General features: G+C 40.5%; 2 protein-coding genes across 5 annotated transcripts; one reads left to right on the forward strand and one right to left on the reverse strand.

The window, feature by feature from the left end:
- The first annotated feature begins 9,665 nt into the window (after positions 1 to 9,665).
- On the forward strand, positions 9,666 to 57,087 carry SNX14 (sorting nexin 14). Of its 4 annotated transcripts, none has more exons than XM_039567972.1 (29): positions 9,670 to 9,843; positions 9,927 to 10,047; positions 10,880 to 10,956; positions 11,069 to 11,147; positions 18,318 to 18,361; positions 22,968 to 23,055; positions 26,657 to 26,741; positions 28,990 to 29,146; positions 29,426 to 29,501; positions 30,347 to 30,391; positions 30,476 to 30,556; positions 30,700 to 30,814; positions 31,234 to 31,389; positions 31,684 to 31,808; positions 32,876 to 32,934; positions 36,501 to 36,527; positions 40,189 to 40,321; positions 40,962 to 41,163; positions 42,129 to 42,212; positions 42,349 to 42,449; positions 42,736 to 42,847; positions 45,288 to 45,328; positions 45,495 to 45,614; positions 49,871 to 49,994; positions 50,513 to 50,677; positions 51,732 to 51,827; positions 52,529 to 52,620; positions 52,773 to 52,829; positions 56,249 to 57,087. In XM_039567972.1, the coding sequence occupies exons 1-29, from the start codon at positions 9,704 to 9,706 to the stop codon at positions 56,285 to 56,287; spliced, it is 2,841 nt and encodes a 946-aa protein (XP_039423906.1). In that variant the 5' UTR covers positions 9,670 to 9,703; the 3' UTR covers positions 56,288 to 57,087. The 4 variants fall into 4 exon arrangements, with proteins under 4 accessions (XP_039423908.1, XP_039423906.1, XP_039423907.1 ...); XM_039567973.1 differs by having other exon boundaries at positions 9,695 to 9,843; positions 10,883 to 10,956; positions 56,249 to 56,365; XM_039567974.1 differs by lacking the exon at positions 36,501 to 36,527 and having other exon boundaries at positions 9,666 to 9,843; positions 56,249 to 56,443.
- Positions 57,088 to 57,726: 639 nt separating this feature from the next.
- Positions 57,727 to 82,079, reverse strand: NT5E (5'-nucleotidase ecto). Its single transcript, XM_019288567.2, has 9 exons — positions 81,659 to 82,079; positions 76,879 to 77,101; positions 71,229 to 71,417; positions 66,581 to 66,778; positions 65,025 to 65,176; positions 61,758 to 61,866; positions 60,799 to 60,948; positions 59,106 to 59,306; positions 57,727 to 59,013 (listed from the first exon to the last, which is right to left on the reverse strand). Exons 1-9 carry the CDS (start codon positions 81,989 to 81,991, stop codon positions 58,856 to 58,858), a joined length of 1,713 nt encoding a protein of 570 aa, XP_019144112.2. The 5' UTR covers positions 81,992 to 82,079; the 3' UTR covers positions 57,727 to 58,855.
- Positions 82,080 to 144,179: the final 62,100 nt, after the last annotated feature.

Here is a 144,179-nt window from a genome sequence, read left to right on the forward strand (position 1 = left end):
GAAATAACCTGGCAAACCATGGCATAGAACAACTTCATTTAGCTGTGTTACAGCTTTGTAGAATCTCCCCTGTCTCTAACCTGTCTGTCCTTTTCCTGTGAAAGGTAGGTACACTCTTTAGCCAGGCACCATCTAGCAGCCACAGCATGATGAGAGGGGAATGTCAGGTGATGGATTCTTGGCCAGATGGAAACATCAGGTCAAAAGCAGGCAGGGCCCTTTGGATTGTATGACAGAAGGTAAGAATATCCTGTCCTGGCTGTCATAGTCATCAGGGCCACTTTATCTTGATACACATTTCAGAAGAAAATTGTATCTCTGTAAGGGAGGAGGTTTTAAACACAGCAAAATACAAATTTGTGGAAGAAAACCCCCCTGTTACTATGTGTAATGCTGCTATTTCAAATGTCCTGTTCAGAGAAGCGACTGATGTCCTAGAGCTGGTATTTATAAAATCGCTGTTTGGAAGTGATGAACTGATGATCTTGTCTCCAGGGAAGTAAGAGCCAACCTTGACTATCTGATACACGTTCCAAAAGTAGACCTTTTCTTTGCCCATGCAGGTGAGGAGTTCTTCCATGTCCTTTTAATGGTATAATATATTTGCCACTCACTGCTCTTAATAATCCCTTAGAGGGTGGGTAAAAGTAGGGTAGTTGAGACAAACTTTTTTAATAAGACCTGATGATGCCTCATAATTGAGTGATGCTTGAAGGAATGCCAAGTTCCTAGCAAAGTTTGCATGTAAAGTCTTCATCTGAATGTCTCAGTGCAGGGCACAAAGTGAGAATACGTGTTACACTTGTAAAGCTGGGGTGAATCAATGCCAATCCAGCAGCCTCTTTGCAGAGTTCAAGTTCAGGATGGGCCCAAAGAACTCCCAAGTACGCCAGCGCCTTGTACAGAGTCACATTTGTTGAAAAGTGTGATACAAGCCCAGCATCCTGTGAGGGAGAAGTGGCTGATCGTTTCATGGGACTAGGCCAGGACTTCATTAAAGACATGGTAGTGCAGGGAACCCAAATAGGCGTATTCTACACTGAAGGTCGTTGTTGCTCAGAAATAAAAGTGCTTAAAATTAACAGTTGCGCCTGGAAGCAGACATCTGGGACCCCAAGAGATGAAGACTTAGGAACCAGTATGAAGGTTGCTGAACTTCATTTGAAGATGTTCTGTTTCTTCGAGTCTACGCTACATGTCTTAGTTCAAGAAATTACACTTCCTTAGTGAACAAAAGGAATTTTTTTCTAAACCTATCAAATATAAAGGCCTGTATCAGATCAGAAGGTAGGAGGAGGCTGAAGAAGGAATGTGGTATGGTAGAATACGCTTGGAAGTTTTAGTTTGCCAGCATGGTCTCTACTTCCTGAGTTAAAAGAGGATAAATCTTTGTATGTTGTCCATTAGTGCTCAGAATACACAGAAGGATTTGTTTTCATAAACAGCTTTTGTCAGGAAAAGTCATTTTTTCTGCAGGCATGAGCATGGTGAGCAGCATCTCTAAACAGACTGAGGGAGAAAGGAACGTACCTGAAGGTAGAAGTAATGTGGAATGAGGAGCTTATGGAGATAGGTGCATGTTCTGAGTTCTTGGTGAAACTCAGGTGGGTGGCTTTGAACTAAGACACCTTGGACTAAGTGTACTAAATTCATGTCTCCTTACTGCCAAGGGTGCTCCTCCAGATAATACATGATGTCAGTTTGGTCGTTTCTCCTTTGTTTTTGCCCTTGGGCTACGGGGAAGGAGAGTGAGTCATTACTGCATAGGTAGCTTGACTTCTCCAGACCTAACAAACAGCTGAAGGAGAAAATGGAGAGGGGAGCACACAGCTGGACAGTGGTCCAGGAACACACCAGATACATGGGCTTTTCAGAATTTGAGACTGGCTGATACTTCCAAGTTTCTTGACCATAATCTATCCCAGAAACACACTGGATGTAGACAAAACACCACTCTATGGTTACAGCTTAGTACGTAATGTACCATTTACCGCATCTAAGCTGAATAGTGATCAGTGGAGAATTTTCTACTCATCTTCAGTATGCGGTCTGCTAGGAATCTGGATGATATTACGCAATCCTTTCTCTGTTTTGATTACCTTCTGAAGCAAAATCTACTTTCTCCAGGGAAAAAAACCTTCCCTCTTGCATCTGAACTGCAGTGACCCCAACTTGAGGTCTATCTACAGCATCCAAGTTCTTGTGTTGCGTTAGGAGCTATGTTAATGCATCTGTTGAAATTCCAAAGACCTTGGTCTTCACTTGCAATTTCTGTGGTGGTGAATATATTACAAACTGGACGTATAGAGACCATCCAAACCTGAGACTGGACTGGAAGGTTCACAGCTTCTTAAGGGGGGGGGAATAAAGTGTTATTCCTTAAAGCTTGATAAGAAAGGATAGTAAACTGATTTTCATGTTAGAATGCCCCAATTAATACATACTTTAAAATAGGTATCTGTGAAAGAGCAGAAACTTACTGCCTGGTGTTTTAAGCAGTTTCTTTTGTCATTCTTTTGTACAAAGATAAGCCAGGTAGCTTATATAGTAGCAAGTAATTCGGTCACAAATCAGAAATAAATTTGAGTTTCAGAAAAACGCTGAGTGGTAATAATTCCCTGCATGGTATCAGACCTTACTAGCTCCAATCCTTTCCTAGCTAGAATGCTAGTTACTTAAACAGAAAATAAAAAGCAAATCAAAACTTTAATGGAATTTTGCAGTATTCGCCAAAGTCTTCCAAATAGTCCTTGCTTCTTGATTTCACATTTTGTGCCTTTTGCAAACATCTCAAAGTTCTCTTCCCTTGCCTCAGCATGCACTCTCCCTCAGCATGTCCCTTTTCCCTTTGGGAAAGGACACTTTAGAGAAACTCACTGTGCAGGTGCCAAGTGTTCACCAGGAACAACATTGGCAGAACATCTGGAGGAATCACAAGTAGCTGTTCCTTGCCACTCTGGGAGAGGGACTGTGGCATTCTGTCCTGCCAAGGTGTGTCCACTGATAGAGGGGCTGTCTGCTTCTGCAGAAACACCATTAATGCCAGTGCTAGAGGTGAAGTGCTATATAAAAATAGATTGCTTTTTTTCTATCAGATATACCACCATTTTGGATGGCAAAACCAGTTTGGCATACCTCCAGGAACTTGGGCAACTGTTTGATAGATAGCATTGATCAGCTGTGAGCTGTAAGGATTGATCAGTCATGAGCTGTAAGGAAGCCAAGCCTTGCAGAGAGCATGGTACTGAGATCCACTTCTTAAACTCTCATTAAAACAATAACATTCCTCTCAGAGTGGAGCTCCACATGGAGCTATGTGCTCCAGTTATACTACAAAATATGTAAGACATGGGCAAGATGCCCATGTGCTCCAAAAAGCTGTTTTCAAAAAGCCTTAAGACTCATCCTTACATACAAGGAACAGCCCTCTGTCCAGGTGTTCTTGTAGTATCACCTTGTGCATTCTGCCTTTTGCACAGAATCAGATTTTTTTTTGCTATTGTCATATATTCAGTATTCTTGCTAGGGAAATACAACATTTATGTTATGTTCTCTTTAACCATTCTGCAAATACTTCCGTTTTTCCTAGACATCATTTAAAAGGAAGAGAATGTCAGATTGATTCCATACATCCTCAGTCAACAAATGGTAAACAAATCAATATCCTGGTTATGCAACTGGTTCTGTACAGTTCCCATGAGGTATCTGATGAAAGACTTAAGTACAACTAACTTTTTCAAGGTGACAATCAATGTTGTTTAACTTTTACCCTGTGCTGCTTTTACATACTTCATGTTCTCAGAGAAACTGGTTGCTTGAACTAAAAATATCTCTGTGGAATTCTGACCTGACAAAAACACTCAAGGCATTTACTGCTGTGTCCACAGAAGCTAAAAGCAATGGGCTCCAGGATACCAACTCACCAGTCATCAAAAGAAGCCCGATCTCGCAGACCTCATCACCAAGTCTGGGTTTACGTGGTCACGTTAAGTATCCACAGAAAGCTTTCTTGGATACAAACTACCTTGCAACAGCAACATGTAGTTAGTCTTTTTTCCACTTTTAACGACTTCTGCCTGTTGCTTAGAATTTCCTGAGTATGTGAAGGCTTTAGGTTGGGATTTTTTTTCAGTGTTTTTCTTTTAAGGTGGAAAAAATGAATCCATCAAAAATGAGAGTTATATCTAAATGAGGAAAAAGGATCATAAATATTTATAGGCAAAAATGTTAAAATACTCTGAGGCAGGGCAAAAAAATGAAACCATTTAAGAAGGCACTAGTTCTAATAAAAATAATTTTGAATGCTGTTTTGTTAACAGCTTTGTTCCCCCATGTTGCAGCCTGTCCCTACTCACTGCTACACAACAGAGGAGATAATAAAATTGGAAAAGGAGAGGGAGAACAACAAAGATGATAAAAGGTACGAAAGTGCTCTTTGTACCTGTTACTTGTTCGTGAAGGACAAGTCACCGGAGCAGGAATCTTAATTTTGGAAAAGACAGTTTTCTCAGGTGACCAAAGTATTTTGGTAAAAATGATAAGCAGCGAGCATGCTGAGTAGGGAATGATTTTTCACCATATCTAGTAAACATGTGAATGTGTGGAGAGCTGTATCTTCACTCACACAAGTGCAAGTGGTGGAACTCCTTGCATGATTTTTATGGATGTTAAAGTTTCTGGTTCTTTAAAAGCAACTCGAAACTTAGGAAATAAATTCTTTCTCAGGATATCCCCAAGATTATGAATCAGAGTAAAAGAATGTTCAGGAACTTGCTATTATATTCTTGCCATGCTTTCACAACTTCTTCCTAGGTGTGTAACTCCTGATGGCCATCATCACAAACAGGATGATTACCCAGCTGAACTTTTGCTGATCCAACACAGTTGTTCCATGAGCCCAGTGTGTATCTATGATGAAAAACTTAACTAGCTTTAAATTCTTCAGGTCTCAGCATAGTTCTGAGGCATAGGTGCTGCAACAGTTTGCAATGAATTAACAGAAGCACATGTCATCTCACAAGGATTATCTTGACACTTCTTAATTCAGCTGAAACAAGGGATCCTGGCTCAAGTTCATCCTCAAACTCCCTACTTGAAAATTTTCCCCACCAACCAAGGCTGGTCAGCCAGAATTCCCTTCAGGACCTGACATAGTTATTTTCACAGTGTGTATCCAGGGCAAGGCTTTCGTTATCTCCATAGTAAGTCAACAGCTTAGTTTTCATTTCAACGGAGCTCTTAAGTATGTGCTATGGCATTGTTTTAACTGTTTGCATGAGTACAGCTCCTTAGTTCTTTCACAAACTTTTTCTTACAAATTCCAACATCCATCTTGACATTCCCTCATTCCTCCCTGATCAGACTAGGTTGTTCAAAGGAATTAGGTTTTCCAGATCTTTCCTTTGCACATATGACCCATTGACCTACCTCACTTAATACTACAGGTGTATATCCAGAAACCTTGTTGTTTTTTGCTCAGGTGAATCTAGATAAAATTTCTATGGACTACAGCTTTGTTAAATGTTGCCACAAATCATAATATAATTTAAGTGTTTTTCCAGTGTCTTCTGTATACATTTAGTTCCTCTCTTTACATATATTCCTGCAGGCCTCTGTTTCTTACTGTCTTATAGTCACCTTCTATACCCACCTTGCAACTTTCTGCCCTATTTTCTTTTCCTTTAGTGTCCCATAAATAGTAGTTTATTACCGAACAAGTTATTTTCATCTCTAATATCTAAATTCCCTCCAGTGTCTTGTCTGTGAAAGAATTTTCTCAGAAAACTCCATGTTAACAATTTGAAAAAGCTCTCTATACACCAGTCTGTCTCCGAATCTTTTTACTTTCTCCTTGAGAGTTTCAAGTTCTTCAAGGCAAAACTGACTCTGGTACATTGCCTGCTTTTTGTTTTGTTTTTTTTTCTTCTTCCCAAATGGACCTTGTCCCAGTGAAATTCTAACACACTCTGTGCTCCTCAGCACCCTTGTGGTTTGCTGAGCATTGTTCCTGTTGGGGATACTAAACTGACCCTTTGGAAACTCCACTTGAAGTGGGGCCTTTTACTTGAATTTCTGTATTGGAACAGTCTCCTTGTTTTTCTTTTTTTGTCCTGCAAGTCTTTATTCTGCCTGGTATTTTTAGTCTTAAACACAGCCTAGTAGGTATTTTCAGGTTTTCTAACAGAACTGTATTTTACAGTCTCTTTTTAAAAAAAGATTAATTTTGAGTGGTGTGTTACAATTGAAACCTCTTAGCCTTTCCCCTTAAACTTCAGTTGACTTCTAAATCTGCTTCTAAACAAACAACACAACTTCTAAGTCTGTGTCATTCCCTGCAAGTGCGGAGACCAGTGATCTTTTACAAAGTGTTTGGCACATCTTTTCTTAACCCATTTCTCCCTTCCACCTGCCATTTTGCTCCTTACTGCAGCAGCTGAACTCCCCCATTCTTCTAGAAAAAACTTGAGAGGGATTTTATCCAGGAACCCAAAGCCCCTGTTGCTGTATTGAGCAGGTATTTCTGGGCCCAGACTATCACTATCTCATCCAGTTTGCTTTAATCTGGTCACAGTGAGGGTCAGCATGTGATCCAGGAAGCAAATACAAGACCCTACAACTACAGGCAGCACATGTTTTCATACAGCTGGCAAGCATGGGTCTCTGTGGGTGGTACAGGGAGATGACTCCCAAATGCCATAAATCTTGACTATGAACAGTCTATTAACTCATTAACAGGCAAATGAATATAACAGTAAAGCTAATTTTGCTCATCAAAGTGCTAATAATTATTCTACCCAAACCAGAAATGTGCAGCAAATGGTCAGCTTTCACTCTCCCCTGAGAGTGAAACTGAAGTTTCAGTGTTCCTTTAAAGGCCAAAAAGTACTACTAAAGGGCAGTTTTCACCTTACATTTGTTGCATACACCTGGATCATCTCAGGTGGAAATGAGTAACTGTTGGTGGATGCCCTTTCAGTTTTGAATTTGAAAAAGTCAAGTGCAAACGGCCTACTAATGCTTACCTTTCCTGGGATCTGACTGGCCAACTTCAGTTTCACTTCTTTACTTAAGCTTAGCTATTTACTGAATATTAAAAATTACTGTTCTCTAGAGTTTTCTGCTAAATGCTTTAGTTAAAGGTTAATATGAAGCCTTCTATTTAAACTTCTTGGAAAGGACCCACAAAGTGAACAGGGACTTGTGATGAATAATTACGAAGGCAAATTAATTCCTTGTTGGGTAAATATGAAGGATTAGATATTGTAAATTAGCCTTGACAACTGTATCCTTGAAAGAGAGAACTATGAAAGGCCTTGAAAAGAGCAAAAGCAGACTTGCAGAGTAAATTAAATGCAATTAACTGGTAAGAATCTGTATATTACATTTCACTGTCTGGCTTATTTTAAAAAGGCATTTTTTAAGGTGAAAAAAACACCACTTTGGTAAATACAATCTCAGCCTTATAACTGATGCTACTTAGCCAAGAATTGTAGTTTTATGTTTCAAGTTTTTGAAAATCTGCTCTACTTCTTAAATGCTAGAATAGGCAAGCTTCTCCTGCCATCAAGGAAAACATACCCCAAACCAGGGAGAATTGGCTCCACAAGATGATTTGTATGATCAGTGAAAGATCATTTTACATTTTAAATACTAAAATAAAATCTATCTTTCCAGAATAATCCAGTCCTGGCCACATTACTTCAGAGCCCATCTCCAGATGCATGCTTTTCCCTGGCACTTCTCCAGTTGACCACAGAATCTTCCTAAGAATTTATGTGAAGAGAGAAAGACTTGCTGTTTCCAGGGAATGGATAAAGTTCTTATTTCTCAAAGAATTTTTAAAAGCTCGATGTTGTCAGTAGTTCCCTTTTGTTTTTCTGTAGTTTTATTTTGTTGAAAAACAAACGTCAGCTGAGTCTTTCAGTGTACCAGAACAATCTAGGGGCCATAGTGACAGAGGGTGATGGGCAGTGCCAACACTGCTGTCTCCAGCAGAGCAGGATGGGCTAAAGCAGTTTGTTGTGTCTGCCCAGCAGATGTAAGGTCTGTGAACTGAAGGAAATTGCACAGCTTCTCAGATAATGAAGTACAATTAGTGCCAGACGTGAATGTGGCAATTTTACTGTAAATAAACACAATTCTGAACAATGAAACTATAAATTTAAGAAACTTCACCTGAAGTAGAGAATGCAAATGGAAGCAGAAGTTTGATTTAAGGTTCTGCTGGTTTGCTGTGCAAGTCACTTCCTGTGTTACAGGTATGCGATGCTGTGGCATCTTCATTAAATATTGTAAGAATTACAGATTTTTAGAAGTTATTCCTTATTAAAAGAATTGCAAGGTAAGTAACTAAAAATCACAAGCAGTAAATCTGTGGATAAAGTAAGCTGATTAAAAAAAAAAGCATCTTAGGAAAATTGATTTCCTCTGAATAGGCTGTATGGAGATTTGCTGTGTGAATGCACCTTGGTTTTTTCTACTAGAAAACGTAGACTGACATGAAATAATACTGTGCAGAGACTCTTAAAGAAATTCAATCTGACCCTGGGCCTTTGCCAAGCACTCTGAGAAAGGTCAACATACTGAAGTGGAACTGCAGCGTTTCACCTACTGGAGAGGTCAAGGGAAATGTTGCATAAACTGACAAAGCATCCGAGCAAAGATTCTGAAAGCTGTCTTCTGATTTCAATTTCTAGATGCTGACTCACCCTCCAAATACCAATATTTTCTTAACAGCGTAGTTGCAGGGATCTCAGTGAACATTTGTAAAGACGGCTCATCTGAACGGATGTGTTTCAGTATTTCATGTGTCCTCACTTACTCAGCGTGCCCAATGTGCCTGCGTGGGGCTCGTGCAAATGGACATACAAGGCAACAGCAACTTCTCAAAACAGCTAAAAGCGGGCACCTCTCCCTGAGCGGGTCTCTTTCATACTTGCCACTTAGAAGCCCCATCATCGGTACGAACTCCCAGAAGTTGTTTCATTTTGCGCATTGAACTGATACCCCCATAACCAGTAGTGCCTTACTAACAGAGCCTTGAGTTTCGTTAAGACTGAGTAACTACAGAGCTGCTAAAAGCACTTAGTGGTTTAAAAGCTCGTGGCTTAGTGTAACTGAAGGTGTTATTCGTGTCAAGTTGGCTTTAAATTCTCGTTACCAATAAACTACATTCCAGAATTCCTCTTTTCAATGTCTTACTCTTCTATACTTACTGATGTTAAGATGGGGTTTTATTACATTTCCTACCCTGTTCCTTTTCTTTACAGCCAATTACGAAGCTTTGAGCGGTGTTTATAGGGTTTTAGTGTCCCAGTCACTGAATGATTTAGTTCAGTCATCATCTAAATATAGAGCATTTAATCAGACGTAGCACTTCGTGGCCGCTTGGCGCTGGGAACCCCTTGTTGTCCAGAACTCAAGTATTTATAACTAGGTAAGCTTGCTGTCATCAGCGACCTTCTATTTACAGTGCTCAGCACGCTACGTGACACAGCACAGCTGCAAATGCCACCGCGGGGCTGCAGGGACGCTCTTCCCGGGGCGCTCCCGTGGATCGGCCCGCAGGCAGCCGCTCCGCCCCCGCCGCCTCTCCCCGCCCCGGCGGCCTCTGACGCGGGCCCGTCACGGTGCCGCCATCAGCGGGCGCCGGCAGCGGAAGCGGCCCCGCCTCCCGGCCCGGCCGGCGCGGGCAGCGGCCGCCATGGGCGGGGTGCGGGCGGCAGCGCGAAGGCTGCTGCGGCGGCTGCGGGGCGCCGAGGGGCTGCGGGAGACCTGCCGGCAGTACCCGCTCTCCTGCTGCCTCCTCCTGGGGCTGGGCACCGCCACCCTCCTCCTCAACCGGTAACCGGGCGGGCGGGGGAGCCGGGTGCGGGCGGCGCTGCGCCTTCTCACGCAGCGGCTCTTCCTTCCTGTGTGTCTGTAAGGTATCTTCACGTTCTGATGATCTTCTGGTCGTTCGTGGCTGGGGTCGTCACCTTCTACTGTTCCTTGGGACCGGACTCCCTCCTGCCCAATATTCTGTTCACAATAAAATATAAACCTAAGGTAAATATGTCTGTGAAGAGTCGTGTGCTTTCTTTAAATATGATACGAATTTATATGAAGTAGCAATTCTTGTCTAATCCTAGCTGCTTTCAGAAGTACTGTATGTCAGTACAGCTCGTACACTCCTACTGGTAGGTGTTTTGTGACAAATAGAGGATGATTAGGACTTTGGATTGTTCATGTGTTTCTGCATAGTCCCATCAAATCCACGTATAGCTGCAAGGCCGGTTGTTGGAGAGTCCATGGATGCTGCTTCCCGCTTCCCTCATTGTACATTTTGAGCATTTGAGTAGCAGGCAGTGGAGAAAGGATGTTGTTTGCTCCTTTAATGGGGCTTTTTCTTTCCTAAAGGTGCCCTTCTTTTGACAGGCCAGTGCTGAGTCTTTGTTCACTGTAATGAAAATTCTCTAAGCAGTACTGCATTTCAAAGAGAAAAAAAAATATTCCCAAAGCAAATTGCTCTTTTCTAACTTAAAACAGTTCAATATAGAATTTCACAGGACTAAGAAAGTATAGTTGCAACAGTTCAGGGGTGTGAGTATGGCAGAGAAACCAGCTGGTCTGTTTATTAGACTGATTAATGCATGGGGAGATGAGTGGAGATGTGAAAGGGTATCTGTGTCCTTGCACTTTGTTTTAGCAGAAACGATTTTTCGTTTCGGTTCAGTTGTTTCTTATATTATGTGTTGTTATCTTGTTTTCCTGCTGGAAGAACAAGTTTGTCTTTATTCATTTCAGTGTAATAGCGTGCTCTAAAATGAAATTCACAAATGTGTCAGTATATTAACAGAGTCATCATTTTGGAGAATGTAAACTTGTCCAAATCTCTTAGCAGTTGGAATTGCCGGAGCTGTTTCCCCATGGTCACAGTTGTGCTGTATGTGGCAAGGTCAAATGCAAGAGGCACAGGTAAATTCCATCTGTGGCACTGGAAAGCTTAGTACTGCTGCCATTTTACACATCACAGTAGGACACTTTCAATTGCATATTGTTACATAAACTTCTCCATACTCTCCTACAGACCTACTTTGCTTCTGGAAAACTATCAGCCATGGCTGGATCTCAAAGTGCCTTCCAAGGTTGATGCATCACTTTCAGAGGTAATTGGTGCATCATTTCTTTAGTACATTAAAATTCGGTGGGGTTTTATTATGTGTCTTTTTTACTTTTTTGCTTCTGGTTCAGTAGATGGTTCAGATGTACCTTGCAGGTGTTTTAACTTGTTCAAGTAAAAGTCAAACCAAAGGAGTGTTTGCTGGGAGCAGGGAGGCAAGGTGGCCTCCTTTTAAACATGGACTGCTTGTGTAGCAGCGCACCTAGGACATAGAAGAAATGTCTGTGTAAATTGTGGAGAATATTGGAAAGAAGAGTTACAGTTGAGCATGCCTGAGTCTTGAAAAGCTAAGGATTTCAGCCTGCTTAGTTTGTTGGAATGGAGGGTAAAAGATGATTTGCTCCAGCTACAAAAGTTCTGTAATGAAGTTGATAATTTGGTGGTAGGGAGCCTATGAGAAGATGGAAAGAGGCTATTTACAAAATCATGGGGGAAGGCAAGGGGGAATGGATTCAAACTGATAGAGTAGGTTTAGATTAGATATTAAGAAGAAATTCTTCAGTGTGAGCATGGTGAGGTGCTAGAAAGGTTGCCCAGAGAACTTTTGGTTGCCCCATCCCTGGAAGTGTTTAAGGCCAGGCAGGATGGAGTAACCTGGCCAAGTGGAAGGTGGCCTTGCCCATGGCAGGGGGTTGGAATGTGATGATCTTTAAGGTCCCTTCCAACCCAAACCATTCCATGATTCTGTGAATCTATTTCAAATCGTCAGACAAAGCTGTAACAAAATCTGTCTTAAAAAAGAAATTGGTGAATTTACTCAAAGAAGAATAGCATATATATCTTTTTTAGTAAGACTGTAAATCAGGAATTGTGTTTTGTTCTAATCTCTTCAAAAAAGAGCTATTTGAAGAGCAGTTTTTCTTTGGGCTTGTTTTTTTTTTATTTCTTTGGTAATTGAAGAAATATATTGGCAGCTAAGCAGATAAGCTTTGTTGTTTTTTGAAGCTAGGAAAATACAGAAGCATGTATGTAGATTACTATCCATTTATTTAGAATTCCAGCTTTGGAGTTCTGTGGTAGGAGGATGAACAACTGGCATGGCAGAAGTGAGAGGATTTTTGTGTGTCATTTCTTGCATTTAACAGCACGGTGTATGAAGTCAAAGATGCATGTGTCTGTGGTATAAGGTAACACTTAAGTTCAGCTCTGAGAGGTGTTGTCCCAGGCATGGCTCGCTGCAGGAGAGGGAGGAGAATGAAAACCTTAAGGGAAGGAAGGGATGGACAGTTGATGAATGTTTTTAAAAAAGAACAGGTAACAACTTGGTGACTTACTCTAGTTGAATGAAGTGACTTCCTCTGTGATTTCAGAAGCAAACATTTATTCTTTTAAAGCTACTTAATCTGTTTTTTAAAAATAAGTTTATGTGTATTAAAATGACAGTATTGCTGAATAGAATTTCAATAGACTCTTGCTTTAATAATAGAATGTAAAATAAATGTTTCTATGCATTTAGTATTTTTAGGATTTAGGGTACCAAATAGCTGTGGCAGTCTACCCAAGGATGTTGTAAATGCTGAAGAACTGGAAATGTTCCTGTTTAGCTTAAATGGGAATTTGATGCTGAAAAGGTTCTTTGTAGTATCTCTTCATAAGCGATTTCAGTAGATACCATAGTTATTTTCTTGGCATTTTGTATCTGATTGCTGAAGTTCTGCTTTTACCAAAACAGTGGCATTTTCTTTGCTGGCACTTTTTACTTCAGTGGCATGTCCCAGCCCCTGCTTTATTTAGCATTGCAGGCATGGGTTTTGTGTATCCATGCCCATGCTTCTCATTCCTTTCCCTCCTTTGTGTGCTTAACTGTAGGGAAGCACCAGGCCTGAGTTCTGTACCTTCCTGGGGCAGTGAGCCAGGGTCACCCTCCTCAATGGACCCAAACAAGTAGTCTGAGCCACCTTTTTCACCTGTGTTGGACAGATACTATTTGGAATGAGAAATCTCGCTTCATGGTTCCGTGTTGCTGCTCTTCTCTACTCGTTAAAAGGTAGCAAGGGGTTCTGCCCACGCCATATTCCTCCTGACCATCTGCTCTGAGGATGCAGCATGTAATGCTGGCCTGGAATTGGATAGCCTGCTTCAGGTTGGAAGGAGAGACTGCTCTTACTTTCTTTTGTGGGTTAGTCATACATTAGAGAGAAGCTGATACAGTGTGAACTGAATTAAGATTAATTAGATTCTAACGGAGTGCGGAGTGCAGCCTGTTTCTAAAAAGCAGTTTCTTCAAATACATGGAATAATTTTGGATTTTTTTTTTATGTTTTAGTTTTTCTAGTTCTTTTTTTGCAGGTTAAAGACTTTTGGCAATATTCTCATTTCCAAATGTTTCTAATTTGAACCAGGTGTATAGCCTTTAAGCTTGTTTTCAAGTGCTTTCAGAATAATTTAATACACACTCAAATCAGAAGAAATTCAAGATTTCCTCACAAGTACGGATTTTTCTTTCTTGGATTGTGATGACAGTTTGTCTCACTTTGCAAATTCTTAATCTTTTGCAGCCTTGTTTTAGTCTATCCAGCTGCTCTGTGTGGTTTAGAAGAATAACAAAACCTGTGCCTGAGCATTCCTCCCCGCATTTATGTTTATTGTTATGGTTGAAAGCTAAACTGTCTCAACCATGCATCTATCCATATTTTATAATTTGGGCTGTATCCTGCACAAAAATTATGCACTAACCTAAGTATAATTTTGATTCCAGTTTCTAATCCATTTTGCATTATGTTAGTTTCTTCAATGTTTTCTTTCTTTTTGAATTAGGACATGATATCAGTTGGTCAGTTTTACATTGTATATAATCCAGGTGCTGCAGATTGCATAAAGGAGAATTGAATCCTGTTGTTCTGTTATTGAGCTCATCTTCTCTACAATTTCATTTTTGCAATGGGAGAGATGATTGCAGGTCAAATCTGTGGAAAGCTGCTCAGCTACTCTTGTTCAGCATTGTGAAAAAATGTCTCACTGGATCAAGGTGCTGCTGTCTTTTGATCTCACTTTTTTTTTTAATTCTTAAGTTCTCAGTTCTTGACTTGATTATAGGACTAGAATTTTTTTGTTTGTTTGTTTTCTAAAACCAAGAAATAGACAATTGTGTGACAAGAAATCAGTTATTGCCTGAATGTGCTCTTTGCAAGTCCTGAACTCTTGTAGTAACGCAGTGGGCTGTATTCTTTCTTATTGGAAATGGCTTGTTCTATGCCCAGGAAGTGGCCTCAGCTGTATAGCTGTGCTGTCTTTAAAGGTGTTATAATTGTTATTGTGGTTTATGTATCAAATCCTTGCTCCTTTCCATTCTAATTCAGCCTGATAGTTCTGACCTGCTACTGACTCAGTCATCAGTCGTCTCTACAGTTCCTCCTCCTGACAACTGGGTCAGTTGTGTGGCAGTCTCCAAAAAGCTTGTCTCAGCAGCAAAGACTGGCTAGCTTGCAGTGTTGCAGTGCATGCTAGAAAATAATTTCTCTCTCTCTCCTTTTTTTTTTTTTTTTTTGGATTCAGCTGCTGCTTATATTGCTACCTTCTGCATTTGGGTTTACACTTGTAATCTCTTTCCAATTCAAAGCTGCCCACGCCTAGTAGAACTAGTCATTTTGCAAAATGCTTGAAAAATAGGTAGGCTTTAAATGAAATTACTCATCATTTGTATTTAAAACTGGAGAATAATACTTTACAGACAAGGAAATGGCTTATCATTAGCTGTCATTGTTTGAGGTGTCCTATCCACTTTAGTGGCATGTGTGAAGCGTAAGCAATTGAGCCTGAATAATATTTTTGTGAATGGAAGTGGGTACACATGTCCTGCTTTCCCAGTACTTTATCATAGTGTGGTGGATGATGTGACAGGTTTTTTTCTGTCCAGCAGAATCACACTTACACAGTCTGGAGTGCTGATGGGGTTCAAGGGAAAACAGTATGGACTGCAATGCCTTGAAATCCAGTTAGTGGCAGTCAATGGCTTATTACTTCTTGAGTGCTTCTATTTTTGCCGTAGGGATGATTTCACTCAGTAGCTCTGCTTTAACTTCTGTGCAGCACCTTGGTGTGGGATGGAGCATCATACTTAACTGCCTCTGCCATGCCATGTGTTTAGTAAATCTGCAAGTAGGGGCTGCTTTCTGTGTGTCCACACATTATTTATTAGGGCCCTGTGGATAACCTGAGTCCTAGTAGAACGTGTCTTGCCTTCTGATATGTTGACCAGTGATAAGTGGACTCCAGTGAAAAATGCATTCTGAGTTAGTTCTGTTTCTGTGCATGCTGTCTCTGTGTCTTTGTCTAGTGGGATTATCTGCACTGTTCTGTGGAAGCAGTGTGGCTGTGGAAGAGAAACACTGGCAAGTCTATAAATGGTTTAGCTGGAACTCAGTTACTACAACATGGGATGAATCTCAGGGAGACTTTGTCTTCCATTTTGGGTGGAAGTGGGAGTGGGAAGGGTCATCAGGTCTTGCACTTTTTTTTACTTTTCTTGCTTATTTAATAACCATGGAAAGATGAATCTCAAAACCATGTGTGTTTTGCTTAGGCAGCAATAAGGGTGAGATCTCTCACCGTTGGAAACAATTCTTCTAGTGCCTTCAGAGACCTCTGGACTACAGAGGAAGAGAGGGCCAATAAATTGTTAGCATCTGATGAACTGAAATTGTAGTGGCACGCTCATGGAAAGCTTGATGGACAGGCTTTCAGTTCAAAAGCAGTAGTTGTGAATGGAGAAAGCTGTTTCAAGAGGAATGCATTGTATTCCCTTTGAATACACTGTCTTGTGCTTCAAGACTGTGCAAGTGCACTTTTCACTCCAAACAGAAGATTCTCTTCTGCTGTTGCTCCTGACAGGGAGGCACAGAGCAAAAGTGGAGGAAGAAAGAATAGACTGATGGATTTTTTGCAAGCCTTTCTCTAAGGCACTTCTTAAGAGTGCACTTTGAGCCTTGAAAGAGGTTTATTTTGTTAGAAACTCTGCATGAACAAAACTGATGTCACAATACCTGTGAGTCTGAGATTTCTTTGGAGTAAATTGGTGGCTCACCAATTGTAATGTGAGTCCTATGGAAGGCATAGGGAAATTGGTTTAAGTAGGCTAATACACTGCTCTTAAGGCCAATGGCCTGTGATTGCTGACTGGAGCTGGATGTGATCTCCCTTTTCTTGTCTGAAGATTAACTTCCATAGAAGGTCCTCTGGGATTACTTAATCTCTTCTGGACTGGGAATTAAAGCATCTGTTGTTGTTTCCCTCACCCTTCCACCCTGCTTATAAAAGAACATACAATATTGGGGGGTGGGGATGACACAGGACCACATGATACAACATTTAGCTTACCCATCCATCATTAACACATGATGGTATTACAGTTTCAAGACCTATTACTGCTGTAACACATTAAGGGTAGGAGAAAAGACATTGGTGACTTTGTGTGGTCCATAACACAGACATGTAAAGTTATCCCAAGCTGCAAAATGTCTCTTCGGAGAGAGGGGAAGAAAAACACTGAAGTGGAACAATTGGAAATGAGAAAGTATCTTACCAAAACTGAGTAGGTGATATTCTTACTAGTGAAGACAGAAAAAGAGTATTCATAAGCTGCTCAAGTCTGGAGAGTTGAGAGGAGCTAAAAAGGCCATGGTGTGTTTTTTATTGAGTATGCTTTTATAATCATGAGAGAAGCAAAGGCATGTAGTGCCCTAAAGATAGTATAAATTCAGTAAGTCTTGAATTCTTGCAGTGCATGCAGTGTCAATGAGTGCAGCAGCAGATCTTGTAAGAGTAACACTTACTCTCATGAATGACACTTATATATCAGCTGTTACATTCAGCTTTCCTTTCAAACAGACTTCACATTTTTCTTTGTACACAGTGGCTTTGAAAAACCTTTCCTTCTACAGAATGTGGTGGAGCAGCCTCACATAGCAGCAACACATGCATTCTGTCTTACTGCCTTCATCAGCATTCATGCTGTTGGGGACAAACTGATCTCTAAAACACTGGTTCAAATTAAGAGATAGGTTGCAGTGGGAGAAGGTAGTATGGGTGATACCTTGGGCTATTGTGAAGGAGGAGAAATCAAGAAAACTTCATTCTTCTGTGTCCTTCCTCATGTTTTATTTTCTTGGCACTGTCTGACAGTTTTCCTTCCCTTCAGAAGTTTTCATTTGACTAATCGTGGTGCAAGGATTGTAACAGGTAGGTGTAGGTGTAAGGAGAGGTGTCAAAGCTGCAGTCCTGTGAGCAGTACACCTGGTGTATACAGTGGTGGCAGCCCTTTGGTTGAACAGGGACTGCCACATCCTCTGCTCTGTCTTCCTTCTGTCACACTGAAAGCCAAGTTGAACCAGGATGTGCCTGTGATGAGGCTGCAATAGCATTGGTTCATCCTGATTAACCCTGGCATGGAAAAGGCAACCACAGGCTTGACCTATATGGAACAGGTTTGATGGAAAGGGTAGAAAAGATTCTCCTACAGAGATCCATGTAGAGGGGGATATACAGGGGCTAGGAACAGGATGGAATAGGCCATTAGGGTACATGGAGGACAAGAACTTTGAGAAGTGCTTTGGTTAGGACTTCAGAAGATGGCTGAACCATAAAGCAGGCTTTGTTGAAAGCTGTGATACAGGATATGGAGAAAGACAGATGGCTTTCGTAGGAATTGCTTTTTATGAGTCTTCTTTTGCTTTCCTCTGAGAGTGGTGAGAATACAGGATTGACTGTCCCACCTTGAAGGTGGAGGTTTGGGTGAAAAAGGATGGAGGTGTGTGTAAGTGTAGTATGGGTAGCTGTGCCTGTGGGACACTCCATGCTATGTCAGAAAAGAACAGGGGCTGCTCAGAAAAATTAAGGAAGGGCTGTTTGAGGTATGATTACATTTTCCATAGTGTTTTCCTGAGAGTGGCCACGGCACTGTGCTTCATGTTACTGATAGGACTTGTGGCAGATGTTTCTTGTTGATAGGTGATGACACCATCACTTCGGTGTTACTTGCTCAGAGTACTGATTATGATGCAGAGTGGTTGATCTAGCAACAGGATCACAACTTACAAATTTTTATGTTTTATGAATTATGTCCTATGAGTTTCAGAAGGTGTTTGTGGTGTTAACTCTTCTAACAGGGATTTATAGTAAACTGTTTGTTTTGTAACGTGGTTGTCTTTGTTCTGCACAGGTGCTTGAGTTGGTGCTGGAAAACTTTATTTATCCGTGGTACAGGTATGAGCTTTACTTAAAAGTTACTGGTTTTAATATCATACATATTTGTCAACCTGTTAAAGAAGTTGTCACTTGAAAAGAAACATTTCTGTTTCCTTAGTGAAAGATAAAGCATACGTTTGAGTGCTACGAATCATTGTTTTATTGTCTCTTAGCAGAATAGGACAGATCTTTTAACAGTTTAGGTATAATAGAGGTGATTCTGAAATTTGGATTTAATCCTAAAAACACTTTTAGATTGTCTGTTTTTTATATATTATGTCTCTTTTTATATGTTCATTTTGTGATAACTCTTACTTGGAAGTAAATACAGATTGATGAAGATCTGTGTAAAAATTCAACCTGTCACCACTTCTGAAATTTACTTCCAGATTAGAACCATAACTGATCTACCACATTACTTTAAAAAAACAAATAACTTTGCAGGGTTTTAAAGAAAAGGTATTTTGAATGCATATGGCCAACTTTTTGGACATCATCTTGTAATTTTCTGAATTTTAAGACTGTCAGTGATTATGTTGCACTCAATAGAATAGTAAATAACTTTAAAATAGTTGAATAAAGAAAAGACTGTCTAATCATTTTTTCTGTGGGTTGTTTTGCTTCTTTTGTGTTTTCTTCCTTGTACTTTTATATATTAATTGGTGCTTTGCAGTACTTTGTAAGAAGATAATAAAATATTTCTAATTGATAATGCTGGCACTAATGTGTTAAAATAGTATCTTGCCTTAATTCTGAATTTGACTTTTTCATTGGATGGAAATGTTCAATTTGTCCTAAAAAATTTGTATGCTTTCTTTTATTTTACTCAGTGCTGTTTGGGTTTTTTTCTGTCTCTGGGATATAAAATTTTCTGTTCAGACTTCTTTGCCTCTTGGGTTTTTGATTGTGGCCAATACCTGCATGTCTCACCTCAAACTTGTGTGTTGACTATGCTGAAGTGTAAAACTTCAGTGCTGATGCAAACAGCAGAGGGAGCTTTAGCACCATGTGTTGTGAAAGCAAGTTGGCGACCTTAAGGTTTTAAACTTTCAAATACGGAAAACTAGAGCATGTTCTATTGAGTTGTTGATAAAGTAAGAGATTTAAGGCAACTCTCTCCTGTATTGCATGATTGGAAAAGAGTTTTTTCTTGGCTAGTGGAAGGTGCCTCCAGTGTCTTTGTTATGGACTGACAAGGAAACTTGGCTTCCACCAATTACTTACCTTTCTGACACCCAAGACACTGAAAGTCTGGAATACATCATCTGGTGGGGATAATAATTCACTATTTATATATATATAGTATACAGTTGGAAATGCAGTGTAGAATACATTTGATATGCAGCCAAGGAGCCTACATTCTGCTACATCTTGCCCTCCGGTGAGCAGTGTAGGTGTTCCTGCACTGTGTTAGGTTTTGCATGGCTGCACCTCTGGATTTTGAACTAGCTCCTTAAATTCACACCACGCTGATCAAATCTAACAAGCTTTCTGTGAACCTGACATACTGGGAGTTCAGTGACCTGTAGTGAGTGCAGTGATGTCCAGGTAATTCTACAGGAGACAGCTTGGTCCTGAAAGACTTACTGGTTTCAGTTTAACACTAGTAATGTCAGATCTGATCCTATTTAGTCTAGACATTCAGGTGTTTCCAGAAAGGGTTGTGCAGGGAGACCTGAACTGCGTCTGTGTGCCGTAGTGTGAGGTCTTGTAGAGCACGTCAGTTCTGACTCTTCCTACTCTAGCTGTGCCTGCACTGTTGGCAAAGCTCAGATCACCCAGGAGAGAGGACTCTTGCATTCAGATTTTTTTTTTCTGAGCAAATAAACCTCACTCAGGTTAACTCTTCACAGAGTCTTTGCATCCAGCCTGTCCTTATTTAGCAGTGTGGCTGGGTAAGCACTAGCAGGCAATTCACACTTGACAGGCTGGTAAAACAGTTGGCTACGTTCCTTTGCAAAGAAAAGTTTGGGCATAATTCCTTCTGCTAGCTGCTCTGCCTTTCACGTGAATGGATTTTGTGCAGAAGCTACCTATTTTGTAATTATTAATTTATTTTAAAAAAGTTTTTGCTTTTTGTTTTATGTGCTGTGCCAGCTGATGCTGTCTTGGACATTAGGGTTACCAGGATGTATCTCAGTCAGAAGCCAGGGAAGTGTAATGTTTACCAGAAGGGTGTGTTGCAAGATAAAATCATGGATTTTTTTCTTAGGAATAAAAGTGCTGTAAGTAGATAAAAGCTGGTTTATGTTTGTTTCATTAATAAACTGTGTAAGAATTTCTAATGTTTTGTTAGCAGGTTAAAATTTAGAGGCAAACATCCCTAAATTTGGACCACTTTAGGGGAATGAGGACTGGTGCTTAAAATCCAGTGAACTGTACTGAAATAGGTCATTATACCTATGTGCATTTATGGTTTTTATTCTTTGAAGTATTTATGCTGGTTATATTAAGATATTTTTTTCAACTGTATGAGAAGAATAGAGCATAGCCGTAAGTAATCCAAGTTTGTAAAGCTACAAAGCACAGGTCTGAGTCTATTGCTTATGCTGTGCAGCAAAACTATATAATATCTTGCTTATACCAACCTCATTTTAAATAGGAGAGTTTAAAGTTTGAATGAGTCACTCTGTGCTTACTAAATATTTTTGTCATTGGTGGTACCGCAACTCCAGTTTCCTCAGGTTATGACAGAATTCAGAAATTACCACATTTTTGTAATACGTTGGTATGAAAACTTTTTTTTTTTGGATGGTGACTAAACCTAATGTTTTTACATATGGAGCTGCTTCTATTTTAAATGCAAGTAATGCAAGAAAAATTCAGAATTTTTGTTGAGTTACAGACCATAGCTTTATATTTTTATTAGCCTGTGACTTATTTTTTACATCTTTTTGAAAGGAGTTAGCCAAGTTTTGTAAGAATAATTGACACACAGAGGAAAAATATCACTTTGTTATTTGTCTATGATTTTTATTTATCAGTGGATCCCGTAAGACTTTGTGTGCGATAGCAGTTGGGTGTATCTCTCTTGAGACATTAGACTCTGTAACTGTTTACAATTAATATTCCTAAAGTTTTGGGGAAACGCAGCCAGCTTTTAAAATGTTTCCAAGAGGGTTACTTGGACTTTCCTCCATGTCACTGGAGATTTGACATTTTACAGGTTCATGATGTTTTTTTCACCAGTCTTCAGTCCGCTGGTGATTAAAAGAATGTCTCTGCAAATCTGTTTTGATAATATGTGGCATAAAGTCATGTCCAAGTAGAGCTAGCCAAGATACTGGTTATCCAAGTGTCCATAAAATAACAACTTCTTGGTCCAAATTACTTCATATATCTTGTTGTCTGTCAAATACTAGTACTATCATAATACAGTTTGTTTGCTAATCCCTTGGCAATGCTAGTCCCTTTGACAGTGTGGGTATTTTCTAACCATATTGCTTATAAAAGGTCAGCTGCTGATCTTAAACCAAACTTTCCCCTACAGTGTTCTTATCTGCATATGATTAGCTGTTGGAGGATGGCTGTGTTTCTTATGCCAGGCTGCTCTCTTTGAGGTGGTTTTTTTCATGCAGTTAGTTATATACTTTGACTCTCAGGTCACTGGTATCTGTACCTGATAGTTCATCATCAACATGCCTTTGAATCCTCTACAACCCAGGCTAAAATTGCTTTAAAAGTTGGATGCTGAATAATGTAAAATGTTTATGCATAATTTTTTTTTTTAGATGTCCTGTTCTTGCTTGTAGTGCGTTTTTTTTAACGCAAGTAATATTTACGCTTATTTCTTACCAAAAAGTGTGATGGTTCTTGCATGCTGTCATTAGGTGAAACTGGATGCAACTTCTGTTGTTCTGTCATTATTCAGCTGCTGTACTTCAGTTTTACCAATATATTAGTCTTGCTCTAAAGTTCATGTCAATAACTGGTAAATTTTTGGGTTTTTCACTTGCATTTTGTGGAATACTGGCATCATGATCTCTTTTTCCACTCAGTTTAGTTGTAGTTTCTTCATCTAAGACTTAGTTTATTTCCTGTTTTCATTCAGTTTTCCAGAAGAGTCGTGGAGTTAGGTATTTTTCTTCCTGAATCACATTTAATTATTTTTACCATGATTTTTCACTGAGCATGTTTTATTGCAGCAGATGAGAACTGGCAAGCCAGATAAAAAGTTTAGATGATATTTTGACATAGTGATTTGGAAATCTATTTAAATTCTTCTTTGTTTCCAAGCAGAAGCCACTTTAAATAATTTCAATTTCCTTTATGCCATTGAGTTAGGATGTGTTCACATATGTAGAAACTAGGTTAGATTTTACTATGTCAAAAGATTTTACAGTCAAAATCATGCAGAGAGTACATGAGAGCAGGAATTGGTATATCATTCCAATTTCCTGACGTTTTTGTTAAGCCATTGTGTACACAGGCATAGTGGGAATTCCGTGTATTTTCCTCAGACAGAAGACTGCTCACTCTCTGGTAGCTTTCATTTCAGTTCATTCCAGCTGAACTATCACTGTTGAATCTTCTTAGCTTTTAATAGTTCCAAATGTATTGTGGTTGGTTTAATAGAAATGTATTTTATTCTGTTTTCTTACATGGCATGCTTTGCAACACTCAGAAATATTACTGATGATGAGTCCTCAGTGGATGAGTTAAGAGGGACGCTACGATTTTTTGCATCTGTCTTAGTTCGGAGAATTCACAAGGTAGGTGACCTTAGAGGCATTAGTGTTGGTTTTCCGTCAGAAATTATTGATGTCCATCTCTAGTGAGTTCTTAGGGTTTTGTTAAAATGGGGATTCCAAAGTCAGTCTTACAGAAAGTGTAGGCTGTTGCTAACCATCTAAGTTACTTCTTTGTGGTATCTACTCCCTCCTTCTGGAGCTTATCCCATTCCTAGTTGTAAACCACCTCTGAAGAGGCATCATTGGAAGTGTCCAACATCCTGTTGGACATGGCTTTGAGCAACCTGTTCTAGGGAAACGTCCCTGCCGTGGCAGAGGATTGGAATAAGTGATCTGTGAAGGTCCCTTGTGACCAAACCTTTCCCCAATTCTTGCAAATGGATATATATTTTTTACACCAGTGCAGGGCATTATTAAAACCTTGTGATCTTTTAGCTGTCTTTTGGTGACTTAATCCAAGTGGAAACCATTTTGAGGATTACTGAAAAAGACCTGTTAGAAAATGGTGAGCTGCCATACCTGTCTTAGCTTCTTTTTTGCTTGTCTTCTTAAAATGCAGACAAGGCCCTTACATTGTCTGTGAAGAATAGACTGTCATTAGGTCTTACCAGCTTATTGTAAGAATTAAAACAAGTGTGGTTCTTATATTAATGAAATTCTTCAGGAACATTCTGAGTGCTAAAGATTAAAAGTTTTTGTTTGCTGTGTTTGATCAATTAGCACATGCTTTTTTAGCACATACTTTTTTTGTATGCACTCTCTTTTTAACAGCTCAACTCTTTCCCAGTAAAGTGCTTCAAGCCTGTTTCATAGGAACTGCTTTTAACTTTATGGCTGTTCTAAGCAAAAAGGGTTGCTAACTCAATTTCCCGAATCAGTCTGTGCTGACCTTTCTGTTGGAGCCACTACCATAAATGTGTATTTTTTTCCCCCTTCCTTAGTAACAGCAATATTTTCTGAGCTACAAGTTGTACATGTACCCTAAAATGACCTATTAGCAGCTTGATTCTCTCCTTGTTACATATCAAATCCAGATGACTTTCTTGTTTACTCTAAATCAGGCATATTGCTTTTTAAAGTGAACATGGGGGAAGATTAGGAAATGTCCATGTAGTGTATGGAGGTGTGAAACTGGAGTAAATCTTCCAAAGTGAGAATCTAGACCAAGGTCTTAAAATTTAATTTGGAGTTGTAATACATGCCATGTTATTTGCATTGTTCATGGATCCATTGTTGGCTCAGAAAATGACCATGTCACCTTTTATGATCATGTAGTAAGGTATTAATTGGGATTTCTCAAGCGAGCTATAGCATCTTGAAAATTTACCACCTCTGCCTTTGATAGTGAGGATTTAAATGTACTATCTTCAGTTCTCTGAATAGGCAATATGTGCAACAAATGCTCAAGACATGTGCCAGTATTAAGCACTGTCAGGGGACCTAAAAAATAAAGTTAATCACAGAAATGCATACGCTGAGGAGAAATTCATCATCATCAGTTGCAAAATAAAATAATCATGTACCTTTGCCAAGCAGCTGTACTTTGTTTCGAACTTATTGTTAAATGCTTGAAAGCAATAGTTCTAGCTAATAGAGATAAAATGTTTACATTGAGGAAGAATTGTGTAAGAAAACACAGGCAATTTTTTCACTTTTTTGGATTTTTTTTTTTTTTTTGCCAAAGAATATTGTACTTTTGAATTGAGAATTACTTCAGTGAAAAGAATGCTTTTGTTTTCTATTTAAAGCTGCCTAGGTTGAAACATAGTTGTTGAGTAAAGTAACAAGCACTTCAGGCTAGTCAGCTCTTAAATATATGATGAAATACTGCAAATCTGGATTTTCCTTGCTGTGGCCATTTTTGGATTGGTTATGGATTTTGAAGGGAAAGGGAAGGGTTTCCTTTTGCACAGTGTGGTATAGATAGCCCAGCATCTGACTGAAGTTTTTGACAAAAGTTAACAGTGTCTCCTGCAGTGTTGATAACAATTTCCTTGGCTGTGCTCTTTGAGTTACCTCTGCAGGAAGAAACACTGCCCTATCCCTATATTCCATAAGAATCTTTTAATTTCTAGAAATTACTGTTGGAATGTGAGGCGCAAAAGACAGGGTTTTCCATTGCTAAGCAGAAGCTTGTCCTTCCCTGCTTGTAAGCAGGAGCTGACCTTACTTTTAGGCAGCTCCAGTCAGTTATACTGCCTTGTTGGGGCTTGCCAGGTCAGGTCATAGCTGAACCCCTCAAATATAAGGGAGCGTGTAGGAATATGTAACTCCTTGATACAATTGAATAAAAATGACCAACTTTTCTCTCAGCTCTGGTGGCCTTTGCAATTGCATTGTCTCTCCTCATCTGGCAAGATGTTGTACCGAGGAGGGATTCCTTCATTAGGAAAGAAACTTGTTCAAAATTCTTAGATTTTGAACATTTACCGCTGTATGTTTTTGTATCTCTGAGACGTCTCTTGTTTAAAATAAAGAGCATGCAAAGTGTAAATCACTTTCTAGATGAGTTTCTGTGAAAAATGCTGCAGTTGGTAAAGAATCCCTTGAAACTCTATAGGCTGGGGACTGACTGGCTGCAGGGAGAAGCTCTGTTTGCTGCAAAGGACCTGGCCCCATAGTAGGCTGTGAGCTGAATATGAGCCCTAAGTGGCAGCTTAAAACACCAACAGCATCCTGGGTTGTAGTGACAGGAGCAGAGACAATCAAGGAGAGTGATTATCTGCCTTCACTGGATGCTCTTTGCATGGCATCTAGGATACTAATCCAGTTTTGTACTCCACAAGAAAGTGGAGCGGGTTCAGCCAAGGGGCCACCAAGATGATTGGGGCTGGAGGAGGTGACTGTGTTCAACTCTGGAGGTTTTCAGCCCCAGGTTGGATACAGCCCTGAGTACTGTGATCAGAGCCTGCTTGGAGCAGGGCTAGGGCATCCCAAGGTCCATTTGTGCCTGAACTGTTCTATAATTCTCCTTCAATTTTTGTAGCCATCAAAGAAAATACAAGTGCAGGACCCTAATACAATCCTTGATTAAATCATACGTTGTCTTTCGTTTGGCTTACGATCACATGGCTTTGTTGTTGGCACTAATGGTCTTTTGAATCTGTAACTCAAATTTTCTTTTGGTTCTGCCATCACCGAAGGGTGACATTTTTTCTGCCTGGTTGTAGGAGGGTTTCTCTTTGGTTTCAGTCCTTGTGGACATGACTGCAGAGTGTTAAGGCATGCAGGTGTTAGAAGCACAGCATAGTTAACTTGATGCTTTTGTTGGTGGTCAAATCTTCCCATAGAACTGGGCTTCATATACTGTGACTCGGAAGTCACACTGCCTTGCCATATTTATTGCAATGAAAAAGTCACAGTGGGAATGAGCTGACAATAAATGTGTTAATAGTGTCATTTATGACATTTAGTTCTATGTATTGTTATACACTTTGCCCAGAAGAATGAGCACACTGTCAGCTCGTCTATAGCTTTGTGGGTTGTTTCTTAATGGTTCATTCTATGGTTCAAACCGGGACATATAAGCAAATTACTGTGTTTGATGGTTGTCTGTAATAAATTTTGGGGGGGGGGGGATGGAATAGAACAGTTTTGTTTTTATTTTGAAATTATTCTTTAGGTGGACATTCCAACTGTTGTAACGAAGAAGATGCTCAAGGCAGCAATGAAACACATTGAAGTAATAGCCAAGGCCAGGCAAAAAGGTAATGGCAAGACTTAATATGTTGTCAGTTTCAAAGGCCAAGTATGAGTATTTTTTATGCATGTTTGAGATTATATTGCTATGTCTTTTCATCCTTATGTCCTCTTTTTTTTAAAAAAAGAGGTCCTCTTGCATTTTTCTTCTGGTGGTTGCAAAGGCAAATAGAGAAAAAGTTACAGTACATATTTTTATTCTCTGTTTTGATTTTTATTGCCCCACGATGAAAACACTAAATTTCTGTCTCTACAGGAGTAAACAGGAATGTGGGTTTTGTCTGTTCAGAGCAATCAAGATCGTTTAGCAATGCTTCTTGAAGTTTTTCCTTTATATTCCAGATGAGCAGTTACAGATGAAAGGATTTGTACATCTGTGCACTTTACCTCATAACTCTTAGAGATAGAATGATTTCAAATCTGCATTAGTGAAGCTGTAATATGTTGAAAAGCTAGGTTTATGTTTGTAATCCATGGTGGTGAGACTTTGAGCAGAAGCATATTTATTATCCAGGGTAAGAGTATCTTCACAAGCCTAATGTAAAAATTATATTTAAACTACACATTGAAGAAATATTTGGAAACACTTGCTGTTGTTATTTTTATTTTTTTCACTGGCTGTGTTCCACAGTGCTGTATCTACTAAATGTGGTTTCATTCAACTTTTAAGTGTAGATGTTTACTTTAACTGGAGTCGTGAACTTTTCTTCTATCCCTCCAAATGTCTGCTTGATATCCATAAATATATGCCGTAGGTCCTGTGAGTAGTGTTAATGATTAAGATGAATAATGAGACATAGTGTAATCACATTGGATGTCTTTCATGGCACAACAGCAATTTCAAGATAATACTAGATAATCTTACAGCGCTGTTTACACCAAATTTCATGTTTCCTTTGATTTCTACCAAGGAGTTGGAGACACTTTCCTTTAACAGTAAAGAACTGTATTTAAAATGTACAGCATTGAAAATAAAGCCTTTTTTTTCAGTGTTTTAAAGGAAAAGATTTGTTTCCTAAGGGCAGATATGTGAAGTAGCAGCTGAAAATTACTTTTAGTAGCACTTTTGAATAAATACTGCTAAAGCAGCCGCCACTATACATGGTTCAGAGGCAGCTTTCAGACCTTGGTTTGGTTGCTAGTTGAGCCTAGCCCTTTGTCCATATTTTCTAAATCCTTTTTCAAATTACTGCTTTTAGGGGGCATTTCCTTTTCTCCTAGTCTTGTTACTCTCTTAGTCCTATTTGCACAGACACCTCTATGATTTCATCACCTGAGGGTACATTCCTTCTCTCTGCTTTTAGTGGCACCAGCTAGGCATATTTATCAGGTGATATATATTCCTGCATCCTTCCTATCAGCTGATATCACTCTTGGTTTTTGGATGTGAAGGCTAAGCCAGAAGGTTTCTTTCTCTAATATGCTGGGAACAAGTTTTAACCTTCAAGGTAACTGAGGAGTATATTATGTACCTCACCTGTGCCTGGTGGTGGTGTTGGCATGAGGCTGTGCCACATTGCTAGTCCAGCTAGGTATGCTTTGTAACAGCTCAGTACTTGCCTTTGAAGTAATCAGAAGAAATACAACATTGTTGCTTCTAATTAATATCTGTAGTTTTTCTAATCTGTTAAAGAGGTATTCTTTCTACTCCACTGTGACTTGAGGCAGTACTCTTGCAGATCCTCCTGCAGGTTTTGGCTTGATTTACCCCGTGTTTGAAATGTATGTTCCTTCACGTTTGTTTTTAAGTGTTCTAAGGAGGAAGCAGATATTACAGGATTGAGTAAAAGTTTACGTTGATTTCAAATTGTGCTGTAGGCCAAAAAAATGGGAGATCATGAAGAAGGTCAGGAAAAAGGCAATTAGAGGCAGACTTTGCGCAGTGCAGTTTTTCTGAGAATCCAGATGGTGAGAGTTCTTATATTTCTTATCTATATATATAAAAATTGGATATATAAATTTATATTATTTTTTATCTATTTATATATAATTATAAATGAGAAAGCATTCTGGATACCATGCAAACTGCAATTGTTTGGTGAAGGAATTCTTATTTCAGTGCGAGGTTTTATTTTTACATAGCCAGGCTTCAAAGTCTAAGCCAAGGTTCTTCTGTAAAGTTTCAACATTTTATCCCTTTGGCAGTTGTATGTGTACTAAAAATATTAACTTTTTAGCTCAAATAGAAAGCAGTTGCCTTTTGTTTCCCAGCAAGAAAAAGCTGAAGCAACTCTGTAATTCTTTTTTTACTTTCAGTAAAAAATGCGGAATCTTTGCAGCAAGCTGCTTTAGATGAATATGGACCCGAACTGCATGTTGCTTTGAGAAGCCGAAGAGATGAACTTCACTACTTAAGAAAACTTACTGAACTTCTTTTTCCTTATATTTTGCCCCCAAAGTCAACAGAGTGCAGGTATATAAATTATTTAGAATTGTATTTTTTTTAAGTGTCTGCATACTGTGTAGTACTATAGTATTGGAAAGTGAAAGAATGGACTTCAAAGTAATCTTCCTTCTTACCCCTTTTTTTATGATTTTTTTTTGATTTGTCTTTAAAATAGCATGCTTGTGGTATTATTAAATCCTAAAATATTTCCCAGTAGTATATGACAGCATTGCAAACTTCACTTAGAAATTTATGAAATCTAATATTGCTTTGGATTTTTACTTTCTTTCTTTTATTTTCTTTCAGATCCCTGGCCCTTCTGATTAGAGAGATTCTCCCTGGTTCTGTGTTCCTTCCCTCAATGGATTTCTTAGCTGACCCTGTAAGACTTTGGAGCACGAGAATAATCTTAATTTATTCAAAATTACTGTTTTCCTACTAAGTATGTTGTGGTAAAGCAAATGATGCAGAATGACTTACTTGCTGTGCATTTTGACTCGATAAAAGAAAAAGGAATCCTGTGGCCAGTTGTCTTATTTGTTCATACAAATTAACTCACTCAACTGACTAAAATAACAGTGTTGGTGTGATATCTTAAGAATGTGTTTTTCAGTGAAGGACTACAACCCCTGTTAAATGGGAGAATGCTGTGCTAGCGTAAACATCTTCACGTTACTATTGCTACATTTAAAAAGGGCTCGATTACTTGAGCTCTAGCTCTGTGGATCTTTACAGCAGTCTAAGTAAACCAGCAGTTTTTGCAGGTGTATTGAAATCACTTTTTTCCCCTTAATTCTGCAAATCAGGGGGCTTTTATTTCTGAATCTGCAACGCTGGCATCCTTGTTTTTATATATGCTTGTATTTTAATAGGCAAAATTGCAGTGCTCACGCAGGGATCACCTGGCTGCAAACAGAAAGTACCATAGTGTGGAAGTATTGGTAGTTCATTAGATCTGCACTTACAGTGAAAATACTTTGGAGGGCTTTCTTCCACTGGGTAAAGAATATTTCTGTGCAGGTCTCTTCAGAAATTCCCTGACTTGTAAAAACTTGAGGAGGCCATTGAAGGTCAATTCTCAAACATGTATTCCTAGGCTTTGCTTTTTAAAAAGTATTAATATACACAGGTTTAAACTTGGGTATAACGTACTATTGAAATAATTTTAATCTATTTTGTTGAGTTTTTTAAATATTAATTTCATTTGTTGTATTGTGTTCCTTGCAGGACACTGTGAACCATTTGCTGCTGATCTTCATTGATGACAGTCCAGTGAGTACTGACAAAGTTAAAACAGTGGCATTTTGTTCACCCATGAAAGTCGCTTTCTTACCCAGTTGTCATTTTTTTCTGCAGCCTGAGATAGCAACCGAGCCTACTTCTTCATTGGTTCCATTCCTTCAGAAATTTGCTGAGCCAAGAAATAAAAAACCATCTGTAAGTAAAGGCAACATTTGCTTCCTTTCCTGTTCTGAATAAGTGTTTTATTTACCCGCTCATTCTGTTCTACAACTCTTTGCAATATTTATGTACTCACTGAAAGTTTGAAAGGTGGATGACTGCATTTTTAACCTACTCAGGTACTGAAACTGGAGCTAAAGGAGATCAGAGATCAGCAAGACCTTTTATTTCGGTTTATGAACTTCCTGAAACAGGAAGGGGCAGTCCATGTGCTGCAGTTCTGCCTTACAGTTGGTAAGATTACAAATGTTGTGCTGAAGTTATTTGATGATCTGGAAATCATTCTAATGGAAAACTACAATCTGTATTTGGGTCATTTAGGAAGAAAAAAACCATTCATATGCCAGGAACAACCTCGTGGATTTATCCTTACTGTGATAAGGAATAATTTATTTTAATTGCAATATCTTTTTAGTAATAACTTTATGAACAAACCTGAATTATAGTTAATAAGAAGGCAGGTACCTTATTACCTAGGATTTTGAGATGTCGTATGTTTCTTTTAATTTTAATTAAGTTTTCTTTTAACTTTTAATTAAGTTTTGCAAATTACTTACCTACTGGAAAATTTTTTGATGTTATAGGGTGCTTCAAGATGTTCTTTCTTTGCCAAGTTGATCAAGAAATTCTTTTTTCTTTCCTTTACTTCTCAGAGGAATTCAATGACCGAATTTTGAGACCAGAACTGTCAGATACTGAAAAGATGTCTCTTCATGAGGAAGTACAGAAAATTTACAAAACTTACTGTTTGGATGAAAGCATTGACAAGATTAGATTTGACCCTTTCATTGTGGAAGAGATTCAAAGAAGTAAGTTGGAATTTGAAAGGAATAATGTACTCTGGAATTTAAACAGCATTCTGTAATAAAGTGGAAACAAATTTTGCTGAATATTATCAGTCTTTTTTTTGTCAGTTTAAAAATTCGTTATCCCTTTGCTATATTGTGCTTAATCATTGTTTTGTTAATTTATTTCTATTTTTTATTTGTAAGACGTAGAATAGCTTGCAAAATAAGCACAATCTCTGACTAGAAAAAACCCATGAACTTTATATGCCTGTGTGTATATCTCTCTCTATTCATACTTAATTTTGGTTTTTCTAGTTGCTGAAGGTCCATATATGGATGTTGTGAAACTTCAAACTATGCGGTGTCTTTTTGAAGCTTACGAGCACGTGCTTTCTCTGCTCGAGAATGTTTTTACTCCTATGTTCTGTCACAGTGATGAGGTAAGAGTGAAAGACTAGAAGAGTAATCTTAAAAGCAAGATTGTATTTTTTTAGGATACGCTATTTACAACAGTCGTGTGTGTGGAACTGAAAAATATGGCTCCATTTTCCACTTCAGTTGGCATTCTAGAGCTGGACCATTCTCAGTAGGAAGACAGGATTTATTGTAGTCCAACACAACACCACAGAACAAAAGAAAACTTCATTTTTTGATGTAACAATTTGTGTATATCACAGCTATTAAAAAATCCTCTCCACCCCTTCTTTTATGATTGCAAATTTGGTGCAGAAGTAATCTGCCTGATAGATGTAGAACACGATCTCTTTATTTACTTTTTAAAATATAATGGTATTTAAAGATACAAAAGTCGTACTTAGGTTTTTTCAGCATTATGCATTCCAGCAGCTAAAAGTCTGGTGTTTGTTTTCAAGAAGGTTGCTCAAAGCAATTGATAAGATATTTAAGATTGTTGTGTTATTGGGTTCTAAATGCCACCTTAAGAATTCCCCACCCTGGATTGACTTTGTCTGCCTAAGGCCTTCTAGTAGTACACACTTTAATCACAGGGGTGAGTCTTGAGTTCATGTTCCTTTCAGAAGTTTGTGTAAGTCAGGTTGTATGTTAAGCTTTTCTTGCATTTATTTGAGGCAGAATGTATTGATTTGTCCTGGGAGTGGGTACTTGTCTTACTTAGCATTACTCTTAATAAAAAGAACATTTCTCAAAAATAGTTTTGATGGTGATCTCTCCCATGATAGCTATAATGCCTCAAATGCTTGATTTTTTTAACAAGGAGATGACATGGATTTTGGTGCTTATTTTAATTTTTATTTCAGCTTTGTGGTTTTAATTTTGAGATTATGTAAGGTTAAATAAGTAGTCCTAGGCTCGTGTATTGATTGTTGTATGGTCTGTCCTTTTCCAGATTAAAATTCTAACTGCTAGATTGTGGTCAGTTTGGCTTTTCCTTCAGTTCTGGTTTCCTGACCTTTGCAGTGTTGTTGCACAGTAGCTGTTACCTCAGTTAATGCAGTGTTTTCCTTGATACCTTATTTGTCTGCTACAGTACTTCAGACACCTTCTAAGAGGAGCAGAGTCACCAACCCGCAATTCGAAATTTAACAGGTAGGTATGGTAGAACTTCTAAGTGGTTTTCTTTGGTTTTTAATTAAAAGCATCAAAATAATAAACTGTACGAATTTTCTTATTGCCTGATATTAATTTCACTTAATTTTTAGCTCTACTTCTTCAGTTTTTAAATGAACAATATACATGCTAAAGATGTAAGCAATATTATACAAGACGTCTCTTCTCTTTATGTGTTTTGCATTAAAGAATTTAAAATGTGATTTAGACCTCAACATTTGAGAAGAGGGAAGGGAAAAAAATCGTGCAGTGAGAATTAAAGAATATGAAAATAAAGTGGTGATTTAATTGACTGTGTATATATAATACCATTTTAGTGCTGCCAAGCTATGTCTTCTTGGATTTCAGATGCTACATGGATAGGTACAGTGTACCCTAGGTCTAACCAACCTGGTTATTCAATGGGAATCTCCTCTTACTGTAACAACTGCCACTTCTCCTACATCAAATGTGTTTTCTGTCCCCCAACTCCGTTGCAGAAATGCAGCATTAGAAGCCTTGTTTCTGGGCTTGGACCATACACTTAGAGACCACCTTCAGGCTCCTGACAGCCTGTGGAGTAGAAGAACCTCTCCTGTGGTGGGGATGGGTGATCTTCCATTGTGGGCTTGGGTTGGGTTGATAAACCTTGGGGTCTCATAATTTCTTGTGTTTCACTTTATGTTGGATGGCTCCAACAGTCGTGGGCTGGCCCAACTGAATTTCTCTTATGGCCTAGCCAAAAGAAGGAAAACTTCAGTGAGGCAGTCTTTAATTTGGATAGGCTTTCTTTCTTGGTATGAAATAAGATCCACGGTACTGTGGCAAATGCTAATGCCTGTCCTCTTGTAGAGGAGTAACAGTGGTTCATTTAAACTTCTCTGCTTTCATTAGAGTTACACCTGACAGCAAATTCTTGTTTCTCAGCCTATTGTGAGATTTGTATTACTGACACACACCTTTCTTCCCTTGTCCTGTTCTTCAAAAATGGCATGATTGTTCTCTTTATTCTCCGTTGGTGACGTCTTTTATGTGGTCTTTATAGTTTCTGTAGGTCCAGGACTGGAGCTTTGGTGTAGTGCTGTCTCATAGTGGTGCTGGCAAGCTTCTGCTTCTTAACAAAGAGGCATGGAATGAAGGCAGCTAGCCCAAACTGCATTCCTTTCCTACATGGTACTCCACTGGGATGGGTGACCTTAAACACACATCAGCTTCTGTTGAAGATGGCTAAAGGGTTTCACCTAGACCTTTAAATCTGCCTTCTGGTTTCTTCCCCAAAATTATTCGTGTCAAGGTTTGGAAGTATTCTGTCATACACTTCTCAAATCTAGTTAAAGTATGAAAACATGTAGGTCACCTCCTTGGTTCTTTGCTTTCAAAAACAGAAAGGGGGAAATTACCGGCCATTTCTTACTGGAGTTTTTGAAATGCATCTCTGGCTACAGAATAAACAAATTTTGTTTGGGGGCTGTTGCAGCATATTCTCAAACAGTATCCATAGCATTACTGAAAATGTATCTGGTTTACATTTTAGAACAATTTGAATGCCCTCAGTATATATACTGATGTACAATACGAGATACTGTGTGTTCCAGAAGAAGTACCTCAGTGGTTATTTCCATGACACAGAGGTCCTATCTGCAAGTAGTTTGCCTGTTGCTTTGGAATTTCCCTCTGCAGAATTGTCTACAGTCAGTGCCAAGGGGGCAGGAAAAAATCAAGGTTACCTATGGAATTATTCCAGATGTTATTCCATATACTTTGTCCTGCCTTCTCTTTCTTATTCTAGCATTAGTAATTATGTACAAAGTAATTATGTGCAAAGAGATGAGTTTTGTTTCCCATATTTTGGTTGTGCTTTGCTATGGGTACTGTGTGTGTATTGCATAGGTACTGCTGGTTAAGAAATCAGATCAAGAAGTAGGTATGAAATCCCAGTGGAATGTGCATGGGGGTAATGTGTTAAAACATTTCCCTTACTGCAAGACAAGAAAATTACAGTTTCTAGAAAATATAGGTGGGAAGGTAGGAAAAAATGACTGTCTGTAATCTGTAATTTTTGGTTTGAATCACTTCTTTGAACTGTACAGAACAATCATAGCTTTTTGCAGACAGACAGGACAAATAATGTCCTATGAAAACTGCTAGGGCAGTAGGTGGGCGGTGTCAAGGGTTTCTGGAGTGTAAAGAAGTCATATTGAGGGTATTCTGACAACTTGATAACTAACTGTGGTTGTCATCAGTTTTAACTCTGTAACTGATGTTTTCTACCTAATGTTTAATGTGTGTGGCCAATGATAACTGATGTTCTGAGTTCCAGTTCTGTCAACTTAATTTGGATAGTGTGGAAGACACAACAAGAATTTCCTCTCCCTCTCTCACATTTATGTATTTATAATACAACTACATTACTTAAATGTCATCTATGTTGGAAGTCTAACAAAAAAAGAAAAGCTGTTATGTAGGACAAATTCCCAGATTTCTGGATTGCTGTCTGTCTTGACTTTCGACATACCATAACCACAAATCAAAATAGACACATCCTGGTTTCTCATATTGGAATAGCAGTGAAATTAAAGCACTTTTCAGGCTAAAGGACTCCAGAAGAGATACTAACAATTTCAGGGAGTGGTTAGGAGTAAAACCCATGGAATTAAGTCTGTGAAAAGTTCTGTGCAATGTAATAGTCACCATCATTTCTAACCTGGTAGGTTGTATTTCCAGTTTCACAGTTAACACAGTCAAAGACAGTGTAAGATGTCTTACAATCAGACCCTTCTGTAAAACAAAACCTAAAATTTTAATATTTTTATCCCTTATCAGTTTGTCCAGAATTCAGTAGCTGCCATGAATTAAAATCCTGTATGTGATGACAGTGTTTATAGTTAATTCATTTAAACATCACATTTGGAGTTACTGGGTCTGAGGCATTGGTTCTATGTACCAGGTTATGTAGAATGGCAAAAATATAATGACAGGTCCTAAAATCTGTGAAATAAAAATTTTTAAAAGTTACTTTAATTTTAAATAATGGCTCTTACTATACCTAATACAGATGCTATACTGTATTATATATGTATATACTATACTAATACAGAGGGGGAGAGGGTGTGTATTATTACATAAAGTGAGTCCACAGCCTTTTCATTGTATTGGCCAAATAAACTAGATTCCTATGTGACTTCTGAACAAAGGTAGTAGGAACAGTTGGCTGCCTATTTGGCACTACAGGTAATTCTAAGAATGAAAGTTGTTCTCCATTAATTGGTGGTTGCTTGTGCTGAATCTCCTGAAAGTTTCAATAACCGATGTTTTAAATTCAAAGGCCAAGCGTGTGATGATGAGATGTGCAGATACTGTTCACATTTCACCTTCTTAGGGTTCTAGGTCAGGAACTCCTAATTGGACCACCTCTTCTTAATCCATGGTGAGGGTCAAAGCCTATTCAGTTTTGTTGGGATAGGTCTGTCACATTTGGTTTGGTTTGGGTTCTTTTGTTGTTTTGGTTTTGTTTTATTTTAATTTTCTGCTGGACTCTGAGGTAATTTATTTGCCTGTTGTTGCAGAAGTAGCCTGAGTTTGGATGACTTACGGTAAGTCTATCTAACACTCAATAAGTGTTGTGTGTTAGTTATGCTGCATCTCTCATGACTTCATCACACAGCCTTTATAACAGTAATTAACTGTTCATTTTATTTGTAAAAGACATGAATGTCTTCTCTGGATGCATTTCTCCTCACAAAAAGCTTTACTTCCCATGTCCTCTTCACAAGTGTTTAGAAATTGCTTAATTACTAATTTCACATGTTTGCATTACATTAACATTGTTTGCTGTTAACAGTGTGTCTGTTGTCGTTTTTTTGAAATATATTTTCAGAACTTGAAATTTTTTTTTGGCTTGTGACTGCTAGGTGCTCCAGAATTTCCTTTACTTCGTGTCATATTTCCAGATCCTCATTAAGGTGTTATCCCCTTATATGCTTGTTTTAGCTTGCAAGCTGTATCCGTGGTGATCATTGTCTAACATCGCATGCAAATATTCTGATTTTTAAGCACTCAAACCCAGCAGTTGCCCAAATTACTTCTCTCTGCAGCTTCTTTTGTGACTGTTACAGGTTTGATGGCAACATATGCTATTTCTTATAATTTGCTGTAGCTAGTATACGTGACCACTCATTAATGCCTTAGTAGCCGTTCAATGGTTTGTTTTCTCATTATTCATGCCTCTTTAAATACATGGTATCCAAACTCAGAAAACAATCTTTTCTTTATGGACTTTTCCTTAGAATTTATCAGAGCATCATTATGACATAGATTGCTCATACTAGCCTTTAGGGTAAATTTTTCAACTTAATTTTTCAGGTTAAGAATCAAGGTTATTAGATGCTTTTATACTTTATGTGCCAGTTCAGCATGTTGAGCTGTAACTTGCTTGATTGTTGAGCAGTAAGGAGTTCTTGAGATATAAATGCAGCTCATTGATGTTCAAGTGCAGCAAGATGTACTCAGCATTTCTCCTAACTGCGTGTAGGGATTTTAGTCAGCCAACGGAAGTGGCACTCCGACTTCACATGCATGTTAATATCTAGCTTGTCTGATACATACAACTGGTCTAGTCCTTCTTGACCCAAAAAGCCTCACAGCATCATTCTTCAGCTGCATACCCCTGGCTCAAGATCACCTGCCAAGATCTGTTCAGTGCCCTGAATGAGGCAAGCATCCTGTGGGAAAATGATTTTGCAACCATCCGTGATTAAAGAATGCCACAGTGCACAGTGGACTACTGCAGTCTTCAGTCTGCAATTCCCTGTTATAGACTGAACAATAATTGTAATTTTTTTAATGTTAGGTATGTATTACTTTTGGAATGTTTGAGGAAAAAAGGAAGTGTTCCAACCTCTTGTTGTCACATGATTCTTCAGGAATGTTGGAGTCTGTAGACTCTCCACAGAGGGTCCTGCTGAGAAAGCAACTGTAGAATGATGGTCTAATAATGCTATTATATGGATTAGCACTAGAGGGAGTGGGATATTTTTCCAATGAGTTTTGGACATATATATTTATATTTATTGACAGTAGCAGAGTTGACAGGTCCTAAAAAAAGTCTGGTCTCTGTTCTAAACGGACTACCTCTTGTTGTCTTTGGTCCTTCATGTCTTGAACCTGCCCCTATCCTAGTCCCATCTCTTTCCTTCTGCCTAGCCTCAAGGCCTTTCTTCTATTTCTGCTTAGCCAGTGAAGTTAATAGATTTTCATCCTGATACCTTTTTTTTGTATATATTTTTTTATTGTTCCATCTCTTTGAAATGTCAGGTCATCCTGTTATCTGTCCATCCATCTCTGCTAACATCCACAGGTTTATTTTCCATGCTCATCCAGTGTGATTTGTGCTCAAGGATTTTTACCAAACCAGTCTTGTGTTCTCTCCATATATTGTGGAGAGAGTCTGTGTATCCTCTCATTCACCAGTGTTTGTTCTGAATTGGTCTCTTCCTGTGCAGAGACTCCCATCCTAGTTTGTCACTTTATACTTGTCCGGTTCAGTGATTGCTTTTTATTCACGTGGCGTAATCTCTGCGTTGGGGCTGGAAGGGTTGGTTCCCAGCTGTCAGGTTGAGTACAGCTCAGTACAGGCACAAGTGAATGCTGCCTTCACCTGGAGCATGATCAGTGTGGGAAAGAACTGCTTTGAGACTGGAGTCCTCCTATCAAATCATTCACCTTGTGCAAATCAAAGTTTTTGCTCAAACTCTTAAGAACTGCACAAGTTTTCACAGGAATGATGAGAACTTCCTTCAAGGTCAAGCCAGAGGTCTGAAATATTCCAGAAAAGCTAGTTTTGTCTGATTGAGGTTTGTTTTCTAGCCCAGTGCTGAAGCACTTGTACAAGATTCTGGTAGGTCCCCAATGTGAAACAGCTCAGTTCAGCACAATAACGTGTAGTAGAAGTTGTTCAAGAATGGAGTAAAATGTTCAAATAAGGATTTAGACTGCAAGCAGCCAAGCAACCTTGTCTTTGCATAGACGAGATAATTAGGGTAGATGGTGCCAGTCTGCTTTGGAGCTGATGATTATATGAGATAGAAAAAGCAAAAGATTTGGAAAAGCAGTGGGTTATTTACGCAGCTTTAGTCATGTACACAGTCTGTGTAAAATTATAAACAGGAAGCTTATTAGTAACATGCAGATGCATGTTTGGAGTCAGCAGTTGATGTTGTCTGCATGGTTTTATGGGTGATGAAAATGCTTTACCTGCTGATTGCTGCTGTTCTCTTTGTACTCCCTTCCAGTAGTCAATAGTTTCTTGTTTTAAAGGAAAAGAAACAGGATTTTTTTGTCCTCTAATATCAGTCTATAAATTTGTTTTGAATGTTTGATTCTGCAGTTCACTGTATTGATTTTTAACTTGTCTCTCAACTGTGTATATTGAATTACCATAAGTAACCTCAGGCTGATTTCAGCAGAAACATTTTTCTTTCCAAAGTTACTAGCACTTCTATGCAAGAAATAATCATCAGTGTCAGGACTTGTGTAAGGGCATAAGAATAATAAAAAAATCTGTTCCTTCAGTAAGGGGTGTGCTTACTGCCCAAGTATCTTTTTTTTCCCCATACCTGGTTTGTTGGTTTTTGGATGCTTTGTCATAAGTGGCAAGACTTTAAAAACTCTTCATCTTTCAGTCGGACTGGCTCTTCAAGCCAAGGTTCTTTAGTTGCATCTGTTTTCTCTCATCCTCAGTCTTGCTCCTTGCACATTCCTTTTGTCTGTCTCTACTGCTTAAAAACTGAGCTCTATCTTGAATGATATGTGCTTGTAAAGTTCCTTTAAAAAATGCATCTACGCTTGGCAGAAAGATAAATATTTAAATGCGAGTGCATGGAAAAGGACAAAGTTAATGACCTACTTGATGTGCCTGCCTGTAGCAATTCCACAGTTTCTGCTGTCAAAACAAAGTTGTTTTACCTAGCTAATTGTTTATTCTGTGTCATGAATTACTAGGATACTATTGTAAGAGTTTACTTGTGGTTAAGCATTTGGGAATCCCGTGTCTCTTAAAAGTGTATTGAAGAAGTTTTGCTGATTGATCAGAGAACAGATTTACCATAAATGAATTTTAATTAAGTGGAACTGTAAATATATTGTCTACCTGTTTATAGAGTTGTTTCTCTTATCTGCAAGTGGTGTGCAACAGCCTAATGAGCAGCTGTGTAATAATATGCCTTGTGTTGTGGACTGTGGCTTCTGTAATCCTAGGACCACACAGAAGAGAGGAGAATCATTTGGAATCAGCAAAATAGGGAACAAAATAAAAGGTGTATTCAAGAGTTCTGCAATGGAAGGAGCTATGTTGCCTAACTATAACTTAAATGAAGGAGAAGATGACTTTGTGAGTAAAACCATTAAATTTTACTAGATGTCTTTGTTGCGCTTGGATTTTTCTTTTCTCCTTTGCCCCGTTGAAAATGTTACATTTCTTCTGTCTTGACTGCACAGTCTTCATGTGTTGGCTTCTGATTAAGTTGCCTTATCTTCCCTGTATTCATTCATGTGCCAAGGGAACATCCCCAGTTCATGTGCTTCTGAGCTTATTGCTTTAGTATGGAGAAGTACCAAAAGTAGCAGCGTCAGGTATTTTTGTAAGCAATGACTTGTTCTGTAATTCTGGGTAGTAAAGCATGCGTGGCTCTTCATCTGCAGCCTGCCACAAGACCTTAAAACCATAAATAATGTAGTGGAGAAATTGCTGTCTAGTTGGTCTGTGGTGCAGCATTTTCTCTGTAGATCAGGAGCCAACAGTCCTTTCTCATTTGTCTTGGGTGTCTCCCTCAGTTAATGTTTTTCTTCCATGCTAAACAGCCAGGAATAGAGCCAATGGTAGAATTTACTGTGTGGGATACTGTTACCTGAAGTACAGTTGGGAGACAAATGGAAAATTTTAAAAAGGGAAGAGGAGGGAGTTGGTTAGAAGCGGAGGTAGACTGTACCAATTAAAACAGAACTGGAGATCTGTGTTTGAATCCTTACAGATTGAAGAAGGTGTTATGGTAATGGAAGATGATTCTCCTGAGGAGGCTGTTACCACCCCAAATACACCCCGCAACCTTGCGGCATGGAAAATCAGCATCCCATATGTAGATTTTTTTGATGATCCCTCCTTGGAAAGAAAAGACAGAAAGGAGAGAATTCCTGTATTCTGCATTGATGTAGAGAGAAATGATAGAAGGGCAGGTATGCTATGTTGGGGATAAATAAAGCATCATTTGAAAGTGAACCCAGAGTATTTTAGTGTGCTGTATTCTGATGGCTCTTGCAGTGTGTTTTGTATATGCATTCTTCTGATTTCAAAATAATGGCTTGAAAGTTCTGAGGAAATGAGTTTGAGAGATAAATGATCACATTTAGCATTTGCAGGTTGAGAACTGACTCCTCAGCATGAATCAGTTCTATTTAGACTTCATGGCAAAGTTTGAAATGTTCTCTTTCCAAAAATACTTACCTTAAAATTCATATTAATAAACACCTGGCATATTATTTTTTTTAACAACTCTGAACTTTGGAATAATGAACCACAAATAAGTTTTTGTATAACCTTAAAATGAGTTCTTAGGAAATGAAAATGTTTTGTTTACTGGAAACCATCATGGCTTGCCGTTAGTTTATCAGTATCTAGGTAGCAATACATCCAAATGGAGTGGGGAAAAACAGCATCATCCTAAGTCTGCGTGGATTTGCGTTAGTAGTGAGAGTAATACTTCCACAATGAGCAGAAAGTGTTTAAGAGGCATTTAGTGATATGTGCAGTGATAGGATTAAGAATGATCAGCATTCAAGCTGATGATGCAGAGGACTATATTCAACAAGTACTATTTCTGTAAGTCATTTGGTTAAAAGTTGGAAAATAGATCTCATAATAGCCAGCCATCATAAATGTTGAAGTTAAGGAGCAGTCCATTGTTGGGATTGTAGGGATCCCATAAATGAGGTGATAATTTCCTTGCTAGTACCATATCTATCTACCAGTTATGCATTTTACTGTAACGCTAAAAGTACCATAAAGTTTATGTTACTACAATGGGGGGGGGCTAATGTCATTGAGGTTTTTCTTATATAATCCAGCATATTTTTGCTGTTGCTAATTTGTCTCTCAGGTGGCATAAAACCTGGTTTATTTTTAACTTTTTTTTCTTCTCCAGTTGGACATGAACCTGAACACTGGTCCGTCTACAGGAGGTATCTTGAATTTTACGTGCTTGAATCAAAGCTTACGGAATTTCATGGTATGTTCTCCACCATTTGGAAAGCCATTTTCCCCCTGCTCTGATTATCATTCGTTACTTAGCTGAAATTTAAAATAGTACAATCAGTGTTTACTGCATTACAAGAATAATTTAATCTCCTTGATATCTTTATTAGGTACATTTCCTGATGCTCAGCTTCCCTCAAAGAGAATCATTGGCCCCAAGAACTATGAGTTCTTAAAATCCAAGAGAGAGGAGTTTCAGGAATATCTCCAGGTATCAAACAAACATTTGGAGCAAAGAATATTCTAATACTAATGATATAAAGCTAATAAAAGAATATCTGGCGTTTTTTTGTTTGTTTCCAAGTAACTTTATAGTTAGAGAAAGGATTCAAGTGGGCAATGTTAAAGTTTCACATGACTGAGAACAGAAATCTCTTGGAAATGACAATATCTGTGGCAGTATAATGCTCTTTGAATATTTTTCTGCTGTACAGAAACTGATTTTTAAAGATGAGTTTTAAAGTACTTATACTTCTTCTGTTCCTTCTGTCTCAAAGAAACTTCTGCAACATCCAGAACTAAGTAACAGCCAGCTTTTAGCTGACTTCCTATCCCCTAATGGAGGAGAAACTCAGTTTCTTGATAAAATGTTGCCTGATGTGAATCTTGGTATGTAATATGCTACTTGTTTATGCTGACAAATAGTAATGCTGTGGATGCTGTGATTGAATTATGTGATTCTCTGAATGACAGTAGTAATTCATAGATAACTCTTGTGGATGTATGAAATAAGAAGTCTGCTCCTTCACAGCCCTTAAAATCATAGCAAGCAAGACATGCTGATACTTCTTCCTTGAAAAAAAAAGACATTTTGAAATTTTGGAAAAAAATGTTTAAGTGGTTGCTTTTGAATTTTTGTGTCAGCAAGCAAGATGGTAAGGTTTCTCTTAATAAATCTCATAGTTCAAGAAAATTTATGGTATTGTCACAAGTCAAGTCTGGGTGCATCTGTCATTGTTTGCAGATGAGGTGGCATAAACAGTTATAAAACTACCTTTGGATTTTAATTGATTAAAATCCGCTTATTTTATTCTGAAAACTACAATATTTGATATTTCTAGTATTAGATGGTGTTAAGATCTTCTCTAACATGAGCTGCTTAATGGAATTTGAGGCATCAGTGTGTGTGATACAGGCAGGTCAAATGGAAATTGAGAAGTTGAGAAGTTCTAATGTCTAATGGCAGTAGTTCATAATGTGACACTTTACTGTGTCGTAAATCTAGTCCCTCCTGATGGGAGAGAATTTGCTGAAAGTCCTTGCAAGGAGTTTCAAAGATAAACTGAGATGTCTCTTTTAGTTTCAATGCTTCCAGATAGTTGTTTATTAAGTCTTACCAGAGGAACAGAGCCACTAGCGTGACCCAGGTACAGCATAGAAGGAGGAAAAGTAGGAGTGAGAGCTAATTATCAAGATTTACACAGCCTTTTAAAGATATTTTAACCAATAGTTACTAAAAACGTGCATTATTTTCACTTTCCTACCAATTATTCAGTAACATGGGCAGGAACTGTGGAATTCTCTATCCAGTCATTCCAAACTACTTTTACTGCAGAACATGGAGTAGGAGAAGAAGGAGAAGAAGGTTTAGAGAACAACAATCCTCCATTTTGATATTTTTTACTCTTATCTATTTACTACAAAGAGAAGCCCAAAACCTCTAAATTTTTCACCCTGTGACAATCTTACACAGTAGTCTATCACCTAATTCACACCACTGTATTTTCTAGTTCTTGTCTGACCACTGGTAATTTTTTCCAAGGTTTGAAGCTGAAACAGTGTTGTTCAGGGGGGTAAGAACCCTTAAAAACAGGCAGAGAAATATTCTTGGCGCTCTGGGTTCCTACAATAATGAATCAAAAAAGCTGCAGTGTGTAGCCTGTAGTGTGACTTGGCTGCAGTGCAGCTGTCTCAGAGTAGTGGGCCTGAGCTGGTCAGGTGAACCTCATGGCCATTCTGTCTTCATGTCTTGTGCCACTTGTGGCTGTGCTCCCAGAAAGCCTCAGCTGTCCGAACTGCGCCGCTGCATTTCTGCGGCCCCCGGTCACGGCGTGGTCCTGCTGGGACAGCCCTTCTCTTAGCCTGCCTTATAGTTGTTGAATGAGGTTTCTGTTCTCAGCCTCCAGTCAAAAGGTTTTGTTTTGATTTCAGATCTTCCTTCTAGATCCAACCGTACCCTTAAAAAAAGCTTATAATTACAGTGTTTACTGTAATGCATTTCCTGTCTGAGACTGTGCTTCACTTCCATAATGAGCATTATAACAAGTCTTGGCATTTCAGTAGGGCTGTTTGTGAGGATGAGTGTTTTTATTACTGTCATTTGATCATTGTACATACTTTCCCATGTAAATTCCAAATTTAATGACATGTAGATAAGAATACTATTACTATAACTGTAGTGCTAAAAATAAAACTAGTCCTAGACCCTTTCATTTTTCATCGTTCAAAGTTACTGTGCCATATCCTGATAGCCTTATCAGGACACAAGAGCTGATCTTTAAGGCCACAGTTGTAACCTGTCCAATTTAGAAAATTCTACTCACCAGGGTTTTTGAGGCTGCTTCCCCCCAGAAACTCTCCAGATTTGCTGATTTTTCCACAGAAAGAGGAAAATTTGAGTTACCTTGATACCTTCTTTGATAAGTGTTTATGATTTTATGACTAACTTACATACAGGGAATTTTGCCTGTACCGGTGTTGTAGCAGCACTGCTATTACAGTGCTAGAGCTATTTATGGTTAAGGTCTAGAAGAGCTAAAAGGTAGATCTACAGTACTTTATTGTGGGTTTTTTAAAAAGTGTTCAGATAATAATATGTATATTTTTAAGTATCTTTTCTTGAAGACTAGTAATCACTAGGTTACAAGCTGGTTATGTGCAAGACTAATTTCATAGGGTTTTGTGCCAAATAAAAAAGACCCAGATTTTTAAAAATGATTCTATTTTTAAATAACTACCAGACAATGAGTACATAAAATCTAGCAGAGCAAAATGTCTTTCAAATCAGACACTGATAACAAAGTTCTTGTTTGTTTGTTTCTAATTGTAGGTAAAATCATAAAATCTGTTCCAGGAAAGCTGATGAAAGAGGTAAGTCTTTCAGATTGCCAATATCTTAACTTCATTAGCTAATTTTATGAGATTACTAAATTATAGGCTAATCAAAACTTTGTTGGAAAATTCTTTTTTGTTGTTGTTTTTGTTTTCATTTTCCTATAATTATGCAAGTGACAGGTCACTCATATCTTTTTTTCAGAAAGGTCAGCATTTGGAGCCATTCATCATGAATTTTATCAACTCCTGTGAATCTCCCAAGCCTAAACCAAGCAGGCCTGAACTTACCATTTTGAGTCCCACTTCTGAAAATAACAAGAAGGTACAGTAAGTCATCTTCCTTTCCTATTTTGCAGAAGTGGAGAAAACTGACTATACACTTTGTCTCGTACTAGAGAACTGTCTTAGAACTCATTAACTAAAATTATTTGAGATAAAGCCAAGCTGGAAAATGCTGTCTAGGAATGCAGGCACTGAGGGTGTTCAGTCCAAAGGCCAGACCAAAGGTAGACTGCAATAACACACTTTCCTATTCCCCAGATATGTGTGGCATAGACTTGAGCTGTTCAGTTCTGCACTTTCACTTCTGCTGTGAGACGTGACATCTTTGTGCAGATGTGCAGCCTTCCAGTTCCTGAGGGAAGCCTACAAGAAAGATGGAGCAGGACTTTTACAAGAGCATTTAGTGACCAGACAAAGGGAAATGGAACTGAGAGTAGGTTTAGATTAAATGTTAGGAAAAACTATGTAACTGTGAGGGTGGTGAGCTGCTGGTACAGGTTACCCAGAGAGGCTGTGGATTCCTCATCTCTGGAAGTATTTAATGCCAGATTGGATGAAGCTCTGAGCAACCTGGTCTAGTGAAAGGTGTCCCTGCCTGTGGCAGGGGGTTTGGGACTAGATGGTCTTTGAGGTCCCTTCCAACCCAGGCCATTCTGGTATTCTGTGCTGTATAAGTGCTGTGCAGTAGCCAGGCACATCATTCCTGGTGATGGAGGTGAATGCCAAATGTCTGTACCAGGACTGTGTGAGCTGCCTGTATGGACTCTATGCAGAGATCTGGCAGGCAACCAAAGAGACTTAACCAAAGAAGGTTAGCTCTTCCTGAGGGCCCATCTGTGAGAAGAATATGTTATCTCATAGCAAGAGAATTCTTCAATTTTTTGGTAAATGGTAGTCAATTTCCAGCTTATGCTTGTATTGCCACAGTGTTCTCATGTATCTTTTCTGACATGGGTATGTTTATTTCAGTTTCAACATATTGGACTCTGCTGAGATGACAATGCACATTCCCCGGTGCTTGTGCTGCCATGAGTAGGGTGCACACAGGCTCCTCTTCCTCAGCAGGCTGAATAAGAAATGCCTGGAGATCTGTCTGAGCAGGCCCAGTCAGAAATGTGCCTAATGCTCTGACAGATCTGCATGCTCCTTCCTTTTGAATGTGCCTGGTGCACGTGTATGTTTGTGTGTTTTAAATATTGGTGGAAGGACTTCTAGTTAAAAATGCACAATGAATGTGGGTAGTCAACCCTAGTATAACTGGGAGCAATTGGATTTCATCCTGTGTCAGATCCTCTAGATTAAGAGTTACTAACCTGCCTGGTTAAAAAAAAGCAAGTGAACAAAAACCTCTGCTTCCCCCTCCTAGGGGCACTAGCAGGATTTCTGGCCATGTTTCTGTTCTGAAGGTCTGTAAGCAGCTTGATCATCTTCTGAACATACTTCTGTCAGACTTGCTATAATAGGTCAGGACTTCTCAGCTGATGCAGACTTTGCAAAATATGCCAATAAAGGCATTGTTCTGCTGGCTTGTGATGGCCTGCCAACAGCAATAAAAGCTGCTTTTGGAACACCAGCAGCATAATATATGTTTTTGAGTAGCTACTTGGAGGAAGATGTGGTTGCCAACACTGACGGATGTGATTCAGACACTGCATACAATCTTTCTTCTTACCACTTTGGTATAGTCCTCTCTACTTTTTAAGTGAGCAGGAAGAACAGGGGAGAGGTTTATGCCTCTGGCTGTAGATATTGTTCATAGTCATGGTATTGTACAGTTCACACCTGTGCTGGAATGTATTGGGTGTATGTTTGCATATGCACTCACCATTGAGTGACTTTTTTTTTTTCCTGTGAGGCACTTAACGTGAGCATTCACGCTTCCTTTGCTTGCTTTTCCCAAGCAAAGCCTGTTGTACAAGGGATTACTTTGGTCTTTTTCTTAATACAGGCCATTTATCTTTCACTGACTTCATGATCTTGACTCCCATTGTTAATCAACACCAATTAATGGAATTTCCTCATTGTGAACATTTTAAGAATATTTACATGGTTACAATCATAGTTACTGTTTAATCTTAGATACAAATAATGATAATAGCATTGAGGTTTGTGTTGTTAATCTCAAATACTAACATGCAGAGAAACATCTAAAACAAAATCCTGTGCTTACCTGAATTGTGAGTATAATCTCAACTTCTGTGCTAGATAACCAGTTGAGTGTTTTTCACTTGAATTTCTTCTAAGCCAAGGTTCTGGACAGTGTAAAACATGGAAGTAGAAGTGTAATGCCACTTCGTATTACAGCTGCTGCAGTGCATTGTAGATTGCATTCTGAAATGCTTTCAAAGTGTGACTCTGATCGAGGAACCGTTACTGTTTAAGGTGCAACACAGATTGTCCCTGTATGGTGGTACATACAGCATTCAGAAGATGCTGCTTCTGGTTTGGGGTGAAAGTAAAAAGTCAAAAAGCTTTGCCCTAAGCTGGCCTTCATGTTTGATTTTTTTATAGGTTACCTACCAGATTGCTGTTAATGATTTAGTTTGGCCTCCAGGCACTCCTCTGAACCTATGTCTGCATGGCACAATGGGCTGCTTTAAGTTGGCTTAGTGTGTATCACCTTTGTCAGGTCGTGGGGTGTATCTAAAAAATAAAGAAGGCTCTTGTTTAAGATACAATACTGCAGCTAAGGTTTTTCCTGCTGTTCTGGTTTCAGTATTAAGGAGGATGTAGACTTCAGCTTATACAGGGTTTCTAGAACAACATACCAGGGACGCTTCCATACAGTAGGTGTGAATAATTATGTGTTGTTTTTAGGTTTGTTACATTCCCGGATGCCAGTCACCCACCAGTGCATTAACTATATTTGCCCTTTTATGTAATTTATGTAATAACTTGCTGTTGTTTAGTTTGAGTGAACCTTGTGAAGGTAATACCAGCAGCTCAACACTTAAAAAAAGAGAAGGCCTGAAGGAGTACAGGTCAAAAACATGACTCTTGCCAGATGTCCTGATGTAACTTTTCCTAAGGATGCAGAGCATTCTGTTTAGAGACTTGCATGATTCAGAGATAGTTGTGATTTGCGTGTCTTAGGGCTTTATTTATTTTGGGGAGAATTGCTGTACAGAAAGTGAACCACATATAAGCAAATTACTTCCTGTTCCTTGGAACTAATTTTAATTAGTGGTAAAAAAAACCTTCTGTGAGTGCCAATCACCTCAGCCTAGGCAATTCTATGATTATGTTGCATTTGCTTCTAGTTCTAGGATTTTTTTAGAACCTTGTCATAAACTTTTGAACTTTCATTTCATAATACAGTGTATTTTGTATAAATCCTATTTTATATCTAGATTAACTATTTTGGGGGTAAGTTAATTTAAAATAAACTGTTAGCGGGGATTGCTAGGTACTAAACATGGAGAGCATCAGAATTTAGAGATCTTCCTTTCCCTCTGCTGGGATTCACAGACTCAGGGGCAGGGGAGGCGCAGACTACTGCCTAGGTGGCTTGGGACCCCTTTTTTGGTGTGCAGGGAAGAGTCTCTTGGGGTTTTGAAAGAATTGGAGTATCTTTTCAGAAAGAACCAAAGGCAAGGAAATAGAGGGATCAGGGAGGAAGGTGATGACACAGGAAAATAGAAGGCTAAAGGAATATAATTGATAAATGGAAAGAAACCCAAATGTTAGTAACTTACAAAGAGTCATGAAGTTTTACTATAAATAATTAAGCTGGCAAGGGAAAAAGATACTTCTTTATGTAAAAAACCTGTATATTTTGTCCAGAAACGGTTGTATTTATTTCAAAATACATTTCAAAATTTATTTCAAAAGTTCCAACAGGAACTTTTAGGAATACTTTAATCTTATAGGCTTCCCTTGTGATTTAAGGCAGACAAACTCCATATCCTTTTAATCCCTCATTTTCAGAACAGGGTGCATCAAGGAAATCAGAGCCTGTGGTAAAAGTCTAGATGCATACAATCATGTAATTGTTTAGGTTGGAAGAAGGTAGTAGGAGCAAAAAGGCTCATGAATTAATGTCTCAGTGCTGATTTGTTCTGAACCCAGGTGTTTTGGTTGTTGTGTATCTTGGCAACATGTGATGTGCTCTTTACTGGAAAGTGAAGAATTTGAAAAAACGAAACCAGAAACAATGAAACAAATCAACGCCCCTGATCAGTTCTTTAGAAGCTCTGGAAAAAAGCTACTTCTGTAAAAAGAAACCAACCCAAAGAACTGGTGGCTATCCTTCTGCTTTTGAATGCAATGATTTCAGTCTTATGTTTCTGCTTTTAGCTTTTTAATGATTTATTCAAGAATAATGCAAACCGGTCTGAGAATACAGAAAGACGACAAAATCAGAACTACTTCATGGAAATGATGACTGTAGAAGGAGTCTATGACTACTTAATGTATGTTGGTAAGAAGTGATTTCTCTTAATTATTCATATACTTCATGCCAAACATGAAGTTCACAGTCTCTGGTAAGAAATGAAATTCTATTGTAGCACTGATCTATAACTCAGCACTTTCAAGCTAATATACATCTTAGTAACACGGTCATTCTGTAGAAGACTTTATTGTGGTGCTAAAATGTCATTTATCATTCATCATTGCTTAGTTGCTTTGTTATGTCTCCTTTCTGCACCTCTTACTAGCTTATGAGAGTAGGTCCTGTCCCTTTTCTCAGGTCTGCCTAGGCTGCTTGTAGACTCTGGGAACTGGAATTGTTACCTTAATAGAAATAGCTAAAGGAAGTATTTGATAAGCACTGTGGAGAATACCAGTATTTTCAGTGCTGCACTAACAAAACTGAAATACTCTTCTTGCTTGCAATCTTTTTTTTTTATTTTCTTTTGGATAAATGATTCTTATATGAGGTTCTCCTAATATTCATGATAAATGTTACTACTCACAGATGTTGCTGTGACTTTGCAGGTAGGGTAGTTTTCCGCATTCCTGACTGGCTGCATCATCTCTTGATGGGAGGAAGAATTCTCTTCAAAAATACATTGGAACTGTACACAGACTATTACTTGCATAACAAGTTAGAACAGCTATTTGAGGAGCACCGGTTGGTTTCTCTGATAACACTGCTGAGAGGTTAGTAATAGTTACATCTTTGATGAAAAAATACTGCTTTAGTCTGGTGTTTGAAATCCCTTCTGTGAAGTTTCTGAGTGCTAAACCTTGGAATGCTTGACTAACGCTGGTGGAGTATTAAAAATCAAGTGGGCTTGGACTAACTTCAAAGCTTGTTGTGGAAAGCTGTTGAGTCACCTGTTTGTCAGTGATGGTTACAGAAAAACAAAGTATTATGAACAGTAATTTGATGAGGTGTGCAAGGAGAACAAGAAAAACAGAATAGAGGTGGTTTAGTGTATCAACGCAAATGTTTTATGAAGTCTTTAAGTTACTTCACTTGTGTGCTACATCAGCCTTTTATTGTTAATTTTTTGGCTCCCTTTGTTGTGGTGGGCTCTTGAGAGGACTTGAGTGTTCCTGACCTTCAAATAAGGGAAGGGGTGAGAGACTGAAAAAAATTTTTAATTACTTCACAATTGTAGAGTATTATCTGACTGCAGTCTGATCCAAACAATGCATCTGGCCAAAAACTCTGGAGTCAAGACAGCTCTGTCCTTACCAAACCAAAAATGAAGCTTGTGAAAGGCAAAAAAAGAGTGCAGTAAGACTTGCAGAGCCTAAAACCAAAACTGAGCACCTGTTATTTCTGATGAATAGCAATTTTTGCTTTCTCATTCATAGGTAAATTTGAAGTTTTTGACAGTTCCAGACAGTGTTTTAGCACAAGGTGTAAGTACTGCTTGTAGTTTTGAAAGCATAAGGGAAATTGTGAGTAAGGAGATCGTAACTAACCTAAAGTAGAATTGATCCAAACTTAGAAGAGAATGCTTTAAACTTTGAAAAGGTTGGAAAGAAAAATGTGAAAAGATTGTCCTTCAAACAGGTGGGGTATTCTGGATTTGGTCAGGCTAATGTAAGCAAAAAGTATGATCTGACAAGGCTAGAATTCCCTTCTGATCAACATAATACAGAGAAGAAGTTCAATTTTGAGCCACAATCCAAACCACATTTCTGTGTCAGTGATATGTAGCTGCCTAAAGATGTTTTTTTTTCCAATGTGTCTTCGCTGCAGATGCAGTGTTCTGTGAGAACACCGAGCCTCGCTCTCTCCAGGATAAACAGAAACGAGCAAAGCAGACTTTTGAAGAAATGATGAGATACATTCCAGGTTCTGTTTTCCATGGCTGCCTGTATGAGTGTGGTTAATTGTTCAAGCAGATATTTAACCCAAGTATAGTCAAATTATCTTACCAAATCAAATAATGCTTGGGCTGCTGAGATTTGAGTTGACTGGAATACCAGGTGTAAAAACCCAGCAGTTCAGTTTTGTCACTTCAGTGTTGCTGACTAAGGTTGTAGCATAGTGATTAATAAAGACATGGTGATGGAAGTCAAGAGCTTTGCTAATATACTTAATGGCATAATTTTTTCTCTTTTGAATGTTCCTATGGCTTGTATTTTATCCAGCTGAAAATTGGATTAAAAAAGACATGTCATGAAGCTGGAAGGTACATCTGAGCTCTCCTTGCACTGTATAAACTAGGAAAGAGGGGCTCATGTAATTGAAAGTAATTAAAAAAAATTAGCTTGTGTTTTATTAAACAGTGCATTAGAACAATATATTGATACTATAAAAAGTGTAGTAATTACTTAGGTGTGGAGCCCTGAAGGAAAGGGAAGAGAAAAGGATGAACCAAAAGTGTGTTTGTTTTTCCATTTACCATTTGAGACAGAAAAAAATTAGAACTCTTTCTTTAATTTAAACAGTTTTTTTTTCTTGTTAATTACTGGAGTTCTATAACTGCATCATAAAGCTGCTTTGCAGTGCCTCCTCATGACTTGTGTATTTGTATTTGGAATTTGGTCTAGATTTAATAGGCAAGTGCATTGGGGAAGAGGCTAAATACGAAGGCATCAGGCTTCTGTTTGATGGACTGCAGCAACCAGTGCTCAACAAACAGGTAACTCATAACGTGACAAACCTTCCTTTTGGCACAGGATTTCCTGAAGTGAATGTTTGGTATAGCAGAGGAGTGAGCTGTTGCTCAGAATTAAGAATAAAAAGCAGTAGTTTTGCCTTGGAGTGTCCTTAATTTTCTGTATTTTCTTTTAGTTAACTTATGTTCTGCTGGACATTGGGATTCAAGAACTCTTTCCAGAGCTGAGTAAGGTATGTGCTAACTCTGTTCAAGAACTGCAGAACTCTTCAAGCTGCTGCTGAGTCTAGTCACTGGTGTATTTTTGCTGTTGTTCTCTATTACTAGTATTAATTCTAAATTTTGGGGAAAATATATATTTTTCCAATATGCTGAAATAATTGGAATCTGGAGTACTGACATTTTGGTTAATTAGCTCTTTCCAAATCAGCTCAGGCCCATTTGTTTACCATGCTGCAAGTCCGAGCTGCCTTTCGGCAGCCTTGGACAGACCAACCAGCAGTCGGGATCTCTGTTCCTTTCTCTTTGATTGATTTGTCACCACTCTATTTTATGCAATTCCCAATTTAGGAAGGGAATTCTGCATGCAAAGCTCAGGTCAAGCTGCAGCATTTTTCTTGAGAATATCTGGCAGGAGGATTTCTTACCTCTAATTTGGTCACTGCAATGTTAACTTCAGCTATCCAGATAAAGGAGAAGGCATTTGCACAACAGAAATTGCTATATAAATGTGTATCATTAGATTTGGGATCCATCTGATATTTGTACTTATGTATATCAAGCCTTCACATATTTTTACATAGTAATTTTAGTTTGGTCTTCATGGTAAGCAGGAGATACTTGCTAGTTAGCTAGTAGAAAAACAAAACCCCAAACGTTAAAAAACCCCTCACTTAACAATAAATGTTCATTGCATGACCCCTATGCCTGAGAACTGCAGAGTGCCAGCAGTGATTTGTTTTGCATGGCAAACAGAAACAAATACAAGATATTGGAACAAGCCAGGACACTTCCATTGTTTTCAGTGAAATGAGGCTGGCTCAGCAAGTCTGACCTACTTTGTGCTTCAGCTCTGTAGCTGCCCTCCTCAAGCCAGTGCTCAGACATCTAAAAACAGGCAAAAGAAGACCCAGCTGACCACGGGAACAAGGAAGTAGCCTGGGAACTTGAGTGCAGAAGAAAAGACCTGACTTAGCCTTGCTGTTTTACTCTGCTGAACTGGTTTTGTATGTCAGCAGCTAATTGTATATATGTATTGGAACACTGGTCTTTTCTTCAGTTCATTATGGAAAAAAATGAATGGCATTTAAATAGTCTTTAAAGCACCAGTCAGGCCCAGAGGCTGGTGATCAATGGAATGAAGTCTAGTTGGAGGCAGGCCACTAAGGAGTTATCCAAGGGGGGTCAGTTGTGGCTCCAGTCCTGTTTAACATTTTCATTAATGATCTGGATGATGGGACAGAGTGAATAGCCTGATAATGACACAGAACTGGGAGGAGTGGCTGATACACCAAGAGAGCCATGCTGGTTTCCAAAGGGACCTAAACAGGCTGGAGAAATGGGCTGGCAGGAACCTCGTGACCACCAACAAAGGGAAGTGCAAACTCCTCCTCCTGGGGAAGAGCAGCCCCAGGTGCCAGGATGGGCTGGGCACCAGCCAGATGGAAAGAGACAAAGTTGAATAAAAGGCTGATGGTATCCTGGGCTGCAATAGGAGCAGTGTTGCCAGCAGGTCAAGGGACGTGATGCTGCCTCTTTGCTCAGCATTGGTGAGGCTACACCTGAAGTGCTGAGTCCAGATCTGGCCTCCCCAGTACAAGAGAGATGTGGACATAAGGGAATGAATCCAGTGGAGAGCCATAGGGATGATGAAGGAACTGGAGCATATCTCCTATGAGAAGAGGCTAGAGAGCAGGACTGTTCAGCCTGGGGAAGAGAAGGCTCAGAGTGTCTTACTGATCTGTGTAAACACCTGACGGGATGGTGCAAAGAGGGCAGGACCAGGGGTGCCCACTAACAGGACCAGAGGCAACAGGCACAAACTGAAACACCAGGGGTTCCTTCTGAACATCAAGAAACACCTTCTCACTGTGAGGGTGACCAAGCACTGTCACAGGTTGCCCAGGGATGCTGTGGAGTGCTCATCCTTGGAGATACTTAAAAGCTGTCTGGACATGATCCTGAGCATCTCTAGGCAGCTCTACTTGAGGTCTAGACCAGGTGACCTCTGGAGGCACCTTCCAACCCCAACCATTTTGTGATTTCATAACTCTGCATATTTAATGGCATAAAATATTTTTTCTTCAAAAACAAATCAAGGGAAGATTAATGTAAATCAGTATCATGTTTTCTGCTTCGTAAGCCATTCTTTTTGCCTGTGTAACCATGACACTGCCCAGCTGCTCTGCACTGTTTCATAACCACTTGCTGAGGAGGAACCTCTAGTGCTACCTTTGCTCCTGGTGAAATGGCATAGGTGAGGGGTGGGCTCCCCCTGTCCCCTGTGACTGAAGCTGATGGGGACAGAGCAAGAGAATCTCCAGCCTAGATTTCAGTACGGGAAAGGAAGATAAATACTTCAACTGGGAACTTGAGCTATTTCCTTATTTTGGATGTACTGAGGGCAATACAGAACAAAGTGCTCCATCTGTGATGTTCGGCAGTGGGACCTGGTTGTCAGTGTACCAGGACTGAGAGGGGAAATGCAAGGTGGAGAGGGTATGGGTGGAGGGATGGCAGTGGTTTTCATCCAGAGCCCTAAAAACATTTTCCCAAAATCACTGCAAACAGATTGTGAAGGCACTTGGAACAGGAATTGTTTCTTCCTAACAACTGCAGGGGGGAAGTTTAAAAGTAATGACTTACTTAAGGTTCTTACTTAGCTGTTCATTGTACTGGGGGAATCAACCCAATGCCTGTTCTCTTTGTTCAGCAGAGACTGGTCCTTTTTGAGTTGCTTCATACCAAAATACTTTTGTAGTTATGGTGAAGAATAGGAAAACATTTCAGGCCAGTCAGCTTTTAAAGGGGAAACTGAGCATCCCAGAAGTTTTGTTTTGAGCACTGCTCCTTTGGCAGGGGAAACAATGATGGGAGAAATGGGAAGATTTTCCTTAGTGAGGATGTCTGTCTGCTTCCCACTCTTGAGATCTTGAAGGTATTTCCTGCCATACATATCAGTGCGGATATACGCTGGATCACTTGATGTGTGCTGTGTTTGATGGCAGCATCAAGCTCCAAGAGCTGAAAAACTCCTCTGAGATGATAGTGTACAGCCAGATCCTTGGGAGTCTGTAGACAGGATACAAGGAGAAGGGACAGCTGAAAGGGAAGAAGCATTCCTAGCAGAGGAAGGAAAGAAATCCAATTGAAAAAATATCTCTGGAGTACCATTTCCAGAGCAGAAAATTGCTGTGTTAAGAAAACTGTATTTAGCAGTTAGGAATGGGGGAGGTGAGAACTTTTAGAGAAAAAAGAAACAACCTATTTTGAGAAATAGTGTTAAAACCCAGTAGCCTTCCTTTCTCTTAACTCTGGTTTCAAGTGGATGTTTCCAGACACCATTAATCATTGCAGCTCAGTTCAGTCATTTCTATGTAAATATGTGTTTTCGAACTTAATAAGTAAATTTCCCCTTCTTCCTGTTTGACAGGGTCCAAAGGAAGCAAGCTCTGTGTCAAGCTGGATGTGAGTGGACACCCATTAGGATCTGCTGTGCACTCTTGTAATGGACATGTGACATTTTAACATTGCCTTGTATATTTTGTTGTAAATAACATAAAATTTAAGTTCAAAAAACACCTTTATGCAATAAAGACAATAAAATTTAATACCTATTGCAGGTAAATAAAGTATCTGTACATTTTATTTAAAATTTGTTTTAGCTGTTATCAGTAAAAGTCAAATTAATTTCACCACACTCTCTCAGTGTATGAAATTACAGGATGACATCAAAAAAGACAGCTGGGTGATCAGCCAATTTATGCTGTGCTAGAAGAGCAATTACTGGATGTCTTCCTGAAAGGATATGTACAAAAATTGTTTGGAAGAAGCTGTAGAATGCTCCCATTAAGTTATTTTAAAATATGTCTTATCAAATCTTTATTTTTTTTTTTATACAAAAGTGTATGATTGAATCTATTGCATACAAATAATCTCTGAACTATCTTTGGCCTTCATCCTTCTGTTAGCATGGAAAATCACATTTGTAATTTAGTCTTTTTAATACCTGACTTCCAAATCTAAAGCCCTCTTAAAATAATAACAGATGTGAAAAGTGGTTTTGACTTTTAACTTAGCCTTTATTTTTTGCAGTTTCTTATCTAGCTTTGTGGGGTTTTTCTGACATCCTCTTTACAGGCTTAGAAAAGAGGATGTGAGTCTATTCACAGCATTTTATAAAAATTCATTCATATAAAAATGTGTGGAAGATTTTTCTCTGTAAATCTTAATTTGTTGGCCCAGCCTTTATAAAAGAGATTTTGAAAAGGACATTCATGTGTGGATTTTTAACAAGTTTTACTCACAGAATACAGAGATACTTTAATAGGCATTCCTCAATTTTTCTTTTCAAACACACATTTTCTCCTTTTTTACAGACCAACCGATCTAATGTAGCACTGGTGTTCTTTGTCAGTATAATTTGTGTTATTTGTCTGTGTTACTATTGCAAACCTTTCCCTTCTGTTTGTCAAAGGAAGGTAAAAGTGTTATTTCTCTCCTTTCTGGCTCTGCCAAAGGAGTTGTTGCAACTCTAAAAATTGGTGTGCAAGTACAGCTCTGTCCATCAGTGCCCTCTCTGACACTGTTGATGTTGATGGGGGGGGGGAAGACTGTTCTGTAAATGAACAACTTAAGGAGTAGTAGTAACAAGTCATCAATGCCAGGGCATAACTTGTAGTGTGTCACGCTCAGTTGTTGTTTGTCTCCCTGTTCTACCACCCCTTACTTAATACAGCTGTGTAATCCAGACCTTTTCATGCACAGCCCTTGAATGGATGTGAAAATGAACGAGGTCTTGAAATTTCAACATACTGAATGTTTATCTTAATGCACCTTTTCCTTGAAATCTGCAGGTGCAGTGAATGGAAGAGGCAAGTAGCTTCAGTGTTGAAAAAGAGTGTAGCAAGCTTTCCAGAAAAACAGCAGGTTTATTCAGAACACTGAGAATCAGTTTAAAACAGCATTAAACAACTCTGAAACATGGTGACATCAAAATTCCCAATGATCTTAGAAAAATAATGATTATTTTGCCCTCATTTGTAAGCAGTCATTTCTTGATAAAGCATCAGCAATGTACACTTAGCATTTAATCTGATTACATACTCATTACCTGTCTCTTACAACTATTTTTTTAAACACAGCCTTCCCATAGAAGAGGTTTAATCACAGTTATCATAAAGCCAGGTTATGCTGTAAAAAGCCTCATTACCTGACTATTTCCCAAGGATGCTGAAAGTGCTGCAGGAGTCAATGCCTGTATCAGACATTTTCTTGGAATGTGACTAATACAGAATAAAGGCAGGAGTCCTGTGCTTTGTTCTTTGGAAGAGGTACAAAATTGAGCATATCCTCTGTGAAATACAGTCATAGATTGTGTTCTCACTCTAGATACAGTCCCCAAACTGATCATTATTTAAGAGTAAAGAATACCGAATCTGTTAAAATTGATAAAAATTAAGTCAAGCTTTTATTGCATCCTTTATTAATGGAAAATATAAGTGTGATGTTTCTTTTTGAAAAGTAAAACAAAAACTTTTTAAAATTGCATATTAAATAGACCTCATGATTTTAATGGCACTGAGTTTAATCCATTCTTTCAGGCATTCGTGTAGGTGTGATAAATAGGACTGGAAGCAAAGTAGAGAGATTGAGTACCTTAACCCTGAGTGGAGATCAAAGAAAGGAATATACATCTGTAATAAATCCATTTCTAGAAGCTTGTTTACATTGCTGGGATCAGGTTGTTAACTCACTATCTAAAGCAGCTAAAAGAATTTGACAATTTATACTACCCCCTTTCAGTCTGTCATTGTTTTATGATTGAGCAGTAACTATTCACTGGAACTTTGCTTCTTGACACCTCAAGCCAAATTGCAGGTACCAAGAGAAGTCATGGGTTCTGCCCCCTTGCCTGATGGGGGCTGCTTGCTGCTGACATGCAGCAACCTCACTGCTCAGTCATTGTAAGGTGTAACAGAAGAGAACAGTTCTCTTTTCCCTTCATTAGTATCATCTCTCCTGTATTCCTCAAAAAAAATCAGGTGTGCAAGAATGTTACAGTGAACAATACAGAGATCAGGGTGAGACTTGCTTGGATAAAACTTCCAGAAGAAAATTTTATTCGACCTTCAACTGCTGGGTAAACTCTCTTCATTCTCTGGAGGTAGCGGGAAACAACCTCAATATCAGGTTCACCTAAACAAACAAACAAACAAACAAACGTTTTCTACATCTGCCAGGCTCTACCCTGTTAGTGCCCATACTTACCTGGACTGTATCCCCCTTACCTTTACTGTATCCCAGATTTTTGTCTTTCAGCATACTGTAGCCATCTCCTCCAAATAACATATAGGATGGCAGAGTCACGTTGTATATTTCATCCGTCTGGAGTGGGACATAGGCTGGGACTCTGCAGGCTGTGCAAAGCACTTCTAAGCTAACAACTCTGCTTCCTGGGGCTCTGGAGAGATCATAGACCACGTGGATGCCTACAAAAATACACATTGGAATGCCACTTAGTACAGTGCATGTTGAACACACAGGGCCAGAAGCAGCATTCTCCCTCATCTTCAGATATTCTTTGCATTACTTCCTGTGATCAAGAGTTGTATCATTCTGAATTACACCAGTTAATGTCCTGTGTTCTTTGCACACTACTCAACTTTTATGCAAGAACATTCAAGAGGAGTAAGAATTTCTGACTGTTTTTAAGAATTGCACTGTCCCACCTCATTTACTTATCTGATTGTCTGCTCTCATCACTACTCCACAGAAGGAAATTACTAGTCATGGGATTGGAATACTGCAAGATAAAAATACCTCCCCTTATTTCTGTAGTCACATGCTTTCTCATTCCCCTGGCCTGCTGGCTGAAATGACTTTTTTTAAGGCCAGCCAGCCAGCCTAACTTGGTAGCTATTCTGGATAATAGGCACTGTCCTGAAAAAGGAAAGCCAGACCAGGGCTGTACGCTGCAGTTTCTCCGCACTGTAGGAGAAGCAGCACTTCTCATTGTGAGCCTTCCTTGATCAAGGCCAGGAGAGAGCCAAGCCCCTGGCTTGGCCAAGAATCTGCAGACAAGGAAGCCACCAAGCTTGTTCAAAGCACGGAGGCTCTTCCCATCTTGGTGCTCTTCCTGCTCTGGATCTTCCATCCTGAACCCTTTTACAGAGCTACTGGTTGTCTTCTTTTTCTGCAAGAAGGCAGTAAGCAGAGCTTTTACCTTAGAGGTACCTAAGAATGTGGTAACTTACTGGTGAAAGTGCGAGGCATGGATTGTGTCTGTGGCATGTGAGGGATCACATAGTCGGGGTCTGTGGGAGGAGAGGCATGGAGGGAGGGAATGCATCAGCCCCTGCCCTTGAAGTTTAGCTCTTCTGCTAACTAAACAATACAATCTGCACTATATGACAGAGAGACCAGGAATAAACATAACTGTAGCCTAATGCACATCTGGATAAACATATAAGCAGCTGCAATTAAAGATATGAATAGATTTTTAATATTAACTGTTCATCCATAAAATATTTAGAAAGTCACTGGAGCAATTCCATAGCCCACTCTGACAAACTCTAAAGCTGTCATCAATCATTAGAGAATTGCACAAAATTATTCTGATAAACTGAAATCCAGCACATCTATCCAGTTTGGCATTTCAGGTAGGCTGCCAGTTAAGAGCTAAAATCTGAAGTTTGTTACAGCTAATTGCAGCGTTCAACTGATGCCATTACGGGTTCAGGAAGGTTGGGAACACTGTCTCTGCTGAAGGGAACGGCGATGGCCTGTGTGCTGCAGTGGCTCAGGCAAACATACATATTATCAGGGATAAACAGCATCTGCTGGCTGGCATGTGAGAGGCACAGGGTGAGGATGTATGGCCAGCTTGGCATTCCATTCTTAAAAGAAGGCTTCCAGTGTAGTAAGGCCAACAGGAGGGATGACTGTTTTGGAAAACTGGGAAGAGGAAAGAAGAAAATGTACCTCCAACCTGCAGCAGCTCTCCACTTCCTCTTCCATATCTCCTCACACTGTGCTCAAAAGCTTCTTTCAGCGTGGAGCCTTTTAATGTCACCATATCAAAACGACCTCCAAATGGCAAAACAGACAGCAAATCTTCCATAGTAATGCTACCTGGGGGAAAGAGACTTTGTTCACTTCTTGATTTTGGTTTTGGGGTTTTTTTTTTGCTGTTGTTGTTTACAGAATTATTTTAGGATTGTTTAACATCAGTTTTTGACAAGAATCATGGAAAATACAGTTTAAGAAAATGAGGGCTGGTAGGGGTGAGAATCACATATTTTGTCCCAAAGAACCTGCATCTTTTATCGTCCAGCAAGTATCAAGACCAATAAATCAGAATTTGATGTAACTGCATGTATTGCTATTCAAACAATAGCAAAAGCTACTAAAAGACAGGACAAACCACCAACCTAAGATGAAGAAACACAGCTATTCATACTACGTCAGGCAATTTTTGCAGTTGATTAAGATTTACTCCTAGTCCTACAGAAAGATTTAGCCAAACTGAGAAAGCTGTTTGTTTTCAAGTTGCATTTATGTGGTATCAGGAAAATAAAAACTAAAACCTTAGCATTCAGAAAAACCCAGAATTTACTTACTCTACAGCAGATTACAGAAGGCTCACAGCGACCATAGCGGATGACCCTGTACAGCAGGAGACCTTTCTTTGTTCCAAGGCAGCAAGGAGAGAGGGAAATTATAAAAAGCATTGTGTACAAACAATGCTAGAGACTTCTATCAATGTCAGCCTGAGTGCAGTTGTGCTCAAATGATGGATAACCATTTGAGAAAGTTTGAAATCGCTTGTAAACATTGTGCAAACCCCGTCAAAACAAGCCCATACCTAACTGTGTTCAGGCTGGCATAACTTGATTCCCTCTTCCTGATAAAGTTGTTATTCAGCTGGTAATTTTACGTACCATTAGTGGTCTGCTCATCAATGGGTGACCGTATCCCACCTCCATTCAGGATGCACATTGAAACATGATTCCACGTCTTTTTATCCGGACGCCCGACATTCTCATAAAGCTACCAAAGGAAAATGTTTAAACAGATTTTATCGTCACTTATTACAGGCTCTGGAAATTTACACCAAATACAATCTGAGACTGAAAGGAGACAGAAAGGTTTTGGGGTTTTTTGACATTCTCTTCAGCCCCATTTTAAAATACTTAGTTATTAAAAAACCCAAGCAAGTATTTCACTTTTTAAAATTCTTAACATGAAAAATATTTGCCTTTTACTGTAATGAACTCTTGGACTCTGCCCTAGTCTGTGTGTCTATGGCATGGCCAAGGCAGGCCACCTAAACAAAGGAAAGGTGATTTTTGATTTCAATGACTGTGATAAAGACAAACGATTTAAGCATATTTGGAGAACCGGGAAGTGAAGAGGACCTTAAATATTTTTGTTCATTAAAATCACTTTGGGAAAGCATAAATTAATCATGTTGCAGGGAATTAAGTTTTTTCAGCTTCTCTGTGGTTTGTTTTAAATATTTGGAATGGTCTTGGCTAACAAGAAAGATGTAGAACAGTGGAAGAACAGGAAACAGGCATACTAGATCAGAAAGTCTACTCTGCACAGCAGTGTGTCCTCAGCAGTTCAGTGGCGAGGCTCTGACAAAATGCAAGGACAGGATACTATTTGCTTGTGGCATCCTTATAGTAGTAAAGACAATGGAGACCGGCTATTTATTGGTTACATAAGGACAATAAGCCTCCAGTGTTAATCCTCAGAAATAATTTAGTGGAACAGGAAAAGGCTGAGAAAATGACCTAGGATAATAGAAAGGATGAACTGTTCCATACTGGAATGACTGTGGTCAGGACTCTTCACTCTCGCAGAGAGAGCAGTACCAGAAGCACATGACAGAAGCCTATAAAATGAAGAAGGGCATGTGGAGGCTGGGGAGGAATCTGTGTGTTTTCTCATTTCAAGAATGACAAAAAACCTGAAAAATTCAGAAAGGGGTGACCAGGATGGTCAAAGACACAGAAAAGCTTCTGTGAGAAGAGATAATAGAAGGAAATATTCGAGAAGGCTATAAAATCATGAGTGGTGTGAGGGTGGACAGGGAGTAAATATTCCAGTGCAAGAACCCCTTGACTTCCAGCAGTTATGCAGGCAGTGGGCAGCAGCATGCTGCACACCAGCAAGACCAAGGTCTCTGCAGGGTGTGCAGGTCTGTGGTGGAAAGCCCCGCCACCAGCTGCTGGGAAGGCTGGAGGCCAGCAAAGGGCAGTGGAGCCACTCTGTGGGAGCTAATCCCTGCTGTCTCCCTCCCCTTCTCCCTCTCTCTCCCTGTTGTTCTTTCTTGCCCTCCCCACAAGTTGCAGTTGAGCCAGTAAATGTCAAGAGACCACTTTTGCCATGGGGAATCCCTGAGCTGCAAGCTGGTGGAAGACATGGACAGATCTGAGTACGGCAACTCCACAGGCTTGCCCGGAAATATGCTGTTCCCCTACCATCCCCACTCTGTCATTCTTGAGACAAAACTTTGGTATGAATGATGCTGTCATCTGTTCCAGGTGGGTCACTGCTCTGCTGCACCCCTATGTGAAGTGTTTGTGACCTCTGACTTGCAGCTGTGTAAATGCTTTGTGCCTCCAGCTCAGTCACCAAAGTTATGCCCTGAGGCCAGATCCACGCTTAGGTTTGCAAATCATAATCAAAGGATTGCAACTTCCCAGCCCTGAGCTGAGGCAGCTTAAAAGAGGAGCTCACACAGTGCTGTTATCAATTTCACAGCCTTTTCACATCTGAGTCCCTTTACAGTCCTTTGTAAAATTCTGTCTAGGCCTGTCAACCTTTTATTCTGAGATTTTGGGCTCCTGTTTGAGATGCATCACTGAACTCAACGGACCTCTGTTTTGACCCAGCACAAACATTCGGTCAGGCTTCTGCAATTCTTAATCTCTCCGTTTCTCAGGACAACTCTAAATATTAAAGCTCATGGAACAGGCAGGTCTATTTTTTACCTTCATACCTCTGACCACGTGTCAGCACACCGGAAAGCAAGTATAGAACTGGCAAGGCAACGTGAAGAGAAATCTATGTATCTACTGATGACTGCAGGTGGCTGTCTCGAGACATTGATTTAACTAAAATAGAAATTGACCCCCCTAAAACAAAATGTACAGCAAGAAAATCGACAGACTTCTGAGAGATTACAAGGTTACTTTCTGTAAGGTTGAAAAGTGCCAAAGCATTTGTTCACATTTTTTCAAATAAAGATATTAAGAAGTCTAGCAGAAAAAAAAAAGCATGCTGCAATTCTAGGAGAACTGTATGCAGAATTCCCAAACATTAATCTGATTAGGAAATTAGCCCATGAACTAAGAATTATTTTAAGGACTACAATAAGAGCAATAACATGGACTAGATAAATAGCTTTGGGGACATATCTAAGTGAAAACTCAGTATTATTAATTGTCACTTAACTTTATGGGAAAGTTAATTTTCTGGAAACAGTCACATTAGTGAGTGTTTTTCCCTGAAACACTTATATGAAATGGTGCTGCTGGAGAGCAGTAAAACTTAGGAAGTTTAAAAACTGGAAGTGACTTCTTGTAAAAAGACTTTTCTGGAGTTACGTGACACTTAAAAGCCCAGTAGTGCCTGTCAGAACACAGCAGGGGCTGGTGGCTCCTTCTGGGCTGCAGTGTTCTGTGCCCAGCTGGGTGTCTGGCCTTTCCCACCCTCTCCTTGCTTCAGCTGGCACCTTCTGAGCCCTTCAGGGGGACAATTCTTGTCAGTAGCTTGACAGAAAATAACGCAGATTTGTTTTCTGTGCCAGTGAAGAGACAGCAAAGCCCAGTGAGTAATGAGAGGACAGAGGGTGAGTGCTGTGAGCAGGGGCCAATTAGCAGGAGGGGCATGGGAGCTGAGCTCTCCTCCTTGCTTGAGGAATGGGCTCTTAGATCAGACTGCCATAGCTCTTAAAAGTGCAGCCTCAAAGCAAGCTGTGAAAAAGCTGTCCTCTCTGTGAGGCTATGTACAAAGGATAAACTGCTCCCTACTCTCTGCAGCAACATTCCTTATACTTCTGCCAGGTCTCTCTAGGGACACGCTGGATGTTGCACTTTTGAAAAGCAGGCACAGAGCCCATGTGCTGATAGTTTGGATCTGGATAGCTCTGGAGTAACCCTTAGATGTAATTGCCACCTGTGGTGGAAACATCTTACCACAGCATCACAAAGCAAATTTCCCATGTTACATTCCTGGAAACGGCAAGCTTGACTTGTACCATTCAGGTAAACACTAGTTTTTCCAATCTCTTCAGAATAATTCCCCAGGTTTTCTCTCCATTTTTCCACTTCTTCCTTAATGTGCTCATCTGTAAAGTAGTATAAAAGTGTAAAATAAGCATCATACATATCTCATATTAATGACACTTCAGTGAATACAAACCTTAGGGAAAAAAACATTAGTGATTCTAAAAGGTTACACTTTTCCTAACAGTGTCTCAAGCAACATGGCAGCTATACTCACTTCAAAAAAAGCCTGTCATGGGAGAAGGCAGGACAGGACAATGAAGGGAATAAGCCAGTCCTGTGCCACATCAAGGTTATCTCCTCTCTACTTTTGCCCAGCCCTGTTCTAACCTCTGACTGATGGCGTTTCTAGTACCTACCTTGACAGGTGAGAGAATTTTTAATATACAAGCGAGATTGGTCTTTGACATAATTTTTTCCCCTCTCTTTAATGTTGTGCTGAAAGGAAAACTAGCTCAAATATCAATGTCAAGGAATAAGCCCTTTATAGAAATTCTCTACGCAAATCTGTCTCTTGGGTGAAAACTTAATTATTTCAGAAAAAACCCCAAAGATACTTGGATATGCAGAGAGATGTCACAACTATTTTATATCAGCTATTAATTTTAATCAATTTTCCCCCACCTGTCAGCAAGAACAACATTTATAAAATTATACCACCAATGTGTCTGAATTTTTATTTTTACTGACTTCAGAGAGAGAATGTAAAGTCTCTTTACATCATCTCACTACATTAATAGGTCACTGAGAATAACACAGTAAATATCTATGAACAAATAATTTTTAAATTATTTGTTTTACAAGTACTCAGGTAGAACCTAGAAAGTCTGATAAAAGCTCAGAACTTCATGCAGCAAGCATGAAGAAACAGAGATTAGAAAACCAGCCCTGGGTAATTACAGAACTGACAAAAAAAACAGTTCACAGATCTCAGATGGAGTTACAAACAAAAAGTGACAGACTCTCCTCCTCCCACTTGTTTAAATGTTTCAGAGTTAAAACTTGAACGCAGTTAGCACTGCATACAAGAACTCTTGGGTTTGTATATTATATTTGCACGTTAGCAGAGTAGTTGGCAGGGTACTTCAAGTTTTTCCTGGAACATTTCCACTTTCCTGTATTGCTCTGAACTCTGGTCTGAAGAACCCAGCCTCTGGCAAAACAGTGTAAATTAGACCTCATAATCTTTTAAATCACAATTACAGGACTAGCTAAAGCAGGTTCTACAAAGTGGTAAGGTATTGTACCACCGAATTCTTACAAAACGACTTTCAGGGATTTTAAATAGATAAAAAACCACTCTGAATATGTACATATTCAACTGTAACACAGCCTGAACCCTACACAGAAGAGAACAGCAACCTCAGAAAGAAAGCTGAATTCTTATTCAGACCTTGTATTTAACATGACAAGACTTGAATTGTAGCAGAGTGCTGCAGGCAAACTCAAGTGCCTAGTCCACATACCTTCAGGAATACTGCTGTCCAGCAGAATGGGGTTTCCAACTGCTTCAACTACATTTCCTTTCTTGTCAAATGTAACATTTAAGTAACCAAGATATTTTCCATAAGCGTAAGCTTGTACAACTGGCACCTTCCTCCCATCATCTGAGTCAACCATGAATGGATACGGGCCAGCTGGCAGTTCAGTAGAGGGTGGGGTGCCTGCACAGAACAAACATGAAAAGTGGGTCTTCAGCTCAAGGAATTCCTACAGTGACATTTGAAATGTTTCTCAGCCTTAAAAAACACAGATAGGATAGAAACAGCCATGACTGTACTGGATGACAAGCACACATTTGGTTGCTCAGTTATCTCATAACAGACAATGTTGTTTTCAGCACACGAGCCCACATAACTACCACAGTGTTTTTTAAGTTATGACAGCACACTCCACCATGACATCACATCACAACAGCAACAAAACAACTTTTCATTCCAATTATGCAATCTAAACCCCTCAATAATGCAAACATTCCAGCCACTGGATGAAAAGTTTATTGTTGAGCCTTCATACTACATTATTCTGCATCAGATAGAAAGTAAGAATCTTAGTAAATCATACATCAGACTTCTTGACCTGAAAGAGTCTAAAGTATTTTTACTGTTAATAAGCACATAGAATACCTACAAGCAGTACTGTGAATTTGTACATACAGCCAGCTGACTTTTTTTTTCACTATACTAAACAGCCTCCAAAATTCCAGAGAGGCTGCAAACTCTCCGCAAAACCAAACTTCATTAAGCATTGAAGCTGTGTAGTTATGGATTTAAAACGACTATCGACCTGCAAAGTCTGAAAGGTGACTAGATGGAGGACTTGGAAACAGATTAAGGCAAGGCACTGGCAGAAAAAAAGAGAGAGCTCAATTGGCATAGGCTACCACAAGATTTAGAAACCATACAGGACAGAAAGTGGCAAAGAAAACTGGAACTGCACAGCACAGCTCTTGCCTCAAGGGTACCAGCCTTCTCTGTGTCTCCTTGACGTTATCTGCCTAGTGACAATATTATCTCAGTAGTATCTCTCCCGGCTGTTATTCCTGTCATTATTTCTACCCCACTGCAAGACCAAGGTTGGGTAGCTCCAAGACCCATCATGTGCTGTGTGACAGAGCTCACTCAGAGCCTGCTCCTTACTCCTGTCCCAAAGGTGGTGCCTTTCCCATCCAGGTGCTGGGTGAGCGCTGGGGTACTGGCAAGGCAGGGGCACAGGGGAGCAGGTGCAGAGGACATGGATCCACAGGAAAGCAGGCTGTTCACTTCCACAGCTCACAGAACAACTTGTTTCCTTCCATTTACAGTTGTTTATGAAATATTAAATCCTAGGATAAGCAGCATAATAAATATTCCTTCTAGAACTCTGATATGATTCACGTTCCTCTCTAATCCCTCCTATTCTCCAGGGAGAAGAGCCACAACAAACTGCAAGCTGAACCAAACTTACCACAGAACTAGCTTTTCTACTTTCAGCCAGGCCAACAGAGTTCGTTCCTTGGAGTGCCACTTTACTATTCATTTATTTGGGGAAGAATTTAAGGAATCCTGTAGCTTATGAGGGTTCTGTAGGATTTATGCATACAAAAGTGGCTTTGGGGTTTCTGAACTGAAAAAGGAATCAGTTTTGATTTCTTGCCCTTCTTTAGTCCTCAAATGAACAGAACATTAGAAAGTTATTCTTTCTAGGCATTATTTTAGTTTATATCAGCTGTGTGTGGTTAAGTGCTTGTCCAGAGTCTTACTCATTTCTTGCTTTCTAAAGAAATACTTTTTGATACTGATACTTCCTTGCAGGATTAATTATCACTGTGACGTCTTTCCCTTGCAAGAGAGGTGTGTTCCTTCCAAAATGCAAAGACTATTCAGTGCATCTTACCCCAAAGAACACAGCACTAGAATTCATGATCAGTCAAGGCATGAGAAGCTGTTTCATTACAAATGCACAAACTCATACTGGGTGACTAAAGAACCTGTAACACTTTCCTATCCTCTTACCCTGTTTTAGCCAACACACTATATTTTCAGAACATCAGTTCTGATGAAAAACAGAAATTAAACTGCTCTAATCCAAAACTACCACTGCTGTTTGAATCAGTTCTACAAATCAAATGCACACCTGAACAAGTCAGGACAATATTTGCATTATAACCTGTGGATAAACCAGGGATTGGCAAATGTCTTAGAGACAGGTTGGACTAGTCCAAAATGAAATCCTTACACTAAGATTTCTCTCATGGGCAGTATGTCTCTAAACTTCCGTGACAGACAGAACAGGCTGAACAGCTCTTACTTCTCCACTTAGACTGAGCTGAAACATTCTCCCAGATTCTGCTGCTAGTTATTGATTACACCTCTTGATTTGAGTGAGAGCTTATAAGCTCAATATATGCATCGAGACATGCACTAAGACATTTCAAATCAGATGTTTTACTCTGCAGTGAAATCACCTCCCCAGATGCAGCTATTTCTCTGTGAATGTTGACTGATGGCTTTGACTCAACATGACATGGTTCACAAATGCACTCATGGTACTCCTGAATGGGTGAGTACATGCTTCACAGCACTTGGGATAAAAATTATATGCTCAGACTCCATTCCGTCAGAAATCATATTTTGACTAAATAGATATTTTTGGTGTATCTCCCCCAGATACGACTTCTTTTTAAATTTTTCTCACCTTGCCAGTATTAACAAAAAAAGTAAGACAGTCTTGTTTTATCAAAACAATAGAGCCCTTGGAAAAGCAACCAGAACTCATTCTCAGCTGAGATCTTTAACCCAAAGGCTGCAGATTCTCATACTGTGTGCTCTCTCTGGCCTTGTGAATCTTGGACAGCTTCAAATGGGGAGGGGTGGAACAGCTTGACACAGTCTAGTCTGACAGCAGGCTACTCTCTGGGATGACAAGAGGTGTGCTTGTGAACTCCTACAGATTTAGACAGGATGTGAACTCAGATGTGTCAGCTCCTGCAGCACTTCACATCATGATTCCAAACTGTGACAAGTGGCACCTCTTTGGATCACACCCAATAAAGTATTTTGACTACTATAGCTACCACTATGAGGCACAAGCTCTCTACAGGCACTGACCGACAATGTGCAAAAGAATATGGATTCCACTGTGTAAACACCCACAGTGAATGCACACTTTGAATATGGAATCCATCCTTGTTTTTCCCCATCTCAAAAATAATTCAATAAAATTGCAGGCTGCACCCCAAGACAAGAGCAAGGTCTCTGTGGGATGTGCAGGCTGTGTAGGGCAGTGTTGGAATGCCCTGCTAGAGGCTGTTGTGGAAGTTGAAGGTAGCCAAGAGGAGATGGAGCCAGTAAATATCAAGACACCACTTCTGGCTTGGGGAGTCCCTGAGCTGCAAGCTGGTGGGAAACACGGGCAGATCTGAGTAAAGTGTCTCCACAAGCTAATCCCCCTCAACCAGTCCCCTCAGTCACTTAGACATGTGGTATTGGGATGGTCTGTCCTGTTGTTTGTTCCAGTTTGGCTACTTCTCTGCTGCACCTCTATGCAAAGTGTTTGTGAGCTCTGACTTGTAGGTAGGTATGTAAATGCTTTGTGCTTCCAGTTTAGTCATCAAAGTTACTCCCTGAGGCCAAATTCAAGAGATATTCTGATCTGCTCAGTGTATAACTGTGGCATGCAATTGTTTCTTTTTAACAAGTGAGATAACAAAAGGTGAGAGTCCAGATAAGACAAAAAAGGTGTGAGAAAGAGAGGAGATGAATAGGGAGAGGAGGGGATGATGGACAGTGCAAACCTTTTAAGTGGTTAAGTTCCTAGGGTACATAATGTTATCCCTGTGACTAGGGCACATGGGAAATTTTTCTGAAAATTACAGGAAGTTCCCATTATAGTCTCAACCAGTTGTTAAAGTTTCTGCTAAATTTAAAGAACTTTAAAAATTCAATCAAACAGAACAAAAAACCAGTCTCTCTTTTACTTGTGTCCTTACACTCTGGGGAAGGTAACAGCATTGGAGAAGCTGCTGATGGTAAGTGTTGCCTAAAGTAGCACTAGTGCAGGAGAAATCAGATCAGCAATGTTTATCTCTTGAATGACATCTGCCTCTAGAGAAAAGAAGAATAAAGCAGAGATTAAAAGAGGGATTGAAATAAACAGATGAAACTTGGGGAAAGTATTTTCATGGCAGGCTAAATGGAGACCTAAAGAATCAGATTACAGAGAAAATCAACACCGGCAGCAGTTTTGAAGTATTCTATGACTGATTTTTCAGGTTAAGTCACATACATGTTTAAAAGTAGACAACTAATTTACTCCTTTATAGGCACGAGCTTGAAAGAGGTACAGTATGTTTAGCAGTGATTTACCAGTGTTACTACTTTTGTTCCTCTTCTCCACTTTGTATAGACCACCTGGAACATCCAGCATTATGGAACCTCTTAGTGAGTCACAGTACTTGGTGTGCACAGTCTGTTTTGAATTGGTTTCTTCCACGGAAGTTATGGACACATACCAGCTATGAACCCAGCTGAGTGCAGCCAGCAGTAAACTACATTGGTGAAAGTTCTCTTGAGTTTAAAGACAAACAGTTTCAGCTTAGTTTTAGAAGCAATATTTTAGTAGGAAGTAAAATACCTGTATAGAGAAACGTATTTGTATGTCCTCCAATCACAACATCCACTCCTTTCACTTTCTGGGCAATATTTTTGTCCACGGTAAAACCAGAATGTCCTAGTGCAATTATTTTGTTCACTCCCATAGCAGTAAGTTTATTCACTTGTAGTTGCAATGCTTCAATTTCATCTTCAAAGATCATATTATCCCCTTTAAAAAAAAAAAAAGAAAAGAAAATAATTTACTTACAAAGTACCTTAATTGGTAGTTTAAAAAAAAGGTAGTTGGTATCAGATACCAGTCTGTATAATTAACAGAACTTTGAATGGCAGAGCCTTTCAAATATCCTTAGCTGGTTCAAGCTCTTGATCTGAGTTGATGTTCTTCAGTCTCTCAGGAGCACCAGTGTGCTTAGACTAATAAAACATTTCTGCAACAAGCTGTATGTACTTGCCTAGATTAAATAAGTAATAATTCCATTAAAAAATTCAGTGACACCAATTGTAGGATCAAAAATTGAATGGCTTTTATTATTTAACTAGAGAAAGGAAATGAAATGTGTCAGTGTTTGCATCTAAACACTTGTATTCTATTACAAAGGTTTTTTCTTCCCAAACTGCATTTCTTTAAGACCTTCTATCTTCTCCCAGGTTAAATCTCTCTTTCTTTTTACTCCACACTCATCTTGTTCTTTCCTTTGTCTCCCCTCCCAAAGGCTTTAAACAGCAGCTTCTTCAAAGTCCCCCACCAAACTATGAATTGCCTTTTTATGTTAATTATCTCACCTAATGTGAGCCACTCTCAGTCACACCAATACAGCACAGCACACATGCGAGATACCATCCTGAAACAACAGCATGAGGAACGGAAAGTCTGGAAAGGAGGAACCTTTTCTGGACAAGAATGTTGGGAAACTGACCATCTTTCTGCAAATTTTCTGTGCCTGCAGAAATTACTCTAATGTGACAAACAGTTACATGAGCACTAGAATAACAGGCGTTCTTACCCTGGGCACGGCGGTTCGGGCTGCACAAAAGGACTTCCTATGTAAGAGGCTAATTTCTCTGACAAAGTTTTAAGAATAGAGTTTAAGGACAGATTCAACCAACCATAAACTTGGACCTTCTGGTAAAGACAACTGAGTAACTTTTCTACCAACTCCTCCTCTACCTAATTCCTCTCCTTCCTGCAGAGTTTTTTGATCAAACCATTTTGAAATATGCCTTTAAAGTAGAAAGATTTCATAACAAAGGGAGGAGTGAAATGAATTCACAATCCACTGCAAAATATTTCAGGAAATGAGGAGGAAGCTGCTACAATGGAAGAGATAAAAGGGGTTACATAAATTGGTTCACCGCCACACCCATTGAATAGTTCTGTTTGTGCCAGAGGGAATCTCTGTACTGCACGCTGCAGAGTGAATTGTTCAGTGCATCCCCCCATTATCTTCCTGTGGACCTCTTCTCAGAATCAGAGTCAAAAGTTAATTGAGGTTGGAAGAGACCTCCCAGAGCCATGTACTCCAAAACCCACTCAAAGCAGGAACTGAAAGCCAAATGAGGATGCTCAGGATCTAGTCTGAGCAAGCTGAAATTCCAGCCTCTCTGGGAAACCTGTTTAATGGCTTAACCATGCTTATCATGACAAATTTTTTCATTACGTCCCCCCATAATTTCCTGTGGTACTGCTTGAGCCCATTGTTTCTTGTCCTTTCTCTTCCCCTCTGGGAAGTGTCTGCCCCTGTCTTCTCTATAAACTCCCTTACACCAGTGGAAGACTGCTGAAGGGAGCCACTGGCTTCAGCCCCTCTTTGTACATCCTTGCGTTTGACAGCAGCTGGGCCTGATGCAGAGCTGCTGGCAGAAAGGGAAGTGTAAGAAACGATCCCTGAGTGCAGGCTCTTCACGTGCTCCTCTCAGCACCATGGACCAGCTGCATCCCACGGTGTGGGGACCAGTTCTGCAAAGAGAGCTGAGCTCTTGAAACAAAGAGAAGGAAAGGGCCACTGACAAGCTGTGCCAGCATGCAGATGCCTGTGGGCTAACTTCTCCCATGGCATGTAGCCAGGTGGCCCATGACAACCAAATGCTCCCCATCAGCACCAGCTCTGGTGTCCCTCTGCACCACTGCAGCCTACAAATGCACCACACATTGAAGACATATTATTATTAATCTTCAGCCCACAGAATCATAGAATCCTTTAGGCTGGAAAATGCCTCAAAGTTTGTAGAGTTCAACCATTAACCCCACACTGCCAAGTCCACCACTAAAACAGTGTCCCTAAGTGCCACATCTACACCCCCAGGGATGGTGACTCCAGCACTTCCCTAGGCAGTCTGTTCCAGTGCTTGGCAACCCTTTCCAAGGAGAACTCTTTCCTAAAATCCAATGTAAACCTCCCCTGGCAAAACTTTGGGGGCATTTCCTCTTGACCTGTCAGTTGTTACTTAGGACAAGGATGCTGTTCCCCACCTTGCTACAACCTTCTTTCAGGCAGTTGTAGAGAAAAGGTATTAAACCAAACCAACCTGCTTTCATAATGAAGGGAAAAACAAAGCCTGTCCCATGCAGGTAAGCCCATCCCTCTCCTGACTGTTATGTCAGGACAGGCAGACACCAGAACTCAGATGGGTCATCCCGCTGCCAACCCACCCACTGATCTCCTGCTGTCTACCTTGCCCTCACAAAGGGAATTCTGCTTGGGGCTGCAGGGGCTTCTCACACCCCTTTCTCCATGGCCTAGTCATGGCATAGCTTTGCATCCTAGTCACCTGAGTAGTTGTAACTGAGATGAAATGGGCCAGCAGGTTTGAAAGTTATGCAGTGGGGGACTGTAAGAGCACTGACACAGTGTTCAATTCTGTAAGAAACCAGGCAAAAAGCAATAAACTGCGTAGCACTCATCTGTGCATTTTTCAAAACAATCTGAATCAAAATGACCAACTTACTGCTCTTGTCAGTATTTCACTTCTCTTTCAAGGTATTAAGCTGATGTAGCATACTATTCTCTCTTTAGATGAGGTAGAGTTTCAGAAAAAACATTCAAACTGCTACAACTAAACAAGGAAAAAGAACTGGCTGCCTGCTAAAAATATTGTGCAAGATAGCCAGAATAAAGTGGAATAAATACAATTTAAAATTCCATTTTAGAAAACTCTGCCAAGTTGATAGTTTTAGTAAATATTTTGCTGCCTGTAGGGTTACAGAGTAAGTAGGTTTGGGTTTACACTTTATACAAAAATACAATGGACCAAACAACACTACAGAACTAAAGCAAGTGGGCTGGAACCACCATAGAGTAGAAAGACGGCCTTGTGATTATCAGTTCCAAGCAAATACACAGATAACTGTGTCTATGTGCCAAGTTATGAGCAACTCTTGCAGGACATGGAAAAATCCACTGAGCACTCAGCTGAGACAGCTGTACATAGCATAACAGAGAACTCCAGAAAAACTGCCAATCTATAATGTGGCCAATCTGGCTGTAATCTATAAATGTGTTCCCCATCCCTATGGTTTCCAAACAGCAACATCAACAGTACTTTCAGCAGAGATTAGTTGGTCCTTCCCAGTGGAAGCACTGAGATTTAAGGACTTTATACTGTTTTCGAGTCTGTTGATAACCTTTTTTAAGCAGACTATGAAAAGTATGAGTTGTAATTTCATAGTTGGGTGGAAGTTATTCAGATTTAATAATGGAAGAAATCACACTCACAAAATACTTCCACAGAAGGCAGTAATGTAGGAATTCATGTTTCAGCATTCTCAAGCTTCCTGTTTGCCTTGAGAATGCCCTAGGAGTGTAGAGCATGCCAAAGCACACAGAGGCAGAGAAAACAAAATCATCTGGAAGAAATGTGTAGAGATAAGCAAGGTGCTGAAAATTTGCAAGGTTCCTTATTAATTGAAAATAAGGACGAGGTTGATAATTATTTAGCCACCAACCCATGTCTGCCATGATTTTACCAGTCTGAAGGATTGCTAGGTCATGGGCAAAATATAGTCACTGAACTATATTAACGTGTCCTGAGCTCACATTTCCAAAGCTTCCAAATGTTCCTCCACATGCTGAGAAGGCAAAGCAGAAAACTGTAAAAACGCTGACCACTACAAATGTTGCTGTTAGAATTTGCTCTGCTTTTTGCTCAGTTACACTGTGGGATATAATTCCTTAGGGGTGTTTCAGCTCCATCTATGGAGCTAACAAGACTTGCCTTTTAACACTGCTTTTTTTTTTAGCTGTGGTCTCTTACAATGTCTCAGCATACTGAGGCATTGGATATGATGTCTAAATGTTATTGGAAATGTATTCAAATGCTTCATAGAATCTCTCCAACACTATCTGGATTTTAACCTGGTGTATTTATTTGCAAGCAAGTTACTTTGATGATCTCACTGCCCCAACACAGGTGTTTGGAAGAAGAGCAGCAGCAGATTTTATTAATCCCTAATGGAGGACAACAGTGACGGTCCTTATTCAAACTTAGCATGACAACAGATGATATCTACCCTCATGTCCTCAGGCACAGGTAAAATTCTACCGCCTACACAAAATACAGATCAATTTTCTTTTCTGTTGGGGGAAAAAAAAAGACAGGAATCCAAAACCACATCACTGCAAAATAGAAGTGAGATCAATAAGTCTATTCAGACCTCAGATGTCCATTTCTAGACAGGTTAAACATACAGCACTGGAATTAAAAAACACAGAAGGAATAGTTTTATATTCTAATACTTCCTCAAAGTATTGAATATTCCTCTTGTGAGGAAAACAATGCACTATTTCTGTATTACTAAGCGATACAAAGGGAAATAATAATATGAAGTCCCTTTTCAATGTTTTAAATTAGTGTTTTAAACTAGTGCTTAGAGCATCCGTAACTGCAAAACCCAGGGAAGAAACTCTGGTTTTGTCACATGTGGCCTGAGCTCTGAGCGGGCAGTGACTCATATCTCCTACAGCTGATTTAAATGTGTTTCTCATTCTAGTAGACCATTTTATTTTACTAAAACAACCAAACCCAAACAAAACCCTCACCAAACCAAACCTCCTGAAATGCTGGAAAAAATCGTCCGAAATTGAGAAGCCTTTTTCCTCATCAATTCTAATTTTACTCATGAATGAAGCAACTGTGGTAAAAGCTGAATGGGTGTTCCTTCTGTAGTCTAATTTCTGCAAATACTTTGAGAGGCCAAAAATGTCTTGGGCAACTTTTGCTTCAAAAACAAGTATGAACCTCTCCTTGTTTTTTAGCATGGAGACATCCAAGAACAAAATTTCAACACACAGAGAAATGTCATGCTTCATGCTAGAGACAAGTTGTATTCATGTTTTAACTTTTGTTTAAATGGATAAATAACAATAAAGTAACATGGAATATAACTTAAAAAACCCAGGCAAGAATAAAAATCCCAACAACCTCTGAGCTCTTCTGCAATCTCACTGACTTTGTGATAGTCTTAAATATGGTCCAGGTCTGTATGAAAATGGGTTGTAATGTTAGCAAGACTTTTTAAGGTTAAAAATCAGGCAAAGTTGAGTAGTAAATACTGATAAAACAACAGACTTCCCACTTTTCAGCTGAAAACATTCATCGTTGGATTTTAAAAAAGTAGGCAAGTAACAAAATAGTAACAAAGGACATAAACTTACATACTAAAGAAAACATACCTGGCTGTGAAAGAAAAGAAGTTTCCTTTGTAGTATAGCCAACAATTCCAACTGATTCTGAGTCAAAATGAACTATTTTAAAAGGATGAACATACTTCATCATTTCATTTCCTAATGGAGTTCGCCCTTTAATATTTGCACTCAGGACTGTAAAATTTGCATTTTTAAGAAGAGGATCCAATAATCCACTCACACCTTCATCAAACTCATGGTTACCCAAAGCCTGTGAAAAGCAAGAAGAAAATATGAGACCCTGCCTCAAATATTCACTGTAAATAGACTTATAAGTTATCTGCATGGTATGTTTGAGAAAACAAAGTCTATGTTCTATGAAAGAAAACCCTAACTTGTCTAAACCAACACATTCCTGTTTCTCATGAACACAGAAGTGGTTGGGTTATTTTTCTTTTTACATGTAGGTTTTCGTTTTTCAGACTCTCTTACATGAATACAGATGTGAAAGTCAAAATCCAAAACCTAACTGTTTGTGACTGTGTACCAGATCAAAACCCACTCATTTTACATCCTGTAGCTTTAAAAAAGAGGATTAACAATAACCACAAAGGAAAACATATATTTTGTGTATGGAAAATACATTGTTTAAATACTAAAGAAAATGCTAAATATCAATGACAATATTTGTTATCTTTAAATAAAAAGTGCATTTTAAGAGCTTTGTGCTTGGACTACAGTTTTAAAAACATACTTATTTTGCATTTAGTAAAGATTTTTCTGTGCTTTAACATGCAACAAGAAAATACAACTTTCTATCCATCATTGATATCATTACCTGCCTATTTAACATTACCTAATGTTTATCAGCTAGAGAGAATCCCCTCAGACCATCCATAGTGGGTGTGTGCACACAGGCGGGTACACACTCAGCGCTGTGAAGCATCAAGACTGCCACACGAAATGAGCAGTCCAGTTTATTTATTAGCAAGGTAATACCAGCCAGATGATGAATGTTTGGTTTTTCCAGGCTGGTTAAGCAGAAAAGGGACTTACCTGAAGGAAAATTTCTCCTACTTGCCCATTTTTCATGCTCAGCCTGTGTTGCCACACGCCTGTGCCTGAAAGTTTGGCGATAAGCCAGCAAAACCTCCACAGGTGACACGCAAGGACTTTGTAGCATATTTAAGTGTTAGGGAAGGAAAAGATGTATCCACAGAACACAATACTTGTGTAACCTGGTACATAATAAGTTCATACGAGGTTTTAGGTTGCAGCTGAGAAAAGCACATAAGAGGTATTAAAGCCAATGGGCCAACTCTTCCAGGCAAAAGTGTGCTCTTAATTTCATTCTGAGATTAAGTGGGGAAGGCTGCATTCATCATCTCAGAAGGCTTATATATCCTTCTGTTCTACTTAAACGACCCACACACCCAGCTGTGCTTGCTCCAACTTTTATTCTCCAAATGGATGTATTAACCCTGGTCATGTTCCAAACCAAGCAGGACCTTGAAGCCACCACAGGCATGGGAGCTCAGTATTTTCAATTAATTGATTAGCAGTGTCTTTCTTTTGGGACAGACAAAGACTCCAGACTCCTTTTATCCTCACAGGCAGATAGTCAATGGCTCTGTGGAAATTTCAGGATATCAGCACTAACTTGCATTGGAAATCATCTGCTCCTGCTGACACCGGTGAGAACACTACTCATACCCTTGGGAAAGAGCCAAATTGTTTGCATGCTGCTGCAGCACTTTTCCAAAAGAACTAAGAACTATCTCTGAAAGAATCCTGACTTGGGAACACACAATGCACTCCAACTATGTTCCACTTCTAACTGTATTCTAACTGCAATCTAATTTGCTGTAAAAAAAATACTAATAAAGAAAAAAAAATTACATTCATTTTGATGCTGTCTGGATGTTCTGAAAAGATGTCTGTGGAGTGGTAGAGTATATCAGAATGGTAACAAGCTTTTTCCTCTTGGCTGGTGCACATGCCTTCTGTTCCTCCTAAATATGCAATTAAACCCCAATAAAAAAGGTTGCAAATGAATTAAGAAATTGAATTGGGTGTAACTGCCACCAGCTTGTTGGGGAAAAAACCAAAACCATAACCCAACCAACCAGTTAGGAAAGCTTGTTTCTTTTGGCTTTGCGTCTTGCATTTGGATTATTTCATGTCCATTAGGACACTAACTTTAATCAAAACTTTTCCCATGGTGTGGGTGGTTACAAAGTTGTTCATGAGAAATCACTGGTGGCTAATAATACAGTTTTATTTTTGATGTAAGGGAGGGGAGATGTGGACCATTTTGGGTTCCTAATACTCTGCCTAACTACCCTTACACCCAGAGCTCCTAGGACTCTGTACCTGTGCAATATCCCTTCACCAAATCTGAATCCGTTGGCCAGCATAAGTGTAAGTCACAAGGGGGAATACACAGAATATTCAGGCACACAGCATGTGATTATATAATCCTCTTTTCCACAAGGAGCAAGTCTAAAAATATTTCAAAATCAGGATACAAATTAACAGAAGGATGCAACTTAAAAGTAAAGCTAGAAAACTTCCATCATCCCTCCAAATACTGTCTTTGAGGTATGTAACTTGGATTTCAGTCTTAATTACACCAGACAAAAAGGCTGGTGCCATGAAAAATTTCGGAAGGCAATGAAACAGGAGAAAACAGACTGGAGGTGATAGCAAGTATAAATGAGAAAAAGGTAAACTTAAAAAAAGAAATTTCTCCTATTTGTGGAGCAAACCTCTAATGCTTCCAGACTGTCCTAAATCCTCCTATGGCTCCTGCCCGCATCCTGTAACAACTTTAATGACTCATGCTCCCTCCATCCTGTTTGTAATCCTAGTCCTGTAGCTCACTTCTAAACATTTCAATAATCCCCACCCCTTCTGTCAGGGATGTGACTTCCCAAATTTTGCTTAAAGAAACACTAGCTCACCCTTCTCAGTGCGGCTCTTACCTTGCTCCCTGTGCCCCCACCCAGCCACCATCCCCACTGCACGGCCCCCCATGGTCCACAGACAGAAGAATAGAAACAGATGCTTCAGCTCTGCCTAACACTCAGCAACAGTTCCTCGGGCTCTTTGGCAGCAGAGCAAGACTGAGAAGCTACAGAACGTTTAGCGCCTATCCTGTCACCTTCTATTCAAATTATAATAAGCAGCACCTCCACAGAGAACAAGTGGTTGACTACTTCACCTAAGGCATTCACGTCTGGCACAAGCCTCTGGCTATCTGGTATGGGGTGGGTTTATTTTGAAAGCTTATTCTGATGAAAAAGCTCATGGTGTCTCCAAAAACAGGTGCTTCCTCCATAACACGTTTCTAAGACTGAACACTACTTCAACACTGCCTGAAAAAATTTCTTCTTGTGATATGATCAGGAACTGTGCATGCTCGCAGGCTGCCCATGAACCAGTTACACCAGCAAGCACAAGTCTGAAAAATGACAGACAGCAGAAAACTTTGTGAAGAAAGGAAGGAAAAACCACCTCAAGCTATTTCTGCACTTCAGAATCCCAAAGTGCTCCCCAGCTCTCAGTGAGGATGAGTCCTGAGTGCACACACTCCTCTCCCTCACCATTGGGAGAAACGAGCCTGTTAATGCTAGTTTCACAATTAGAAAACCGTTCACTAGGGCATGTGAAGAGGGAGCAGTATCCTCCACAGACCTCTCGGTCTGGTGTTTAGCCTAAGAAAGTGCACTGGGACATAGCTTTCCCTTCCACAGCTGTTCTGAGGCAGAGGGAATACACAGGTGAAATAATTTTCACCTGGAAAGGAAAGCACAGTCCTTTCCAGACAAAGCAAAAAAGATGAAGACAGAGGATGTGATAGGCCCAGAAGATTTTCCCCTCAAGTTGTCAATTGGGATGAAATAAATATCCAAAACAGCAACTAAATATCCAAATAAATAAATAAATATCCAAAACTCTCAAAACGGCAGTTATGCTCAAACATAATATTAATCTCTCTCCTTCCTGGGGTTTTACACAAGAAAAATAAGCCACTGCCCTGAGACAAAAGATTTCAGGACATGGAGTGACATCCCCCAATCTCAGCCACAAATTCTACCTTCCTCTCATCACTTCGACGACCAAAAGAGACAGAGTAAAGGTGCAGGGTTAGCACAGTATTAGAGACCATCCTTACTAATGTGCTGTTTCAGTCTCTGGGCTGTTTGTACACAGCCCCTTATATTCGGTCATGACCGCAGCTCTGACGGGACTGGACGCAACCAGGGTGGCATAGATGAAAACTAAAAACCTCTACCTTTAGAAATAGCACTAACAGCGTGTGCCACCTGTCCCCTTCCCGCAGGACTGAGGCAGGACAGGCTGCGAGCCTCAGGCAGAGTTAACTCCTCTGTCTCAGGCCAGACTCTTCGGCCGGCTTTTTCTGGGGTGATTTCCATGGCTTGCCAACACCTCTCCAATAGAGTCCGTCCAGCCCCTTGCCCGCCCCCAGCCCCTGCATCTCCCAAGGAGAGCTCTTCCATTGCATCACTCTGTGTAGCCTTGCCATCATCTCCCGGTTTCTGGCTGCCCGTGGGGCGGCCAGCTCACGACTTAATTCGGCGGGTAGCCCGGCACCCAGCACATCACCTCCCCTGTGCTCGCCTACCTTCCAGCTACCTTTGGCCACGGTTTTAGCATTACCTACAGCCTTTTCTTACGCAGCTTTACGCACTGAAGGAGGCGGCAATGCGAAAGACCGGCAGCGGGCGAGGAAAGGCAAGAACAGACCCAGCACCCAAGGGGAGAGAGGGAGGGAGGGGTAGCCTCTTCCCCCGGCCTGCTTTACCATGGCATCGTAGCGCAGGAGGTTCATGAAGTGGACCGCCTCCCGGCCCTTGAAGCGGGAGAACCACACGGTGCCCTGGTACTGGTCCCCGGCGTCCAGCAGCAGCACGTTGCGGTGCGCGGCCCGCTCCGCCGCCACCCGCGCCGCTCTCCGCGCCACGCCGCCGAAGCATCCCGGCTCTGCCGCCGCGCAGCGCCGCGGGCCCGCGCCCTGCGCCTCCACCCGCGCGTGCACGTCGTTGGTGTGCAGCAGGGTCAGCCGCAGCTCCGCCGCCTCCGCCGCGCACAGCCACAGCGACAGCCACGGCCACAGCCACGGCGACAGCCCCCCCATCCCGCGGGGGCTGCGCGCCGCTCCGCCGGGCCCCGCAAGGGGTGGCTGCGGCACGGGAGGAGGGCCGGGGAGCGGGGCGGGGAGCGGGCGAGCCACAGGGAACACCGCGCAGCGTGCGCGCCGCCCCGGAGAGCCTCCGGCTGCGACCCGCCCGCGGCCAGGCACGGGCTGCCCGCTGGGCGCGGCCGCCGCAGGTGCTCCGCAGCTGCTGGGCGTGGGCAAGGAGGGCTCGAGGCGGCCGCCCAGGGCTGCGGGCTGTGTCCTTGCCGCGCCTCGCTGCTCACTCGCTGCTCGCCCGTCCTCAGGGCTCTTCGAGCCCCAGGTAATGTCCTGCGCCACGCACGTCCCAGTCCCCGCTGTCCCACCGGTGTCCTTCACCCGAAGACAGCTGCTGTCGGGTTGGAGAAGAGCTTTCAGCTGGCTGCTGGAGGTCAAACGGGATGAAAATCCAGCCAGCAGAGAAAGGACAAACTCCAGTGCTCACAGGAAGCCTTGGTGAATGTTTAGTACGCTGAAAAGAGTTTCCAAGCCTTCACATGGAAATGTTTGCCTCTCTCCTCCTCTTTCTCCAGTGATGCTTAAAATAAAAACTGCTATTTCATCCATAAAAAGAGTTACACTACTTTAAGAGTTGATTTAATTATAGCTCTAGTGGTTTTAGTGTAGATTCATGAATAGCTTTCAAGATTTTCCTTCCATAGCTAAATGCAAAGCTCTTAGTTGTGGTTTGGCAAATGCACGGCGAGGGGAAAACCTGCCAATGCCTTAAATAAACAGCTTGTTAGGAGTACAGCATGGGGTGACCATCTCTTGGGTAAATCAGACTGACTGGGGGTCCCACCTGCTCCTCTAAGTCATGTCCACCTCCTCTTCCACTATTAAACAACAAAATTATCTGGAAAACGAAATTTTTTTCAAGTTGAAGTGCTGTCACTTCCGTACACTTCCTTGAATCTTCTGGACAATCACACATTGTAAGTTGTGACCAGCAGGTCACTTTTTCCCTTAAAAACAGAAGCTTTCCCACTGTGCAGAGAAGTGGTGGTTTCTTACAGCATTACAGAAGCTGCTGTCTCCTTTCTGCTGGATGATGTCATGCCCCAGTTTCCTGGGCACCCGAAGTCCACGGAATGGAATCTGAACTCATTTGGTTTGTTTGTTTCCTCAGATGGCTGGAAAGTGAATGAACCTGTATTTTCTTCCATGATGGCTATGTTCTGCTGTCCCCATGCTCCCATACGTGACTCGAATTAAAACAGCTGTGTGGTATCTTCTTATTCCCCTGGTGACTGCACTGTGCACTGCCCACCCATCCGCAGGGGAATCCTTAATGGCATGAGCTGCAGGCTAGCAAAATCTGGAGTTGACTTCGTCCCCTCCTTTTCACATCCTCTTTGGCTATGCTTTCTTCCTCAGCTGGCTTGTGCTGGCAGCCTGGCTGGGATTCATATCAAAGCCAAGACACATTTAGGTGTCCACAAGGAAATGCCTACATGTGCTCTAGTTTGCTTAAACTGTCACTGTGGCCAATGGAAATCTGTTTGGGACAGTCATGGGCAGTTAGAGAGGGATCTGGTCACACTAAAGTCAACACACCTGCTGGGACTCATCACTCGGACATAGGTGCTGGTTTTGTTTGGTGGTTTCCAGGTTTCCCTCTAGTAAAGAGGATCTTGTGTAGGTCTTGTGCCATACCTGCCAGCCTCATATGGCAGAGGTCTGGATGTCTGTTTCTTTTTGGGCAACTGAGTGTCTCATGCCATAGCTGGTCTGACGAATTGCTCTTTGGAGAGCATTCCCTGTAGTGACTAGATCTCTGCTGACTTGGTAAGTTTGAATGGCTCACTATATGTTGAAAGTAAACACTGGTCCTGAGTTTAGTCACATCCACTTCGTCCTGATCCAGTGGCCCTGGTCTAATCTGCTAGACAAATAGCAACACCATCATTACAAAGTGTCTCAAATCTGCTAGGAAGTCAGCTGTGTGAGAAACAAAGATAACTCTGGCCAGTCGCTCTGCTTCTGGATATTTGTGTGCACCAACACCATTTATCTCGTTGGCATCTGTCTGGCCTGGTTTCCTCTCCTCATCAATCCCTGTCCACAGCCACACCATTTCTAAACAAATGCTGGTTCTGCCCACCACAGCTGTGTGCAAACACAGAGACACAGGAAAACCCCAAAGGAAGCAAAAAGGACTTGTATACACAATACTGTCTTTGGCTTGTACAGCACAGCCCTACCCCACATGCCACAGAGCTCCTTGGGCCTGGAACATGCATGCTTTAGTCTGGTTGGGCAGGGTGTAGCAGAAACAGCCTGGGCTGTCCTGGATTGACCCTGCTCCTCATGGAACAGGGTGGACAATAAAGCGCTCGTGGGGGGTTACCCTGCCACTTGTGTCTGCTGGCCTTGGCCTTGGCCGTTCATGGTGACTCTCTTAGAAAGATTCTCCTTCTGATTCTGTGAAGGTTTCATCTCATGTGATATCCATTCACAAGGTGATCAGATGCATAAATATACATCCTTTTGTTGTGGGAAGGGCTCTTTGATGATGCTGTTTTTATCCTGGAAAACAGCTTCTTGGATATTAATTCAGGCAATAAGAGGGAAAATATGTGGGACTAGCTGTATGCTAAAATGGCCTACGCCAGAATCATGTTGGGATGCCCAAAACAAGAATATCTGAGCCAAGGGATGTGCTACTAAAACAAGATGTCACTGGATACCTAATCCATCTGCTCCTATCACTGCCTTTCCAGCCTACCACTGATGCTTTAAGGAAAAGAGTAACATTGTGAAAATGCACAGAAATAAACCTGGAACTGCTGGAGCTGAAGTGAGAGAACACAAGAAAGCATCAGAGGGTGTCTGTCTAGCAAGTCTATGAGAAAGAGCGCTTAAAGAGAGGGAAAAAAGGGCTTAATGTGTAACTTAGTTGACTCCTTCCTTTTTCCCCTTCTGCTCCTCCAAAAGAAGTGATTAAGACTTGCTCCAGGATGTCAGTGGCACATCCGGTGACAGTGGAGATCAGTCTTCATATTCAGCACTGGCATATATCTCAGAAAAGCTCTTCTGAAGTTTCTTTAACCATCTCCAAACCTCTCACGCAGGTCTAGTTCTGACATGGGCAAGTATTGCAAACCTTCACTGGTGACCTCCACAGCCAGCCAGCAGTACCTTGAGAGACCATGGGTAGCACCTCTCCTTCATTGTTTTCCTATATGAAGTAGGTTCCTCTGTATTGTTCCTCTAGGTCACCTAGCAGAACTGGATGGGAAACAAATTCTTGGTCTTACTTTGGAGACCAGTGTGGAACAAAGGCTAATTTATATATCTTGACTTTAGGTTTCAAAGGTTGCTAGAAAACGTTTCTGGAGTGTCCACACAGGGCTTCCGGTAAAAGGCTTGTTTTGTCACTGTTTCCTTCCTGGATGCCTTCCTGGCATCTCTGTTGCAGTGCCTAGCAGCTCATGTTGGATATTACAAAATACTCGGTTTCCAAATATTGTGGAATGGGCCAAGACAGGGCCACTCAGCCGCACTGGATGAGGAACTCACAGCACTGAGGCCAAGAAAGTCCTCTCTTCAGGGACTGGCTCCGAGATGACTAAGAGCTGTCACAGACCCTACCAGCCAGCTGGGTAAATATCCCACATGGGTAGAATTTCTCATTCTCTACCACAAAGATGCCAGGGTGGTCTGGCTCAGCAATCTACTAAGCTGCAAGGAATGGTGATTCACAGCATTTCTTTGCTTGGAGGTATTACAGGAATAACCAGACTTCCCTCTTCAGCCTCGACCGTAGGCTGTCCTTCTAGCTGTGTGATGGAGGGAGTCTGACCTGAGGTCAGTCACTTCTCACCTGAGTGAGAGCCCAGAGCAATGAACTGCCTCAGCAGACTTCAGAAGGCTGTCAGGGACATAAAAAATGTCCTTGGCTTCTCATATAGCTCATCACCTCCATGCACAGCCTCACTTTGTCCTGGCTCACATAATCTCTGAGACATGCTGTCATTGCTTTTCCAGGGCTGACTCTCATGCCTGTGGTAATGGGCTCTTAGGTATGTCTTATAAGACAGAACAATCCCCCACACTGTTCTTTTCCTCATTAAATCCTTTGGACATCATTTTCATTTCCATCCATGTGCAGTGGGCATCCTCATCTCCTGTCTCTCCCTTCTGTGTCTTAGAAGTACGAACTTTCATTGCAATGTTTAGTCCAGACAGACTCAGTCCCTTTTGATGCAGCTGTATTTTTTACTTTTCTCGGTATCACAGAATCACAGAATGGGTAAGGTTAGAAGGAACCACAGTGGGTAATCTTGTCCAACCTCCCTGCTCAAGCACAGAATTGAATCCAGATGGTTCTTGAATATCTCCAGTGAGGGAGACTCCACAGCCTCTCTGGGCAATCTGTTCCAGTGCTCAGTCACCTGCACAGTAAAGAAGTTCTTCCTCATATTCATGTGGAACTTCCTGTGCATCTGTTTCTGCTGATATCACTAATTGCTGTTAGCCTTGTGGCATTAACTTATATAATATCTACTGCTTTATATCTGGTATAGTGATTTTAATAAAATCAGAAGGTACTTTGCTGTCTTTGAGGATAATTCACTACTCTGTGCATGTGATTGAGGAGATAGGCAGAATGTCTATCACCCCCAATTTTTTGGGGGGAGCTCTATAATGAGGTTTCTCAGGCAGTATGGCTAGTCAGAAATGTGCAAAAAAACTCTAGAAAAATGCTCCTTCCTTTCCACAGTAGAGCAGAGCTGAGTGGGAAGGTGCCAGTGACTCATAGCATCCCTTCCAGCTGGTAAGGGACAGTCACTACTTCTTCCCTTAGAATGGAACAGCAACCACGTGTGGTTGGTTGAACCCTGTGCTGCTGCTGAAGGCAGATTTAACTTCCTCAGTCTCTGTTTCCATTCCCATGGCACCTGCATATAATAGTTCACTGTAGAAACTTTACCAGTACTGTTTAGACCTCCTGGATGCAGTGCTAGATTCAGCCATGAATTTCTGACATATATGGCTTCGCTTCTACTTGACTGAAACCATTATGGTACTGGTATTATGGGTATGTATTACCTGTTCTATAGAAGTGCTAAGTTTCAAACCCAAGAGGTGTCTCAGATGTTAGGTGTTGCATAGACAACACATAAAAAAGAACCCCTAGGCTAGAGTTTACAGTTCAGATTAAGAGTACATGGAGCAGGCTGTTAAACAAAGAACTGTCTAGGAAAAAGTATCAGGCAGAAAAAAAAGGGTCTGGAAAAGATAATGTAGGAATCTAAAATTAAACAAGTTTTGAGATTAAAGTGGGATTTTACTTAGACCTTTATTGTTTGGTGAGAAAATAGAGTATGGAAATCAAATTCACCAGATAGATGGGTCTCTTCTTGACTGACCTGGTGTAGTTGCGTATTTTGCACCTGCCACTACTAAAGTACATTGGTTTCCACAAACAGTGTGAAATATCAATGTGAAATTTTTAAGCCATGAAGCAAAATACCTAGTTCTCAAATAAATTTTCTCTGAGAAAGCAGCTAGCAACTAGATGCAGAGCCCTGCCTGTCATGGAAATCTACTTTGGAATAAAATCCCTACTGACTCGAGCAAGTCTAGATGACTAAAAGTAGGTCAGATGAATCCCATGTTGACCATACAATATTAATTTCACCTCACTGTGTATATGTTATGATTGAGTTTTAATTAGAAGGTCATAAAATATGCTTTCCAATTGGACTTCTGATTCATGTGCAAGATGGACTATGGAATCCCTCACTGCTGTACCCTCAGAGTTACCAAAATATTATTTCATTTCTAGACCGCTTCTCTGGAGTGATGTAGTGACGTCATCATCACCATTTTATAAATCAGTGATTTATGCCGCACAGAAATTAAGATTAGAATTGTCACCTTCCTCAGCTTCAGTCTCCAAAGACATGGCTTTCCAGAGAACCCAGGTGGGTGTAGTCCTTGTCTCAACCATGGTACCGCTTCAGCTGTAGCCTTTGGTAGTCCTACACACTGCACACCACTGATTCTCAAGTCAAGCACCCTATGACATGATCACTGCTTAGAAAACAAAAGTGAGCAAAATAAGCAGGAGAAAACAGAAGTGACTAGCAAAGTTTCACTAAGTGAATTCCCAGATACCATGTTGTTGGGGTTTTTAGGAGTTCTGTTTTCTTTTTCCCATATATGTTGCCAGGGCAACAAATTACTGGGTGCTTAAGAAAAACAAAAAACCTGGCCACAGAGGGAGGGGTCCAACTGGCTACTTTCACCTGGGGGTTGGGTACACCCCGGGCTGGCTGGTGCTCCTGGAGGGAGAGAGGATAGGTTGCTGCTGCAGGCTTCTGCTTTTGGCTGCCTTCCTTCTACTGTGAGTGGAGCTTGCTCACTGGAGCAGCTGTTGCACAGGGACCCTAACACCCCACCTTACTAAAAGACGGACCTGTTCACCATCTGCTGGGGTGCCTCAGGGAGAAACCCCGGGATCCCAAGCCCACCTTTCCCTGCCCCACTGGGAGCCAGGCTGCGGCTGCCCTGCCCCTGTCGCTGCTTTGAGCCTTCACTGTATCGTAGCCCCGCACGCCCTGCCTGCCGAGACCTCCGGGGATTCCCGCTGCAGCTCTGGAGTTTGATATGTCTTGTCTGCCACCCGGGATTTGTGCTTGTCCCTGCAGTTCCAGCCTGCTGTTCCAGCCTGCTGTTCCCGAGGGTCCGGCCGGACACCAGGATCGGCTGCCCAGGGGTTTGTGAAGCCTTTGTTCCATCCTTCCCGGGATCCCAGGGCACCGGTGCCGCGCGCTCCCCGAGCTCGCTCCGCAGCGCCCCCTGCAGCCGCGGGGGAACCATCGCACCTGCCCTGCTCACCGGGAGCCGCCAGCGCCCCTGCCGGCTGCGAGCGGAACTGCACCCGAGGGGAAAGGGCCTGACAGCCGAGAAGGCTGGCACTGGGTTTGTGATTGTTTGCTGTCACTGCCATGGTTATTGCTGTTTTGTTTGACTGGTTACACACATATAGATATATAATAGTAAAGAACTGTTATTCCTATTCCTCATGTCTTTGCCTGAAAGCCCCTTAATTTCAAAATTACAATAATTTGGAGGGAAGGGGGTTGCATTTTTCATTTCAAGGGAGGCTCCTGCCTTCCTTGGCGGATACCTGCCTTTCAAACCAAGACACATGTCAAAGCTAGGAAGGTCCTAAGGTGCTGAAGTAAAGTGCTGTTACTCAGGGTTTGTTCAGTAACTCTAACCATGACATCACCCTTCTTCTATAAACCTCTCTCCTCATGTCTTATGTCCTTTGTATTTCTGCAACAAATGAGGTATAAAGGGAGGGAAGTCACCCTCCTTCACTGTACAAATCAGATCACCCCCAAACCAAGCTTTTTCCATACAGAAAATGAAACAGAATTCCAGTGGAAAAAGGCCCATGTGGCCATGTACTTCAAGGACACATCATAATGCCTTTTCACAGAGGATTGGGTAAAATCCTCTGATTGTCCCCATTGCTGGACTTTTCTAGATTTGACTCTGCAAACTTAAGAAAATTAAAAAAAAATCACTTTTTCTGCAATGTCCTAGTTTTTTTAAAAAAGAAAATGAGAACAAAAAGTCATAAGTTCTATCATGTGACAGCATCTCATTTTCTCTATGATACCACAGTTGGCTTGGGAGCTCTAAATCCACAGTATTGACCTCTTCCTGGTGACTTTTTTCAAAAGGAGAGGCAGCAACAGCATGTTTTCATCCTTGATAGGACAATATTGTATCATGTCAGACATGGGATTTCACAGAGACTCGCAGGAAGCAGAATAGTGGCACATATGCGTCCCAAGGCCTCTGTAAAGAGGTGGCCTTTGCTGGTTAACAGAATATCCTTTCTGCTTATTCCTTCTCTCTTTGATCCCACCTGTCTCATCTCTTCCAGTATGTTTTTCTATTTCCTGTCTCTGGCTCCAGGTACTAATCCCATTCTCTTTGCCTGTACTTCCTCTCATTTCATTCTTTTCTCTGTCAGTCCTGTGAGTTCATTTATTTCCAATGTCCTGCCCTATCACCAGGCTACCAGTCAACTCATTATTTTTTTGGCTAACCCTCCACTCCTCCCCATATGTCTGGCCTGGATCATCCTGGCTACCACTCCCAATTTCAGTCCCAGATTCTTTCTCCTACTTTCCATCCCCAACACATTTATCAGTGTCAGTGATAAAGAATGTACACAGTCAATCATTTAAGAGCATCTAAGTATTATTCAAAGGTCAAAAATGGAAAGGCATAATTATTTTTCTGAGAGATTTATTTGCAACAGACACTTCTCATTTTACCGGGAGGCAAGTGGTTCACAGCCTTCATGCTCACGCACAGCTCATCCAGGGTGATGCTGCACTCTGCTGGAAGTGTCTAGTTCTGCTACTTGCATTTTTTAGTCTGCTCTCCCCTATTTTCAGGCAATTAGTTTGTACTTTTCAGTACATTTCTACTCTGCAGCATTGATTTTCATGAAAGGTGACTGACATCCCTCTTTCTGATTTGGCTTCCATTATACTCAGATCTAAGTCATAAGAAAATCAGAGGAAGATAAAGACTTCCTACCATCCAGGTGTTTCCTTTGTGTTTGCCGGTCCCCAGTTCTGCAAGTGCCATCTCCTGTGAGAATTCTCCATAGTCCAAGCCCCTTTGACCAAAAATCCCAACTATGATAGGCTCCAGGCATCTTTCTGTAGTTCCTCTTCTTTAGAAGCACCGCTAAGGGAAAGTCTGCATGAAATTTGCAAACAATCAAGGACTCAACTGGTCTAATTAAAACAGAATGTACTAAGAATGTATAGGAAAACCAGAGTGGACTGAAAGCACTTGTCTGAGTGAGCAACTAACACAGTTTACTCAGTAAATGTCAGGCTACAGAGGTACATCTTGGATTCATTACAAAGGAAGCAATATCTTACTTGTCCTCCGCTCCTATCCTCGGGCAGCTGTCAGCAAGACAATCTCTTCCTTCCTCTCCTTTCTGATCCTCTTGACTATGGTGTCTCAGAGACACAGCCTCCAGTGTCCGACATTTCTTGCCCCTACTGCTCCCACAAACACCGTTCATTTATAGCCTGTGACCACTTTTGATGTTCCAGTTGTGACAGATTTCATTACCTTATAACATGGGCTGGTCACAGTTGTATTTCAACAATGAAATGTCTGCACCATCTGGGATAAGAGTCTCTCTTCTCTCTACAGTGGTTAACACCTTCTAACATGACCCTCATCCCTGCCCCCTCCAGCTAACTCTGGAGTTATATTTCCCAATTTCCTTTCTCAGAACTTGGCATTTCAAAAGCCTCTTTGATCTTGCCATCACCTCGGCATGCCTGAAGGGTAAAGATGTATAGACCATGGTTTGCATGTCAGTCTCCCCTCATTCAAGGTGTTGGACTGGCTAGGTCGATTTGTCCATAAAGCAGCAAGACTGGTATTTTCATATCATTTTATTATTGATATTTCTCCATAACACCAATGAATTATTGACAAATTAAAGTCCATCCATCCCAGTGGCTAGGGAATTCACTGCCTTTTGGTCCATGGAGTTCTGTTTCTGGACTGCTTTTAATTCTGCGTTTCTCATATCTATTGTGTTTGATTCATGATTGCCCTGAATCGTCAGCAAATCAAAAGAAGATTTCAGATCAGAGGAATGACAAGCAAAACAAAACATACAACATCGCTCTTCTGTTTCCTTATTTATGGCAGAGACAGGTATGCCGGATCTGAAAGGCCTCACCTATAAAGAGTAACTCCAGTAAAACTTTGAAGAATAAATTTAAATCATGTGTTCACACAGGAATGGTGACACACTACTTAACTGGTCCCTGGTCACTTAAGAGAACAAATGGCACTAATTTTGGTTCTCCAGTGCTATGCAGCAACAAAAGGCAGTATTTTATTCTACAGAAACCCAGGACAATTTCAAATGATAAAGTTTTCCCTGAAGGACAACCTCAAAAATCTGTAATTCTCTTTCCCTGGCTCCAGCTCAAGTACTTTCCTTCTGACACTGTTAGTAACATAAGCACTTCACCAAAGGCCATGAACACAGGAAAGACCCAGTAGACATCTTCTTTTACTATATTATTTTGCATACTTATAAGTCAGCTGTTGTTTCTGAGTTATTCCCATACAGTTTAGCTCCTCTTAGAAAACTACAAGTATCTCCCCTTATCCCAACCACTTTACCACCCATCTCACATTTTGGAAACAGATTTTATTTTGCAGATGCTACTGCCATAGCTAACGAGTAACAACAGGTATTGCGCACTGCTACATCTAGATACCAGAGACACTGGGATTTCAGAAGAGAACTGGGATCTCTTGGTATTTCTGATGCCAAATAATGCTGGTGATATTATAATGATGATTATTATAATGATTATTATCTCACTAGACAATGCTTACATTTGGAACAAAATGTCAAGCTAAAAGGGTCAGTTCCTATTGATCTTAATGGAAAAGTGTTTTGAAGAGATGCTAAGAGCATAACCTGTTTCACCTTTTAAATTGAAATTTTCTTTCTTTTTTTTTTTTTTAATTTGGAAGTGCACACCATTTTGAATTTTAGCTAGTTTATTCTTTAATAAGTGGAAAAGTGTTAAGGTCAAAATAAAATTCCTTTTCCATTTTTTTAGTGGACCTGTTTTATTTTCTATTCAGATTATTTGTTCATGAAAATATCTAAAGTGGTGCCCTTTGGCTGGTTTTAGAGCAGGACTTCCAGTTTTCTGCTACAAACCTTTCCTGCAGAGCTGTAATGCCACTTGCCTGGGGTGTGTATATGCAAGTCACCCATCAGACTCACAGATGGCAGCAGGCCTGTGGGTGACAGCAACTGCATCACAGAATCAATTAGGTTGGAAAAAACCTTTGAGATCAAGTCCAACCTATGCCTCAACACCACCTTGTCAACAAGACCATGGCACTGAGTGCCACATCTGGTCTTTCCTTTACCACCTCCAGAGATGGTGACTCCACCACCTTCTTGGGCATCCCATTCCAATGTCTAATCACCTTTTCTGTGGAGAAATTCCTCCCAACGTCCAACTTAAAGCTCCCCGATGCAGTTTTAGACTATGTCCTCTTGTCCTGTCGCTGGTTGCCTGGGAGAAGAGGCCGACCCCCAGCTGGCTACACCCTCCTTTCAGGGAATTGTAGAGAGTGATAACGTTACCCCGAGCTTCCTCTTCTCCAGGCTAAACATCCCCAGCTCTCTCAGCCACTCCTCATAAGACTTGTGCTCCAGACCCTTCCCCAAACCCACACGGGAAAATGCAAGGAAGTACAAAATTCACGTGGAGGGGTATTTAGGCAAGAAGGCTGGATCTGGACTCAGACGGATTTGGATCAAGCTCCGTGAGGTGCCGAGGCTGCAGCATGGCCCCGAGGCTCGGCACGGCACCTCAGCGTCTTCAGAAGGGAGGTGTGGGTGGCAGTGGTAGATGTGCGGGAGAGGTTTATAGCAGGAAAGTGGAAGTCCTGCTCTAAAACAAGCCAAAAGGCGCAGCTTTAGACATTTTCATGAACCAGTAATCTGAATAGAAAATTAAACGGGCCCACTGAAAAGTAGAAAGGATGCTAGACCTTAACATTCTTCCACCAATTCAGCATAAATTTGCTAAAATTCCAAGTGATTTCCCAGGCCGTCTTCCTGCCTTTTCTAAGGCGGCTCCGACCGCTCCAGGGCACTCGTCGCACCCGCTGCCCTGCGTGCTCCCGAGGCACACGCAGTGTCAGTGCGGCGGTGTCAGGGATCGCTGCCGGGCCGGCCCTTCCTGCGCTGCCCTCCGCGCCCGCGCTGCTCACCTGCGCGCCGCCGCTGCCTCCCGCCGCTGCGCAGCCACCGCGGGGCGGGATGCGGGCGGTGGCGGATCGCTGCGGGCGGGGAGCCCTCCAGCTGGGAAAGGCGGTGGCTCTGCCGGCTCCGAGCTGCAGTGGCTCGGTCTTCCCCCGTTGCCTCCTTCTCGCGGCCCGGGGTGATCGCGGCGGAGGCTGAAGCCTTAGGAGCTTGACCGTCGGGAGCGATTGGGCGAAACTTTGTTAGACGGCATGTGGGGGCCGTGGGCAGCTGAGGGGACACAGGTTTCCCCTTCCCCGTCGCCAGCTGGGGAATTGCAGTGCCCTCTGTGAGGGGCCAGTGCCGGGGCAGGAGCGGCCGGGGCAGAGCCGCTCGCCCGCCTCGGGTCCCGCACGGCCCGAGCCGGGCGCCTGCCTCCTCCTGCTCTCGCCCCAGAGCATCTCCTCCGGGGTGTAGAAACCCCTCAGAGACAAGGGCTTGAGCAGTTTTTCTTCAGACCGAGGCAGAACGAGCAGTAGGAACCTCCTTTGCCTGCGAGGGAGTGCCCTCAGGGGCCTGGAGGCGCACCCGGCAGCGTGCCCGCTGCTCCGGGGCGAGCCGGGCTGCTGGGCTTCACACGGGATCGCCAGGGCTCTCCACTAACGGATTTGCTGGGGAGAGGCCTCATATTCCATCCAGGTCAGTGTCTGGACAATCCCAGTCTGAGTCTCAGCTGGCTGCAATTCCGTGTGGAAAAGGGACACTACAATCATAGTATCCAAGTATTGCCTATTTCGGAATATTTAGGGTTCTACGGTATATGTAAAACTCGAGTAAAATCTGTCACAGAAACACTTTCTGCTGGTCTCTTTCATTCGAAGTTGTTATCTCCTCCTGCTTTCCTCATCAGAGGGAAAATCTAAAAATGACATTTGGCTTAGATTTTAAAAATAACAGTAAAATGAAGTAGCAGTGAGAGAGCAGAGTTTGGGCGTGTCTCTGCTAACAGGGTGCAACAGACCGAGGGCAAAATGGCTGCTGCCTCTGTACATTGGCAGCCGTGATGGAGATGCGGGGAAAATGCACACAGCTCCCTGTTCCCCAGCCGTATTCCTTGATGCCACCCATCATCTTTTGCACATCTAAGGAGATCCGTTTTGTTCTGAAACTTGTGGGTGTTCGAATCTGTAACTTATTAAACAATGTGCAACTCTTAGTATTTTGCCTTTTTAAAGGGTCTTCTGGTGGTCAGTATTAGTATTAATTACTGTTAACCCTAAGGTGCAGTTTATGAGTATTGTAAGGGTTTGGATATTTCAAATTTGCATTTATATATTTTTTGCTGTATAATAGGGAAAGTGTGTGTTTGAGACCAGTTTGGGGGGATTTTGTCTCACCAAAGGTGTTAGGTCCAGTCCTGCTACTCCAGTGGAAGGGAGAGGTGTTACCAGGTACTGGGAGCAGTGGTTGTCTTCACAGAAAGCTCCAAGTCTGTGACTCTTCTCCAGCTCCCAAATCAGTTTGGAAAGGGCAGTTGATACTAGAGGTGATAAAATTTAAAATTACAAGCAGCCTAAAGATGCTCAATACCTGACAGACAGGTACAGTAACAGATGAGGGAGAAAAAAAAAAATCCTGTTTTCTCACAGTTCTGCTGTGAATCATCTAAGCATGTAAATGAGGCAAAGTTTGCAGAGTGAGTTAACATGTTAGCTTATAGAGCCAGAAAAATACATACAATCTCTTTGGCTCTTATATGCACATAAGCACTTCTTAAGAGAGTTTACCTGTTTTCCCCAGTTATATCTTTCTTGATATTCAGGTGAATATCTCAATTTTGGGGAATCTGAATTTGTCAGAGCCTTTCAAGGCCTTTCTCAGAGCTTGTTACACAAATTTTGCAGTTTATGTCTTAAATTTCTTTCAATTAGTTTATTTTACAACTAGATGTATGCATATGCAGTGCCCTGATTGCATCTGTGATACCAATATAGTTTACAGAAATGGAAAGAGAAATATGCAGAAAGTTGTTTCCAACAAGACAAAGTTGGTTATTATAGTAGCTGAGCATACAGAAGGCTGTAAATGTATAGTGCAGGAAGTGAGAACATCTTGTACAGTGTAGACGATTTAGGATGTGCTTCTTTCCAGTCAATTCTTACTTCCCAGTAATAGCTGCTATCCATCAGAGGGCACTCCTGATCCTACAAAGAAATAATGTGGTTCGCTAGAACAATAGTGAACAGCCAGACTTTCCTAATCTGGAAACATGCTTTACATGATTTATATCCCATTGGCATCTGGATTATGAGTCAACAGATGATAAAGTCAAATATTTATGACACCTCCATTTACCACCCTTTACAGCACAGTGCTAAATATCGTGTAACTGATGCACTTGATTTAAAAGTCACTTGCAACATAGTAGTTCTAGTGATTTCGTCACAATTTAATATGGTGCTTAGCTAAGGCTGTGAGGGAAGTTTGCTAAAAGCAGTGATCAACAATAGGGCCTGTGTTTCTTTAGCAATGTCCTTAATGTCCGTGTAAGAGTGTTAGTCTGGGTCAAGATGCCAAGTCTGCTGTAGTGCAGTCTGTTCTTACTGACGTTTACCTAGGAGCAGCCTGTCCAGTTGTGTGTGAGAGGAGTCAGACAGGTTAGGTGTGTGATTAGCAGAAAAGTTTAGTAAGCTTTAATATTTCCTTTTTTATGGTCTTATACCCCTGCGAATTTTGCTTTGTATGTCCTTTTGTGAGTGTCCTTATTTTTCCTGTGAGAAACATTCCTAAAGTATGCAATTCTTATTTTTTCTTTTTTTTTTTAATGCACTTCTATCCTCCCTTTGAAGGGGATCACTTTTTTCTCCCTGCAAAAGCAAAAACTTGAAAACAGCACAGTTTCTGAGTTTAGAACAGAATGTTCACAAAAACAACAAATCAACTACCAGAACTTTTATTTTTCCCTTTCCATTGAGAAAGGGGTTATCTGATGGCACCTCCGACCCTAAAACAGGCATAAAAAAGGTGGGGCCAAACTTGTTAAACTTTTTTTTTTGTACCTCCAGCCTCAGCCTCACAGGGTGTTAGAAGGTTTATTCCTTGAGAATATGAATCTTCATGCAATTGATTATACATGGTCTCCTTGTACCAGTGTCCCAACTGCATAGAGGGATATGAAGGAAATAGGAGTGTATCCAAGCAGAGGGAACAGCAGGTATTGCTCCACTTGTTTCATCAGTGTTGAAATTGTTCCGTGCTGCTGTGATGGTACAAACTGAGCTGATATCTAGCTTTACTCAAAATCCTGAATCCCATCCCAAATCACTGTGTCTCCAGGAGAGTTCTGGAGAGAATTTGCTGGCTTTTGCCACTGCCATTCTGTGTCAGCTGATGGCTGGAAAGCAAGTGAATGTCGGCATCTTCAGAGGTGGTTTGCCTGGAGTGCAAAAGGGAAAGATGTCTCCTTCAAATTGTCATAATAGGCTTATTAAATTAGACTTTACTTCTCTAGAACTAATTTGCATGCTAAGGCATTGGGCAAATAACATGGAAGAGGTCTGATTACATATTACTATGTCTCATATAGATGACAGAAATTCCCAGTATGAGAGTAGAGTTTGCTTTTTATGACTAGAACTATCTTGTTTCCTGTATGTAACTTACTGTTGAGTCCTGGGGTTTTAGGAAGTGTTGCTGTTGAGTCACCTCTCTGTTTCTGTTTACAGTGTAGATTCAGAAATACTTTTAACTGAGCAAATTCATCCAGAACTTTTTTGTGGCTTATTAAAATGTCTTTACTGATAGAAAAGAATATGAAAACAAAGTGTGGGTTGGGAGTACATGCCAAAAGTATATTTCTCTTCAGCCGGTCAAATATTTCTAAGCTGGGAACAAGAAACATTTTTAATGGCCTGGCACGCTCACAGGGAACCGCCTGAGGAGTGTGTGTGTGTATACACTCTGCTCCCAGAGGCTGACTGGAAGGTTGTAGGAATGGATAGCCCCTGGACTGGGTGGGATTTGGCCTGGATCAAGCATGCATGATGGCTAAGGTGAGGAGAGCCAAGCAATTGTCACCTGCTGGCAGGATACTTGGACTTTTTGCTTCGGGCCACAGTCAGATAACCTAAATCCCACCTCATCCTCTCTTCCTAGCTTGTGGGGAGAGCCAGGCAGCTTTGATGGCTTCTGGAAAGCAGCCCAGAGACTATAAACAAGGTACTGAGCAGGGAGATACCTAAAAGAATAGGGAAGAGAAGTTAGCTTTGCTCAGTAGGAAACATGGACAGAATGTCCCGACATGCTGAAATCTGAGGTTTGGGTGGAATCACAGCTATGAGAATGTGGTTCTTCTGTTCAGTAGTTGTCTCTCCCACCTTAAGGAGGGAAGTACACAGCTGAACTGCTGAAGAAGAGGCCAAAGTCTATCGCACTGTTCATGAGAGGGTTAGTACCCACCATAATCCATGCAGTCAGGGGCCAAGAACTGATGCAGACCATAAGTTCTGTGTGATTAGAAAAACACAGACCTCCTATTTTGACATAAGTTCTAACCTTCCCTTCGAAGGACAGTACAACAGACTTCCTGTGGTTCAGACTTTCAGATTTCTACCTATTTGTTTTTGACTTTTTTCCTCCATGGGAAATGATGACAGAGAACTCTTGTAAATACTTGGCTAGAAAATGACTTTGAACTGTCTGTTGTTGCTGTCTATTTTGAAAGTATTTCTCTTATCAGTGTCTCCTTTTTTCCCATATTTTCCTCACACTTTCACAAGATTTATTAAATGCTTGCCTGCTGGAAAGAGTTGTGCAGGGGATTTCTGCTCCTCTTAAATCAAAGGCAGCGGTCATAAGACTTAGACTGCATCTGATCATAGAATTGTTTTTTATATTTCCTTGAAATGACCCATTCATGGAGAAAAATGGTCTAGGAATAATGACACTGTTTGAAATTCAGAGGTAAAGTCTGCCTGGAAATGACCTCCAAGGGGTTTAGGTGTGGTGATGGCAGCCATTATAGGCCTCATGATCTGCCACCCTGTGCTGTCCCCACAGCAGAGTTAACAGAAGAGGGCTGTTGGGGCACAACAGTTTCTGCCATCTCTGAGCTAGGGGTGGTCACCTCTGGAACTGGGAAAAAGCACAGCCTGGGGCACTGGTGTCTTAGACTGCCTCAGCTGGGCCTGTCAAAGGCTGGACCATAAATCCCAAGCAGAGTAAAGGGGTTGTTCAGTGACAATCTTCCAAGCAACTCTGATGAAGCTGAGCTCATCCTATTTGTCATAACTACAGAAGTGATGTGTGAGGTTGGCGGAAACATTGGGAGCGTACAGATGCTGGTGACGGACTAGTGGAGGGCTACCAGGTGGCCAGAAGCCTGGAGGACAGAAAGGTGAAGGGTGCTGTGCTTGTAGAGCCTGATGAGGAGGCAGCTATGGGCAGTCTGGAACTGCTTGAAGGCAAGCCACGGAGATGATGAAGCTAAACCCTTCTTCATAGTTTCAAGTGGCCAAAAAGGTGTCACAACATCAAATTGTGACTGTGGAAGTTAGAATGGAAGCTAGGAATAATCTTTTTGCTTTGGAGGATTGGAGCAAGGCACCCAGAGAAGAGGCAGAATGTGGATACAATATTGCTGCTAGCAAGAACTTTTCTTGCTTCTTTCCAGTCCCGTGAGATATTTTTCTCTCTCACGGAAGATATTAGTAGAGTTCTATAAACTATGAACACCTGTGACCTTGCAAACCTTTGTTTATGGTACAGTAGAAAAATATTTTGACAATGGATGTTTTAGGATTTTACCCATCACCCCAAGGGGTGGCTGATCCTTTGACCAATTAGACTATGAAGAAAAAAGTCTATAAAAGAGTTGTAAAATAATTAAATAAATCGATCTTGCTGCACAATTCCTGCCTAGTGGATCTCTCTTCTCCTCCCTACCACTGCGGGATACTGTGACAGCAGAATATCTATCCCTAAAGGTTTTCGGGACTTGACTAAAGAAAACCGTGGGCGGCTTGGTCTGGTGTTGGTCATAGTTCTGCAGACAGGCAGCTGAACTAGAGATGACCTCCCGAAGACCCCTCCAACATCAGCATTTTGGTGATTGTGTGAACAATGTAAATTTTTTTCCACAGAATCAATTAGGTTGGAAAAGACCTCTGAGATCATTGAGTCCAATATTTGGCTGAACAACCCTTGCCAACTAGACCAAGGCACTAAGTGCCACATCCAGTCTTTTCTTAAACACTTCCAGAGATGGTGACTCCACCACCTCCCTGGGAAGCCTATTCCAGTGCTTGACAACCCTATCTGTGAAGAAATTCCTCCTAACGTCTATCCTGTCCAACCTTTTTGCTCAAGATTGACTTTAAAAAAAACGTATTTACAAGCAATTCAGAAGAGGTGATTTTTTCATTAAAAACGATACCCAGAAGTGTTCACAGAAAACTTACAACACTGCTTCTCAGTGTTTTAAACAATGCCAGTGTAGCTGCAGGCTTTGATTAAAATTATTTTCATTTTGAATAATCTTAAATAATGAAGTCCTGTCACTTAATTCACACAAAATAAAGAACTTTTCTTTCATACCACTGAATAAGCACTGTAGTTGATTAGGTATTTCTCCCTATGCAGTATGAATAGCTGCTGCACATGCATGTGTGTGCATATATAGGATATCTCTAAAAGGGATAAATGCAAACATTTTTTCACTCAGCAGACTGCTAGCTCTCAGTTGTCACCTCATAACTATAAATAATAGCTTTGGAGTTAGGTATATTTCAGACAGAGGCACAGAAAGAGCAAGCAAATAGAGTTATTTTTTTTCTGTGTCATTGGCACACCATTGTTCCACTGTGGTCAGTGGTAGGATGTATAAACAGTATTTCAGATTCCATAGGAACCTGTTTTGTATTTATACTAGGCTAGTATCATGTGTTACTCGACCGACCGGAGGGATGGGAATGATAACCAGCAGCTTTCTTGGGCAAGAAGGAAGAGGTGCTCTTCCATAGTTAATAGAGAGGCAGAAACTTGAAACAAAATTGGACAAAGATATATGCTTTTAGAACTTGAATTTGCCGACATCAGCTAAGTTTTGTCATAGCAGAAGTGCAAAGAGGAATGTGGGAATGCTTTCACCAGGTTGTCTTCATCTGGAAAAACAAAGCAAGAAAGTAATCAAATGTTAACCAGAAGTTGAACATTAGCCACTTCTGTGAGTCTTTAAATGTTAACATCTATGGAAGGAATACTGTATTGCTGTGGCTTTTCCTCAGTGCATTTGCAGGAAATGCCAAACTGTAATGCTCTCCAGTTAAAGACGTGAGTCCAGTGACAGAATGAAAACACACGTGTAAATAATAGATTTTCTTCAAAAATTTTATTGAAGTTATCTTGTTTGTTTGTTTGTTTAAGTCAGCTTTTTGCTATAATTGTTTCTGTGGTATCACTGGAGAAAAGCAATGCAGTGCTTGCACACAGCAGTACTCTGGCAGCATCCTGCTGCTCAAATGCACCCCAGTTTGCTCCTGTTGCGTTAAGGGTGTTTTAAAATGGGCCATCATTTACAGAATCCATCTATAGTAGTTCTCAACTGGCCCTGCAATGCGTCTTTATTACCATTTCCTCTGCCGCATATTTATCCTTGGAGAGTTACAAAATGCAGAGACCAAGTGTTGCTCAGGTTCACTGAAATGCACAGGAAGGATTTTCACTGATAATTTCAAATTCTGTACTAACTTAATGGAAAAAATATTGAATATCATTAGTAATCTGACCATACAATTTCCCTTCCCACTTTATGGTATATTTTCATGCAGTTTTAAAGAAGGACAAGCCATATTTGAGTCAGACATAACTTAACTAAAATTTTTGGGGATTTTTTTCATAATGTTAACCTGCCATCTGAGATTCAGAGAATAACTTTTGTGGATTTCGAAATTTGTATCGTGGCAGATTAATGCTTTGCAGTTTGCCTTCATGAAGGTGATTTGGCAAAGAAAGTGACTGTTCTGCTGTTACAGTGATGTCCAGTCAGCTCTGTGGTTGATAAGTGGACTAATCAGGCACAGAAGGTCATAAGAAAATACAGATCCATTGGCTGCACGAAAATTAAGAGTGCCATGTGCTCTTTCAAAATAAATTACATCAGTTTTCAGTTAAGATTCGGTTTTATCTTTAAATACATTCTTGTGGAAGTCTTCTTACATCAGTAATGGAAAGCCTAAATGACCTGCTCAAAAGTCGCATTTCTGCTTATTTTATGCTTTCACTGTTATCATTAAGAGAATTCTTTGGACACATTGCAGTAGAAATTACTGGTGTTTTGTAAATGTATCTGTACTTTTGTATTTATTTCAGTACCAAAGGGCCAATGGCAGTTATGTACAGTAATGCGAGTTCTTAACGCTTAAGTCTGGTCCTGTGTGTATAATAAATGAGATCTACTCCGAAGAATTTGGAAAGCCAGGAGGTTGCAGGGTTAGCCTGCTATGAAATACCAGGGGACTGAGGCCCTGATCCCCAGTCCATTCTTATTTGTAAACGCACTTCAGCACATATGTATCTCTAGGCATGTGTTTAAGACCCATTGACATCAATGAGACTTTAGCTGATGCTTAACCTCTGAGCATATGCTTAAGTTTCCTGCCGAATAAGGAGGGCCTTGAGCATATGCTTAAAAATACCCTGCTGAATTGCTGATCTCTCTCAGGCCTCTAGCGTGCCCCAAATACAAACCTTTACTTGCTCCACTAGGTCACTTGTTTTGGCTTGGACTTCAGATTTTTTCTTTTTTAGCATTGCCTTTTCACTCAGCTGGCCAGATCTATTTTCTACAACCCCCATTATCACACACACATGGTGTTCATTATTACTCTACATTGCTCCACATTACAAAGTCGAGTACCCAGTTGGTTAATTTAATGCTTTCAGTGAAAGTGCTATCTATTTATAGTTTTCTGCAAATTTAAAATCCTGTATGGAAAAAGCTGTTGTCAGTTAAACAAACATGTTGTTTATATTCAGGTGCTGCTGGGATACAAACCTTTCACTATAATCTTTTCACACTCTCACTGTGCAACATTATTACTGCATTAGGTGGGTTTTTTTTAAAAGGTTCCAAAAATCCATTGTAGCTCTCTCAGGCTTTTGGATAAACTGTAATTACTCTTGGCCACAGTATTTAGTGCAGAAGATTTTCTTACCAAAAATACTGTTTTGTTAATGCTGATTTTTTATGGTGTTACTTTATTTCCACTGGAAATTTTCAATTTCCCGCAGCAAATGCATCCAAAAGTGCTTTTCATACTAAGTCATGTTTCATAAAGAAATATATCTGAATCATTTTAATTTATACTATTGGGGCTTTTTGGCAAAAACTCTTCATATTTTGAATCAAAGTGAAACTAAAACACTCCTTTAAAATTCTCAAAAATTTCCCATGATGAAAGCCTGCAACTTGAAAAAGTTCAAATAAAGATTTCTTTTTTCATTTCCCATGTGAAATAAAAAAGTGACACTTTCCTTTATAGTTAACAAAGCAAAATTTACCTGGTGTCTTTTACTACTATCAAGAGAAGCTTGTGAAAGAATAAGCTAAATGTGGGCTGACTATTTTGAATTTTTATGCAGTAATCATTGTGTTAGAGGACCGACTATGCTGATACAAGTCATGGATGTGAAACCCTGCAAAATTCATGGGTCTCAACTGAAGTGTTTCTTAGGTCTAATAAAGGTTATGAATGTGCCTGTGGTTCATGGTTTTTTGTCAGAACATAGAAAAATCTTAGCACACACTTTGGTGCACATGAAAAGATAAAACATTTCCCCATTCTAACAGTTGTCTTTGGAAATGAGAAAGATTATTTACTTAACTGTCATTTTCATTATCCGATGTCCACTTTGAGATGTTTGCCATTGAACATTCATGACTACAATGGTTTCTGCTGCACATACTGTTTGAATACATTTCTTGGACCAATCCAGAAAACCACCAATCAACGAACTGAAACTTGAGCTCCTACTCTACTTGTCAAGATATTCTGAATCCTCACATTACATCAAAACATAACAAACTGCTAAGACCATTTCATGCTTTGTTGGCTTCAAATAAACCAGAAGTACCCTGAAAAAGGTTTCCTCCAACTTTTGTCTGCATCTCAATTTGCCAAAATTCAGATGTTCGGCAAGCTTTGCTCTCAGCTTCAGTCACTGCAACTTATTAGTAGGGCAGTGGATTTTGTTTTCCTTGCAAGTAAGGAAGACACTTTTTTTTTTCACTGAAGCAGTGTGGTTCAGGCACAAGGGGACATTTGTATTTTTCTTCCCACACAGGCCCACATCATTAGCTTGCAAGGTGTTGTCCCTGGCTGATGGAGTCCAAAGCCTCTACGCAGTGAGGGAATTCGCAGTATCACTGCAGGCACACGGGTCCCATGCGAGTGCCAGGAGCTGTCATGATCAGAGTGGGTATCTTCCAGGACAGATGGAATCCAACACATATTTTATAAGATTTGAGGACAGACGGGATTCTTAATTCAATGAAAAATTCCTTCTGACGCTTTTTTTTTTTGCTGACTCAGCATATTGTTTGCAGCTGGACCAGAGTGGGAATGCCTGTGTAGAAGAGTTATATGACTTTCTGGAAAAACTAACTAGTATGGAACTAATTGCAGCCCACCCAAACCTAGCAGGAGGCTGGGTTTTCCTTTCAATTAAAAGCATTCTGCTAGAAGGCAGCACACAAGAACTGATGTGTGTGTTCCGATGAACACTTAATAGGAGCTTTCATGGTCTTTGAAAAGAAAAAATAAGGTCTTCAGGAATGAAGGCAAATAGGCCATGGAATTTAAAGAAAAATATTAACTAAGGGGTCCAATTCCAAACCAGAAGCTGGGAATATCTTCCTTGAAAAGAATTTCTCGTCTACTGAATAGATCTGAAAGGAAAATTAAAAAGGCCATTATTAACTGGACTGTTCTCATTTATTAAAACTTCTATAGCAAGCTGGCATTCTGATCTTCTCAATCCTCTCAGTCATTTGTTAGCAAATTTCTGGTTCCTGCAACTCTCTTGCCTATTTGGAGTCAGGTGAAAGACACTGACTCCATTCTGGTAAGACAGATGGAGCTGGAAGAGCATTTCTCCCTTAAAACACAGGGAGCTGTGATTTAGGACAGGAATTTTACTGCGGAAAGCTCAGGAACAGCTTGGCTCAGTTAACAATTATGTTTGTGCTCTTATTACTCAAATTACTGACAAAACCAACTCATCCCCACAAGGCTAAAGTATTTGGATTAAATATGGTGGAGGGGAACTCTTCAAAGTATGCTGTCTTGTATTCCAGATGGTAAAAATGAGGTTTGAAGCTGCCTGCTGTACAAAATAAATAGTGAGCAGGGAAGACACGAATGGAAATGAAGATGTGGAACAGCAGGGGGAGGTGATCTGATCTCTGGTGAAAGATAGGCTAGAAATGGTGATGACTGAATGATTTACTCTCATCAAGTGGGATAGGGATCTTTCACAAAGGGCTGGTACACAGGGAAAGGTAAGAAAGGCTGAGGGGGTCTGTGTAGAGCTGACTTCTGATGGGAAAGGGCCTGAGGAAGGCCCATGGTGCTGTGAGGCACTGGTAAGGAAGAGCACAAGGTGCATGTGGAAGGTGCTGGGCAGACTGAAAACTAATGTACAAGAAGCCCCCATGACAGGGGGCCATAGGAGTCTGCACACAGGGAAAGGACAGCTGGAGCCTGATGCATTAGAGGTGAGGACCACAGCACTATTGCTGCTCTGGCAGGGCCGTGGGCAAGGGGGACCAGGGACCTACTGGGATTTTTGTGGTTCTACTGAAGGGAGCTGGGCTACTCTGCCATCGTAGACAGCCATTCTCACCTTCCTATGTTGCTCATTATTTGGGGTATTGTATGGAGAACCTTTCCTCCTCCTCTTTTAGAAATGTGACTGGTATTTAAAAAATACTTTTTCATGTTTATTAAGTGAATGGGCCCTGCTATCTGCCAAGAACCTCTGTCTGTCTTTGAACACTAGTGTTTGAATAAGGATTATTTTCCATCCAGTAATAACGGAGAAAGATGTAATCTTAGCATTGTGGTGCAAGTTGCAAAAATAATTTCTGCTTGCTTGGTAACTTCATCCTTTGAAGTATCCAGATTCTCTCAGGGGTGTATGTGACCTCACCTTCTAGTTACCAAACTTTTCCAAATGTCGGATTACACTCAACACCAGATTAGGAATGTGCTTGACATTTCTTTATAAGGTGCAGGAAAATATCTGGGTGGAGATGAAAGCAGATACAAGTGTAACTGGGATACTGGAATAAATTATATATTGCTACTATTACACTTCTCTTCCTGTGTTTCAGCCTACCTTTTTGCTGTATCTTTGGCTAGTATTCAGTTGTCTGCATACTTGCTGAGGATTCATGAGAAATTTGTTCATTATAAATCTGAATCACCTGAGAAAAGGGACTGCAGTAATTCACTCTGTAGCATTCACATTCAGAAAAGCTGACAGTCTTTTTTTACACCCTTGACTATTTATGCATACATCTTAAATTACAGGTGGTATTGCTGGTGCCGTAGAGCTGCCAGTTTGATGATTATGGACTACTTGGAAATACCAGTAGAGTGTTTGAATCTGCTGTTATTTGTATCGAAAATTTATGTGTGGAAAACTGTAAAACAATGCCTGAAAATGCTTCAAAGAAATTTTGTTTTAAACTCATAAATATGATGAATATTTTTCAGAAGAGTCAATAACTGTTCATGCACCTCAGCAAGACGTATCTTCAGTCCTTCACCGACAAACCTTTTTAAAACCTTGAGACAAAACTTCACCATTTGGAATAGAAAAGAAACAGGAGTTTGCTGGAAGCTATGCAGGGCTACTCTATAGGAATGCTGAGCTCTGGTCATGACATGAATAATGGAGGCATCATTAAGATAATAATCTCCAGGCATTCAATATTTCTTATTCATTCTTATTCAATAGCATTCCTATGGTGCATTCAGTATTCAGTTGGCATGGCTTATGTTAATATATTGTTGCTTTTCTTAGGCAGAATGGGTCTTAATATTTATCATAATCTTGTTTAAGTGAGTTCAATTCAATGAGCTGAAAAATAAACCAAGTGTGTCTGTTGAATGATATTTGCTGGTTTGTTTATTTTTCGTAGTAAGATTTGTACCTATTTACTGCTTGCTCTTTTTTCCTGAACAGTCTCACTTTTCCAGCTGGGGGTGCACCTAAGGGACCATTTAATTAATCTCTTTCATCTTGACCTCTTCCTTCTTTAAGCCTTAGTTCTGGCACTTACAGAAATGGCCTTTGCCTGTACCTTCTCACCAAGTGCTGCTCTGCTTTCTCTCTTAGCAAGTTCCTTCTCTCTGGCCACTGTCTGGTTACTTTAAGCAAACTATCACTTGTGTCTCTCATTCTGGTTTTTACTGAGAGCAATGGCATTTTCAGGCTTTTTTTCCCTTATGATGTAGTAGGATTGCCTGATTGTCAACAGATAATGTGGTTTTACCTTTTCATGGTATCTAATTCAGAATCAAAGTTCTTGTGTGAATGAGTTTGTAGCTGATCATTCACGCTACTCCTTTCAGATTTCTTGAACAGCTGAGTTCCTCTGCCAAGCCTCAAGTGTTTCCTGCCAACAACACTTCAGCCCAGTGGTCTGCTTTGGCTTCATACTGCTTTGTATCTCCCATGGAAGCAGCTGTGACCTATGGACCTTTTTGACAGTGTAAGCATCATTTTTGCTTCCTTCCAAAACATTAGGTTGGACATCAGGATGAGTTTCTTCATGGAAAAAGTGTTGTCACGCATTGGAATGCCCGATGCATTGGCTGCCCAGGGAAGTGGTGGAGTCACCATCGCTGGAAGCGTTCAAGAAATGACTGAACGTGGCACTGAGTGCCATGGTTTAGTTGACAAGATGGTGTTCAGTCAAAGGTTGGACTTGATGATCTTGGTGGTCTTTTCCAACTCTAATGATTCTATGGTTCCATTGTTACAGCCCCCGGTAGTTATCCACAGCCCTTTTTATCCTGCAGCTGGCTAGTGGGAATGTAATGGTAAATTAGGTGTGTTCGGTGCTGGGGCTATGCTGCCTGTGTTGATACCAGGCCATGGCCTTGTCTTACCACATCATCTGCTGTCACTCACCCAGGGACTCCCAGTGTGGTAGCTTATAATACAGAAGCAAATGATGGAGAGGATCTGCAGCTGAACAATGCTGGGGTTAGCAGACCATAATGTTAAAGGCTGAGCAGTACTTGAGATTTAAGTGTTTATTCTTCTAATCATTTTGAAACCTGCACGTGTCTTTGGATTACCTTGTACTATGCTTTATCTTCTGAGGCTTTAGATATAATCTTGATTTCTGAACTGAGGGTTGTTTGAACAAGGGGTCCCCAAGTGTTTCCTGACAAGCAAAAGCAATTCATACAATGACCAGATGGCCACAATGTATTTTTTGCCTTGTTCCTAGAAGAAGCATAGTGTGGGGGGGTTGCATGTGTGCATCTGAGATTCAGGCAGTGCCTGTGGTCTCACCCTGAATGGTCAGTGTCACTTGTCAGTTAGCCTAGCACATGCAATGCAGACTGAAGCATCTGCACAAGATAGGACTGGGTAACACACTCTGCAGCCAGCCTGCCCTGAGGAAAGTGGGTGGCTCAAGGGCATGTTCTGTGGTCACTGAACCTGCACATAACCTGTACAGTGGAAGTTGAACCCTATCCCTGGCGGAAACCTGATAGTGACTGTGAGCCTGTTGTTGTTGTTGACCTCTGTCTGTCAGGGATTACGTTTTTGTTTTGTTTTCACTCTTGGGCAATGTGCCCTACTAAATTATATTTAATCTTGAAGGTGCTCTATGAGGTTTTTTTGGAAGGCAAAGAGGCCACTCGTTTTCTCGTGCAAGTATTTAAGAATGATTGCTGACTTGTGACTACTTTTCAAACCTAAGGGAATATTCCAGAGAGCACCAATATCTGCTGATTAGTTTGTGTTGATTAAAAAATTTGGAGACGAAGGACACTTGTGATATTGTAATTGCACTTCCTGAAAAACAGACCTGGCTGTAACTGGGACCGAGGCATTCCTCATACACAACCCTGTTGGTCTGAGGTGTTTGGTAAAAATTCTTGATAAATTATGCTTCTTCAAAACTAAGAAATAAGGAACAAGGATAACAGAGAGAAGGAACGGGAATCTCTTTAGGTGTCACAGGCTGAGGTCTGGTATTTGAAAAGATCAGGAAGAGAAGATTGTAAGTGGATTGAAAGGAGCACAAAACTGTTTGTGGCATTAGTGGAGGGAGGGGACCAGCATGGGTGTACTTAGCTTTGGGAAAATATTGGGGCTATTCATGTTAGGCCAGTGGGGAGACTTCTGTATCTGCATCTAAGGGAGCTGTTCTTGACTAACTATGGAGAGAGCCAAGACGAATTAGCATCTCTAGGCTAAAATTAGCCTTCCTGGAGTCTGCTTTAGGAAATGACTGAGATCATCTACTCCACCACTTTCTCCAAGGCAATTATCGATGTTTATTGCAGGCACTGATGAAAGCTGTTAGTAAAACTCTGTTAATAGTTTAGGACTGCTGAGTTTCCACTGCACAACCTCACTAGTCTTGCTAGAGAAAGAAGTCTCTAATATCAACCTAAACTTTTTTTCAGAGCATTTTTGGCCAATTCAAAATCAAACATGTTCATGCTAACTTAATCCTCTTCATGTGCACTACTCTATATTTAAAAATTATCACAATTTTGTAAATCAGTCTGTTTTTTTCTTCCCTAGGCTTAAATATTCTGAGTTCCTTCAGCAATTCCTAATTTTCCTCAAATTTCTAGACATCTTCTTTAGACTCCCCACAAAAGGCTGGCATCTTTTGTGAAGTGCTGTGCCACCATCTGACAATGAGACATGGATTGGAAGAATTATTGGTTTTTGACTATGCCCTCATCGTTGTTTCTTTAAAGAACTGGACTCTTTTTTTCTTTCTAACCGGTTAAAATGGCATTTCTTGATGGCTGTTTTCCTAAAGTCCATTGTCCTTTTTGCTCTTTGCCACTTTGTCTTCTAAAAATCCACAGTCACAAATCCACTTCCACCTGCTTTACCCCATCCCTCCCTACGCCTTGGAGTGGAGTCTGTCCAGGCAAGTACTGTCCATTTTGCTCAAGGACAGATACATTTTGAGAACTTGCTGGGAAGGAGTCAGCTCATGTATCCTACACACCTAGACATTAGGTACCTAGACCAGATGTGCAGGATTTCTCTCCAGTCAGTGGATAGAGCACTCCCAAGAGTGTTAGACTCCATAAAGAATATCAGCCTAGGATTAATACCTCTTGTCAAGTATTTATCTCTGTTCACTGACAATAAAAGTGTTTGAATATTTGGCCAACTTGAACAGGCCTTGTAATATTCCTTTTTCAGCTAAAGGTTGGGAAATTCAAAACACCAAATTATACACTCGAGGTCATTTTTGTTGCGACCATCACAAGCTTTGCCGTGTGAATTTCCCAATGTGATGTTATGCTGTGCTCTAATCCAAGACAGTCCCAACAGTCTTTTACCCCTTTTAATATTGGATCTTAAAGCAAGAAATCTCTCTCTGTTTGGACTTCAGAGGAAGCTTACTATGTCAGACTTTTCCTTTCCACTGAACAAACTGTAACCTTCTTTAAATAGGCCAGTTCTATATATCATCCAATGCTAATGAAATCTTTCGTTAACACCTTCGGCTCAATGTTCTTTTCCCCTTAATTGGTTAATGGAAAAGAGATGGTTCATTGCTCACCATCCTTCTTTAGCCTCTATAATTTTAATGCAAATTTACCTTTAATTACTTTTAGCCCCTCCTGTGTCTGCCTTCATTTAGCCATTCCCTGAGAATTTCAAATTCAAGCGTACAGCAGTTCTGGTTTAAAACTACGCTCATTATGTTAGCAAGCGAGTGTGTAAATATACTGTCCTTTGTTAACAGGAAGCTTAGGATCTGAGGGGAGATATTGGAATGGTGGGTCACTGAGAACAAAACCTGCAGAAGAGGTCAAAACACAAGCCTAAATCTGTTTGACTTTGAAAGTAACAAACAAAAATTTGAAAGACAAAATTAAAAACCAAGTTTCTATCCAAAATTTTGCAGTTCTGGCAAACCTCTTCACTAAACTAAAGCAAAGTGCTTGTTTTTTAATGCTACTTAGTCAGCTCACATGTAAAGAAAAATCAGGTTTATTTTAGCAAGACAGGTTTTCTTGTGGTTTGTTTCCAGTCTCTTTAACAGTGTGCTGATGCTAACAGAACTTGACAGCATAGTAGAGGAGGACTTGAAAGTGTAGGTGAAATATAAAAGAAGAGAGTAGAATTTTGTCACTGGAACTTTTGTACTACAGGGTAGTTTGAAGCGCAGTTTTTCTTTATTCTAGAATTAGTTTGAGTCTGAGAGATCTTGTAAGAACAAACCTGCATGCCTGGCAGTGATCTCTGTGATTTCCATCCTGCTCCAGTGTGAAATGTTGCGTTCTAAGCAGGCAATGAAATTCTCTAATGCTCTAACTTTTTCCGTTGGCCTTAGGAAAATGTCAAACCTGGTTGTGATTTTACTTCATTAAATAAAATAGCTGTTAAACAGTGTTTCATAGAATCACAGAATAGCTTGGATTGGAAGAGACCTTAGTTTCAATAAATTTCAGTTCATATCCAGTTACTAGAGAACTGGCCCCACCTAATGTATCCCATCAGACTTAAACAGCTTAACAGTTTTAATGTTCTGCATCAATTTCAGAATTTCAGATGGTTGTTAGAACACCAGATTTGCAAGTAAGATATGGGACTATATTGGCCCCTTCTTGTGGAGAGGCAAAGCTGTTTGCAATTTCAACCTATGTGTCACATCAAGCTCTTTGGAACTTTTTCTGTTGTGCCCAAATCTAGTCTAAGCTCATTTGTGAGCCCTTCTGCTCAGGAACTCCTGATGGATTCATGGCTGGTTTCTTTTGATGGCAAAGAAGTCTGTTGTATCCTCTTTCTTTTGTACCACTGGTGGCCCTGGGAATCTAGACCTTCCATGTACTTGAAAAATTGCTGGATAAATGCTGTCAGTGATTTAGTAGACTGCCAAAATGACATGTGTATATATGTTACTGATGGCAGTTAAGCAAGTGATGGAGTTGCTTAATGAATGACCTCATAAGAACTTGAATACAGGTATGCAAATAACTGCTTCAGAAAGTATTGTGGAAGTTCACACATTGATTTACTTGCTTTAGGTGTTAATATTTCTTCTTTGTAATCTATGGATATCAGATTCTTCTGAAGCCTAATTGTAGATCTGGGAAAGAATTCTTTTATAGGATGTCTCCTACAGAACTTGGTCCTTAATTGTTGTGAAACAAGAGAGTTTAAGTATTTAGATACTTATAAATACAGATAGTCTGTAAGTCTATTCCCTAATCACGAGCTAGAAAAAATTGAGCATTTTTGTGACTTGAGAAATGTTGAACTTATGAAGAACAAGTTTTTATTTATAAATAGGACTCAGAATAAAGCTCATTATGGTAGTTTACTGTAAGACCATGAAGACCAGACCTTCAGTAAATTTGAACCCTCAGTAAACTAACATGGCCTCACTGAATTCAGAGAAGCTGCATCCATTTATACCAGCTGAGGATGACAAATTTCCAAGGCCTGGAACTGGGTGGAGGCATGAAATTACTTCAGTATTATTACTTCAGCAAGGCCTTCTACACATGTTTCTACCATGGGACCACCATGGAGCATTTGTCTGAGGAGCAGTTTTGTCACATCAAACTAAATGAGTTTCTGTTGCAGCTCTCAGCACTCAGTCCCATCAAGGCCCCTCACATGGCTGCTCCAGCACACAAGAATGCATTCAGGAAGGAGCTGTGATCAAAGCTCTGCAGAAGCTGGGAGTCTGGACAGAGGACCAGAGCAGTTCCACAGAGCAGCACACCCGGGTGTGTGCTCATGGGGGAAGGAGGAGGTGAGCTGGCTACAGCTGGAGGGCGTGGATTTCAGTTCTGCTCCAAGTTACATGTCTTCACTTATGTTTCCTTCAATGTGAAATTATGTTTATATGTATTTACTTCACTTTAACGATTTGCTCCAGTTTGTCTCTCTTTATTAGACTTCATAGAAAAAACTCCAAACTGAATCAAAGAAAAAGCCAAGTTGACTGAACGAACTTGCCTGATGTAGGTTTTTCAAGAGTCAGTGATTCACACTAGCTGTAGCCTTGCCCTTACCTAATTTTTCATATTTTGCTGAGGGTAGAGATAGATCCATGGTAATTTCCTGCTTGCAGGTTGCAGCAGATGACTTAGCTGGAATGAGCTCCTCTCTCCCCAGAAATGAACCTTCTGAACACAAACTGGCAATTGAGCAACCAATTTCATGAGCCAAAATGCTGTGAAAGTTGTCGCATTCACACTTCCTGTCTGCATGTGCAACCACTTACCTGGCTTTGGGACTGAGATCCCCCTGGGAGCTGATTCAATTCACTGTAGTGGCAGAAAACAAGCCCAGCAAAGAAGTGGGTGATTTTGTGCCACGTAGTGAGTTAAATTGCCACAGCAAGGGTCCTGTGAGCATCACTGTTAGCACAACAGAAGCGATGGCTTGGTGTGACTGGGAGTGGGAACAGGAGTGAGATACCCTCCTTAACTCCTTTTTTGAGTATGCTCAGTTGGCCTTGCTAAGCATGGAGCTGTGAATTAGTTGCCTGGAGAGTTTTCAGTCAGATGAGGAAAGTGCCTGATTAATAAGTGTCTAAAAGGTTAGACTGTTCTCAAAAGAAGGCAGAATGGATCACTCTTGGTTTACGTGGATTATAGAGGCTGAAGTTGAATCTTTGGCAGGATTTGAGCAAGCCAGATCCCACCCTGGAAGATCTGCTTATAAAACAAACAAACAAAAGAGTTGTTCTGTGTTTTTCACTGGAATGCCACTAACTGTGTTAATGACAATGGAGACCACCAATAGTGTGAACTCCCTGTTCTAATGCAATACTTCCAGGCTTCTTTATAAGAGGCATCAAAGGCGAAAAAATTCTGCATTAGCTCTATGGGAGCTGTGTGCATACATCAGAGGGCAAATTTGGCCCCCAGTGCTCTCCCTGCAGTGAATTTGAGACTCTGATAGCATCAGTGCAAGAAGAATAGAGCAGTAGCTTAGGAGGCATGTGGCATTTCCTGGCTGGGTGCAATGGATTCCCCAGCTGAAACCAATAAAAATCAGTTCAGGAAGAATTTTTCAGAAAATCAGTGGTGAAAATGACAGTCTTGAAATGCTCACACAATTCTTGCAGCTGTGGAGTCCTTAAAGTCAATGAGTTCCAGGAAAAATGACAATAGTTCTGGAAACTTTCCCATGACTGCCTCTGGGCAGGCATTCAGAATAGCTCGTTTACTTCAACGATGCTAATTCATTAATCATTAGAATACTTTTGTTCAGTTCCCTTTGAAGTCGGCCACAACTTTTCTTTTCTCCTAAGATGAAATGTGGTCAATTATATCCATACATGGATATAACACGGGGCAGGTTCTTCTCTTTGACAAATTATTTACTTGCTTTGTCAACCCAGACTTCTTGCTCTCTGATGTTTCTCAATTGTATATACTAACCAGAAAATGTTGCATGTGGTCCAGTTTTGCTGTGTTAGGTTGGCTTTTATTTCAGCTCAGTCCTTAATGTCCTCAGTTGCTGTGGTAAACTTCATTGTGATTGGTCCTTAATTTTCTTATTATAGGACACATCATTTTTTGTGCTCACAGCCAACTGTAGCACTATCCTTTCAAAGGCACGACTAGTCCAGCAGTACCCCTGCTCCACGGGCTGATGGGCTTTGACAACCTCCCTTGCCTTTCCTGCCTTTCCTGCCTTTCCTTTTATTTTGGAGCTGATGGGTGACCAAACTTCAAGCCAGATGGTGGCAACTCTCCTCTGAGAAGACTTAGTCTTACCTAGCCCCACTTTTCTAGAGCTTGGGCCCTCCAGCACTGCAGCTGGACTAGAAAGATCTCACTCTATCTCTCCCAGTCCTCTTCAGAGTATCTGGCCTCTCCAACAGCCTTTCTCCTCTCCTGCAGGTGAGGCTTCATGAGGCAGCTGATTCAGCCCACGAACTTGCTGCTGGTAAAAGGGGCAGGCCTGTTCCTGGGCACATGCTCCATTTGTCTCCTGTCATCTCTGGGATGTGTCTGATCCATTAGCTCACTAAAGTGGTGAAAAGTATTCACTTTTTCTTGATTTGTTTTGTTTTGTTGGGTTAGATTTCTGCCAGTTTAGTGAGCTAAATTCACTTTCCAAGGGGTCATATGAATGCAAGAGCTGGTGAAAGGGAAGTGTGGGTCTCCATAGCTGGCAGCAAGAGAGGGAGCAAAACCAATGTTGGTTAAACTGAGCAGTTTTGGAAAAGGATGGCAGCTGTTGCTGCCTTTTGCATGTTCCTTCAAGCACTTGCTAGATTGAGTGTCTCAGGAGAGATTGACAGAGAGTGCCTGGTCTGTGGACCTGAAGAAGGTTTAGGCCTCAGGTGGGTGTTGAGCTGCTCAGGCAGTTCATCCTGTGGTGCTTCCCAGTGGTTGTCCAGAAATGAATTTTGAAGGGCTTCAGGGGAGATATAATTGGGGAGCATCAAGAAGCAGAACATTCTGCAGTTTTGGAGATTAGTGTCTAAAATCTATCGAATGTGCCATTTGTTTGTGGGTACTTCTTCCTTCTGTTTAGCCAAGAAATTTGGGGTGGTGAGGATGACTGTTATAGTAGGATATCATACTGGGGCTCATGGGCTCTGTTTGGACTTGCAATTTTAGCATGTAGTGATTAAAATGATCCACAAGAGAGGCTCAACAAACTCTGCAGTAGGCAAGGGACCTCCCCAACGCTTTTCAGAGATATGACAGAGTAGAAGAACAAGCTTCCATCTCACTGCAATGTTAAGAGACCTCAGCTACTCACTGTTTTGGGGACAGAAGGATTGACACTAAATTATAACTGTTACCTGCGAGGAAATCTGCTGCTGGCTGGAATTCTAAGGCCTGAAGGTGTTTACATCCTATTTTGATGATATTCTGGATTTCTGCATCTCAACTAGTCACTCAAAATCAAGTAGAGAACTGAGGGTACAGGAATCATCCCCTATTTTAGTTGTTCATCCTACAAGATCTGTGTTTCTAAACTGGAGAAACAAGGATTTTATGCATGAACCACTCAGAGGATAAGGAATTGGCTGGATGGTCATGCTCAAAGAGTGATGAGGGACATTCCTCAGGGACTGGTGTTGGGACGGGAGCTGTTTAACATCTTTGTCAGTGACATGGACAGTGGGACTGAGGGCACCCTCAGGAAGTTTTCAATGACACCAAGCTACAAGGAGCAGACAACACACTGGAGGGAAGGGGTGTTATCCAGAGGGACCTGGACAGGCTTGAGATGTGGGTCTGTGCAAACATCATGAAGTTCAGCAAGGCCAAGTGCAAGGTCCTGCACCTGGGTTGGGGCAATCCCAAGCGCAAACACAGACTGGGTGGAGAATGGATTGAGAGCAGCCCTGAGGAGAAGGATTTGGGAGTGATGGGTGATTAGAAGCTCAACACGATCCAGAAGTGTGCCCTCACAGCCCAGACAGCCAACCACGTCCTGGGCTGCATCAAAGGGAGTGTGACCAGCAGATCGAGGGAGGTGATTCTACCCCTCTACTCTGGTCTTTTGAGACCCCACTCAGAGTACTGCATCCAGCTCTGGGGCCTCAGCATCAGAAGGATGTGGACCTGCTGGAGCAACTCCAGAGGAGGACCATGAAGATGATCAGAAGGCTGAAGAACCTCTCTTATGAAAGACAGGCTGAGAGAATTGAGGTTGTTCAGCCCAGAGAAGAGAAGGCTCCAGGAAGACCTTATAGCACCTTCTGGTACATAACAGGGGGTGACAAGAAACCTGGAGAGGGACTTTTTACAAGGGCATGCAGTGACAAGGGGCAATGGCTTTAAGATGAAAGGGGGTAGGTTTAGATTAGGTATTAGGAAGAAATTCTTTTACTATGAGAGTGGTGAGGCACTGGAACAGATTGCCCAGAGACATTGTGGATGCCCCGTCTCTGATAGTGTACAAGGCCAGGTTGGATGGGGATTTGAGCAACCTGTGTAGTGGAAGATGTTCCTGCACAAAGCAGGAACTAGATTATTTTTATCATTCCTTACTACCCAAACTGTTCTATGATTCTATTATTTGATCATCATCATCAAGGGCAGTATTGCCATCAGCTTCTGTGCGATTCATTCTGGAGGAGAAAAAGAGAAGTTCATCAACAGTGTTATCTTATATATAGCAGCTATTTGTGTTCCTGGTGACCATGTTCTGCTATTTCTGGGTTAATTTGTGGCTGTAGGAACGTTTTATATATCTCTGCTTGAGTGGAAGGACTGAGAGTCTGGGCAGATCTACAGGCAACTGAATCCATGCCAGAATTCCAGGTCTGAATGGGACACTTTCCTGGGCAGGAAACACAGAGGTCTGAAATTCCCACTGTAGATTAAAACAAAAAAAAAACAAAAAAAACCAAAACAAAACAAAAAAAAAACCAAAAAAAAAAAAAGAAAAAAGAAAAAAAGTGACAGATCTTAGTTTGAGTAATCTCCTCTTTAAAAATTCACACAAATTAATTTACGTTGAGTGCTTTTGCTGAGTGGTTGAAATGATGAACCTTAGTCTCCTAAAGTGACCCCTTCAGTACAGATAATTCTGATTTTTTCTTGTGAAGTGTTGAGATCAAATAATTTTTGCAAGGCATTAACATACATGGGAATTAGCTATACGAAAACAGAAGTACAGTAAGTCCTTAGGTCTGTTTTCTCTCTTGATTGTGTTTTGCCAATTAAATTGAGCTCCTGGCTTGCACCTGTGGAATATTTGACATTTCTTATATACTTTCATCAGGTACACTTCTCTGCATGCTTTTCACTGCATGGGAGGAAGTGAGATTAATTCCCATTATAAACTGAGGTGAATTGATTGTACATTAAGTGGACTTGCATTCCTTTGTCTCTCTGGTGTCCTAGGCTGTTCTTTTCCAGCACATGGAAGGTTTTTTTGCTTCTCTTTTTTTCTTAGTGTCTTAATACAGCAAGAACTGCTGAATAAACTGAATTGGTGACTGTTTTGCCTCTGGACATATGACTATTAATTATCAGAATACATAGGTCTCTCAGAATAACATACATATAAAAATAATGGTGTTAAATATTTCCCCCTCCTTCATATAATACAGACACCTAACACCATCTCATTTGTCCCAGTGTCAAATGACCTCTGCCAAAATATTGGCTAAATACAGTGTGGGCAAATGTAGATTTGCTAAATACCTGGTTTTGGTATGTCACATCAGATAGGTTAAGCTTGTCTTGAAAGGAGAAGCAGCCCTGTTAGACATTTTGACATGAAAAGTGACTTACACATTTGCTGGAGGGTAGAGAGGGAGAAGAAGTAAGCAAGAAGTACTACTCAGAGAGTGAAAGAGAAAGCAAACCTGCCATTTATCTAATTTGGTGTCATGGGATACTTTGGCCTCTCAGGGGCCATATTCATGCACCTGATGCAATCAGCCACTCCTATCAATGACTTCAAGCCTGAGAGTTACACCCATTTACATTAGGGGATGGAAATGTTCTTCAAAGAATACTTAACTCTTTGGGACTTTGACCTTTAAGCTAGTCTACTTTATCATCTGTTTTCTGACCAATCCTATTGCTGTGATTTAATTCCAACTGCTGCAAAACTTGGCTTATAGTGTACTGAAGCAGGCAGGCAAAGCAGAGATAACTTTGTGAAACTAATTATTCAAGGAAACAACTATTTTAGTTACAAAATAGAGCTGATTTTGCTCCAAATGTTAATTCTGACCCTTCTCTGTTACTGTTTTTATTAGACTAACTGATAAAATAACACAGACAAGATATCAGGCATACAAGCTTTCTTTCAGATATGAAGCAGAAACAGCAGATGTCAAGGGTGTAATTCTTTGCATGCGTCCATGCCCCATTCCATGAACACTTGTTCTTCATGCCAGTCTCTGTCTGCTGACTCCTGTGTTATGCTGACAGAACCATATGCAACAGTTCCTACTGAATTTGATGGCAAAACTGATGCAGGTGAGGAATGGCTGTGTTTTCCTTCTTACTTCTCAGCCAGGTGAGCTCTTTGGTGCTTTGCTGCCTGAGTGCTTGTGCTTGCACAAGAGAGAAAAGAACTGAGTGTAAAGCAAAACAGGTTGACACCAGGCCGAGGGCAGGGCCTGGGGGCACCATCTCTAGCAGTAGACTGTGTTCAACCACAAAGCTAGGATTTAGCAGTATGATGTAGTACTTGCACCTAGGAGTACTGATCTCAGCTTTTATTGCAAAGAAACATATAATTTGAAACTATTGTTTACCTCACCTCTCTTTTCAGCTCGATTTACTTATCCTGGCAATTTCAGTTTTCTGCTATGACCCATCCTGTGTTTCCCTGCTGTCCGTTCCCTGCCTTTCTGGTCTGGTGTGTGAGTTTTTATGTGATATCACTATCCTGAGAACTAGGAAATGCAGGTATCTCACCATTCTTTCCTTTCTTTTGGTCTTGAACATATCTTGTTTCTTTTGCACATTATCCCCTTTTCCACTTGCACCTCTTTTCCATTTCCTGCACAAGTTTCTTCTTGAGTTATTCTTCTGCAGATTTGTTTTGTGATATTTTCCTGTGTCTCTCACTGATTTCAGGAGGCTCTGAGGTTATTCTGAAAATGCCGTGGCATTGTACTTGCAAATGCATCTTGTGAACTGAAGGTAAGAAAAACCTACTGGAACTCATTTAGTGTCTAACTCATCCTAAATGGTCCAGCAGGGCACAGTGGTCACCCTCTCCCCTTTGACATCTTGTCACAAACGCTATTGCATTGTCATGCTGTTGCATAAAGGATGAGAGCTGTGCTGCAATGGATTTTATCTGTTTGCAGTATTTCTCTGTTTAATTGTGTCCCTACTTCTGAAACGAGGAACAGTACATTCCTGGGAATTATGTTTCTGAGAAACAACGGCAGCACAAAATGGCATGCTGCACTGCTGGGAGTGACCCTTTGAAATAAAATGAATGTTCTCTGACATTCTTTCTCTCTTCATTGTAGCTTAACTGGCATCAATACAAAGGTTTACATCTGTATTAAAGATGTTGGTGATTGCTGAATGCATGATACATGAATGGCCATTATCATCTGCAGAGAGTTAGTGTACTATGCATATAATCAATCAGATTCTGTTCATGTCAGGAGCTGGCCAGCTCATTACAGCCTGTATCATATTAACCCTTGCAGCAGAGTGATAAAAGGCAGAAATATTCTGGAACAGGCCAAGTGGTCATCCAATCTGCCTTCTTTTTTGCCTGACAATCCATAGGAAATCAGATTTATTAGACACCAACCCAGAGCCTGAACACTTTCATTTAGCCACTCATGTCTAGTCTTGAATCTATTTCTCACTCATTCAAGAGAGGAGTTTATTTCCCACTTAGCACTGTCCTGATATTCAAATTCTAGACATTCTGGTACTGTATTTGGTCAGGAAAGCAACTTTCCCCATCTGACATGCTGTCATCTGCCTCTTGCGTGATGGGCTAGTGCTAAAGCTGGGAAGTTGGAGGTGGAGAGCAGGAGACAGAAGGGAGACTGATAGGCTCTAATCCATCACTCTGCTTGGGCCAAGGGCAGAATTGGGATTTCAGATCATGCTCCCAGGGCTCTGCTTTTTTTATCCAATGACAGATCATTGAAAGAAAGTAAAAACAAAACTGAGAGCATGGCCTGGAAGGCCAGCTTCCTAATGTGCACACACTCCAGCAATCAGCAAAATGAGCCAGTAAAAAATAATAGAGGAAATTATGCATTTTCTGGAAGAGTTAAACAGCACAGATAAAGCTACTTCAGCTGTGAGATATATAGATTTGAGGAATTCTATCTGTTATAAAGGATAATCTATCTGGCATCATAATCTATGGAAGGCCTTGATCCCTGGGTTTGCTGCTCCACTAATGCTTCACAGCCACAGTGCTGGCTTAACTGGCCACATCCAGCATGGGAGGAGACACAGCTTCAGCAACAGCTGGACAAAAATTATCTGATCTGTAAATCTGTCATTTTGCCATAACCTTTTCAAGGAATATGAAAAAACAAAGAACCTAATGTTTCAACCAGAGTTAGTTTAGCATGATTGTGGCTTTCGGTGCTCAAGTCATTGCTAATTTCCATGATAACTCTCAGGCTCTACAGGATACTGAACGTGCACTGAGGGTAAGTCCAATACACATCTGAGGAGTCCAAAGATGTCCTCAGACATGTGCTCCCACCTCTTGGATTGATTGTGCTGAGATCTGAATCCCTATAAACAGCTGAGGAACCTCTTAAAATAGTCTTAATTTTTACAGCAAGATGATGACATCTATGAAACTCTAGTCAGGCTTTGAAGCTGACAGTAGCAAAGCTGAAGCTTCTGGATCTGCAGTCCCAGACCATGGCACAGATGCCTGCACTTCACCCTGCATTTGGTTTATAATTGTTGGCATAATTTTTGAGTTATTAGAGTTTCAAGAATAAGAAATTCTTCTAACCTAAACAAGTAAAATAGCACTATAAATAACATTTAATCTTCATTGTGACTAAATTAAGTGAAGCAAGACGTTATTAAACACATTTCAATTCATTTCAATTCATTGCCATAGCTTCCCTTAAATTTTATGTGAAGCAGGAAGCTGCAGTTGAAAGCGGGGAAAGACAAAAGTTTCTGACTGAGCCAAGGATGTGGCACAGCTGGGAAAAAAGTAAATATAAATCTCAGGCAGAATACTGCTAGCAGAAGCATTAAACAAAGGAGGAATTTTTCAGTGTAGTACCAATATGACCTTAGCTGAATTCTCATACAATTTTATCTGCTTGTGTTAAAAAACACAAAAAAGATTCCAATTGGAACAGGTGCAGAGAAGGGTGGAAGAGGAAGCCTGCTTCAGGAGGGCAGACTAAAAATAATTGGTATTTAGCCTGACTGGTGAAGGCTGATAAGGGGTGTAAATAGTCTGTAGATGTATTTAGTGGGTTAGGACAACAGAGAATAAACACAATTGGGAACTACTCAGTCTTACCTAACTCTTGAAGGAAGGCACAGCGTTGCAAAGTGATATAGATAAATTTAGACTGAAAGTTAGAAGAGCATCTGTAACCACTAGACTGTGGTTATTCTGTCCTTTCCTTTTAGGGCTAATGTTCAGTCCTAACCAAGTCTTTACTGGTTGGGAAGGGGCCAAGAAGCAGGAAAGAGAGGAATTAAGCCAGGAGGAGAACTGATGAAAGCTGAAATGACATGGTATAGAGGTTGGGAAAGAGATTACTAAGGGATGGTGTGGGGGACACTGAGTACCCAGGGAAGTGGTGGAAGCTGCCTGGTGTGCTGGGTTCTACTCAAAAAAGGGGGTGAAAGAGGGAATGCACATCACCCCCCGAAGTTGCTGTGAGCCTTGCTGTCATTTGTCCTCCTCTTGCAGACCTGGTGTGCCTGCTTGGCCAGAGCCACGAGGTGATTGTGGAGGAGACTTGATGAAGTTGCCTTCCAGTGGGCCTCTCACAGGAAAAAAATGTCCCAGTTTAAGCTGGGACTTCTCTGCGCAGGAAAGAACTGTATGTTTTAGTTCCATGTACAGCAAGGTGAAGCCACTCCATATGGTTTTCTACTCTAACTGTCTTAAAAAAATCCCATCAAAACCCAACTCTTTCCCTAGTCAACAGTGTAACTGGTAGGAGTCTGAAGATTTGTTTTGTCCCAGAAGAAACTGATTAATTACTCATAAGGCTCATTAGAAACCTTCTAACTAGCATCTCTTTGCGGTTACAGCTTTGAGAAACAATCTGTCAGGTTTCTGGCTGTTTTGTCTTTTTTCTTTTCTTTTCTTGAGAAGTATGGCAAAAGGCTTCAGGTTTCATATCAACCTCTGATCACAGTAAAAAAGATGGACAGAGCTAGTTGTAATGACAACTGCCTGTGTGATATTGACATACAGCAGAGTTTGATGGCCAGGTTCTTTTAACTTAGAAGTGTTAAAATGTTTCTTGGATTAACATCTTTATATGTCAGCATTTCATTCACGGCATGGAAATGGGTGAGAGACCAGAGAGCCTTGTCAATGTTATGTGCTGGAAACTGTCATGTGAAGACATCTTTCAAGAGCTTGGCATTGTTAGGTTTTCAGTGTCTCTAAGAATTAGATAAGAATGGAGAGAAAACTCAGGACATTGCAGCTAGAGCCAAGTGCAAATTTCTGGAACTGTTTCAATATCAGTGGCAAAGAAAAAATTTTCGACTTGTGTGGAGGAAACCTCATTAGAGTTTATACCAGACTCAAATAGGAAGCATAATTCCATTAGTGTTGCTCAACTATTCTTTTTAATTACCCTTTAATCTTTCCGTCCGTGCTCTACAGCTAGTTCTAGTCTCCATGCACTTGTTGGAAGAATGGATGCCACTAGAGCCTCACTGGCTTACATGTCCTGAGGATGATTTGTTTCCTTGCCAAAATCTCTTTGGATTCCTTTTGGTATGAAATAGGTTCTTGCTGTGATACGACAAGATGCATATATAACACATAACATATTACATCACTGCTGTTGTGGGATGACCTTCTGGAAACAGTCTGAAACACCAGAGAGACTCTGATTTATCCCTATATTATTATATAACTGAAATAATTTTTCAAACCCTAATTGTAAACAACCTTAGAAAGGTTGTTTAACAAGGTTGTGTCCTTAGGAAAATATGGAGTCACATGTAATAGTCCTAAGTGAAAGTAATAATTTTTATTGGACGTTTTTATGCTAAGCAAAGCAAAAAAATCCCCTCAAAACTCTCCAAACCAACCCCCTGTTTAAACACTTGTATTTTAACTGCCCTGTGATAAAAACTTATGAATGTTACAAAAGTAAAATAATGCCCAAAATCTATAATGATGCCTAGTAGAAGAGCAAATTTCATGGAGCCATCTCGAGTCTGCAACATCTAATGGGTGTTTCTTTGACATTAGCCTGAATAGCAATAATCTGAATCCACCAGAGGTCACACTAATTATGGAATAGCGCTTCTCCTGAATCTCAGCTTTAATGTTTTCCCTACCCTGTTTCGTGCATTGTCTCTTTTAACACTGTTCCTTTTACAGTAGAACCATTGGATGCACATTGAAGCATATTATTTCTCTATATTTTTATATGCTGTCATAATTGCATAAAGCATATTCATTTGAGTATAAACTAAAAAAACCCAAAACCATATAGTTTTAAGATGCTTCAAGGTTCTTTCTCCCAAGCAAGAATCACCAAGCAATACACATCGAAGAATTAGAAACCTAGAAGTATTTTGCTATCTAACAGACTTGCTGACCTTGGTTAATTTTTACATTTTTTGCCTGGCATCATTAAGAAGACTGTCCCACATTTCGCTGGCATTTTCCCCACCTAAATTGAGGTGTTTAGCCTGGTAACTCAACTAGGAGTTTCATCTAGACTGTCTCTAGCACTGAGACAGGTGATTTTATTCAGCTGGTACTGGGTGGCATGTCCCACCTTCAGAAGCATTTCCCTCCCTCTCTTCACTACATCTAGAATTTAACATAACCTTTGAATAAGCACTTAACCTTTGAATGATCCCCTTGGGATAGCACATAATGAACCCACAATGATTAGGTAAATGTGATTGTGACTCAAGACGTTCAAACCTTTTGCCATGATGTATTTAGTATTAATTACGGTTAGGCCTATTTTAAGTAATCAGCTCTAATAATGATACTCTCTGTAATTAGTATTTTACTTAGTGGTACTACAGACTTCATACTCTGGTCATGAGAAGATAGTCGGTTTTTTTGTCTCGGTCAACAGTTTGTGTGATAGTAAAAAAACCATCTTTTCTTAACTTGTATTAGCTATGCTCTCTCTTGGACAGCATATACTTAATAAGAAATGGGCAGTTTGCACAGATTAAAAACATGTGATTTGAAACAAACATGCATCTAAGAAAAGGAAACATTTGGAACTTGTTAGCTTTGTGAGCACTTCTTGCAAATAGATGTAATTCTAATGGTCTTAAGGATCTATGCAAGGAAGAGAAGGACTTTATCTTTGTTGACCTCTGAAGCAGAATGATTGGCAAGTATTGGGACTTAATTTGTTGGAAAACAAGTGATCTCATGGTTTAAGTGGCTTTGTCAGTGAGTGCAGTAAGAATTATGAAGATGCAAATCACAGGGAATGAAAGAAATTTGGTTCCACATTGGTTTATTGTCATGAATGTTTTCAGTAATGTTTTTACTCTGGTATTCTCTGTGCTGATGTACAGAAACATCTGTTCGTCAGAGAAATCCAAGTTTTAATAATTGTCTTGACAAGGCACAAAAAGATCAAGTAGCTTGCTCAAGGTCACACAGAGAGTGAGATTTAGTTTGTGTTTGCAGAGAAGTTTTGCTGGATCCCAGCCTTTCATTTAGCTGCTAGAGCTCATATTCTCCTTAATATTTAGAACTTGTTCCATATAGCACATGATTAAAGCACTTGCGGCTACAGCTTCAAAACCTACTGTTATTTGAGTTGGAACCTAAAGCATTTCTATTCAGAGTGCAAATTAAAGATATTAGATAGAAAAGTAAACAAAGCATGATTCTGTAATACATAGCTCTAATCATTTGGAAAAGCTAAGATTGCAGAGGATAGTACAGCTGCAAGCAGCGTAATAAGTAATGTGCAGTATTTTAATCCTGTTGTTTAGAAACATTTTTGACATTACTTCTAGACAACTGGGAACAGAAAAAGATCTATTCTTATATTACGTATTTGTTATTTAACACACCAAGATGGTAGGTTTTAAAACACGTTATAGTCCTAATCTCCTTAAAATTTGTTATTTATTTAAAGAAGAACCTTCACTTTGAGGTTTTTTTTTTTTAATTAAGAAGATCTGTAAAAGGAATATTTTGGAAATAAAACTCTTTCTTTTTAAAGATGGAATCTATGAATATTGGAATAACAATTTATTTTAATAAAAATTTAGGTGTGTGATGCTGCAGAACGTAAAATTTGTTGGATATTCATTCCAGTTAGAAGCCATTTGGAAAAATCATTGCAGTGGGTTGCTCAGGAGTCCAGCAAGTTGATACAAATGCATAATATCTGTGTTTAAGCCATAAAACCATGTGATTTTTCTTAGCAGTTCAGAGCAAGGGCTCCTTTACCATTGTCCTGGCTCCAACAGTGGCTGCAAGTAGATGCTAGGAATGAGCAGGAACAGGACGAGGATATGTTGGTACTGTCATAACACCTGCTGTAGTCTCCCAGTTCCAACTATTCTGTCAGCTCAGATTTCCTGGATTTGTAGCTTTTGTATTTTGTAGTGTTCAGTGGATCTGACCATGAAGTGTGTATCCTACCCTCCCTGGTGATGATGTACGTGTGCCTTATCTGCAATGCTCCTAGTCAAGGAACTGTGTGGGTTTGCAGGCTGCTGTCACATCCTGGTTGTTTCAGTTGTGGCTCTTACTACCTGCGTTTGATGGCCCTTTGATGGCCATTTGATGGCTCTTCATAGTGGAAGCTGCCACGTGTAGGTCAACCCTTCTTCATGTTATCCAGAATTCCAGACCCACCTAAATTTTCAGTATAAACCAGCCTAACTTACCCTTTAAATTTCTTCAGTGATTCCCACTTCTCCTCAGGTTGTATTTAAAAATATACTTTACAGACATGCCCAAGAGGCCTTTTCATGCTTTCATATTTGCACTACTTTCAGTGTTTAACAACCCAGCTCCCAGGTCTCCCATCAGGTCTGTCTAGGGTAATTTTTAATTTGGAAAACCTTGAGTTTGTTGCCTGTGCAGTAATCTTTAGGCCACGTTAGCAGGATAATTCACTTTGAATTATGTTTGATTAAATTATGGTCTTTAAAAACAAGGACACAAGAATAGTGAAAACCAGTTAATCTTATTCTTAATTTCCTTAATTAAAAACTAGAATGCTATGCATATAAAATCTCAGGTTCTCAAATACTACAATGACAAGACTGAAAAAAGAGTAGATATTTTTAGTACATTAATATTACAAATTTTAAACAACCCTGTTATCTTGCTGAAGTTCTGTGCACCGTTTCAGTTCCTTTTCCCTTAATTTTTTCAGACAGATGGATCTGAAAAAATTAAGTACAGTGAAACTGCCAATTAAAAAAATCTATTTCAGTCATAAAGCTTATCCTGAATAAAACCCTTACTTTTCTCAGAATCATAAAATTAAAAATAATATTTCATGCTTTTTTTAATTTTAAGGGTGATGTTGGCAGCCTTCCACAATATTCTCCAAAACATTCAGCTTCATCAAATCTCAGGCTGTGGTGAGGTATTTGGCACAAGCACCAAACAGTCTGGCAGAAGCAAATCCTGTCTGTCCTGGAGCATTCATTGTTGCTTTTGTGTCTGATCACCCAGTCTTCTGATGTGTCTCTGTGTATAAGCTGCAGAGATGCATGTGTAAATGAGACTGGTATGTCTTTAAAATAAATGTTTTCTGCCACACTATCCATTTCAACACTTAGGTGGTGAAAAAATGGATGTAAAAGGACTTGGAACGCTGGGTAAGAGTCTTTTCCATCGGAAAGGAAGGTCAAGTACGGTATTAAGCGCTGCTGGGGAAAGTGGCTCAAGCGGTGAGATACAGAGTGACTCTTGTCCAGAACTGTCCTGAGGTACTCAGCTAGCCAAAAAGAAAAATTTGCTGTACTTTTGGGAACAAATATCACTGCCAGTCTCAAGCATTTGAAAATCATGAATCAGGCCTCAGAAATCATGAGATTAAGAAGAAAATACGAGCTTTTAGAAACACTATGCATTGGAAGATATTTGTACCCTGTTTTTTCAGTGTTTCTCGTACATTGCAACATGTTTTCCAAGCATTCTTCCACATCCTTGAGGGTTAACAGATACTCTTAAAAATGGAGATTTTCATGAGGTAGCATGACTTGAAGAGCTTGGGTTTTGTGAAAATCATTGGCTATCAGAAACTTGGATAAAACATTCAAAAGGTTTAGCAATAAAGAGTAAAAGAATGGGGAAATGAAGTACAAAGGCTTCAGAAAGCTTAAACTGCCTCTCTGAGTGAGTTGACAGCACTGTTACTGAAATTAAAGTGAGGCTGGCCAGATGAGAAGAGACTGTAAAGATTTTATCGATTAACCTTGTGCAGGGAACACACATCTCATTTCTCCTGGTAAAACAGAACAGGCTCCAAAGAGTAAAATGTGGTGATTTAGAAAACCGCTCAAAGGAGAAGCAATGACAGGATTTATGGCATTCCTAAAAGCACAGAAAATAACTAAAATGTGGGAATGTTGTCTCTGTCACTTACACAATCCTTGCATTTTGATAGTCTTATGTAAAGATTTTATAGGGCAGAAGCACAAACCCCCTCAAGATACATTGTTTTCGGTTTCCAGAATTATCAAACTCAGCAATAATTTTTTTAAAGGCAGCTGAGAAGAACAATGAAGAGCTGTATAAGAACAAAATTATCTATTTCGATGACAATTACTACCCTGAAGTTCAGAAAACTTGGAGACATATTGGAACTAAGCAAAACCATCTCAGGAAAAGGAATAAGCTCCTTCATTTCATAATCATCTCAACTAAGATGAATATTATTGTATAAGAACAAAAGATCCTAGAGAAACACTGCCAGTGTTTGACAGTTCAGGCATTGTGATTCTTCAGAGAGAAGCAGCAGAAGGATTAAACATCCAGTCTGAAATAACTAGACCAACGTCTAACCTTACAGCAAAGTCACCTAGATTTTTAGACATGAGGCCTAACATACATTGGTGTTCCAGAAAGGGAAGCAGAGAGAGAAAGAAGTTAAATATGAAGTCCGGATGCTCTATTATGTCCAAAGAGCAAAAAGGACGCCCAGGGGAGGAAGTATAAAGCTGCCTTTTTCTGAGTTGCAGTGTTCCTGCATCCAGACCCTTCAGGAACTTCCAGCAAACTTAAGGCTGTTTGGGGTTATGTATTATCTGACAATGGACTCAAGGGGCCAGTAAAGCAGCTGGGGATCAGCTCAGAGAAATACTATCTCCTGTGGAGGCAGCTAGAAGAAGGGGAAATTCTGAACCTAAATTTCTCATTTTCTAGTAAGCATAAGAGCATCTCTACAGCTGTATGAATCCCTTGCAGACTGGATATGTCAGGCTTAAAAGCCAAATCTTCGAGCTGTGGAGCCACACCATCAAAATAAGCAACAAACTTTATAAACTCCGTGTTTTACATTGTGCTATAATGGTATGTTTAATAACCAGATGTCAAAGATGGATATTATGGATACCAGGAAGGGAAATAAACGATGGGATAAAGGTATTAAAAAGAAAAGGCTGTATACTCGGTAAAATGTGCAAGGAAATACTGATAGAAGAAGAGGTAAGTAAGCAGACAAATATACTGACTGCTAAAGTCAACTCCCTCTATTTCAGACTTGCCTTGTTCCCTGCCTTCTTATTCTGAAAAGTAAAAGATCAAAAGTTAGCAAAAAAAGGTAAAATAAACTGCAGCTTTCTGAGCTGTTTCCTTTCCTTCATATTCTTTTAATAGGAAGAAAAAGTTTTCTGGGGAAACTTCTGGGAAGACAGTTCTTTGTCTACTTCAGCTGTTAAAAATAGTAGTTGTAGCTCTTAGCCTACTGATCATTGAAGCCACACAGCTTTTCTGCCCAAATGAATTTGAGTTCAGGGACTACTAGTTTTAGTTGCTGATCCTAACCAAGTGTTAGGATCAACCTGTTTTCATCACGTCAGAATGACTTTATACCCAGAAAAAATGTAATTATAGCTGCATTCTTTATTGCACTGTGCTGGATACATTTGTATTGCTGTATCAGGAACCCATACTTAGAACTAAAGATTTGCCTTTTTTGGGCGGGGGGCATCCACTTTTTTCTTTCTTTATTGCCTTTGCTTCTAGAAGTAGGTCTGTAGCTACACATTAATGAATACCACAGTACTTCTGTCTTTCATGTGGGACAACAGTGATGGTGTATTTTCTTCTTTACATTAATTTATTTTTCAGGAATATTAACATGAATATATAGATTTTTGTGCAAGATTTTGTGGCTCGATTATGAAAGCATGAATAGTGAGAATTTAATTGGTGACATTAAATGTTTTAGGGTTATGGTGAAAGAAATTTTGGATATTATTCACATAGAAAGACCTTTAAGAACTGAACGTCACAGAACACCTACAGTATTAATTGCTGATTAACCTGAGTGTGGACTCCTAAAACTCAGATGCCAGCAAGGGGAGAAATACATGAAATTTAGTCATCAGGTTGTGGGCTAAAACTTCTGGACCTCCTCAGCTGTGCTGTAATTAGTTACAGTGGTATGTACGCCAAATTAGCTATGCACTAAGCTCAAGACACAGCCAACCAGCCATAGGGACTTTAGGGCTGAATAGATTCTGCTTTGTTCAAATATAGCTAATACAAGCAACACATCTGCTGATGGTTAAAGAGACCTCAGTGTGGCTGGGAGACAATGTATTGTAAATTGTATGAGCAAATTATTGTTGGCTCTGTCTGTTACTATGACAGTAATAGTGTGCAAAATATGAAGCCATAGCCAAGGCCAGGATGGACGGTATCTCAGTGAGTAAGATACTAAGGTAGGGCTTTCAGTGTTATTCTGGCCAAATATAAATTTATGCTTTCTATGTTTTTTAATGTGGCACAGCTTAGGTCTCTGAAGACAGAACAGAAAACCATGCTGGCCTTAATTCTCGGTTGATTTATTTAAAGATAATAATAGATAAAAGTAACCCTGTATAGATGGCTATTTCATATGGAATATTTACCCCTGTTCTCTACAGCCTTGTCATAACAATGCAAAATCTACAGAGGCATTCTGCTTATGTGAATTTAACAGATGACATAACTTATTGGTGCTAAGATTTGCTTGCATCTGAGCTGTCAGAAATATGAGATCATCCTTCTTTGTTGCTTAGGCTGACCTTTTCCTCTAGAAAATATTTTAACCATAATTTCCATTACAGTCCTGCTTTAGGCATTACGTACATGAACAAAAAGGACAGAACATTTTAAAGAAACAACACTTTCATCCTCCTCTCCAAACCTGAAAAGAGTGCCTGTCCTGATATTCCACATCAAATGGAATAACAAAATAAAGACGAGAGAACAAAGTAAGCCAGCAACTACTTGTGAACAGTGTAATAAATAAATGTCTTGACACCCCAGCTGAGAATCCTCAAGCATACTTGTCCTAATTTCCTTCATATATTATTCACCTTATATTGCAAGACATGCTCAGTTACTTGTAATTTCACTGCCACAATCTACCAATCATTTTGGTTTATTTTCAGCTGTAATATGTTTAGTTACACAACCAAGGCTGGCAGAGTAGAAGGGTGAAAGCTCAAGCAGCTTGATGACAAATTGCTGAATCTTGTATTTGAATTCAAGAATGAGGATTTAAAACAGTCTAGAGATAACCTGTTCCTAGGCTGTCCTGAATAACTGAGCTAGGCCCAGAAAACTGCAGACTTTGGAGTATGACGGTAGAGATCACTACCTGGATCCTGCAGGTAGTTTTATAACACTTAATTTTGAAGGTAGAGTAGCATAGCAAATTTATTGAGACTTTGTGCTCTTTTGGTTTAGCAACACAAATTTTTAGAAACACAACAGTGCCAAGTGCAATTGTTTTCTACCTGAAATTCTTGAATTAGTCATATTATCTGATACCAGATGCCAGAGGACAAGCACTGTTGGAATGCTGGAAAGCTGACTGGCCCAACAAAATGTGATGTTACTGCTTTCTTTATTGTGTGGGTGAGGTTGAGCTCTTTCCTAACATCATCGTCTGGCTTGCTGACTTTTCTTGGACTGGAGTTCTGCTTAGTAGCTGGCCTTCCAGCGGTCTTCCTCTCTTGTGCCTGTCTTTGAAGTGTTTCAGTCACTGGATGTCTGCTGCCAGGCTCAAATCTCTGAACAGAGGGCTAGTAACCCTACACGATGCCTTGGTATATGTTGTCCTCCATTCTTTTTTTTAGTCTCTGAGGTCCTTCTTGGATAGAGTCAGCCTGCTCCATTCCTAATTAAATGCTGAAGGCCCGCACAAGTCCAGCCTTGCCTCTTGTGTATTAGATTGCTTGTCCAGACTCCCTCTTCCTTAATGGTCTCAAAGGGAGCTTCTGATTTCTTCTTTTCTCATTTGGATCTTCTGATTTCTTCTTTTCTCATTTGTGACTTCAAGCCTGTGTGGAAATTTGTCATGATCCTTTTGTCACTTGTTCACTTTTTCCCCTTTCTTCCTTCTTTGTACTGCCTTCCTCTGCTTGCTCTTTCTCTTTTGTCCCTTGCCCCCATACTTCTATTGATCTCATCCTGTGGATGAACACCTGCTTTTCTGAGATACCAAGGTTGGATGTTGCAAAAGGCTTTTGTTTCCTTCCTATTCCTCTGATTTAGTCCCTCTGGGCTAAAGTCATGAGCAGCGGGCAATGCTGCAGAAAACACTTTTGCAAACAGCTACAACATGTTTAAATGTAGTTCATAAGACAGCACATCAGCAGAGTTCATACTGCTGCAGTAGTCAAAATTGGCAACCTTCCTACCTTTCTTATCAGGGTACACCACCTCCATCACTTGGGCATCCTCAGATTTGGTGGTGGTCCTCTGACGAACACCTCCAGCACAAACCAGTACTAGTGTGGTCAGGACAAATAACCCAGCAGTCAGCACCACTTCACAAATATCCTGTTATTCTCTGCTAGGAAATGGGAAACCTAGGTCAGTTCTCCCCTCAGAAGAACTCTGAAGGAGAAGGGTATCATTACCAACTTAACATTATAAGAGGCAGTTTCCAATCTTCTGTTTGAAGCTGGACTGCTCTGTAGAAATAAATGAAAATTTCATGTAACTTGATGGGGGTCTTTGTATCCGAGTAAGTGAGCATTTCTCGGGGGACACCAGAGGTGAGCTCTAATCAAGTCTTTTAGGGTTCTACACTATTTTACCCAAAATTAAAATCACAAGTGGATAGGGTATAAGACACTTTTCTGTAGCATTGTCTGTTGGCTTCTCAGTATGGTCCCCATTCTCAATCCAATCTTCACCTGCCTGACAGCCCTGTGCAGAGTGTAGAGAGCACCAGTGGCTGCTGAGTGCTGTGGAATTGACACTAATGGCTATGCAGTGTATAAGATAGTCATCATTTACCCAAGTTCCTCTGTGGGTCAAGTCTTGGGTGTCTTACTAAAATAATGAGAAAAGGCATGGAGAGTCTGCAATCCATCTGCACTCATCAGAAAGAAGTTTGTCCCTAACAGTGGTCCCAGATTCTCTCCCAGAATGGATGATGCCCTTCTCTTCACCTTTGTAGCTCTGCCCAGTCTGCAGCTTCTGCTCTTTGCTTTCGTTTTACTCGAAGGTTCTCAGTTGCCAGGTGGTTCTCCCATCCCAGTGACTGGATCATAAGGCAGACTAGGGCTGAGAGTGACATACTGAATAGTATCTCAAAAAGTAGTAAATAAAAGCTTATTTATTCAAAGGAAATGAAATACATAATAATGAACAAATTCATTGATTTTAGCTTAAGAAAATAAGTCTAGTGAGATTTATTTGAAGTGTAGATTTTTTTTGTATGTGTTTATTTTTTTAAAAAGTGCATGGATGCCAAAGTTCCAGATATTTTTTTTAGAATAAGTTCATGAATTTGTCAGATGCGACTTTGAAGCTTTTCCCAACCTTTTGAAAGTAATAAAACTGGGTGGGTTCAGTGCCTCAGATGGAATCTCCTAGACGTAAAATCCATCTACTAAGGTGTTTCATATTTTCTAAAAGCCAAAATCGTGCAAACTGCAGCCCGAACTACGAGGTGCTTGTTAAACGTAGGCAGAAAACAGTGTCAAATGTTCTTTAGGCTGGCTTTCATAATCACTTGTTGGCTCCACTCCTGCAGGACCTCCTAGAAGGAGGTCTTGGCCATGTTCTAAAATAATACATTTATCCATAAGCAGCAAAGGCTACAGCTGCAGCCTGGTGTTTGTGTGAGATTTAAACACCAATGGAAAGGTCTTTTAACTTCTCTGAATTCCTCATTAAAATGCTGGTGTGATTTTCTGCAGCCACCTCAGCTAAGAGTAGCAGTCCAACAAAGAAGCACTGGAAGAGATTGGCATTGTATAATTCCCTTTGAAATGTGGCAAAGAGAGGAATAAATTTGGATCCCCCATCAAGAAAACTCGGAGCAGGAAAAGTATTTTCACCACTACCTGTTGCGGGAAGGGATTCTGTGATGACAGCTCTCCAGCAAGGAGCTGGTGGTGAGAATTCAACAAAAGACTGTAGTCTCAAAATGCTGCATGTATTTGTGGGTGCTGTTGTCTTCTTAAAAAACAACAACAAAACTTGCTTAAATGCAACATTTTCCCTAGCTGGGCTTTCCCCTTTTTAACACATGAGCTAGTCTGCCTTTGCCATCTGTTCAGATCTCTGGGAGCTGCAGAGAAAGGAGGGTAGGAGTGTCAGGGCCGTATATCTATGTGTATGATTATGAACAGGTTTATTTCAATTAAGGAATAATGAAAACCAATGGCCTGAAACTGAAGCCAGACAAAGTCATATTGGAAATAGGACACAAGTTTTTAAAAGGGAAAAGACTAACTTTTGGAAAATACCACTGTGGGGAATGTTGGTGTCTCCATCTCTGGACATCTTCAAATCAAACCAGGGCCCCAGTGCCAGATTGGTGTGCTGCACTCACAGAAGTCAGCCAAGCTCAACCTGCTGAGCCCAGCACAGGAGTAACTGTGTATGATTTAAAGACCCATGAAGTCAGACCATGTGATCCAGATCTAGCACATTCTCCTCACTTTTTGGATATGAGAAGCTTTTTAAGGAAAATAAGTGTATTTAGATACGTGCCAGCTTGAGATTGACAGGCTAGACTTTTACATCTGCTTGCTTTTACTAGATGTGTAGTGACATATTTAAGAGGTATAATAAATAGTTTTATTTCAAGTCTCCTGAAGTGTATGAGCTTCTGAAAACAGTTTCCCAAGGCTAGCATGCACCTGATTTGTAGGAGTGTTCTGAGGCAAATATAGTCAATTTGGTCATATTTTTATCACCTATTGTCGACTGCAACAGATTTCCTACATGGTCCTTGTGAAGCAATAGTACATCTACCACATGAAGAAGGCCCGAATCTGTTCTTGGATGCACAGTGTAGGACTGTGTGACACATTCAGGTGAACTGAAAGGGGTGGGACCATCTGCTGAGTATTAGGATGAAATTTTTAGTCACACAGACAGTTAATATTTCTTTCTCACACATGACCAGAAATATTTTACCTTTAGAAAATACCATCTGTTTTCAAATGCTAAAAATAAAAAATCAGAGTTTGATATTCTCACAATGATTATCCTGACATGAGTCCATGGTGGTACTGGATGGGCCAGATTTGGACGCAGTGTGGGTGACAGCTGTAAAAATCAGCCCTGGTACCAGAGAAAATACTTAAAGAGAGAAGAAAAAGAAAGTTGAAACCAACTGGAATTAGAAATATTGTTTCCCTAACATCCCTTGAAAAGAAATACCTGCCTATATCCCTATCTTGGAGGTGAAGTTTAAAAGTGTGTTCGATTTTATTTTGTTTAGAATATCTGGGATTCTGTTGTTGCTGTGTCTGAAAATCTGCATTAGATATTTTGTTGCATTTCAAAATCCATCAAACTTTCTAGATATTGCACAAATCTGCTTAGCTATACAAAGCTTTTTTAAAAGGATTAAATAATTTGATTATCTCTTGACTTTGGAAGGGCCACAAGATTTGCTTTCATTTAATAGAGATCTTAGGGCAAAAATGATAATTTTGTTATAGAATTAGGGAAGGGAATCAAATTGTGGTTAAGATGAATGTTCATGTTGACAGGTAGACATTGGGCCTGAAAAACCTTGTACTGCTTGTGAAATGGTGGTTTGGGTTGTTGCTGTTGTTGGTTTTTGGTTTGTTCATTTTTTTTTTTTTGTGGAGGAAAGAGTTAAGTTGCATCAGTGCTTATGATAAAAAACATCATATGTGGTAAATTATCACTGTGCAGTAAATAACCAAAGGGGAAGAAGGCTCCACTCAGAATTTTTTTGGCCTTCATATATATTTCTGTCGCAGAAGAAGTTGAAGCTGGTTGGGAAGCTGTGCTGGTAGGACATGTATGTGGAGGGGTAACCACTGGTGTGAGTCCAATAGATGCATCAGTCACAAGGGAAGGAGAATCCAACTGTGCAGCTGACGACATTAACCAGAGAGACTTTGGAAAAGAAAGGTCATCAAACTGTAACACTAAAAGGCACTGTAGTAAGAGTTTAAGAGCAGGTGTAGAGCAGAACGAGTGTAAGTGTATGCAGCTGAACGTCTGCTCATATAATTTTGTTCCACCTTCCCATTCAGATTCAGTAGCACAAAGCATTCACCATATCCTGGCCTAAAATACTGTGAAGAGCTCCTGTGCTTTGCTGAGCATTTGTGACCGGTTGTCTTAGAGGCTGAGCACATTTCAATGGGGGATGAAGAGGTCCCTGTGTACATTGGCCATGTATCAGCTGAAGTTTGTAAAACACTTTGGAATCCTTTGGGCCGAAAGTCCACATAATGTCAGGCCATTATCATGTTTGCTAGGAAAGCTAGATTTGCTGCCAAAAATGACAAAGTCCCCTTTAAACTTTGAAAGACTGTAGCTAGACTCTCCATTAAAATAGGGCAAGAACAAAGTAAAATGGGACTAACCAGTAATTTTTGTGTTGCCTTGGCACTGCCTCTTCTCCCTGTAGGCAGTGTTGATCCTATTCCTTTTCACCTTCTTCCTCTGGGTTCTCCAAAGTCCATGGCTATAATCATGAGGTGGACTTGGCAGGAGTGTATAGGACCTGGAATGTGTTTTTCCAGCAGCCGTGTCTGGCTTTGTGGCTGACTTCTTTGGCTGACGCCGCGGCTGGCTCTACTGGCAGACACATCTTCTTTGGGGGCTGTTTTGGGTTCACAGGGCTGTCAGCTTACTTTCTGTTCTGCCCTGGATGCTTTTATGCTTTTTTACTTGAGTCACACTTCCTTTCTTTTTTATTTCTTTCTTTTTTTTTTTTTTTTTTGAGGACTATGTTTGTGGACAAACTTTCTATTATGGAAACACGTGATACAGCAAAAATCTTTCCATATTTCAGTGTTCTTGTAATTGTTTCCCTGGGAACCAAGTGTAAATGTGCACATTTACTCAGCTGCTACTGTACACGTGGTCATTTCCAAATAAAGCTGCTCAGCTTGGGACCTCTTTAGCAATTTCTGTCACTGGTAATGTGGCAAATCTCAATTTCCATGACAAATAGTGCCCTATTGTGCCCTTCACTGAAATAAGACCTGGATCTGCAAAGATATTTAGGTGACTAACCTTTATGTAGGTGCTTCATTTTCACTGACTCTATTAAGTGCATTGCTTTTAAGGATGTGGGCATTAAGCCATGCAGACAGCTGCCACCAGCAGGTCGTGGCGGTGATGCCATCTTGGCAGGATGGATTCTCTCTCTCAGTCCTGGATTTCCACCTTTTTACTCCTTTGTTGACTTGTTGCTCTGCTGAAGTTTTGATAGATTTCTGTGAGTAGTTTCACCAGAAGATGAGATAGTAAACTGAAAGACCCTCACTGGATCCTGATGAGAGTTCTCCACATTTTTTTTAAACTTTTTCTGATATTTTGAAATATATTTTCCATGATCAATTTTCTTCTTCTCTCTCACATCTTTCTTCCTCCTTTTCTTCTCACTTTTCTTTTTTTTACTTTCTAGATTCATTCCTCCTGGGATGGCCTGGAAAGTAAGAAAAAGAAAAGCTAAAAAGTAAGAACACTGTGAATACAAAAAATGCTTCAATTTGACAAAGAGGTTTCCGCTTTTTAGATATGCTTTGAATAGAGAATGTTGGTAGCTGCAATCTTAGTAAGTGGACTGAGGCAACAATTCTCAACCTATGTTCAAATTGTTTTTTGGAAAAAGGGGTTTCCCTTTCTGTGTTAGATACTCTTATTTTGCATTTTGGTGTCTGTACCCCTTTGCTGAATCTGTGAGCATGTACTCTAGGCTGTATCAGCACGCCAGCAAAGTTCCTTTGGCTTGTACCCACTGTTGGCTGTGGACCCTGGTTCCCAGCTGTAGAGGCACTTGTTTACTACTGGGCTTTTATTTTCTCAAATGAGACAGCTGTTGATATAATCTCCTTTCCTGCATTGTTGAGTAGCTAATTGACTAGCATGGAAGTCAACCCCCCTAAGGACTTCCGTAAGACCTTTGACACAGCCCCCCACAACATCCTTTTCTCTAAATTTGAGATATATGGATTTGATTGGTGGACTGTTCGATGGATGAGAAATTGGTTGGATGGTCACATTCAGGATGTAGTGGTCAACAGCTCAACGTCCAGGTGAAAATCAGTGAGGAATGGTGTCCCATGGGGGTCTGTACTGGGACCAGGACTGTTTCTTATCTCCATCAATGATATGGACATCTGGATTGAGTGCACCCTCAGCAAGTTTTCAGATGAACACCAGGCTGAGTGGCTGGGGGTGTTGGTGGATGAGAGGCTGGACATGAGCTGGCAACATGCACTTGTACCCTGTTGTACCCTGGGCTGCATCAAAAGAAGTATGACCAGCAGGTCAAGGGAACTGATTGTCTCCCTCTGCTCTGCTCCTGTGGGACCTCACCTGGAGTACCAAATCCAGCTCTGGGGCCTCCAACATAAGAAGGACCTGCTGGAGTGACTCCAGATCGGAGGGCCGTGAAGACAGTCAGAAGACTGGAGCACATCTCCTAGGAAGACAGGCTGAGAGAGTTGGGGTTGTTAAGGCTGGAGGAGATAAGACACTGGGGAAACCTTATAGTGCCTTCCAGTACCTAAAGGAGCCCTACAAGAGAGCTGGAGAGGGACTTTTTACAAGGGCCTGTGGTAATAGCACAAGGCGGAATTGCTTTAAATTGAACGAGGGTCAATTTAGACTAGATATAAGGAAGGTATTTTTTACAGTGAGCATAGTGATGCACTGGAACAAGTTGCCCAGGGAGGTGGTACATGCCCTATCCCTTAAAATATTCAAGGCCAGGCTGGATGGCTCTGAGTAACCTGGTCTAGTAAAAGATGTCCCTGCTTATTGCAGGGGAACTAGATGACCTTCAAAAGTCCTTTCCAACCCAAACTGTTTCTTCCAACCCATTCTGTGTTTCTTATGTCCTTTATTTGGCTGAGTTTCGGTCTAATTATTTCCAAAGCAGATTTTTTTTTGAGGGGAATTTTCCCTGGAGTTCACCTAGAGTACATTTTTATCTTTTGCACCTTCTAATCCATCTCTAAAACACAGAAGCAAGACTAAGGGAATTAGTAAATAATGATAGGGCTTTGTGTAAGAGGAGTGGGAATATCAAGTTCCTCTTTTGCAAATAAATGGGAACTCCAGCTTTTTGACAAGGAACAAACTTTTGTTCTTACAACAGCAAGGCTGAGTAGCAAAGAAGTACAAAAGAACATTTCTGAAGCTGCATAGGAAAAGAAGAATCACTGAATTCTGGATTACAAATGCAGAAGATACTGGTTTCCTGTTAGTAGTTCCAACTTTGTGTCCTAAACAATTGCATAGGAACAATTTTGTTTGTTGGTTTGTTTTAAATGTGCAGTGCTACTTGTTTTATTTTTTGAAAAATATCTGACAGACAATATCTTCAGGAAGTGTTTATGAGGAAAGTTTCATAAGAGTGGTATTTTGTTTGCTCTAACATTTTAGACAAGTAGGGTTAATTGAGGTAAATGGTTATTTCAATTCATTGAATGACCACTTGTCTTTTGCATTTTGATTTATAAATATCATAAAGGAAGATATTATCAAGCAATAATAGCTGTCAAGCTCTCCTGCCAGCCCCAAATAGATATTTAATTTTTTTCAGTGATTTCTCCAGTTTAGTCTCTAAGTTATTAGGAACAAGAAGACTCCCGCTGCTTTTCTTCAGATACTTATCTGTAATTAACAGAGCTCAATGTTAAGAACTTCCCCTAATATATTTATTTTCTGATTTTTAGTTACACCTTCTTGTTCTAGCCCGGTTATTTCTTCCCTTGCTTGCTGTTTACACTCTTCAGATACTTGAAAGTGTTTAACATACGGGTTTTGTACATCGCGCCGCCAATCAAACATCATTCCTTTAATATCTCTTCATAAATCAAACCCTCCAGCTGTTCAATTATTTTTATGGTGTTTTATTTTTTCCACATACCCATATTTTTGTTGCCTTTTTCTGGTATTAAAGTACCCAGAATTGTGCAGGGATTCCTGCATATAATCCCTCCAGAGGGAGGCTGAATCATTCACCATTCACTGGTACAGTATCTGTGACCACATACACAGCTAACTATGGACTTCAATTTGGGTTGCTCCCTTACCTCTGATAATTTAGTGCTTTGTAACATGTCTTTAATTCTGGTTAAATGAGAACAACATTTTGGTCTGTTTGAAAGCCTGAATTAATAAATTTATGGTATTTAGACATTTCAGAAGAGATGCTGTAAATTAACGATCACAGATTTTCATAATGACCGACTGCAAATAAGGACTGAATGTGATACTGCAATATCAGAGAGGGAGATCTAAATGGAGCAAATGTTTTAACATGGCACATAGGAAAGAGATGTAGTATTCACATACACTGAAGGATAATTGGTAGTATTAATGATTCAGGAAAATATGTCTGGAAGGATCTAAGACATCACCTCATCCATTATCCTACCTAGGGGTAGGATGCACTATAGCTCTGTTGCTCCTGATGAGTTCATCTTTCCTATTATTATGTGTGTCCACTAGAGAGGCTGTAATCTACAGAAAATCTATTTCAGTATTTACAGAGTAATCCCACTAGAAGGCTTTTTCTATTTTTCAACCTGCATAATACTGATGTTTGATTAAAAGTTGCCCTTTTGCTTCTTGAAATGACAAAATTGATGAAATATGGGGCTGGGACCTGGGTCCACCTGTTCCTTGCAACAAAAAAAGAAGACATGAAAGAGATATCATTACTGTGTGGCCTGTCATTATTAATCTACTTCTGTAGTCACAAAATATTTGAGCAGCCATAATCAGTGCTCTTGAGAATGACTGTCTGGGAGTGAGATGCTGACAAGAAGAAGTACTATTAATTCAACAAGAAAGGCTTTATCCATGCCAGAGACCCAGATGCTGATAAAGCTGATTGCAGTAGTGCTGTGCTGATTTGCAGCATCTGAAGGTCTGTGATTTATGTAGACTGAGTTTGTTTGAAAAATACAGAACTGTGGTATAATTTTTGCACCAGCTCTTTACATGAGTACCCAAAGTTTCCTCTGAACTAACTAAACTTCACTTGTAAAATACTATCAATTAAAAACTATTCTAACAGATGAAAATAACAGGGCAAGATGCAAAGCCTGCAAAACTACCCCAGAAGTACTGTAAGAAGTTCTTTCTATTTAAGTTATATTTAGAATGCTAAATTATTTGGGGGGAAGGAGGGGGTAAGTACTTTGCAAGTGATTTGTAGCTTTATTAATACTTCAATTCCACATTCTAGGTAGTGTCAGGAAATGCAGGGAGACATCATAGAGAAAATGCTACCCAAGTCTAGAAAGTGTTTAGTGGCCTGGGAAATTGGCCAAATTAGATATTCAAAGCAAAATATAGCACATCTTTCAAAAGTCTCAGAAGTATTCCGGTTTCCATATAAGTATTACCATTTACAGGAAATGTAGTACAGACATACACATGGGTCATTCTTATCCAAAACCAGACTCATTTGATGAATAAGTAACAGTTTTAAAGTATGTACTCAATTTCTCAGGTATGAGGTGTTGTTATTGTAGAAATCAGATGTTCAAATAATTACATGCCATACCCTCTTGCCCTTTGCTGCTCATAAATAACCTAATATTAATATCTTCTGTGTGGATGAGCCTGGGATTTTTTTTCCAGATTATGTTCCCAGAAAACATACAAGAAACACTTCATGCTTCAGAGAAGGGTGCAATAGGTAAAAGAAATTCTTTGGAATTTGTCCCTATCAAGTAGGAATAAGGTCATTAAATATGTCAAGAGTGTGAGCCAATACCCTTCCTGATGTTCCTTCTAAAAATAACAACACAGGAAATCTAGTAAAATGGCACAACTCCATAACAGAAAATCACAATACACTGCCACGTAACCATGTAGGACTTGGTTTACACTACCTCACCTTAAGCACTCAGCTGAAATGCCTAAACAATGAGAAAAGTTCTTCAGGAAGTTATCTACAGAATATGGAAAGTGATGGACACAAGTAGAAGGCAATATAGGTCTTCGAGTCTAAACTGTAGTGTTAGTAGTCAAAAATTCTGCTTCCTTCCCCAAATCAAACCTGAATATATATTTAAATTAGAAAAAGTAATGCAATTTACCAACTAAACTAAAATGCACATCTTAGTAGTCTGCTTTAATCACACAGACTGAAACACTCCCACAGCCCTTTCCCAGTCAGCCTCACTGCAGGATATTTTGGAGAAAGGGATGTACAACAGACCTAAAAAGCAGTAAAATTAGACTCTGGGAAAAAAAACGAGGAAAGAAAACTTCAGAATCAAGATTTTTTTATGCAAAGTGTCCTGTATCTTATATGATCCTTTCTCATTTAAATTGGGATCTAATCATGTTAGCGATGGAATTCCTGATTTTTAAAGACGGCCTTTGGAACAGTATAGAAAATTGTTTTTACACTACTCAAATTGTTTGAAACCCACAACTAAGGATGTATGTTTTTCTATATTGTGGATTGTATATGTACATATAAAGTATATAATAATCTGTTATATTTTTCAAATACATTTCTGGTTTTGTAAGCCCATGCTGCCATTGAATTCTCCTATCTCCAGCATGGCATAGGAGATAGGAAAGAAACTAATAGTTAAAGCATCTCCTTCAACTAGGGACTTTTTCAAGGATAACTGTATGTAGCAGTACGTACTTTACTAAACTCTAATGCTTCACAGTGTCTCTATTTTACTGAAGTTTTCTTTTCTAAAAGTGCTATTTCCCTCTTGTAACTGACCCCATCTAAATGTGGGTAGTGTATGCCTAAGCTAGTCAGCTTCATTTCCGTTTATATTTGATGAAAAAAAATGGGCATCCCCAGCGATGCAAATGCATCTGTGCCTGTCTTTTCCTAGAACAGAACCACAGAGTGGTGCAGGTTAGAAGCAAACTCTAGAGTTCATTTAAGCCAGTTCCTGGCTCAAAGACAAGCCAGTTGCTCAGGGCTTGTCCAGCCTGCTGTTTGAAAATCTCCTGGGAAGCCTATTCCAGTGTTTGATCAGCCTTGTGGTAAAAAGTTTTCTCCTTTTATGTGATCAGAATTTCTGACACAACTGAGCTCCAACTGGCTTCTCTTACATCTTATTTTGTGCTTATGGGCCTCTGAGGAGAGGCTCCCTCTGTCTTTCATATTCCCTTTCATGAGCTAGCTACAGGCAACAGTAAGGTCCACTCGAGCCTTCTGCTCAGAAAACTGAAAAAACCCAGTTCATGCAGCCTCTTCTTGTGCATCCTGGGGATTGGTCTCCTGCTCATCCTTCTGGCCCTCCACTGGGCTCACCCCAGCATGTCCATGTCTTTGTGGTACTGAGCAGCCTAAAACTGGGTGCACTACTCCAGGTGCAGTCTCACAAGGGCAAATAGAGACAAACATTTTGACTTACAGAAACAGTATTAATTCTTGCCAATACAGTTCAGTTGACCTTCTTTGCTGCAAAGGGACACTGCCAATTTGCATTCAGCATATCGTCCATCAGGATGCGCCAGTCCTTTTCTGCCAAGCTTTTCCAGACACTTGAGCCCCAGCCCTTATTGCTGCCTGGAGCTATTCCCTCACAGATACATGACTTTGTATGTGCCTTAGCCCCCATGAGGTTCCTATCAGTGCAATTCCTTCAGCTTGTCCAGGTCCCTCTGAACTGCAGCCTGCGCTCCTCCATAGTGCCTGCTATCACCTGCAAAGAGGCTGAGTGTCTTCAGTCATTAGTTAAGACTGAACAGTATCAGCCTTGCTGCGGTCAAGATGTACAACACCTTTTGTTCTTCTGTTGTCCATTGAGCCTGTCAGTT

The sequence above is a fragment of the Corvus cornix genome, chromosome 3 (assembly GCF_000738735.6).
Source record: "Corvus cornix cornix isolate S_Up_H32 chromosome 3, ASM73873v5, whole genome shotgun sequence".
NCBI lineage: Eukaryota > Metazoa > Chordata > Aves > Passeriformes > Corvidae > Corvus > Corvus cornix.

Bases quoted from the DNA above. Each gene is read 5' to 3' on its own strand.
- SNX14 (XM_039567972.1), top strand. From the start codon at position 9,704: ATGGGCGGGGTGCGGGCGGCAGCGCGAAGGCTGCTGCGGCGGCTGCGG. The intron at 18,362-22,967 runs GTATGAGCTTTA...TGCAACACTCAG, and splicing joins TTTATTTATCCGTGGTACAG to AAATATTACTGATGATGAGT. The intron at 42,848-45,287 runs GTATGTAATATG...TTCTAATTGTAG, and splicing joins GTTGCCTGATGTGAATCTTG to GTAAAATCATAAAATCTGTT.
- NT5E (XM_019288567.2), bottom strand. From the start codon at position 81,991: ATGGGGGGGCTGTCGCCGTGGCTGTGGCCGTGGCTGTCGCTGTGGCTG. The intron at 66,779-71,228 runs GTATTTTACTTC...TGTTCTGTGCAG, and splicing joins AAATACGTTTCTCTATACAG to GCACCCCACCCTCTACTGAA. The intron at 59,014-59,105 runs GTAAGGGGGATA...TTGTTTGTTTAG, and splicing joins AAATCTGGGATACAGTAAAG to GTGAACCTGATATTGAGGTT.